Source organism: Pelobates fuscus, chromosome 10 (assembly GCF_036172605.1).
Source record: "Pelobates fuscus isolate aPelFus1 chromosome 10, aPelFus1.pri, whole genome shotgun sequence".
Classification (NCBI taxonomy): Eukaryota; Metazoa; Chordata; class Amphibia; order Anura; family Pelobatidae; genus Pelobates; species Pelobates fuscus.
This window is the reverse complement of record NC_086326.1, coordinates 105,193,720-105,337,898: the sequence shown is the minus strand read 5'-3', so window position 1 is coordinate 105,337,898 and position 144,179 is coordinate 105,193,720. Positions and strand designations below refer to the sequence as shown.

Here is a 144,179-nt window from a genome sequence, read left to right as displayed (position 1 = left end):
ATTTAGAATGCGGGGTGGGGGGAAAGGTTGGGTGGGGGTGGCGTGGGGGGGGGGGGTGCCGCCTGAGTTTTGTCCTGCCTAGGGCAGCACAAAACCAGGATAGATACACCACTGTCTATGACAATGAGAAACAGACCTGCACCTGGATCCTATGTTGACTTTGTGCTTTGTAACAGAGCTCCTATACTCCGGCAGAGTACCTCCATTAGGCCGGCTTCCTTGCTGCTAGCAGGGAATGACCGGAACATATCAGACCTAGTAGCCGAAGCAGGACTGAGAGTCTCTGGATGCCTCTTCATGTAATTAAGTAATTGTAGCTTTTTTCCACTCAACACAGCTAGTTATACAAAGAATTGTGGATTCCCACACCAGGGCATCCTTCATGTAATGCAATAACCCTTACAATAGTTACACCTGGCGCGGTGGCGCCACTCTGTATTGGGTCTTGATTCATCATTCCCAGTTAACAAGACAGACTCCCTGCTGTGCCTTTCTAGACATTAGAGGCAAGATTTACAGATTGTCCCTCAGAACTCCCTTTCCCTGGACAGCACCAACACACAATATATGTCCCTGATAGCTTGTCACCTTGTTGGTGGGCAGGGGACCCACAGGATCGCAGGATCACTGCACAGTCCCAATCCGGCAAACAGTTCCAGAGTATCCAGAGGTCCAGTGGGTCTCCATAACTCCTTTCCATGGGGCAAAAGACCTTCTTTGTCCAGGTTTGAATAGGGTTCAGACCAGTGACATACCTGTAATACTCAAGGTTATATGTGTATATAGCAATTTAGTGGTTTTAACTATTCCAAGAACAAAAGCCAGAATGTGCTGTGAAGAAGAAGCATTTATTGCAAATAAAGGCCCACAAAACACTTTTTAACCTTGTGTAATTTGCTTCTTAAGAAAAATTACCATTTAAAAATTGAACACAATTAAATCGACTGTGAATCGTCTTCTCCATTCTAATACCTATTATATTTTTGCTCAGAGATATCAATTATACTGAGAAATGCAGTTAGTTAATTAGTTAATTACTTGCATCCATTTAAATGAGACCTCATTAAGAATTAACATTGCAACTGACATATGTAGGAATCTCTCATTATTGAATTGATTTAGAATTTCAACAGATTCAAGCACTGGCTCTGGATTTGGATTTACACTCATAATCAATATCACCACTATGTTAATTTAAACACTTACATTATATTTTACTGCATTTTCTATAAATGGAAATATAAAGCAATAGCCTGCACTTCAATAACTATCTTTTCTGTAGGGTGAAGATATGATACCCAGGATACATATGCATAAAACACATTTCTGACCTGACTGATAATTTTTTGTTAGGTAAATAGAATGTGACTGGTATCACTATACCATTATACACTTGCAGATCATACACTGGTGGAAATTTATCAGTGAGCTCAGTTCTTAAAGGTGGTGCAAACATATACAAGGGAAGCAGTCACTAATGGAATGTGCCTGTTGCTTACATTGGTTTTCATGGTGATTGCTACACTCTTAGCACTTAGACCATTTTTTAGCACTCAACACTTCCATACATTTTCTTGACACATCATCCAGATGCCTTTCAACCTTATGAAGCACAACAATGAATGGAGCATCCTACACTATGCCCTACTATTGTCAAGGTTTGGTTGGGAAAAGGTGAGAACCACAGCAGCAGCCACTACAGGTAGGAACTGATTAGGCAAGAAAACCAGAATACACACAAATTAAAGAAAACCAAATGCAAAACAGATAACTCAATATAAGGAATGGAGCAGGGCCTCTAGTTATGGGGAGCACGGGAAAGCAGCTTAATGGGGACCTTGGGGGGTTTGTACAGGAAATCAGCTTAATCAGGACCTTGGGGGGTTATAAAGGAAAGCAGCTTGATCGGGACCTTGGGGGGTTTGTACAGGAAAGCAGCTTAATCAGGACCTTGGGGGTTTATAAAGGAAAGCAGCTTGATCAGGACCTTGCGGGGTTTGTACAGGAAGGCAGCTTGATCAGGACCTTGGGGAGGGGGGGTTGTACAGGAAAGCAGCTTGCTCTGGAACGCTAGTGGTTTGCACGGAAAAGCAGTTAACTATGGAACACTGGGGATTTGCACAGGAAAACAGAAAGCTTGGAATACATGTGGATAAGACAGGATAGCAGCAATCTCTAAACAGTGAGCCTAACACAGGATACAGAGACCAGACCTAAAACAATATTAATGAACTGGCAAACAAAGAGGGGGAAAGTCTTAACTAAATAGGGAGGAGATACATATAAGATATGGCCAGGTGGGGACAGAGTCAGATCTCTTCAGTCTGGGTGCAGCAGCCTACAACAGCAACAAAGAAAGCTGAGGTACTGCACCAGACTGAAAAGAAAAAAACGGAATCCTGACAACTATCTTCAACGATCCCTCCTTTATGCAATTTCCCCCCTCCCTCGTCGACCACATTAAAGCCACCATTATCTTCCTCACTTGCCACCAAACGTAAATAGTCATTACTATCTCTGCCAGTTGACAACAACAACTTTCTCCTCTATCTCCATTAGGGATATCCCATTAATAAGCCTAGTCACCAGAGTGAACATTGCAGTCCTACATCATTTACAGAACAGACTCCAGTCCAGGAACAGCAGGCGGTCACTTTACATGAGTGGCTGTTCTAAAGCCAGAAGTTGGAGACCACTTGCAGTCCAAGGGGAATATTTTACTTTTTTTTGTAATAAAGAACTTGGTTTGTTTTTCAATTTCAGAAGATATAATTGCTTGTTTTGTATTACCAAAGCATTTAAATCACTGTTACATTATAAAGTTAATAAAATCATACTGTACAGTAACAAACATTTCTGACACAATTGGTTATACTGTGTTTTTCTACTGTACCTTATGCACACAAAAAAAAATGCAAGCAGGGGTCTACATTAATGTGATGACCCCTATTAATGTGATGACCAATAGCCCCACCTTTCTCCTTGAATCAACAAGCTGTTAAACCCGGACTATGAGAGGTCTTTGAAGACCAGTTGTAGAAAACCCTAGATAAATTTACAATATTTAAATTGACAATGGAGAAATAGGACAAAGTCCACCTCAGAATGTTTCTTTTTTTGGTCAATTTGTTTCCATGGCGATTACTTCTCTTTTAAACTTTCCCCACTTTAATAGCAACACTTTTATATATATCTCAATTACCTTATTAGAACATGAAAAACAGGCTGTTCTGAAAAAGAAAATATTAAAAAGTAATGAATCTTGTATCCTAATGAATGTAATGAAAACCAAGAGATAATTCTGCAGGGGAAGATTTAAACGAATTATACAAATATATAGAGTCTCTTTCTCAGAGAAGTGAATTAAAGCAGATGCCTGTCAACTCAAATTTTAATCAAAGTTAATTCAGGTTGATAGCTTTACATCTTACAACAGTACTGCATAATGTCCAGTTGGTTGCGCTGTTAGATAACACATACAGCCCAATATAGTGTTTATACATCACACATCTCTGAGTCATTGTTTTTCTGTATGAGAATTTGCATTTAATACATATTTTCTAAGCCTCATTGTATGCAAACAACCTACCATAATTTGTCAAGTGTACATTTTCTTTCTTTTCGTGCATTTTCTCTCTTTTTTACTTCTCCATGCAGTTTTATCTATAGCAAAAAGCATGCAAAAGTAGAGTATTAGTGTATTTGCACTATCTGCCTTCTTAAGGCTTTTTTAACATGTTGTTTTTTTGATGTTTTCCACCAGTTCACAACTGCTAAGCAACCAAAATGTCTATATTTACGAGGAACAGTCCGTACTTTTCTATCCTAAAGCCTCTCTTTTCTAGGAGATGCATGTTTTGATGTGTCAGAGTGTATAACAGAGCTCCACAATAATAATACCCACAGTAATGTGTCTTTAACCCCTTAGTGACCAGACCGCTTTTCCATTTTCTTACTGTTTGGGATCAGGGCTTTTTTTTACATTTCTGCAGTGTTTGTGTTTAGCTGTAATTTTCCTCTTACTCATTTACTGTACCCATACATATTACATAGCATTTTTCTCGCCATTAAATGGTCATTTTAAAGATACCATTATTTTCATCATATCATATAATTTACTATATTTTTTTTCATAAAATATGATGAAAAAAACACCTTTTCTCATTTTGACCCCAGAAATCTGTTACGCATCTACAACCGCCAAAAAACACCCATACTAAATAGTTTCTAAATTTTGTCCTGAGTTTAGAAATACCCAATGTTAACATGTTCTTAGCTTTTTTTTTAAAGTTATAGGTCAATAATTACAAGTAGCACTTTGCAATTTCCAAACTAAATTTGTTCAAAATTAACGAAAGTTACATTGTAACCCTTCACATGCAGGGGCGGGCTGGGCCGGGGGGCAGGGAGGCAATTGCCCCCCAGGCCGCCCGAAATCCTTTTAGGACCGGCCGCCCCTTTAAATGCTGCAGCCGCCGAGCGCTCTGTAAAGAGCGCTCAGACGGCTGCAGCAGCTTTTCCCTCCCTCCCCTCCCTCCCCTCCCCTCCCCTGTAGGTGGCGTAGGTGGCCGAGCTGGTCTCCGGTCCGCGGTCCCGGCCGGAGTGATGGGAAAGTGCACACTGAGTGTGCACTTCCTGTCAGTCCGGCCGGTTACAGGAAACAGAAACTCCTGTTCCGCGCGGAGTTTCTGTTTCCTGTAACCGGCCGGACTGACAGGAAGTGCACACTCAGTGTGCACTTTCCCATCACTCCGGCCGGGACCGCGGACAGGAAAGCAGCTCGGCCACCTACAGGGGAGGGGGTAAGAAGAAGGGAGGGGGGGAATAAGAAGAGGGGAGAGGGTGGGGGGAATAAGAAGAGGGGAGAGGGTGGGGGGAATAAGAAGAGGGGAGAGGGTGGGGGGAATAAGAAGAGGGGAGAGGGGGAAATAAGAAGAGGGGAGAGGGGGAAATAAGAAGAGGGGAGAGGGGGGAATAAGAAGAGGGGAGAGGGGGGAATAAGAAGAGGGGGGAATAAGAAGAGGGGAGAGGGGGGGATAAGAAGAGGGGAGAGGGGGGATAAGAAGAGGGGAGAGGGGGGATAAGAAGAGGGGAGAGGGGGGGATAAGAAGAGGGGAGGGGGGAGTAAGAAGAGGGGAGGGGGGAGTAAGAAGAGGGGAGGGGGGAGTAAGAAGAGGGGAGGGGGAGAGTAAGAGGGGAGGGGGGAGTTAGAGGGGAGGGGGGAGTAAGAGGGGAGGGGGGTAAGAAGAGAGGGAGGTGGGAGTAAGAAGAAGAGAGGGAGGGGGAGTAGGGAGAGGGGGGAGTAAGAAGAGGGGGCAGTAAGAAGGAGGGGAGATAAGAACAAGGGGGGAAGAAGAGGGGAAGGGGGGATAAGAAAAAGAAGGGGGTGAGTAAGAAGAGGGGGGAGTATGAAGGAGGGGAGATAAGAAAAAGAGGGGGATAAGAAGAAGAAGGGGAAGTAAGAAGAAGAGGGGGAGTAAGAAGAAGAGGGGGAAGGGGAGTAAGAAGAGGGGGGAGTAAGAAGGAGGGGAGATAAGAAAAAGAGGAGGGACGGGGAGGGGGAGTAAGAAGAGGGAGAGGGGGAATAAGAAGGAGGGGAGATAAGAAGAAGAAGGGGGGGTGTAAGAAGAAGGGGGGGTGTAAGAAGAAGAAGGGGGAGTAAGAAGAAGAAGGGGGAGTAAGAAGAAGTAGGGGGAGTAAGAAGAAGTAGGAGGGTTAAGAAGCTCTAAGGGACAGAAGGGACAGCTCTATAGGACAGGGGGCAAGACAGGGAGCTCTTTCACACTATGCGCACACACACACACACACACACACAATGCATCCCTATGCATACACAGAAACACACAATGCATCCCTATACATACACAGAAACACAACATGCTTCCCTTACACACAGAGAAACACACAATGCATCCATTACACACACACACACAATGCAACCCCCACACAAAGACAATGCATCTTTTGCACACATACACACACCCACCCCCACAACAGACAATGCAAACACACACACACACACTGCTTTTCTTACATACACACAGAAACACAATGCATCTCTTACACTCAATGCACACACATACAGACACACACCGTGCATCCCTTATGCATACAAACACAGATTCACACAATGCATCCCTTACACACAACCAGAAACACTTAATACATCCCTTATACACAAATACACACTGCTTCCACTACACACAAACACACTGCATCACCTGCAAACTGGTATCCCTATAAACTACATACCATAAGCACACATATTAGATCCTCTACAATAGCTCATAACACATCCCCTACACACTCCACTCCCTGTGAGCGAACTCATGGGTGGGTGGAACATATAAGTGGACTTATGAGTGGGCCTTATGGGCATACTCACCGTCAGGCCCTGGGGCCCAGACCTTGAGCTGTGTAAGAGGCCCCCAAAAAATGGAGCTGCTTCTAATTCTCCCAGAACATTGAATTTTGTGACCACAGTTGCAAACAGCCTCCAGAGATCGTGTTCTACACCGGACCAATGGAGCCAAACTGCAGCTCATCATCATCCTCATCTAATTGTAAGTAGGCAATCTAGTATATTATTAGTGACACTAATCTATAATTTACCTCACATTAAAGGGACACTATAGCTTAATGAAGTGGTTGTGGTGTCTATAGCTGGTCCCTGCAGGCTTTTTAATGTAAACACACACTGTGTGCAGCACTGGCGTTAGTTCATATGACAGATCATATGGGTGGGGCATTGTGATGTCACATGGGGTTGTGATGTCACATGGGGGGGCGGCAAATTTATATTTTGTCTAGGGCAGCAAAAATCCTTGCACCGGCTCTGATCCTGGGCAGGTGCACCAGTCTACTGGTGACCCACAGGAGGGGAGTTCACTGATTGCACTGCACTCTCCTCCTGCCCAGACCCGTCTTGACTGCAGTGCAAGTGCCCTTTGCCCCTAATTTACAGTGGCTCACACTCACAACAAGCAGTGCCTGGAGCCCTTTGCAGAGACGGAAACAAAGAGGTTCTGCGGCAGCTGGCCGTCCTGCAAGCATTACATTAAACAGCTGTTCCCCATGCAGCCACACGTGGCGTTGTGCTGGGAGACTGTGATTACTCTTCACTTCCTCCCAGCCTACAGAGCAGCGCATGGGGGAGAGAGAGGAGGAGGCATGATTTAATCTTACAATAAATCCTCTAAGCAAACCTTTATAAATTTGGGGGATCAGCTCTGTTTCCACAGTTTATTGGTGTTTACTCTGATGTCTGTATTAATATTGAGGGATGTCTAAGTAGTAACGTCAGTGTGTGTCAGCAGGGCCAGCCGTTGGGGTGAGCAAGCTGTGCGGTCACGCAGGGTGCCATGACAACAGAGGCACCCGGCGGCCAACACAGCTCACAAGTTGGGTACACCAGCATATTTAATTGAAACGATTCGCTGGTGGTCCACTGGTGCGCACCAGCAGTAGGTGCAGTCAGATCATATCCTCTCCCTCGTGGTTCCGGCGCTCAGTTAGTGAGTCAGAGCACAGGCTCAGAGATTCTCAGCCTGTGCTCTGACAACATTGAAAGTCAGAGCCGTGAAGGAGTGGGTATGGCAAAGAGCTACTGATTAGCATAACATCAATATCCGTTATAAAACCAGGAAAAGGTGGGCATGGATGGTGAACTGATTTGGTGGCGCAATGGGCCACTTGACTGGTTTTGCCCCCCAGGCCTAAGGCTGCCAGCCCTCCCCTGTTCACATGGATATATTTTTTTAAAAGAAGACAACCTAAGATATTAAACTTTGGGTATTTTGACTCTTTTCAAGCAACCATTTTACCACCAATTAAAAAAAATAATAATTGGTGATTTTTTTGACACACGTAGCAATTTAAGAATACATGTACTGAGAACTTTAACCCCTTAAGGACCAAACTTCTGGAATAAAAGGGAATCATGACATGTCACACATATCATGTGTCCTTAAGGGGTTAAGGGTTACTGCCAAAGAACAGTGTTCAGTGTTCAGCAACATCTCCTGAGTACAGTGATACCACTAATGTATAGGTGTGTCGGGTTCTCCAGGGGCTAAAAGACCTTATTTGGAAGGTGCACAATTTTCCAACTTAGAATTTTCACAGCTGGTCATCATGCACCCATGTCCTACTTGGGACATTTTTGATGCTGGCTAATGTAATTTACTCCAATCAAACCATATATTTTTTAAAAGTAGACAACCCAGGGTATTTAGTATGGCATGTGTCCAGGCTTTTTTAGTAGCCACATAGCCAAAAACTAGCGAAAGTTAGCATTTATATTTGTTTGTGTGTTAAAAATGCAAAAAACAATTATGAACGCAAACTTTGGCCAGTGTTTGTGACTAAGTGGCTACTAAGAAAGACTGAACATACCCCATTTGCAATACCTTGGGTTGCCTTCACTTGCAAATGCTATGCCATCATGGGGGTCATTCTCATTCCTAGGCTACCATACGCTCTCAAAGGCAACATAATCAATCTGGCAAATTTCAATGTGAAAAAACGGCCTTATATTTGACCCTGTAACTTTCAAAAACACTATAAAACCTGTACATGGGGGTTACTGTTATACTCGGGAGACTTCGCTGAACACAAATATTAGTGTTTCAAAACAGTAAAAACGTATCACAACAATGATATCCTCAGTGAAAGTGCCATTTGTGTGTGAAAAATGCAAAAAAAGTCACTTTCACTGACAATATTATCGCTGTGATATGTTTTACTGTTTTGAAACACTAATATTTGTGTTCAGCAAAGTTTTCCGATTAAAACAGTACCCCCCATGTACAGGTTTTAGGGTGTCATGGAAAGTTACAGGGTTAAATACAGTGCTAGCAAATTAAATTCTCTGGACTGCAAATTCTCTGGTAGCACTATGGATACCATGTGATTGCTCGTTTTTGCAGAGGGGGGGATTGTCTGGGCTGTCCCCAAATAGTGTATGTGTGTGTGCGTGTGTGTGTGCAAATGTCTGAGTACATGTATTTCTGTGTATGTGTGTGTTTTTGTGTAGAGTGTGTGCAGTAGTGTGCGTTTGTAACAGTGTGGGTAGCAGCATGTGCAGTAGTTTGTGTATAGTGTGGGTAGAATAATGTTTGTGTTTGTATGTGCAGTAGTATGTGTGTGTACAGTGCATGCAGGTGTGATTAGTTGAGCTGTGTGTGTACCTGTCATTTCAGACTGTCATGGACTAGTTCTCACCCCTCTCCCTCCTGCAGATCACTGTTTCAGTCTAAGGGGGTGGGGCCATGCACAGATTTCTGTGTTCAGTCTGAGGGGGCGGAACCATGTATAGCTTGCTGCACTCAGTCTAAGGGGGCGGAGCCAGGTACAGATCAATGTGTTCAGTCTGAGTGGGCGGGGTCATGCACAACTCCCTGTGTGCAGTCTGAGGAGGCGGGACAAAGCACCGATCCCTGTGTTCAGTCAAATGGGGCGGGGTCATGTACAGATCGCTGCGTTCATACTAAGGGGGCAGGACCAGGCACAGACAGCTGTGTTCAGTATGAGGGGGCGGAACCAGGCACAAATCTCTGTGTTCAGTCTGAGGAGGCGGGACCAAGCACCGATCCCTGTGTTCAGTCAAATGGGGCGGGGTCATGTACAGATCGCTGTGTTCAGACTAAGGGGGCAGGACCAGGCACAGACAGCTGTGTTCAGTATGAGGGGGCGGAACCAGGCACAAATCTCTGTGTTCAGTCTGAGGGGGTGGGGCAGGTATAGATCAAGACCCTCAGATTGAATACAGCGATCCCAGAGTCTTGGAGCCAGTAGGCACCAGGCATGAAGTAGGGAGGGGAATTTTTACAGACAAAGTAAGCACCCCCTACTGGACAGATGCCTATAGGCAGGTGACTACTTTATCAAATGGGAAACCAGGCCTTGCTCACACTGTGCTATCAGAGTCCACCTCACATGTTGGAGTAGGTGGCTTATCATCTGTCACAATGTGACACCAATGCCTTTTGCTGCTGCACTTCCATGTAGAGACCAAAAGCAACATTATGGATGACATTAAAGGACCACTATAGTGCCAGGAAAACATACTCGTTTTCCTGGCACTATAGTGCCCTGAGGGTGCCCCCACCCTCAGGGACCCCCTCCCGCCGGGCTCTGGGGAGAGGAAAGGGGTTAAAACTTCTCCTCCGATCCCCTCCTCTCCTCCCATTCGGCTGAATGCGCACACGCGGCAAGAGCTGCGCGCGCATTCAGCCGGTCTCATAGGAAAGCATTATCAATGCTTTCCAATGGACGCTTGCGTGCTCTCACTGTGATTTTCACAGTGAGAATCACGCAAGCGCCTCTAGCGGCTGTCAATGAGACAGCCACTAGAGCTTTGAGGGCTGGATTAACCCATTTATAAACATAAACATTATAAAAATTATTGGGGCATCCTGATTGTCTGATCAGGATAGACAGAAATTCGACTGCAAGGTTGCCCCTTTAACTTAGTATATAGGTTTTTATTAATGGGATACTGTAGGTACTGTAACTGCTTCATCTCATTGAAGTGGTTATTGTGTTTGGAGTCCCCTGGCCTCATCATTCAATTCAACATTAAACTGTTTTTAATGTTTTAATTCTAAACAAGAGACCCAGCAGCCCTTCCACTCTGTATTGTTTGGGCTAGTCAGGAAGCACTAGCCTGAGCAGTAGTGAGCGGCTGTGATTGGTTCAGAGTATCAGCTGACCACTTTCAGCCTATCACAGTGCCCATTGCTGATATGAATTGGTACAGCTAGAAGGAAGTGAGTAACATATACCTTAGCCATAACTCCAGTATGAGCTGTGAGTATTTTTTAATGTTAAACTGTTAAAAAAAAATGGTTTAACACTATATGGAGGGACAGTGCCAGAGGACTCCAGACACTATAACCAATCCAAATATATAAAATTATTATAGATTACTTTAATGTTTTAATTAATTAATTGATTATTAATAATTATTTGAAATGCATAACTTTAGCAATGTATTGCAAAAAATCCAGAGTAGAGTCCCACTGTAAGACACTGTTTGAGGCCCACTGGCAAGGCTCGCAAGAGTTAGAAGAGAGAGGATCAGATGGAAAGCATAGATAGAGTATGCTGGGCCCCCTCTGCAGTGTACAGACTACCGGTATATATATATATATATACCGTATATACTCGAGTATAAGTCGACCCGAATATAAGTCGAGACCCCTAATTTTACCCCCAAAAACTGGGAAAACGTATTGACTTGAGTATAAGACTAGGGTGGGAAATGCAGCAGCTACTGGTACATTTCTAAATAAAATTAGATCCCCCCAAAATTATATTAACCCCTTAAGACCGGAGGGCGTACTATTCCGTCCTATTATAGGCGGCTCTAAACGCCGCCGGGCGTAATAGTACGCCCTCCGGTCTTTCCTTACTTACCCGGTCGCCGGCGGTCCCACGCCGGCGATCGCGGTTGGGGGGACTCCCAGGGAGCCCCCCCGCGGCAGATCTTCCTCCTCCGGTCCCCCTCGGCCATGTGAGAGTGAGGTCCTTGCGAGGACCTCACAATCACATGGCAGGGATAGCTGGCTTCTGTATTGCCAGCAGGGGGACTGCCTGTAATGACAGGTGGTCCCCCTGCTGGCTGAAAATTAAACAAAATAAATGTTAAAAGTGTAAAAAAATTATAATATATACTTAGATCATATATATATATTAAATATATATGATCTAAGTATATATATACACATATACATACACACACGTACACTGTATAGGTGTATTTTACTATTAATATATATATATATATATATATATATTAATATCAAATTACACGTAGACTGATACTGATTAAATATATATATAATTATTGTTATATATATATATTTATATATAATATAAAAAAATTAAATATGTAAATACGTTAAAAAATAAAATAAATTAAATAAAAAAAAATTACAAATATATAGATGTGTGTTATTTCGTTCTAACTGTATTGTGATATTAATATATATATTTATATCAAAAAGCATGTAGAACGAAATAATGTATATATCTATATACATAAATATATACGTATATATCACTATATATATACCTATATATAAATAAAAATATTTTAAAAACATTATATATATATATATATACATATATATTCACATACGTATATATATACATATATTAATTCTACATATATATTTATGTAATATTTTTACATAATTGGGTATCTTAATTAATTACAATTATCGGGACCTGCCTGACAACCCATGCCGAAAGTAAAGGGAATTTAATTTGCTAGCACAATATGTAACCCTATAACTTTCCAATACACCATAAAACCTGTACATGGGGGGTACTGTTCTACTCGGGGGACTTCGCTGAACAAAATATTAGTGTTTCAAAACAGTAAAATGTATTACAACGATGATATCGCCAGTAAAAGTGACTTTTTTTGCATTTTTCACGCACAAACAGCACTTACACGGACGATATTATTGCTGCGATACTTTTTACTGTTTTGAAACACAAATATTTGTGTTCGGCGAAGTCTCCCGAGTACAACAGTACCCCTCATGTACAGGTTTTATGGTGTTTTCAAAAGTTACAGTGTCAAATATAAGGCTTGTGTTTCATTTTTTTCACATTAAAATTTGCCAGATTGGGTACGTTGCCTTTGAGACCCTATGGTAGCCCAAGAATGAAAATTACCCCTATGATGGCATACCATTAGCAATAGTAGACAACCCAAGGTATTGCAAACGGGGTATGTCCAGTCTTTATAGTAGCCACTTAGTCACAAACACTAGCCAAAATTGGCGTTTTTTGCATTTTTCACACACAAACAAATACTAACGCTAACTTTGGAAAGTGTTTGTGACCAAATGGCTACTAAAAAAGACTGGACATACCCCATTTGCAATACCTTGGGTTGTCTACTATTGCAAATGGTATGCCATTATGGGTGTAAATTTCATTCCTGGGCTACTATAAAGTCCCAAAGGCAACATAACCAATCTGGCGAATTTCAATTTCAAATGTAACGTGCTATATTTGATCCCGTAACTTCCCAAAACACCATAAAACCTGTACATAGGGGGTACTGTTTTACACGTGAGACTTTGCTGAATACAAATATGTGTATTTTATTGCAGTAAAAGCAAACAGTATTATGACGTTGACAGTTAAAATGTCATGTAGAACTAAAAAATAACATTTCTTATTTTCTCCCATTTTTTCATATTAAATTATGTTTCATAGCTAAATATTTGATATTAAATGAAAGCCCTGTTTCCCCTGAATAAAATTATATATAATAAGGGGGGGTGCATTTAATATGAAAGAGGTGAATTACGGTTGGACAGACATATAGCGCAAATGCCAGGTTTTGTTAACATTTTTTTTCGTTCACAACGTGTACATTTGGCTCTGTCCTTAAGGGGTTAATTGAATATTTATTTACAGTGTGTGTTTATAATGAATGCAATGTGTGTGTATGAATGCAGTGTGTGTGTATGAGTGCAGTGTGTATGTATGAGTGCGGTGAGTGTGTGTGTGTGTATGAGTGCAGTGTGTGTGTGTATGAGTGCAGTGTGTGTGTGTATGAGTGCAGTGTGTGTGTATGAGTGCGGTGTGTGTATGAGTGCGGTGTGTGTGTGTGTATGAGTGCAGTGTGTGTGAGTGTGAGTGCAGTGTGTGTCTGTATGAGTGCAGTGTGTGTTTGTGTATGTGATGCAGAGCCTTGGTGGGGCGTGGGCATTTTTATAAATTTTTTTGTATAACATTATTATTATTATTTTTATATTTTTTTAATATTATTTTATTACTTTTTTATATTATTATTATTTTAATATATATTTTTTTATATAATTTTTTTTCGTCCCCCCTCCCTGCTTGATACATGGCCAGGGAGGGGGGCTCTCATTCCCTGGTGGTCCAGTGGTGTGCACTCTGCAGGAGGGGGCTGGCAGGGAGCGTTGACTTACCTTTCCTGCAGCTCCTGTCCGCTCCCTTCTCTCACCTCCGGTCCGGTCAGCTCCCACTGCAAGTCTCGCGAGAGCCGCGGGGTCAGTGCCGCGCGGAGCTCTGACCCCGCGGCTCTCGCAAGATTTGCAGAGGGAGCTGACCGGAGGTGAGAGAAGGGAGCTGACAGGAGCTGCAGGAAAGGTAAGTAAACGCTTCCTGCCAGCCCCCAACAGCCACTTATCTGTATTATGACAATGTAAGTTGCCATAATACAGACACTCACTCGAGCATAAGACGAGTGGGGGTTTTTCAGCACAAAAAATGTGCTGAAAAACTCATCTTATACTCGAGTATATACAGTATATGTACACGAGTGTTAATTTTGTCTGCAAATTTCAATTTAGTTTTAGTCATAGTCTTTTGACTAAAAATCCATTTTAGTTTTAGTGGTATTTTAGTTATCTGTATTGTTTTAGTTTTAGTCAACTAAATCTCCAGTAGATTTAAGTCAACTAAATCTCCAGTAGATTTAAGTCTACATGACCATTAACTAACGGGTTTCGTTAAAGCCTCTTTTGCCCCTTCCACAGCCTCTTTGTGTAGTGTTAGTTTTGGCACCAAATTTGAATTCAGTTTTAGTCATAGTGTTTTGGCTAAAATGCCATTTTAGTTTTAGTCGTATTTTAGCCATCTTAATTGTTTTAGTTTTAGTCATCAAATTTCAATTTAGTTTTAGTCATAGACTTTTGACTAAAATGTGATTTTAGTTTAAGTCGTATTTTAGTCATCTTAATTGTTTTAGTTTTAGTCGACTAAATCTCAGAAATTTTAGTTGACAAAAATTTGACTAAAATTGTTAGTCGACAAAATTAACCCTGATGTTAACACATAGGGTACCATCATGGTTGTCATGCCCTGATGGCGGCACGGCAGGTAGAAGCACAATTCACTACATTTTAGGTTCAATCAATAAGAGCATAGGGCAGTGATAGCTGGTACATGGCAGAGAGTAAAACAGCTTAGTGTAACTGTCATGTGAAACATTATCAAATAGACAATGCACAATTTGAAGGAGAATATAGCAGGCTAAATACGTTAACATACACTAATACAATCTATTGCATATGGGAGGCTGTGAGTCTTGATAGAGATTATTCACAGGAAGAAACAAATTATCACGTCTGGTCACAGAGGTTGCTAATGTATATGCATATTTATACTAAACTAAAATAATAAGAAAAAAAGTCAGAGTAAGATCAGCGCTAAATACAGAAAAGGGGGCAGTAAGTGGGAAATAAAGTGCAATAAACAGTGCAGGCTAATCACCCCGAAATAGGGATCACTCCCAGTCCCAATTACAATGCAAATAAAAAGTATAGTTATACAACATATACCACCGGGGGCGCCACAATCACAAACATGTGAATATATTTACCACATAGTAGTCATGGATATTCATGTAAAGAGATAAAAGCAAAAAATATATGGTGAAGTATTTAATAGCATATAAAACAAAATAATAAAAAAACGATTGCACTCACAAATGTAGTTGCACAACAAGAACATATGTCTTGATTGTGCTTAAAAAGCTTGTCAGCCCCTTCCTGGGCTAAAAGTCCCCTTTGTGTAGTAGGATCCCAGTTCAACAGGCTTCAGATGAAGTATAGTTTTTAGCATTTAACCCCTTAACGACGAGTGACGGACGAGGTCCGTCACTCAGGGGAATGCGTTAATGACGAGTGACGGACCTCGTCCGTCACCCGTTAAAATTAACCCCAGATCGCCGCAATCGCGGCGATCGTGGGGTTAATGGTGCTCCGGTCTGCCTCTGCATTAGAGGCAGACCGGGAGCACCGGATCGGGCTGCCCCAGTACATGTGCCCGCTCTGACAGCATGTCTGAGCGGGCACATGTGCTCTCTATACTCACCTCCGCCTCCCTGCACTTCCTGGTTCTGTGTGAAGTGCAGGGAGACGGATCTTCAGTGATCCTGCCCCCTGGTGGAAAAAAAAAATAGTAAAATTAAAATCCCACCCCCCTTTACCCCCCCTTTACCCATTTTAATAAAAAATTAACCCCTTCCCTGCCAATTGATCACTGACTACAGTGATCAATTGGCAGGGATTACATTTTACTAAGATCTGATTTTTTTTTAACCCCTGAGGGCTAATTCTTTTTTTTTTTTAACCCTCAGGGGTTCAATTTATTTTATTAATTAATTTAAATATTTTAAAATTATAAATTTAGCTAGCTGGGGAGGGTGGAAGTTAGTGGGGAATTGGAGGATTTAGTATTACGCTAACTAGGGGTTAACGTTAAAAAAAGTTTAAAAATAAGCTTTAAAAAGTTAAAAAATTAAGTTAAAAAAAAGTTTTAATAACGTTTAAGTAAAAAATTTAAAAAAATAAACCCTTTACCCAGTCCAAATAAAAATTAACCCCTTCCCTGCCAGTCGATCACTGCCTACAGTGATCAAAATACAGATCACAGTATTATACTGTTCTCATTTTTTTTTTTAACCCCTGACGATTAACTTTTATTTATTTTTTAACCCTCAGGGGTTAAATTAATTTAATTAACTAATTTAAATATTGTATAATTAAATATTTTTCTAGCTGGGGTGGGTGGGTGGGAGTTATGGGAAAATGGGGAATTTACTGTTAGTGCTGCTTACTGCTAGTTAGGGGTTAACGTAAAAAAAAAAGCTTAGAAAAATGTTAAATCTGTAAAAAAAAGTTTTACGAAAGTTTAGGAAACTTTAAAAAAATGAATAATCAAAACAAAAGTTGAAAAAATAGTTTTAAAAAGTAAAAAAAGTTTTAAAAAGTAAAAAAATACATTTAATAACGCTCATTACCACTACACCTGGTACAAGCTAGCAGAAAAATGATCCCACGCTAAGGTTCAAAATATGCCTTTTGAAATACCCTGGGATGTCTTCTTTAAGAAATGGTATGGCTTTATGGGGTATTTGGATTATATAGCCTGGTAAAATACTCTAAAATGGGACATGGGCACAGCGTAAAAATTCAAAATGTGAAAAAAAATGGAATGGCTGTGTCCCAAATGTGCCCCTCCGATGTCCACATATACCTGGCAAAGGTACATACTGGGGTATTTTTGTACTCAGCAGACATAGCTGAGCAAAATATGAAGTATTATACAGTGGTAGTACACATATGGTTTGCAAAATATACTGTGCAAACTCACTTTGTGTGTCAAATAGGCAGAAAAAAACGCTTATAACCACTACACCTGGTACACGCTAGCGGAAAAATGATCCCACGCTAAGGTTCAAAATATGCCTTTTGAAATACCCTGGGGTGTCTACTTTAAGAAATGGTAGGCCTTTGTGGGGTAGTTTGAATTTAAAACCTGCAAAGATGCTTGGAAATTGCACATAGGCCCGGCGTCAAAATTCAAAGTTCGGTCAAAACTGATATGGCTTGGTCTCCTATATGGCACTGTAGCTTCACAAAATAGTGCCATAGACATACAATGGGGGTGTCCTTTTACTCAGAAGACTTAGCTGAGCATAATTTGGGGGGTTTGAACTTAGTGGCACACATGAAATATACAAAATGCCCAGCAAAAATGCAATCCGTATGTAAAAAATGCACAAAATTATTTTTTACCACATACTTTGGCATGTAATGGTAAAAAAATGGGGGCATGTTAAGGCACAATATGCACCTTATGAGATACCCTGGAGTGTCTACTTTTACAAATGGTAGGCCTTTGTGGGGGTTTTTTGAACAGTCAAACTGTTATAATACCCCAAATGGTATTAAAAGGACAGGTCTCCTATATGGCACTGTAGCTTCACGAAATAGTGCCAAAGACATACAATGGGGGTACCGTTGTACTCAGCAGAAGTAACTGAACACATAATAAAACTTTGTACAGGAATAGCACACACCAACTTTACAAAATACACATGAGAAGTTCTTTGTTATAAGTTTGTGTGCGAAAACCCCCAAAATGGCTACGTAGAAAGTGTCAAAACAACCTTAGGTAAATAGCCTGTGGTGTCTACTTTATATAAATATATACTTTTGTGTGGCAATTTTGTTTTCTTTTATGGCTATTAGGCTTACAAGACAAACATACCAAATTCTAAAATCGCTCCACATAAAAAGTTTATTTTACTCCTTGTGCTTTGTGACCTGTAACTACCAAAAAAAACTTAAAATCCCAGACACATTATATATTCTGTAATTCAGAACAACTAAATGAATTTATTTTTAATTAATTTCCTTAACCTGCACTAATTCTGTACACATTATTATTGCAAAAACTGTAAAAAAAAAACACACAAAAATTCATTTTTTTGCATATTTCTGTATTTTTTTTATAATAAATAAGCATTTATATATATATGTGTTACATCAAATTAAAGCCCTTTCTGTCCTTTAAAAAACTGTATATAATATGTGTCGGTGCAATAAATTAGTAAAATGCAAATAGCAGTTGAACGCAAATAGCAAAAAATGCAAAAAATGCCGTTGTCATTAAGTGAAAGACAAGCTTCTGAAGCTCTGTCCTTAAGGGCAGGGCTCGAGTCCTGCAGGAACGCATGGGAACGGCGTTCCTGCACTTTTTCCAAAGCAGGAACGCCGTTCCCAGTCCTGCAGGACCTGCCCTGCTAACTGCACACAGGGGCCATCACACGCGGTGTTCTTCTCCAGCTCTAACTCTCGCGAGACCCGCAGCTGTAAGAGCGTTGCCACGGGTTACCATGGCAACGCTCCGCACAGGCGAGTCTCGCGAGAGTTGAAGCTGAGAGAGCTGGAGAAGAACGCCGCGTGTGATGGCCCCTGTGTGCAGCGGCTGCTACCCTCCACCGGACCACCAGGCGATCTCCCCCCTCCCTGACAAGGTAAGAAGCAGGGAGGGGGGAGTAAAGTAAAAAAACCATAAAGGTTAAAAAGCATCCCCCCCATCATCCAGCACACACACACATAATCCAGCACACACACACGCATCATCCAGCACACACACACACATAATCCAGCACACACACACACACACATAATCCAGCACACACGCATCATCCAGCACACACACACACATAATCCAGTACACACACACACATCATCCAGCACACACACAGAATCCAGTACACACACATAATCCAGCACACACACACATCATCCAGCACACACACACACATAATCCAGCACACACACACATCATCCAGCACACACACACACATAATCCAGCACACACACACATCATCCAGCACACACACACACATCATCCAGCGCACACACACATCATTCAGCACACACACACACACATCATCCAGCACACACACACACATCATCCAGCACACACACACACATCATAGCCCACACACACACACACACATACATCATCCAGCACACACACACATCATCCAGCAAACAAACACACACACTTCATCCAGCACACACGCACACTTCATCCAGCACACACACACTTCATCCAGCACACACACACACTTCATCCAGCACACACACACTTCATCCAGCACACACACACACTTCATCCAGCACACACACACTTCATCCAGCACACACACACTTCATCCAGCACACACACACACTTCATCCAGCTCACACACACACACTTCATTAAGCACACACACACAATCATCCAGCACACACACACACACACACATAATCCAGCACACACACACTGCATTCATTATACACAATCTGCACTTACTACAAACACACTACCTTCATTATACACACTCTGCACTCATTACAAACACACTAAATTCACTGTACACACTGCACTCACTACACACACTACATTCACTATACACACTCTGCATTCATTGTACACACTCTGCATTCACTACACACACACTACATACACTTCATTCATTATACACACTGCATTCATTATACACACTGCACTCACTACAAACACACTACATTCACTATACACACTCTGCATTCATTATATAGACCTTTGCATTCATTATACACACTCTGCACTCACTGCACACTACATTTACTATACACACTCTGCACTCACTACAAACACACTACATTCATTATACACACTCTGCACTCACTACAAACACACTACATTCACTATACACACTTTGCACTCACTACAAACACACTACATTCACTATACACACTTTGCACTCACTACACACTACATTCATTATACACACTCTGCACTCACTACAAACACACTGCATTCATTATACACACTCTGCACTCACTACAAACACACTACATTCACTATACACACTTTGCACTCACTACACACTATATTCATTATACACACTGCACTCACCACCCACACACTACATTCATTATACACATTCTGCACTCATCCAGCTCACACACACACACTTCATTAAGCACACACACACAATCATCCAGCACACACACACACACACACATAATCCAGCACACACACACTGCATTCATTATACACAATCTGCACTTACTACAAACACACTACCTTCATTATACACACTCTGCACTCATTACAAACACACTAAATTCACTGTACTAACTGCACTCACTACACACACTACATTCACTATACACACTCTGCATTCATTATACACACACTACATACACTGCATTCATTATACACACTGCATTCATTATACACACTGCACTCACTACAAACACACTACATTCACTATACACACTCTGCATTCATTATATAGACTCTGCATTCATTATACACACTCTGCACTCACTGCACACTACATTCACTATGCACACTCTGCACTCACTACAAACACACTACATTCATTATACACACTCTGCACTCACTACAAACACACTACATTCACTATACACACTTTGCACTCACTACAAACACACTACATTCACTATACACACTTTGCACTCACTACACACTACATTCATTATACACACTGCATTCACTACACACACTACATTCATTATACACACTCTGCACTCACTACAAACACACTACATTCATTATACACACTCTGCACTCACTACAAACACACTGCATTCATTATACACACTCTGCACTCACTACAAACACACTGCATTCATTATACACACTCTGCACTCACTACAAACACACTACATTCATTATACACACTCTGCACTCACTACAAACACACTACATTCATTATACACACTCTGCACTCACTACAAACACACTACATTCACTATACACACTTTGCACTCACTACACACTATATTCATTATACACACTGCACTCACCACCCACACACTACATTCATTATACACATTCTGCACTCACTACAAACACACTACATTTATTATACACACTGCACTCACTACAAACACTTCATTATACACACTCTGCTCTCACCACAAACACACTACATTTATTATACACAATCCGCACTCACTACAAACACACTGCATTCATTATACACACTCTACACTTACTACAAACACACTACATTCATTATACACACACTGCACTCACAACAAACACACTACATTCATTATACACACTCTGCACTCACTACAAACACACTAAATTTATTATACACACTGCACTCACAACAAACACACTACATTCATTATACACACTGCACTCACTACAAACACACTACATTCATTATCCATACTCTGCATTCACTACAAACACACTGCATTCATTATACACACTCTGTACTCACTAGAAACACACTGCATTCATTAAACACACTATGCACTCACTACAAACACACTACATTCATTATACACACACTGCACTCACAACAAACACACTACATTCATTATACACACTCTGCACTCACTACAAACACACTAAATTTATTATACACACTGCACTCACTACAAACACACTACATTCATTATACACACTGCACTCACTACAAACACACTACATTCATTATCCATACTCTGCATTCACTACAAACACACTACATTCATTATACACATCCTGCACTGCACTATATGCATAGGAGTGTAATTTTTTTTTTTTTTAAGGGGGGGGGGGGAGGCGGAATCTTGGGTGAGTTCCCACACTTTTTTCCCCAGGACTTGACCACTGCTTAAGGGGTTAAACAAGCCGAAACGCGTCGAGCGATTAAGAGCCTGTCAGTGTCCCTACAATTCGTGGATCACATCCAGCCAACCCTGAACTATACTTCATCTGAAGCCTATGGAACTGGGATCCTACTACACAAAGGGGACTTTTAGCCCAGGAAGGGGCAGACAAGCTTTTTAAGCACAATCAAGACATATGTTCTTGTTGTGCAACTACATTTGTGAGTGCAATCGTTTTTTTATTATTTTGTTTTATATGCTATTAAATACTTCACTATATATTTTTTGCTTTTATCTCTTTGCATGAATATCCATGACTACTATGTGGTAAATATATTCACATGTTTGTGATTGTGGCGCCCCCGGTGGTATATGTTGTATAACTATACTTTTTGTTAAGATCAGCGCTAAAATGCCACACAAGACGTGAGACTATGTATATGGTACAGGCAGCACAGGCCCCCTGGCGTTGCACAATGCCCTTTGACTTCAGGAGAGAAACCCAAAGAATCCTTTGGTGGGGATTGTACCACTTAGAGCCATCTTTAACGCAAGGCAAACGGAGGCCCCAGAACAGCTGCCCCAAGGGCACCGCGATTTGCGCAGTCCCCCATGGACCAGGTGGTGCGGCTGCACAGAGCCGCACCGGCCCGCACACTAAGGAGGCCCCCCGGGTGGGTCATGCACTTAAAAAGCGCGACCGGGCCCCTTCCTGTTCCGCAGTTGGCTGGGAGGAAGTGAGTGCCGCGCGTCACTTCCTCCCACCGGACATTAGAGCCACGTGGGAGGAGGAAGGCAGGGAGGAGTGGAGTTTCTGAAGATAACTTCCAACTGCCTCAGTCTGCCACTGGATCCCAGGGAAACCACCCTCCAGAAAAAGGGAAGAACCTGGAGGGTGGCTAAATGTAGCATGTGTGTCAGTATGTGTGTATTTCTGTGTGTGTGTCTCAGTATGTCTGTGTGTATGTCAGTATGCTTGTGTGTGTGTCAGTATGTCTGTCAGTGTGTGTCAGTATGTCTGTGTGTGTGTGTATCAGACATACTGACACACACACACACACACACACACATACATACTGACAGACATACATATTGACACACACAGACATACTGACACACACACATACATACTGTGTATGTGTGTGTGTGTCAATATGTCTGTCTGGCAGTATGTCAGTCTGTGTGTGTCAGTATGTCTGTCAGTCTGTGTATGTCAGTATGTCTGCCAGTGTATGTCTTTATGTCTGTGTGTGTGTGTGTCAATACGTCTGTCAGTGTATGTGTCTGTGTGTTTCAGTATTTCTGTTAGTATATGTCTGTGTGTGTGTGTGTGTGTCAGTATATCTGTCAGTGTATGTGTCTGTGTCAGTATGTCTGTGTGTGTGTCAATATGTCTGTCAATATATATTTGTGTCAGTGTATGCGTGTGTCAGTATGTCTGTGTGTGTCAGTATGTATCTGCGAATGTGTCAATATGTCTGTCTGTGTGTGTATGTGTCAGTATGTCTGATACACACACACACAGACATACTGACACACACTGACAGACATACTGACACACACACAAGCATACTGACATACACACAGACATACTTTCAGTTATAGTATTCAAGACAAGCCAATGAAGAGACCGCGATTGCGATCGACGAGAATTTCCACTTCCGGGTCCAGAAGAACGGAGGATCAGCGTCCCATGTGTGCTGTCATCCGCACGGCGTATGGTGCGTGATGTCATCACAAGTGGGACAGATCACGCACTATTAACACCACCTGATAGGCGGGGTAATAATAACCTGTGATTGGCTAGACTATTGACCCGACCCACCAATAATGTGAATGTCGGAGTTATTTAAACTATGTGTAGCAGAGAATGAATTACCAATTGATAAAACTGAATTGAATCAGTGAAACGCGTTTTGGACGGGTTCCAGACACCAGCATCTTTTGTATGTATTTTTATTTTTTATTGAATAAATGTTTCGATTTGATTACAAGCTGGTTTGAAGGAACTCCACTTTCTGCTACCAAGAAGGGCTAATATCACCCTGAATTGATATATTTGTGCATACGCTGAGAGCCAGGTTATAGGCTCTTTAGTAGGTGAGCAATTACCTGTACTAGTATTATATATATTGAATACACTGAAGGTCTCTACACCAGGGTCGGCTTTGCTTCCCTGTTTCTTCCGTTTTTTCCCCCTTTCTGAGGTTGTGACTTACGCAAGATAGATGTGTGTCACCTTAAAGTACACGTCTGCATACAAGATCAGAGCCGATTATCCATAGGCTCTGAATCACGTGAGTGCGCCCTTGCTAAACATTTATATAGTACATTTGCTGTACAGTGCTACTCTATATTTGTATTTCATATATTCTCTAGGACTTCACTACTGCTGTATACTCCTCTTTAACCCCGAGGGGTAAGTGTATGATTTAAGCGCTCCACTCTTGAGCACCATTTTACCACTGTGTGAGGGAATGGTGTTTGCTTTATTGTTTGTTACTCTATACTAGGACGAAGGGTTCCTATCTGGGTGGTAGCTGCTATTTTATTGTATCTGTTTTCATATTGTATAAGCGCCTATTTCACAGATATCCACATATTTTCTTCTGTCAGTATGTCTGTCCGTGTATATGGCTGTGTAAGTATGTTTTGAATCTCTCAGCTTTAGTTCCCTCCCTGCATTGGGGTGAAAAGTGTGATTGTGGGTTGGGTGTAATTGAGGGGGTGGGAAGGGCAGGGCCCAGGGGGCTCAAGAAAATGTTTTGCCCAGGGACCTGTTCATATTATAGATGGCCCTGGCTCCAGAGGAGGATTGGGGCTTGCCCATATATCACTTTGCCCAATAGGAGCTATAGAATCCTAGGATTTTTCTCTTCAGTTGAAGACCTCCCGTGCAGGCACCATTTTGGCAAGCCCTGGCCGTGGAGTTACTCACAGCACGTAAAGTACCAATATCCTTACAAGAGGCAGCTATTTCGCTCCTGCGAGGCTTGTTCTTTCTTGCCATGATGTCCCGAACAACTTTAGGGAGATTATATTTAGTTTTCATGGCAAAAATGCATACATTTTCTTATCTTCTCTTAGGGCTCTAACTATGTGTGTCTGCTCTGATCGGTAGCTAGCTCTGCCCCCCAACAAGACACAGTTAGCAACAAAGGAAATAGAGATACAAACCTTTTTTAAATGTAATTTTTCTAAATACTACAGCAGGTTGATATTTACAATCTTCCAATATATTTAACATATATTCTGTCAATTACTACTAGATACTTTGGTAAAGTGCAGCGGTCCATTAAGTGAAACCACACTCCTAAATACAAAGCAGTTACTTAACACAAAAACTAATATATGAAGCCATTCCACATCTCACACTGCACCTAATCTTACCATGCAATGCATTAAAAAGCAGGCTGGCTGCAAGTCATTTCTCAAATGTATATCTTTTTAAAGAGTATGAAACCTTCACAATGACACAAACAGGGAATGGAACTCAACTTGACAAATTGTTAGTGACAGGCGGGTGGCCTGTGGGTACAAGGGATGGTGAAAAGTCAGCCAGTATTTGTGTTATTTGTCTGTGACAAGAAAACAGTCCGCATTGCTCTCCTCACATGACGCTTTCAATAAAATGTCACCATAACGATGGTCATTTTTTTCCAGCCCCTTCATGTTGAAATCTTACAGCGGTTACAGAAGATATGGCCTAGGTTGAGTTGATGAACTAACCCTGAATCATTTCATTAAACATAAAACATGAATTATGTATCTGCTTCAGAAATCAGGTTTATAAAAAAAGATGTAGAATAAAGAAAACAAAACTCAATATTTGTTTTACTGGAAGAAAGATGCAGAAGGAAAAGGTAAGACCATCTTGAGAAACAAAAAAAATAAGTAAAAATATACATAACAAAGTAAAATAATAAATAAAATGTTACTACTCTTCATTGGAACTTTATTAACCCTATAATGGCTGATCATGGACAATAAATGTAATAAGAAATGTCATCCTATCTATGTCAATTATTTTACCTTAAATATAACCTTTGTTTATTCAACAATGTTTAGAGATTTCCAGAGTAGTGTAATGGCATACAGGTGATACTCGAAAAATTAGAATATCGTGCAAAAGTTAATTTATTTCAGTAATGCAACGTAAAAAGGGGAAACTAACATATGAGATAGATTTGGGGTTTTCATGAGCTGTAAGCCATCATCATCGCACTTACGACAAATCACGGGTTGAACTATCTTGCTTTGCATGTAATGCGTCTATCTCATATATTAGTTTCCCCTTTTACGTTGCATTACTGAAATAAATTAACTTTTGCACGATATTCTAATTTTTCCAGTATCACCGATATACGTTTGACAGTGTCACCAACATGGAAGTCTTTCTTTTTGGTCATTGTTGTGAGAATGCTGGATACAAATTTCTCATGTCACTTGGTCTGTTTGCAGCAGAGACCACTCTCATTGCTTACTAGCAGGCTGTTCAGATGTCCCACATGGGACAACTTAAACTGTCTAATTTACATATATCTGAATACTATGATTGTTGCAGACACAAGGCTTTTTATTTTGGTATTTGGTGTGTTGCTGACTTACCTGCGTGCTATTACTGAGTGATAGCTTATTATATTCTAATATTGTACACCTGCCCCCCTTTGCTATTATATTAAACATTAATTTGGTTGTGTCACTACAACTTTAGTGTAGAGTTGTTAAACCTTTCTATTTAAAAAAAAAATGCTTCAGGTATACTTATCTCCCTGGACAGGTGTATTAGATATGTTTTCTGTAGAGTCATGGGGTTACAATCTGCATATTTGTGTACTGAATTAGTAATCTCTTGGGTCTGTATGTGTCCTTGTAAATATGGTGTTGAGAATAGGCAGTGAAATACATTTGTGCTTGTAACAAGAATTAGCCAGAGGTGGCAAAACCTGGCTCTCCTGTGAGTAGAGAGTAGATATTACCCAGATCAGTCATGGTGGTGGTCTCTTGTGGCAGTGGATGAGGGACAAAAGACATACTGGGACAGGCGTACTTAATTCCTGTTGCAAGAAAGATTGGCTGAAATGGGCCACAATATGTAAGACTACAAATCTAGAAAAAAAATGGGAAGCCTAAACATTAAGTCATGTCATGTCTGTTCGTCCACCCACTGTACAGCGCTACGGAATTTGTTGGCGCTATATAAATAATAACATAATAATAATAAGTCATAGTGGGCTGCTGTACCTGGTTCCTAGGCTAATGCTGCAGAAGGTTCAACTTTAGAAGTTTGTGGCGGTCAAAAGATAAAGCTTGTCTGTATATATTTAGAGCATAGACCTTTCTCTCTACTTTCTTGCAGTCTGTTTAGATAACAAGGGTAGTCCATGTTGCAGAATGGGTTTGTATAACATGACCAGCCCATCATTGACATTGCACTCAGAATGAAAACACATAAAAAAAAGTGTACACACTGGCTTGGTTATTAGTGTTATTGACACATATATCAATAGAGAATATAGCTAAATCTCCTAAAGTACTAGTAGTGTTATGTCTTACACCTTCCAACATCCTGCTTCCCTTAACTTGGTAAACTCCATTATAGAAGATTCTCAATTCCAGAGCAAATAACAATCTTTAAACAACCATATGTCTAAGATGGACTGTGGGGAAGAAGCATGAAATTGGACAATAAAAACTTTGGTGGATGTGTTCAGCAGCTTCTCCAGTTAAGATAGACCATATTCTCCCATTTAAAGGACCTTGTAGCATGAACAGAATCAGCATGATTAGCATGTTTTCTGAGAAAGTGTCTGACTTCCAAGTTATATACATTTTGTGTAAATTAGTTTGAATTGAGGTTTTCAGAAATTCCAAATGAAACAATAGACAATTTCAAGAATATGACATAAGTGTACAACATATTAGTTGATAGACTTACCGTTATATGGAAACCAGAATTTCAAAAAGAATGCAATAACAAATTGGGATGCAATAAGATGCAATAACAAATTGAACAACTAGGGGATAAACTCACACAGATAAAGAAAGATAGTGAGAGGGGAAAAAGGTAGGAGGAAATGATAGTGGAAAGAGCTAAGGGAGGGAGTGACCATGTTCATGTGTAGAAAGGATCATGCAAAGAGACTTTAAGACACTAGTGAAACAAGTCAAGGGCCATCCAAGAGCACCTGCAAATCACCAAATGTTGTGGTCACCAGCCATAGAGCTCATATTGCAGTGTATGGCTGTGCGCAGCTCGAGGCACCAAATCTGAACTTCTCCATGGCAAGTTCCTCCATCCTGGTGAACCAAAGCCACAATGATGGTGGATCCAGTGTCATTAGACTGGAGGAATCAAGTGCTTGGCAGTATTTAGCATTCTAATAATGATAATTTTTTTTGTCTTAGCATGATGAAGAAAGTGGTCAGTAGGAAAGGGGGAGGGGATGCGAGGGCCAGTGCAAGGAGTTTTGGCTACAGGGCAGAAGACGCCCCTTTGCGTCTCTTGCCCCTCCCAGCCACTTTGTGTGCCTCTTTCTTCCCACCCCTATCTCCCCAGCCCCTTTGTATATCGCTTTCAACCCTTCCTCACCCCCTCTGTATGTCTGTTTCTTCCCTCCGGATCTCTGTGTGTCTCTTTGTCCCCTTGCACCATTTATGTGTCTCTTTCTTCCATTCCCTGCCCCTCTGTGTGTCACTATGGTGCCCCTCCCCGAGCCATTCTGTGCCTCTTTGTTGTCTGGCACCATAACAACTTCACTCCAATGAAGTGTAATGGTGCGCTTTGTGTTCTTTTAAGGTTTCCAAATTAGGGAGTTCTTTAGAAGATAGCTTCTTGATTTGGCTAATAATACCACACAAGGACAGCAATTTAGGGAGCTATCTGCTAAGAAAAACAACTAAAAGATCAAAATGAAGAAAAGGGTTTTCTTAATTTTGATCTTTCAGCTGTTTAGTAGATAACTCACTAAATGTGTACTCTTATGTGGGGTTGCCATATTTAAGGATACCAAATTTGCAAGCTGTTTAGCAGCTAGCTACTTTATTCGGTTTCCCCATATTTGGCTATAACAAGCTATGCTCATTTTAAAGAGAACACAATTCTATCTATACATTGTGCCAGCATATTTGCCAGCGAATGTATAGATTGTGAGAAAAAGTATTTAAAAAGAGGACTTTCTCTATCTAATAATTTATTCTGCATAGAGCCAAGATCACAAGAGACTGCAGGAGTAGCAGAGGATGAACCTGAGGTGGGTATTTGAAGACTAATTTCATGTACATATAACATAATCACTTAGTAATATTCATGAAACTTAGGCTCTATATCTCAAGCTCCATGCAGTCCTGCTGTGACATTCAGAAAGTCTTTGAGGTCAGTCATCCAAGCCAGGATAAAGTGGTCAACTGTAATTGCTGACATATAAAATTGGTTAGTGAACTACTTGAGCGAACCATTAAAACTTCAGTTATCTTCTCTGCAAAGTCAGCATAGTCATTCATCCTTCAGAGGTGGATTACAAGCTGTATAGATAGTTATAGCTAACAATCCGCTTCCCCCAAGTGTTAAAAGGGTTTTAACACTTACCTCTTTCCAGAGATCACTTGTTCCCCAGCTCTGTCTCCTTCTCTGATGTCACGATGATAGGGTAACCTAATGCGTATGCGAGGCTAGCTCCTCATACTTATTAGGATTTAAAGATGCTGGACGTCTTTTTGCAAAGCGCGAGGACATCCAACGTAGTTTCACGGAGTTAAACTCCATTAAAAGCCAGGAAGCACCTGGAAGACAACCACTAGAGGTGGAGTTAATCCTGCAGTATAATTAGTGCAGTTTCTATGAAACTGGAATGATTTACATTGCAGTATTAAGGGGATGGTAACAGGGACACTGTACCGAAACCAATTCAATGAGATGAAGTGGTTTGGGTGTCTATGGTGCTCCTTTAATAAACGCTGCTAAAAACTTTCCATGCTAAAAGATAACAGTTGAAAAAAAATAATAATCTTCTTTGATATACTTATTGTATTTTGCCATTTAAGTCTTAAACTTGCATGTCAGTTTTCAACTAACAACTCTACGTTTATTTATTATTATTGGTCTGTTTTATAGCGCCAGCTTATTCCACAGCGCTTTACAAAAAAAGGGGAATTTACCAAATGAGATAATAACAAAATTTAACAGGAACAATAGGTAGTTGTGAAGATACTGTATTAACATCACAATCTATTGACTGTTGTATGTAAAGTGCTGCCCAGCAGAGCGTACAATCCATATGCTCACAAAAGAAAATCAATTTATCACTATGAAGGTCACATTGGAACCATGATGTTTGTTTTTTTGATTGATTTCCTTCTGTGAGCATATGGATTCTACGTATTCTGTATACAGATGATAAAATATGTCAGTTTTGCTACCCTACTGTGGTGTCATGTGGGGCAAAGTCTGCATAAATAATTACTTTCTTTGCTCTGCTTTTCAAGTTTTGATATTTGGATATTTGGATTTTCGCGTAACCCGCCTGCCTGCAACCTTTCCTCACTGCTCCTTTACTTTTTCTTTCGTCTCCTTTTCTTCCTTCAGCTAGTTTGGTTTTAGTAAGCTGTTTGCCATCTATCCTTTTCTTATCATGGTTCAAGTAATTACATGCATGTCATGATATTGTTAGTTGATGTTCATCATTTTCCTCCACCCATTGTGACTGTAATTATTATTTCCCATTGTGACTGTAATTATTATTATACATATGTATATAGATACTGTTAAAACCATTGTTACAGGCGGAGGCTGCTAATACGGCTGTTCCAGATGGCATTCAGATAAGGTGGATTTGTTTTATATACAGACATAACACACAAGTTTTGTTCTTGGCAGCTTGACAAAAGTCAGCTCTCAGTGCACTAATCTCTGAATCTGTAATAGCAGTTTAGTATGCTGGCTTTTTCATATAGTTACCATACCTCCAACTGTTGGGAGGCATAAAAAAGGGATGATACTGAACAGGTGGCATGGCAGAGATTCCATAAACATCAATAGTGATGCCCAGCAGTAGTTGAGAACATAAAATGGACATATCACACAACCAACCAGCGCAGCCCTACAAGTCTCAAGGGACTCATGTTTATGGAAATGTTTCATTTATTTTGGTACCTTGAGATCCCAAATCTCAACTGCCATACCAAATCCAGGCATGGATGGATATACACATTATGTGCCTTTAAGCACAGAATGCATATGTGCCTTCTAACCTATTAGTATGATATCTGTATTGACCCTCAGTAACATTTCTGAATCAAAAACTAGCATAGCTCCGAATGTATGCTATTTTAAACACTTTCACTTTAAACACTTTAAACACTATGTTATTGTCCCTGGTAGATAAATTACAGGTTTGTATCACCTGTACATCTCAGGTTGGACTTTGAGAAACCCCCTGGTGGAATACCCTAGCATAGGGGCAGGCAACCTTCGGCACTCCAGATGTTGTGGACTACATCCCCCATAATGCTCTTACACCCAAAATGCTAGCAAAGCATCATGGGAGGTGTAGTCCAAAACATCTGGAGTGCCGAAGGTTGCCTATGCCTGCCTAGCATTTATGTGAGCAAATATTAACTGGATCCCAACATTATCCCAGGGCAGGGTGTTTAAATGAACCTCCATCTTTTGTGCTTGAACAAATTAAGTTACATCTCCATGTAAGCATTGCAGGAGTGACACCTGTCATGGAACGCACTGTGATTGGCTGACCTTGCCCGCATTTACAGACAAATTAAGGTTTTTCAATCTGGCATGGGTATGGAAATGCTTATGCTTGACTAAAGAGTTAATCATTGTACAACCATTCAGCCAGAGCACTGTAGGGTCTGCACTGTTTTCATTTTTCACCTGTGTTATTTTCTGCACAAAATCTTTATAATTTATTGTGATCAAATTAAAGAATTTTAGAGGGAGGTAAGGACTATTGGGAGGAAAGCTTTGGCAAGCTTGGGCAAGCTGCTATAAACGAAAGATATTACACTATCAACAAAGGTCAGCATAGTCAGAACTATGGTATTCCCAGTAGTAACATATGGATGTGAGAGCTGGACTATAAAGAATGTTGAGCGTCATATAATTGATGCCTTTGAACTGTGGCGTTGGCAAAAACTGCTTAGAATACCTTGGATTGTAAGAAGGTCCAATAAATCCGTACTACAGGAAATCAAGATAAACTGTTCACTGGAAGCTATGATCATGAGGCTAAAGCTCAAATATTTTGGCCATATAATGAGAAGGCAGGATTCTCTAGAGAAGACTATGATGCTGGGAAAGCTTGAAGGCACATGAAGAAGGGGACGACAGAGACTGAGATGGATAGATGAGGTCACAAGCCATGAACATGAAGTTGTTGGAGCTCAGAGGGGCAGCGACTGACAGATGTACCTGGTGTGCTATGGTCCATATGGTCACAGAGAGTCGGACACGACTGAACGACTAAACAACAACAACTACTATTGTATTTGTCAGGAATAGTGTATGTGGGATGAGAGGGAGATGGTTACGTTTTTTACTTTAGAACCATTTTCCACCCTGGGAGTTACCACACGGCATCGCTTTTTCCCATACTGTGTAGGGAAGTTATTTAATTAAAATGGTCATTTACATTGAGTATAATCTAGTCCTCATGATGTTTGGAATAATGGATCTCCTATCCCACTATTACTATTAACTTCCACTTACAGGGTTTTAAAAGGTGAAGAAAATGAAGGAACCAACTGCTAGACCCTTCCCCAGTATGAATTAACTTTCACATCCCACAGCACCTATGGAAGGAGATTGGACCATTTACCTGATCTGACCACCAGGTATTTCCCCCCATCCATACCCCCTCAAACCATTTGAAGAAAGAGGGGACTGCTATTTGCTACACCCATGTGAATACATTCTGTTAATCCCACGTTGTTTTGCTTCAGGGTGAGTGAATGCTATACAGTTCTCCAGGGCTAATTTGACATTTGGCACACATTCTGCCAGGCTGTTTGGCAATTTTAATGGTAGAGGACAGTTAGTGGGACCCTGATTGGGTGGATTAGGTGTTACAATTTATGACACAAAATGTCTGATAAATCTACATCACCATCTAGTGCAGCATTGGCAGGGAAGGTCCTGAGCTCCATTTAGAACATATCTTTATTATTTCCTCAGTAAACTCCTGTGCCAAAAGGAATGAAACCCTAAAGTGTTAGGAACACAACCTGTATTCCCAATGCTTTAAGTGCCCCTGTCCCTAGGTATATTCAGATTATAACCCCCTGTGTGCTGCAATATTAATTAAGTAAAAGTTTTACTTTGAAGCTCCCTTGGTGATGCTTACCTCTCCACCTTCCATGATGGCATGGACTCCTCTGCGATGGTCCAACCGAATGCTCCTCGTAGAGGTGCATTTTGGGATCTTATGTGCATGAGCAGCAGAGCACTGCACAAGCAACCAAAATTCCCCATAGGTAATCATTGAATTAGTGCTTTCCTATGGGGGATTTTGTATCACGGCAACGAGTAGTTTTAAGGGTCAGTGCAGCGGAAAGCGCCTCTAGTGGATGACAGCCACTGTGAGTGGATTTAACCATGCAATGTAAACAATGCAATTTCTTAAAAACCCATCATGTTTTACATTGCAGCGTTAAATGGGCAGGACCACTGCACCCAGACCACTTCATTGAGACGAAGTGGCTTTGGTGGTCTTTTAACTGCTGCAACGATCTGCCAGTGATGCCCTGGATGCATTGCACAAGGGAACTATTTACAATATATAAACTAATATATATATATATATATACTTAAAGTTTGTGCTTGCTAACAAATCATAATATTTGATATAGCACATTAATCTACTACCCTATAAAACATTGAGGCATACGTGTAAATATGTACCAACAATGTCAGTAGTAAGTGTTCAATTAAGAGTTAGATAAGTGAGAAAACATCTTGTGCTAGGAAGTATTAATACGCAACATGTTCAGCTAGCATTAATATTATACAGGATTTATTACGCAAGGTACCAGCGCAGAGCTCAGAAAGGATGCAATCAAGCTGTTTTATTGACACCTTTTATTGACTGATAGATAGGAAAGGATTACACAGTGACTTCATAAAGCTTGTATACACATGTACCTGGATTTTTTTTTTTTTTTGCAGAATATGAAATAAACATTGACTTACTGGAAACCTAGTTCTACATAATAAAAAGCCACAACCATCCTGCTTTATTCTGTACCTTTGTGTTTACTGGACCATAGACTGACACAAGGGGTTATGCTAACAGCACCAATTATGAAAGAAATGGTATGTCAGAATCGCAGTAACCTGTCATTTAGGCAGGAATCCCTTTATAGAACAACTAATATTCATTTTAATGCATCGCCGCAAATGACAAATACATACCGCAGGTGTGCGGAACATTCATTGTTATAATGCAATATATACATTCTGTACTACTGAAAGATCACTCTTCCGGCCCTGTATCAACACAATTATTGTCATGTGAAAGATAAATGTTAGCATGATCTTTACACTATTCAATTCAAAAGAATAGGGAGCTTGTAATACTGAGAACACTTTGGTGTAAAAAGAAACATATTTTACAGTCAGTTTCTTAAACAGTCCTGTAATGCCACATTCAGGAGAAGATAAGAAGATTTGTGAGCAGTCTGGTAGGTGGCCGTAGCCCTTTAAAGGCCAGATATCTGAGCACATCAACAATGCGTTGATCAACTCTCTGTCCCTGAAAGGGGTTAAACATTTGTAAAAAATAAACCTTATATAGAAAAAGAGCATTACAAAGACAATAAGATACCCTCAGGGGATTTTGCATCAAGCTGAATATTAACATGTCAGTTGATTTCATAGTCTGTCTGGCAGTATCTGCATCAAAGGTGGGAGACTTACAGACTTCTGTCTTTTGATGCAAATCTCTTATACATATGGACGCCACGCTTATTTAACTCTTCATGACCAAAGTGGTGTGCAACACATTTTCTGCCGAACCTCAAGTTACGGGCTTACCCATGAACTAGTAATGCTTATAAAAGTATTATCCAGGAAAGGGCAAGCAGTGGGGTAATCATTCCCTGGGCTATTCTAATTTAAATTTTTTTAGTTTTATAACTAGGAATTCCACATTTGGCCACAGGAGGCATCACAAATAGCATACTCAAGCAGAATTTACTATATTAAAGGGTTACTCAAACCCTTTTTGCCTATATGTGCCCCACCCACCCATTTATGATAATCTAATTTCTTGGTCCCCACCCCTTTACCCTTATTTTAACATAAATCTGTAAAATAAACAATAAACTTAGCTGGAGAATACCAGCACTGGGTATTGGTCTCCATGCTTGTCTGGCGTCACTCCTTCCCTCTCTGTGGTCCTATCAAATGCATTTCATAGAAAAGTATTTGAATGGACCGTTCTCACCGCCCTAGACTGTATGCACACACTCTGGGCCATAGAGGGAAAACAAGTGGAGGGACCCTTCAGAACTGAAACCTATAACATAATTAAATAGACACTATATTTACTCATATCTTTTTACTTACAACCCTCCCCTCCAGAAAAATAATCTTTGTGTTTCTAAACTACTGCAAATATTTTTCTCCGCACAATAAAACCTGGTGATGCGCTGCCCCAAGTGCTCCACTTGACCAGAGTATAATTTTGTGAAGTCTATTCTATATTAGCTTGAGTTGTTATACAACTAGGCCAATGATTTAGTTTTCCTTTTTTGGAGGAAAGTTGTCAGACTGCATATATCATTATCTGTATAGAATAAAGAGGCTTTGTCACTGTCACATGGGATCCCTTCCTCTAGCCCCCTCTCCTTTTCTGGCTCTGGAACCGGTGCAGGTTCCCGTTATTATAGTTGTTCCTGTCTAAATGAGTTTTCTTTCTCGGTGCCTTCATTTTAAAGTTTGTCTGTCCTTCTTTGGGCATGTACGTGAAATCTCGCACAAGCCCTGCACACCAACGGCTTTCACAGACCTTATTTAACTCTCGAGATTGCGCAGGAATTAACACTGAGAATCAGTGTTGCACCACTGGATAGAGGTAAGTATAAACAAAAAAATGACAAAGTTTGACTGAAGCTTTGAAAACTTGTCAACCTGCCGGCTATACACAAGGAAAAGTAGTCCCAACTTTACCTTATGTATAATTAAACAAATACGTGTGGGGGGATTTGGCACAAAAAAAGTGACATATTTAAAGGGTTAAGCTTCCATATACCAAATAATAGCAATTACAATGTTAGACATTACTAATGTAAACAGATAAAACATTGGGCTTTGGTAATTATTTTACATTAATGAAAAAAAATATCTATACAGACATTGTAATGTATCAACTGGATACAAAATCCCTTAATTTCTAAATATCAGAAAAAAACTTAACGTAAAATATTTACGCTATTGAGGGGCTGCTTTCCAGCCTAATTATAAATCAGGACTTAACATACCGTATCTACTGAATTGCTGTTTAACCTCATTTGATGCTTGCTGTTATAAAGATGTATGAAAAAAAGCATACTTTAAAAAAATTCCGAGAAGATTCCTGATTAGTAATTAAAAAAAAAAAAAATTTCAGGAGAAAAAAAAAAGCATCTCTACAAGCAAAAAAAAATTAAAATAATATAAAAATGCTCTTATTGATATGTGCTGTATAAGAGAGACAATTCTATTTCCAGTCTACTTATTTAGATACCTTATTCTCAATCTATTACTGTTAACTTTCAATTTACCATGTTTAATATAGTTCCACCTTTTCTATAATTGTTGTTTATTCTCTCATCTTTTCTAAGTTAAAGGGACACTCTGCTCCCCAAATATAAAATTACTATTTAGCAGATATGCCCTAATGAATACATACATTTAATTATGCTTTTCTTCATTAGGGGTATATCTAAAAAACAACTTGTAAAAACTGCAGATCTTTTTTCTGCAATCTTTGCAAGCCCCCCCTTTATCTGCAGACTTCCTGTGGCTGTCAAATACCAGATTTCCCAATGCAGCTCACAGAGATGTATTTGCAGGACAAGTGCTCTGGGCAATTGCCTGCCTCTTGAGTTTAGCTCAACTGAACTAAACATACAGGAAGTAACTCGATACATTGTCTGATTGACAGCCAGGGGGGTGTGACAAGGTTAATTTATAAAATTGCCAATTCTTATAAAAAAATCTGCACTTTTTGTAAAATTTAAAACGTGGGCACACTTTTCACACATAAAACACTTCAGCATGTTAAAGTGCTTTCTGTGTCTGGAATGTTCCTTTTAATGGAGAGATTTATTCATTCAAACACATTCTATATAAACAAACTGAGTGGGTTCAACTACAAACAAAATCTACAGGCTTCATATTTTATTAAAGGGACACTGTCATGGTGTGGACAACTTTGCATCGGTTCAATTAGCATTTTCATTTGGTGTAAATACATCTGTATCTTTTACCTTAATCTGAAACTCCTCCGTACTCGCTCTATTGAATTACAGCTCTGTTTTTAGAGTAACAAGACACGTAAAGTGTACATTATTGACATCAATCGGTGTTACACAAATGAGCACATGCTGTATTACTTAATGCAAATCGTGTCTTCAATCGTGACAGTTCCCTTTAAATAAGAATTTGTCAACTAAATATTTTACTGTACATCCTAGGGCAGGGTTAGACAACCTTTCAGCACTCCAGATGTTGTGGACTACTTCTCCCATAATGCTCTTATAGCCATAATTGAGGCACAGCATCAGGAGAGATGTAGTACACATCATTAGTGCCAAAGGTTGCCTGCCCAATTGTCCTAGGGCATCGATGATTAGATATCCTCTTAAACTAGGAACACACACTAAAAATATTTATTAGAAGGATAAATTCAAATAATTGCTTCTCTGCAAGCTGTATTTAATAAGCATCCCCAGTTAAAGATGACATATAATCACCTCAGTGTAAATAGGTGATGAGAGCTTCAGCAAATTTGATAAATTATTCTAACTGCCCAGCAGTAGTACGACATGCTTCTTGCTATACTCTGTACAGAACCTCAGCTGTTCCACATGCATTTTATCATATAAGTGATAATCAATCTTTCCCTACCTGCATGCGCATCACTCTGCAAACAGAGATCCCTCCTATACAGAGCAATGACATAGACCCACTGCTAAACCCTAAGCACCCAACACAAGGTAAATGAACTTGTGAAACTATTCGAGACTGACGGTTTTATGAGCAGATAAGAGAGAAACAAATTCTATACTATAAAACAGTATATTGGGTGACAGTGGAAATGGTAAGTGTAAAATGCACTGAGGTCAGGCTGCAACCTGAGCACAAATGGAGCAGATTTTGCTGTCCGGCAACAAACTCCATTTGTTTTATCTATAAAAAAATTAACGAGAGATAGAATAAATAGACTGGGTTTTTTAAACCCCTTCCCTGCCATAGCATCGTGCATTGTTCTGCAAAAACAATGAAATAACGTGTGCAGAAAATTATGGCAGAACAAAACAATTAAGAGACTTGTTATAAAAAAAATAAAAAAAAATACATTAGTCAATAGAGCATAAAATGTTTACATATTCTATTGTTTGTTTGTTTTTTTGCTTGGTTCTTTTTTTAAGACAGTTTTAACATTTTAGTAACACATTTGCAATCTGTGTTTTGTACCAATGCAAAATTGTTTCCAAATACAGGGATGAGTAGGGGTAGGTGTAAATACAGTGTGTCAAAGGTTTCACCCAACTGATAAACCTTTGTTAACAGTCGAAGCACCACAGCTTTGAAAGATATGGGTTAATAAACTTCACTGAGATGGGACAAAAGGTTCTTGTATGGATGAAATTAGAATTTTCACCGATCCCTACGCTAGACATCTTCTTCTTGACTGGCTGCTCATTTTTAATGTATTTAAATAATTCACTTTTTGTAACTGGCCTTTTATTTTTTAAACACTGACCCCCAAAAATTGAATATGTCATACATCCAGTTTTATACTCTGTTCATTAATGTAGATATTAATTTTATGAATGATCCACTTTAAAGGTGGCTGTGCGGGTAAAGATAGCAGAAACTCTGGGCTAGATAAACATTAATATCCGATATCCTGGCATTTTTGGTTAACATTTGGATAATTGATAAAGTGCTATCCTGAAACATTTGGGGATTTTTATAAAGTGCAAATCATAACATTCACAGCTCTGATGGCATTAGAAATCTGCTGTATATCTAAATAAATGCACAACAGCATGATGTGTGAATTAAAACTTCTACAGATCCTATCAGATTTTACAAATAATTTGACATATGTGTAATCACCAAACTGGTTATATCATTTGGAAACAAATCACAAACTGGGCCTCAATGGTTGCACTAGAATCCTTTTCCAATTAAGTGTTTTCCAGTTCCAGTACTTTAGCAATTTATGATCATATCTCCACTTTTCCTGTTTTAGTGAGTAAAATATAACAGCACAGGAATCTGATATATTCTTCCTGCTCGATGGGATGTATCCTAGATTTTGTTAGTCTTCAATGTAGAGTCATTTCCTGAAAACACTTTACTAAAGGGAAAATTGTTGGGAATTCAAAGGGTGTTCTAAATTTAATACCAAAGTAGCCAAACTGGAAAATTTCTCCAAGTCAACTATGCTTCAAATTCAGCTACTTTGGCTTAAAAGTTAACCTGTCATGCCCAACAGTACTTTTGCTCTTAATAAATAGCATCAAATTCCATCTATACCTAGTCATATTGAAAAAAACTGATTTTTCTCCTGACTCTCGATTCCTCGTGAGACACTCAATGCAGAGGAATTGAGAGTCATGGAGAGCAGATAAGACCTCCCAATTAATGTCCCTCTGGTCTCCACCCATAACAACCACATACCTGTTTAAAAATAGGCATGTACCTTTTTTTTATGAATGGAGAACTACTGATTGGCTTAGAGTGTCATCTGACCACCAAGTCAATCAGCTTCGCCCCTGGAAAGAATCATCAAGTGAACAAGGACTACATTCTGTCCACACCGATTTCAATTTGATAACTGTTCATTTTAATTTTTTTCTCTGGAATCCAGATGTTTGTTTTTAGTTCAGTTAATTTGGCCTAACATGTGAAATTCACTTAAAATTCCCAAATAATCCACACTCTAGGGACAGTCTGTATGTGAATGAAAACACGCATGCTGTTTTCTGGAATTATCAAAATGCATTACACTTAAATCTCATAAAAGTTGTTTTGTTTTCTTTTTTAAAATTTGGTTCTTTAACCTTGGTAAACCTTGCAATTATCAATAAATGCTGGATGTTTCCAAGGATCATTTAGGGGGAAAAAACGATTTATACAGGGTATTACTAAGACTTTTGGCCACTTAGATGCTTACAGCCAGGGAGTGATTTGAAACATATGCCAAGTATGAAAAAATATTCATCCACTAATCAGTACACTATGTGACGGACTCTGTTATTCTAAGCTTAGCTCTGTATTACATAATGTATGGTGTACAGTTTAGACTTTTCAATTAGAATGAATACTTTAAAAACTACATTGTGCATTGCTCTGGAGAGGCTAATGCCAGTCTATGAGCTTCCAGTCATTGTGTTCTGTGCTCATTTGTCAGCCCAGAGCTGCTTTTTAATCTACGGCCAAACAGCTACCGTAAAAAGGGTCCATGTCGGTCCAGCATAAAGAAAAACTCTTGCGCAGACTCAGTTTATTGGCTGTGGTGGAGGACGAGAGGGTGGTGGCCCAGGGGGCAATCTTGCAGGTGGAGGACCTGGTGGAGGCTGCCGCTGTGGAGGCTGCTTTGGCATGGTGCTTGGTGGAGTGCTTCTAACAGGAGGCTTGTAGATGTTTTGAGTATTCTCTGCTTTAACCCTTGTAAAATTAATGCAACGCCCCTGTAAAGAAAGACAACAATATACAATTCATAACTGGGTACGACCAATCAAAAATCTAATTATCTGAAATACAGGAGCATATTATTCAAAGATTGATAATGTTTCCTGAAAGCTTATGAAATGTCATTTCTATGCTGTATAGTGGAGCGTAATTACAATGTCTACAGGACATGTGCCAGGTTTAGTCAGGTAATGTGTATATATGCTCGTATACCATCACTTTTCTTATCCTGTTAGAATTGCAGGACAGATAATGCTCAACTATTTCTTCACTTACCATTTATGCAAAAGAATTTACAAAATTGTTAATTGTTTAGGTACTCTTAACATTCAGTAAAAAAAGAATCAAACTGTTTAATTCTGATAAATATATTTGCTAGTTATACTTCCTATGTTTCAACTTAATATTACACGTCTTTGTTTGATATACTGTTAACTTTCATCTTTACCTCTCTCTATGCTCCAATACTATCTGTCACCACGCAGAGCTCTATTCTGTCCCTCTGCATATAAACTGTAGGTGGTGTGCCCCCAACCACATCACCGTTAGCACACTGACTACATTACAGGGATTATTTGCATTGTGTCCACATGCATTATTTTTTTGATTTGGGTGACATTTGAGATAGCAGCATTCCCACAAATGCAATTAGGTTCCTTACAAATACTCACATAAGTTGGGTATCCAACTATTTTTTTTTTTTCTGTTTGATATTGATTCACTTATTTTATGGGACAAATAGGTATTCTACTATTATGATAATAGCCTCCATTTAATATTTCGGGGTGAGCTATTCATTTTTTGTTTTTAAATATTCAAATATCAAACAATATATCATATATAAAAACTATCAACATATTAAAATATTTAAAAAAATATTAACATATTTTAAAATAGGGCTTGACAAATCAGAGGCGCAAGGTCGCCATAGCAATTAGGAATTTTGTCGTGGTCCCTGGGTGTTTGTCAGCCCTGGCCACCTTTGGGCTCCCCCTCCCCCCAAAGTGGGCGGCTGTGAGCAGCAGAGGTGGGTTGCTTCTTGCTCTGCTCCATCGGTCGTCCTGCTGTGATGCTGGGAGATGACATCACTCAGGCCCCAGCATCACTAAACAGCACAAAGGAGCAGAGCAAGAAGAGCAGAAAGATGACAGCAGTCACACTGGACCCCAAGAAAAGGATCAACTTCAGCTCTCTCAAAGATAGGGAGACTGTGAGGACTTAAATTGAATTAAAACCCATAATAATCATTGGTGAGACTGTGAGAGAATGTGTGTGTCTGTTAATAGGTGTGTGTGTGTCTGTGAGTGTGCGTATAAAAAGTTATTGTCTACATTAAAATGACTGCAGGGACAGGTTTTGAGTTAATATAATTTGCTTTTTAGTGGGAAAAATTACACGGTACAATAAAATACAACATATTTTTTAAAACTGTATTAAAACACTGGTTGAATAATTGGAGGCCAACTATTTAAAAAAAAAAAAAAAACACTAGTTACCTAATGTCTTAATTTACTTAAAATATATTACTTATAAATACCAAGCTAGGTTGCTACATAGTTTAATGCGTACTAAATATGGGTTATTGCATAGTTTGATACAGAGTATTGTGATGAACACAGAAAAAGGTAAATGAGCAGGTTTTAGTTCTTGCTGTAAAACAATAATAAAAACACAAAAGTTGGAACATTTCTGTGTTCACGCAAATCCATTTCTTTTTCTACTGAAACCTTACAACAAATTAATATTCCTTAGGGCTATTTCCCTCTGGCCACCCTTCCAGTTTAATATGTCAGGATCTGAGTTGGCAGGAAGTTGGGGTGTATTCTCCCTGTGTATTCGCTATTCCTGTCACAGTTCATTAGCTGCTGCTATAGTCCTCAGAGCCAACTCCAAAATACCCTAAAGCAAGATACTAAAAATCAGTGGTTGATGGACCTGTTTGTCACCACGAGTTATCAAACCAGTGATTAACCCAATCTACTCTCTCTAAAAGGCTGATAAAATACCAACCCGGAGTTAAGTTGTGTATTAGTTTTTTTAATTTTTGTTTTTAGCTGTGTTTCTCTTCCTTCTGTCATTGACACACAAAACATACTACTAGATTATAACACAACAAAATCAGCACCTTCAGGCCTTTTGTGCCTAATATATATAATATCAGCTAGGCTAAGTGTATTATTTTTATAGAATTTACAGTGCTATAAAATTTGTTTGTGCATCGTGAAAAATAAACACATAACATACTTCATATATAATAATTAGTGTCTCTGACACTTCAAACGTATCTTTCTCCTATTGTTTCTTTTTCCCTCACAGAATCTGCTCTTTTCTTCATTTCTGATGTATTTCTCTTAAAAACATAAGACAAAGTAGAAACTACTTTGTCTTATGTATTTTTCATACGCTCGACAAACTTGACAAAGGGTGGAGCTTAACTCAACTTCCTTTGCTAAGGTGAAGGCAAGTCTTAGGAGGTGATAGAGCCACTTTAAGGAACATGTTAGATATATTGTTAGAAGAAACTCTGTAGAAGTTATCCTCCTGCCCAATGCAACTTTACAACAGACAAAAAAAGTTACTCTGCATCATTTCTAGTTTTTATTTTTTGCTTAATTTACTAGCTGGGCTTGGATTCTATCTTGGTTTACATATCTTGTTTTGAGTTTATTTCCTCACGGGTGTGGGCAGTCCTAAAATAACATTTGGACATATGGGAGATGAAATAGTCCAACAGGTATTTTGGGGTTTTGTGCGTGCTGGGGAAATAAAATATTTAAATATATATTAATAAGACGTATGGTAACGTGATCCAAACACATTTTGTGGACAAGTATTCCCCCCCCCCCATTCTGCAGCACAGTTGGAAATGGCTTCAAACTGGATTTTGTTTTCCTTCTTTTGGATTAACAGAAGAAACAAAGATGCGTGAAAGATTATATATGATGTACATCAGTCTATTACTATGTAACTATATTTCCAATGACCCATCACATTGTTGCAGGTTTCCCCTTGGCAGACAATGACAATAACACACCGTGACACCTGGGTGTGAAAGTGGCAAGATCTGTTTATTATGTATCTATCCTTTCTATTTTTCCAATTTGTTGTATTTTAATAAAGTTGTGTTACGTGTTATACGTGGGTATTTTGTTAACATCTTAGCACTGACACATGATTACATTGATTTTTTGGTCTGTTGAATTTAAGGCTGGAAGTTTAACTTGCGTGCTGCAGTCACATTGTATAAGTCTAGAGCATGCTCCAGGATTTATTTTCACCTTTGCTGCATGTCTCTGTTTATTTCATATTTGTTTCTGCTTATTGCATTTACTCTTCCTGATTAAAACGATCAAGGTTGTCTTTCCAAGAATTTTTTTTGCCCATAATTATTTAATTATTATTATTATTATTATTATTATTATTTAAATAGAGCCAACAACCCAGCAGTGCTGGTTACATGGAGCAAAGGTTACAGAAGACAAAATTATCTTGACAAACAGAAGTAGACGGACATAATTCTGAGACTTTTTTCTGCAAGTTTTCATTCTAAAAAGGAAAGAGGCAGATGGGAGACAAAAGAAATGTGCGTGCTAGACTGTAGATAGTATGGGTTCTGGGTTAAGTTAAATGATTAATGAGCTTCTTTACATAAATTACATGTGAAGAAGAATTTGAAGATGGAGAAAGAGCGAGTCAGAGACTACCTGGAAGAGAGTTCCATTGATATGTGGCAGCTTGGGTTATGCTACTCGGGCTAACCTTTCAAGATCTGAGCATGCAGACCTTAACTTTGGTGTAATAGATACTGATTAATAAGAGGAATACATGTTCCTGGTGGTGTGAATCTTCTCCTTGAAATAAGTGGTAAAGTCATAGGCAATAGCGGTGGGTGAAGTATAAACATAGTGGGTAGTTCTACCCCAGAATTTGATACTGTAACTTCACTTGTTGGACTCTGTCCATTAAACCCCATTTTCTTACCTCCTGATTGAATGAGAGTTCAACACCTTAAACCGGGGTTCTCCAAACTCTGACCCTCCAGATGTTGCTAGACTACAACTCCTTTAATTCCTTGAATGAAATGTATAGCCAGAGAATCATGGGTGTTGTAGTTCAGCAACATCTGGAGGGCCAGAGTTTGGACCACCCTGCCTTAAAGCTACATATACACAAATTTGGGAAACACTGGCTTTAACCCCTTAAGGACACATGACATGTGTGACCCCAAACAAATTGATTTGAGGCCTCACAAATTTTGAGCAGAGAGATTAGTGCTAAACAAAGACTAATACTATTTGACATATCAAGTTGTAAGGACACAAATGATACGTTAAACAGTAGACAGACGAGTTATGTAGGTTAAAAAAAACAAGTCAACAATATGTACAACCAGTCTCACATCTGTTTCTGCTGTAAAAGTAAGAGTGAATCCAAGTGTGAAGCATTTCCAGTTTTGGAGAAAAAAAGGAGACAAATATTTATTCTTAACTTCGATCAACAGGTCGTCAACACCATGTACATATGGAATATGCCTTTCTCACCACACATGCAGGTCATTTTCACAACACATATAGAATTCACATAACTCGATATAGAAGACTGTGTATATGCACATTATTTATATTTAAATCAACTGTTCACTCTTACTTTATCTCCTGCCTGGGGTCTCATCAGCGACACTTGGTCATACCCTCTTCGTAGCAGTGCCCAAAGTGCATCAAGTTTGCCCTGCAAAGGAACAAGAGATCAAGGTCTGTTCTATCACAAATTTTCTGAGGATCAACAAATAAGTGCAACATTTACCTTGATTGGGCTGTACCATTTCCTCTCTTGTGGACTTCTTCTGGTTGAGCTCTTCTTTGGTTTGGGCTCCCAAGGTTCGTATTCTTGCTCTGGTAGCTTTATAACAGCATTTTTAGGCTTTTCTAGCTTTGCACCCTCCTCAGTCGAGCCCTTATCCCCCCATCTCACCTACAATAGAAAATAATTAGTGAACTAGAGAATAACTGACAGAAACATTACATATGTTTTACATACATATATGATTTTTTTCATCCTCTCCAAGGTTGTGCTGATTACTTGTCTGATTTTACAGTGTACATTGATGGGTCCGGCAACCAAAACACATAGACCCAAAAATAATGCCTTTCCTTCTATATTATGGTTAAGGTATTTTCCCATCACAGCCTGATTATTACCTCCATTCTTTTAATGCCACCAACACCTCTTCCTCCATAATAAGATGCATCCACTGTTGGCCACTTTTTCTTGGGCAGCCCGTCTTCATCATCGGATTCCTTCAATATAAATTATAGTTCTTTTTTATGAGTGATAAAATAAAACACAAGTTAAAACAGTTTTGATTTGTATCATTTTCATATTTTATCTTTATTTATCTGTATTTCCTAGGGAGACATCAAAGTGGCCACTCTTTAGATGGCCACTGGAGGTGCTTCCTGGCTCAGGGCACAGTAAGCAGCCCTGCCGTTCAGCGTCTCAATTCTCTGCATGGGGATGCTGAATTTTCCTCATAGAAATGCATTGATTTAATGCATCTTTATGAGGAGGTCCTGATTGGCAAAAACGGCATTTGGCCCCGCCCCCGTGCCAATTTTAGCCAATCCGATGTTTTCCCTATGGGAAAGCTAAAGATTGGCTAAAAATCGCAGACCCGTGCGGCGCTGGAAATAAGGTGAGTTTTTTTCCTAAATGGTGGGTTTAGCACTATAAGGTCAGGAATACATGTTTGTGTTCCCGACCCTATAGTGATCCTTTTAACATAGCCCACGATAACATACTGCACCCACATTTCTGTAATAGCAATCTTCAAAATAACACAGCGTTATTTGCTAAAGTCCGAATGCCCAGTACCGAATAGGGCAAAACTACCCGCTTGCATTCTAAACTGCAAAATTCCAACACTATTTAACAATGTTCATATTTTGTAAATCAGTCCCCAAATGGGCCTGAATTTGGTCTGGATTTAGCCAAATCAAATGTGGAAATGTAGACTGACGCTTCAAATTCAGTTCCAGATCTTTTAAATATCCAAACAATTTGCCTGCAGGCACAGAGTGGTGGCATGGGATTATATCCCTGGCTCTTTAATCATGGGGCCTTTCTAGTGTTTGGGGGGCATAGGAAGGTGAACTACCTCCCTTATAGTAATATGTAGGTCTTATTGACTTCCATAGGCTTTTTATTTAATTCTAATTATTTAATGTGGCGGATGACTAGCAAGTGCTGACCAGCCGCCACATATTTAACCCTTGCATTATTGAGGGTTATTTTACTATTTGACTGGCTTTTAGTACTGAAAATGATCATTCACTTCCAAAAAGTGAATGTGCATGCTGGATGTTTTCAGTCCCTATTCAGTTTAAAATTGGTGATTTGTTGAATCTTGATCTAGACACCAAAATCATACAAGCGATCGATGCAGATTTGCTCGAGCTAACGGAATTCAGACCATATTTGGCTTTACCAAATGCGAGAATTGCCACTGTATTCGGTATTCTGTCATTTTCACAAGATTGACAATGTTCAAGGCTCACCTGACATGTACTCTTATCTACTGGACAACACTGAGCTATTTTTTAACAAATGGTGATCATACAATAAGAACATATTTTGAATACATTTCATTGTTAAGGGTCTATTCACTAAACTCCAAATTGTAGAAAAGTTACATAGTTACACAGCTGAAAAGAGACTTGCGTCCATCAAGTTCAGCCTTCCTCACATATGCTTTTGCTGTTGATCCAAAAGAAGGCAAAAAACCTCATCTGAAGCGCTTCCAATTTTGCAACAAACTAGGAAACAATTCCTTCTTGACCCCAAAATCCCCAGCAGTCAGATGTCTCCTTGGATCAAGCAGCTATTACCCCACTAATTAGAAATTAAATCCCTGTATGTTATGTTTTTGCAATTTTTTAACCAATTGCAGTTTAAACATCTGTATAGACTCTGACAAAATCACCTCTTCAGGCAGAGGATTCCATATCCTTATTGCTCTTACTGTAAAAAAAAAAAAACATTTCTTTGCCTTAGATGAAATCTCCTTTCTTCCAGCCTAAATGTGTGACCTTGTGTCCTATGTATAGCCGTTTATAAATAGATTTCCAGATAAAGGTTTGTACTGGCCCCAAATATATTTGTATAATGTTATCATATCCCCTCTGAGGCGCCGTTTTTCTAAACTAAAGAGATTTCCTTTTTTTAACCTTTCTTCGTAACTAAAATGCTCCATTCCTTTTATCAATTTTGTAGCTCGTCTCTGCACTTTTTCTAGTGCCATGATATCTTTCTTTAGAACAGGTGCCCGAAATTGCACAGCATATTCATGGTGTGGTCTTAACAGTGATTTATAAAGAGGCAAAATTATATTTTCATCCCGAGAATTTATGCCCCTATTTATACATGACAAAACCTTAGCAACTGCAGATTGACATTGCATATTTCTGCCTAATTTGTTGTCTATAACAATTCCCAAATCCTTATCATGTGTGGTTATCCCTAGTTCACTACCATTTAGGGTGCTTGTGCATTCTTTTTTTTTTTTTATTCTTTTTTTTTTTTATTCAAGATAGGCTTTTATTCAAAACATTTTGCATACATAAACAGTGGGCTTGTTTCAACATAAGCTGTTGTACAATAATATTGCAGAATTACAGTGCAGTAAAGTCAGTCGTGATAGCAATAATATAATTACAAGTCTGGAAACCAACCCATTCATCAAGAGTACTACAGGTGTCATATCTGTATACCGGCGTTTATAATAAAGGGTGCGAATGTAATGCAGTTAAATATGACATACTGTGACATTGCCGACAGATATTACAAAATAAGTGGGCATTTTTATGAAGATGTGCTTAATTGACTCAAGAGTAACGAGTATATTATATATGTAAGTCTATCAGTGCTAACTTTAAAGGGACACTATAGTCACCTGAACAACTACAGCTTAATGTATTTGTTCAGGTGAGATCTATAGCTCCCTGCAGGCAATCTAATGTAAACACTGTATTTTTACATTGATTGATAGGAATACCTCCAGTGGCCGTCACTCAGACAGCCACCAGAGGGACTTCCTATCATGCAGGGCCCTAAAAAGGCCCTGTACACGTCAGACGTATTGAAATACGTCTGACGTGTTCAGGAGAGAGAAGGCACTGTGTGCGCGCCTTCTCTCTCCAGCCTGTCAGCAGAGGAGGGGGGCAGGCAAAGACCGCGAGCTGTCAGTCAGCTCAGCTCGCGGCCGTGCACACCGCGCGCATGCGCGGTAGTGCGCTCAGGACTTCAGAGGGGGGCATGAATGCCGCCCTCTGAAGTATGTGCGCATGTGTGGCGAAGCCGCGCATGCGCACAAGGGAGCAATGACGCTTCCAAATGGAAGCGTCTGATTGCTCCCTGCTCGCGCCCGCCTATTTCATCATTTTGACGAAATAGGGGGCGCGGCTTCACGAGGCTCCCGGCGCTGGAACCAGGTGAGTAATTTCGGCTGCCTGGAGAGTCCCTTTAAGTATTTAAATTAATACTAATATAAGTACAGCAGGCTTAGTAGTGCATGTCTTATAAAGATAACGAATAGTCGGTATGGGGAAGTATGTAGAAAAATTGCATGGTTGCAACTGTGCATCAGGCCCACCTGCTATCCAAGTTGTATGAGCTATGTGCGTTTTCAGGTTAACCTTTAAAGGAGAGTGTCAGCCCACAGTGTTTCGCTTAGGTATGTCTGATTGTTCATTTTCCTTTGCTCTATCCTATTTCCTGTGTGTTTTCCTGCAATTATAAAGGGGATATTCCAAAAAAACTAAATCAATTTACAGGGTTACAGTTATGAACGTGCGGGAAGAAGAATGCAGCGAAGAAGAAGCAGCTCTTCTGTTTATCTCCGCCTGGGAGCCCCTGGGTTCTTATGATTTATCTTGTGGCAAAAACGGTGTCATTAACTATGGCGTATGGCCTACTCCATTCTACTGTTAGGCTTATGTAGCCATAGCCCAGACTCCATATTAAGTTTGTACCAAGTATAACTCCCTCTAGCGCTCCAGGTAATCATGATGTGATAGAATAAGAGAAGGGGAAATAAAAAAGGAGGGATGGGTGCCCTCGGGATTGTGGAGGGGCCTGTGGGATAGGGCCCTACGTGAAGATCCCCGGTTAGGTCCTCTTGTGAACCCTAGGGATCTTGGTCCAAGCACGTGCGGCCAGGTTATATGAATAAAAAAACACAACTAAGTAATTAAGGAAATAAAATTTAAGTAAGTAGAAATAACTTCCTGCTTTAGGTGGGAGCACTGCCCAGTGCATCAACATCAGGCACCCGTGGGTGCCAACGTATACATTAACACCCGGCTCCGGGTAAAGCCCCCCCATGAGCTTGTCAGTATAGCGGGCACTCGAGGTACCCCCAGTCCATGAGACCCCCCTCTCCTAGAGTCCACTAACTGGGCGGCCTCTGCACCTCCACTGTCCCGGTGGAGTCTCAATAAGTAAGACAGGGTGCCTCCGTGGGCCCCCTCCATCGCCGGCCACTGCTCCTAAGCTTAGTCCATGCGGCCCCGCGGCCACCGGTCCACCGCAACCCCCCACAGACCAGCACGGCCGGGCTCGCAGCAACGGGAAGCAACATTCTCCAGGTCTCCGGATCTCCTAGAGATGGAGGTCACTCCTGTCCTACCCGAGACAGTCTGGTAGCCATGATGCCACTGCATGTCGGAAGTCCTCTTGGCGCTCCTGAGTGATTTCTGGGCGGACTCCTGGGTGAGTGTGTTAGGAGTCGTTTAATCCGTTCCGTGACAAGGCAAGTAGGGTGCTCCACAATGTATGTCTTGTCTCCCTTGTAGGGGCTGAGTACATACTGGCAGAGCTGCATCCAACATCCCGCAATCGCAGGCTGGTAACCACAAGCCTGTATGTGAAAACTTGCATCTTCAAAACAGGAAACCATTTAAACAATTTAACAGGTGACCGGGATGACCCCCCCGGTTCTGGGGGGGTGCGGGGCCGCAGCGTGTTCTCTCCGGTCGCCTCTTGCATGTTAGGAGAGACAGGCGCTTTCATATCATGCTTGTTCACTGAGCATGTGCAGAGTACTTCCAGGCACAGCAATAGGCCTCAGGTTCATGCCATCATGTAGGCCCGAGTTTTCAGCTTCCTCACTTTTGTAAGATCTGCAGCCGCCGGTTGGTCTCTTTGTGATGCTGGCAGGTTACTCTATTCATATATCTTATTTTGAAGGGTTAATAGTCAGTTTGTGGGCAGAAAATCCGTGTTTATTCAGGCTTAGGACCAGAGCTGCATGAGATGGCTTCCTTTCAGCTCCACGGTCCGGCCCCGCCCCCTGCTTGTGCATTCTTAACCCCCAAAGTGCATAACTTTGCATTTCTCTACGTTAATGGGAATGGCAAAATTAGATTAAAAAAGCTGAAAAGGAAATATTAAAAAATCAGCTTTAGCTAAGGCTATTTTAGTCTAAAGCTTGTCATTGTAATTTCAGCTCACTGTGATTTAATAGCTGAGAATCAACACATGAAGCTGTAGCCTATATACCACTAGCTGAGAATTAACACATGAAGGTATAGCCCATATACCAATAGCTGAGAATTAACACAGGAAGGTATAGCCCATATACCAATAGCTGAGAATTAACACATGAAGATATAGCCCATACACCAATAGCTGTGAATTAACACATGAAGGTATAGCCCATACACCAGTAGCTACAAATGTATAGCATGAAGGTATAGCCCATATACGAATAGCTGAGAATTAACATATGAAGGTATAGCCCATACACCAATAGCTGTGAATTAACACATGAAGATATAGCCCATACACCAATAGCTGTGAATTAACACATGAAGATATAGCCCATACACCAATAGCTGTGAATTAACACATGAAGATATAGCCCATACACCAATAGCTGTGAATTAACACATGAAGGTATAGCCCACATACCAATAGCTACAAATGTATAGCATGAAGGTATAGCCCATTCACCAATAGCTGAGAATTAACACATGAAGGTATAGCACATATACCAATAGCTACGAAGGTATAGCATGAAGGTATAGCTCATACAACAATAGCTAAGAATTAAGACATATAGGTATAGTCCATATACCAATAGCTAAGAATTAACACAGGAAGGTATAGTCCATATACCAATAGCTGAGAAGGTATAGCATGAAGGTATATCCCATATACCAATAGCTAAGAAGGTATAGCATGAAGGAATAGCCCATATACCAATAGCTAAGAATGAACACATTTAGGTTTAGTCCATATACCAATAGCTAAGAATGAACACATTTAGATATAGTTCATATACCAATAGCTAAGAATTAACACATGAAAGTATAGTCCATATACTATTAACAGAGAATTTAAACAGGAAGGTGTAGTCCACTATATGTATATTATTAGTATTTTATTTATACTGAAGACTGCATTACACGCATTGTTACCTAGACATATACCATTTGTTTCAATAAGCATTTACTAATTGACCTAACTCTACCTATTTAGTGCATGACCGCATCACTGGCCGTGAAATAGACTGGGAACAGTAAAACAATGATAACATGTAGCACGTTGATGTGGCAGCAGTAAATATGTGGATGGTCATGCATATGAATAGCTGAGTTTGCACGCAGAAGAAAAACTAGCAGAAATGCAGTCAGAAAACAGAGAAACGATTCAGTTCTAAAATCTTCGTAAAATGTTCCAAACCTAAACTCAGATAATACAGTGATTCTTTTGACTGTCATTAATCTCTCCGCTTCTCCTCTATTCCTTTCTTTAATTTCAACTGTGCCCTTTCTAGTTACCCTTCAGTCCTGCAGCTGAGAGTCCCCAATAAAAGAGCCCCCTTTATAACACAGGGGAATAATGAACTCTAGAGACATTCATTCATTGGATTCAAGGAAATGTCCTGACATCTTATGAACAAGCCATAGCTCATTGAAACATCTCTGCGGCTGTGCCTGTGACACCGGGTCTTAACCTTCTCTGTGCTGGGTGGAACTTACAATGCATTGCTTCATGTACTTCAGGGATGCATTCTGTGCAGTTCTTAAAGAAGCCCTGAAATCGAGCCGAATTATGTTGGATATCACAGCTTCTGTAGCGGCATTGGGTGAGATGATTTGCTTGGGGCAAGGCGCCATATTCCCTCAGTCAGTCAAAGGGTTCAAACAGGCGTTCTATTATTAGCATGTATTAAATCAATAATGTTTCACTGAAGGCCAGTGCCTGAGCCAGATGTGGTTAGAATGCAGAGGATTTTTGGACAATCATATGATCTGCCTGATATCCCACAGTTGGAGCCCTACATATGGCGTAAAAAAAAACACACAAAAAAACATTGCAAATATAGCCTATGTATACAATTGCCAGATGTCAGTTTTAACACCTTCATGACTTGGGCTAAGCAAGGTACAACAATCTACTTCTGACAATTAGCACAAAGCGATAGGGATACTTTATGAACCGTCACCGCTACAGCTCTTTGTAGTGGTTATGGTGCAAGGACTCTTTGAGTGCTATTCTCCTATTTTTTGTCAAACTGTTGACAAAAAAAATTAAGATACTTCAGGAAGGCATCCTATATGCAGTTGCCGAGATAAAGCAGAAGATTTCCTTCCGTATTATCTATCCAACTTTGGATGGCAATCATAGAGTGAGTTCATTGAAAAATACTTTTAACCACTACAATGCGCTGCAGAATTTCTGGTTTAAATCAATAATATATCCTGTAGGAATATGTATGTGCAAGTTTGTACCAGACATTCCAAGTTTGCCGAGACATTCCCTAATTCAAAGCCAAATTGCCCTCTTTAGCTCGTTATGTCTCTGTGGGTACTCTTGTATGAATTTAGGTTTAACCTTTAGATTTTTAGAGTAAAAAAAAAAAAAAGTGCATTTAGTGACTATTTGAAAAATATCCTTTTTAAGTAAGGTTTAGATGGTGATTTTCTCTTGGTGCATATCCTAAATGTAATTTGTCTGCATTTGCAGATGACACATAACTAGGTAAACCGAAAATACAGTCTGAACATGATATAACTTCTCTACAGAGGGATTTGGATAAATTGGGGGACTGGGCAGGCAAGTGGCAGATGAAATTTAATACAGATAAATGCAAAGTCATGAATATCGGAATAAGGAACCCACAAGCCACAATGTGCTTTTGTGTATAAAAAGAGGTTTTGTTTTACGTGATCAAAATATAGTTTTGCCTTTTTACAAATCAATGGTAAGATCCCACCTTGAATATGTGGTGCAATTTTGGGCACTAGTTTTAAATAGGGATATTGCAGAGCTAGAAAAAGTGCAGGGGCGAACTACAAAACTAGTAAGGGGAATGGAAAATACTAGTTATGAGGAAGGGATAGAAAAACTGAAATGTTTTTCTTTAGAAACGAGGCGCTTCAGCTAGTTATGATAGCACTATACAAATATATGCAGGGTCAGTACAAACCACTATATGCTAACCTGTTCCCTAGAAGAAATGTATAGCAGGCAAGTGGTCACCAATTGAGACTGGAAGAAAGAGTTTTTTTACTGTAAGAACAGTTTTTTTACTGTAAGAACAATAAAGATGTGAAATTCTCTGCCTAAAGAGGTGGTGTTATCAGATTCTATATATGAATTGAAAACACAGAACATTCAAGAATATTTATAATTTATATGTATGTAAAAAGGTTGTTAATCCAAGAAGAAATAGGATTTCCATTATGGAGTCAAGAAGGATTCCCGCCCCCCCCCCCCCCCCCCTAATTTCTGTGGCCTAATTGGCCCATCTAGTCTGCCTTCTATTGAATCAACAGCATAAAATAGGATTCACGGTTGAACTTGATGCACTTCAGTCTTTTTTTAACTTGACAACTATGTAACAATGTAATGCAATTTGCGGTGCATTATTTTGTTTGCTGGTCTACACAATGTATACACCTATATAGAAATTATGACAAATTTAGGCACACAGAAATAAGGAACGACAAGCGTCATGCTGAGGTAAACTTACAAAATAAAGATCAAGTTTATAACTAATGCAGGGTACATGTTTTGCTAGTCTCTCTCTTTCAGGTGGAAAACTAGTCACACAAATTATGGAAAGTCTTTACAAATCATTGGTCCTAAAAGGGGATATTAAAGTTTTGTTCAAAAGTGTTAAACTACTTCCCTTCTGCAGCTGACCCTGGAATAATCATATAATGCTTATTTATACACAGCTTTTCACACTCTTAGCATTGAACATTTGGTTAAAGGCTCGCTGATTATACCTTCTGCTGTTACTTTAAGTCCCAGTCCTCTTTAAAACAGTGAGTATACACCAATTTACAAGGCTTATGTCTTAAAATAGAGATTGTTATTGTATGCTGCATACCAATGGCTTAATAATAAGCTTTGAAGATGTGCGTGGTCACTGTCTAGACTTGGCTGTTATTGTGTACTTTGGTTAGGCCTTAGATAAAGCTCTGGGAGCTGAAGGGTTAACATTAAAGCAGAACGTTGAGGAAAAAGGGTACTATGAGCTGTTGAATCCAGCTGTATCCTGGCAGATGGAAGGGAACAGATAAAGTACAGTTCTATGAATGAGTATTCTGTTTATAGGGGCACGAAAAGTCAAGGGGGCAGCAGGGATGGTAACGGCTTCTTTTCCAATAGGAATACTAGCAATGCATGTCTGCATCTCATAATAAATATTTATTGCTCAATAATTTGATTATTTAAAAGACAACTGTCACAAATGTCATCAACATCACTGTCTTTAATATAATGCTCATTTCATCAAGTTTTGTAAGGAAACCTATTCTTTGTTAAATGAATTATATGTAAAATAAAAAATTAGGAAAAGCTCATCCCTGCCTTTAGTATATGACTGGATCCTTCAGCCATATACATACAGCTTGGGTCAGACAGTGTTTGAATTTTATAATTAGTTTCTATAGTTTTCACTTCTTCTCTGGAAGGAGTGAGGCAGGGAAGACCACAGAGCTAACTGGTTTTAAACACTCACAATCACAACAAAAGCTGTGCAACATCAACAGCCCATGAGAAGATTCAGAGAGCACTCCAAGGTACCCAAAAGGTGCCCAGACACGGCAGCTCCAGGCCAGCAATATTCACAGCTGCGAATCCCCATATACAGTATCCCCACACACTAGAAAAATCAAAAAAGCTGGGCAACACAAGTATGAAGGATGTTTTATTGTGAAGAACACACTACAATTGTGCAACATTATGGCTATGAAGCGTTAATCATGCTTCATAGCCTAATGGTGCACATTTGTGGCCAGCGAGCTGCATTGGTTATGATGCTTTTAGTTTATTTGTTTTATTTACATCTACTACAGAATTAGAAATAGCCAAAACCAAACATTCACCATTCTCTTAACAACACACTTCCCACACATACATTCTCACATATACACTTTGTATGGCAGTGTATATGTGGGAATGTATGTGTCTAGCGGTATATATCTTGGTTACAATCTTTGTGTGTGTGGCAGTTTGTATATAAATAAAAACTGCCACACACTCAAAGATTTGTCACAGAGATACATACATATGTTTGGATGTATGCCTGCGTGTGCGTGTCTGTATGGGAATGCATATTTTTTTAGCATGGGAATGTGTATCGGCCTCGCAGTACCATTCTTATGCTGATTAACTGCTACGGTCATGCGTTGGGATGTGTGTTGACAGAGTGGTTCGTGAGAAGCAGAAAGGAACTTTAATGTCATTCACCGTGTCAGTACTGTAAGGGTTAGTTATTTAGCTAGTGGCCTGCTCTCTCGTTATTCTCCAGGCCTGGCTTCACACATTGGAATACTTCACAGGAGGAGATTTCAGTATGACAGCTAACCAGGCTGCCGTACTATTATGAGTATGTATTTATGTTTTCATGATGTCCATTCATGTGCTTGACAGTGGCCGCAAGGTGACATAAGGAAATGCTCAAGGCATTTATATGTCGGACATAACAGTTTCTTAGACATAATAGTAAAAAAGGATAAGGGGAAAGGTTGTACCAAAACAATATTATTCTAATGTGCATAAACAACACTAAAAACTATTGCAACAGGATATAGCAAATATATAAATAGAATGATAAAAATTAAAAAAAACAGTGGGTATTGTTATAAAAAAAAGTCCAGTATAGAGAAATAAACTTGCCAGAAGAAACAGCTATGGTATTCTTCAAAGAGTATTCTTCCGCCAGGAGATCGAGGTCAGAAGAAATCTTGGAATTTGTATATAAAAACAACCTTTAGCGTTGTGGATATTTTAATATTGTTAATAAAGGTATTTTGGCTACTTTTATACCGTGAGTGTGCCATTTTTCTCTTTTATTATTATTTTATACTTTTACTTCTCTACTGCCTGGCATCCATTTTTATTCTGTTCCAGTGAAGACTACTCCAAAGAATCCTAGGTGGGGATTATACCACTCAAGCACTATCCATTGAACAGTTCGCTTGCTCAATCAAATGTGAGTACTAATTTACATTTCTATACTCCTGAAGTTTTTATACAGTGAGCACTTGAGCACTATTGCTGTTCCTTTTATCATTTTATGGTCTTCACATTATTGAAACTACCATCAACTTCTCACGTATCCTATAAGTGGGGATTGTACCACTATACGCTATCCATACTAGAGCTGGTCAAAGCTCTAGAAAATGTGAGAATCAAAGAATACCATAGCCGTTTCTTCTGGCAAGTTTATTTCTCTACACTGGACATTTTTAAAACAATACCCAATGTTTTTTTAATTTTTATCATTCTATTTATATATTTGCTATATCCTGTTGCAATAGTTTTTAGTGTTGCTTATACACATTAGAATAATATCGTTTTGGCGCAACCTTTCCCCTTATCCTTTTTTACTATTGTATTTATTGTGTGGGGCTAAGATTAGGCCTACATCCTAAAGTGTGCTGCCTACCTATCTAATATTCTAAACTTTATTTGGTTTGGTTGATCAGCTCTGATCCTTTTGTCTGTATCTCCTATCTTGTACAGTTTCTTAGACATGCCTAAGAATGCCACACTTCAAAACACCAACAGTGTTATTCACTAAAGTGGCATTTAATTAAGGACAAAGTAGCCAAACTGGATGCATAGCTGACTTGAAGATTATTTTCCATCTCAGCTACTTTGGCTTTAATTTAAATTCACTTTAAATTACAATTCTCAGTGATTAAAGGAATATAGTGCCAGGAATAAAAAAAGCTGTATTCCTGGCGCTATCGCTCCCACCCCCCCCCCCCCTTCTTTAGCTCTCTGTCCTCCCGGTAAATAATGGGTTAAAAACCCTTTATTTACTTACCTGACCCCAGCACCGAAGGTTGAAGCTCTGACTCTTCCTCTGTCCAGCGATAAGCGGGCTTTAATGCACATGCACGGCAAATGGTGCACGCGCATTAGAACTCCCCATATGAAAGCATTGAATTAATACTTTCCTATGGGGAAAATCTGAGGCTGGAGGTCTTCATTTAGTGCATGAGGACGTCCAGCGTCAGATACTGGACCAAAGGCCCGTTTCAATCCAGGAAGCCCTCTAGTGGCCACTAGAGACTGACTTAGTGCTGCAATGTAAACAGTCTCTCTGGAACTGCAATATTTAACATTGCAGCACTAAGGGCAATATGGACACTGTCTACAGTGGCCCTTTAACCCTGTGTGAATCTGCATCTTTCAACCCCATATATTACTTGGACCATGTCCACAAAGACATATGCAAAAAAGGCTGTTTTTCTGTACTTGCCCCAGGGGGAAAAGCTGCCAGTCCTCCCTTAATTATAACTGAAAACTGGAAACAAGTAAATGTGATTCCTTTATTAATATCTTTATTGGACAGCCAAGTGGATATATAGTGTGAGATTTTTATTACACACGGCCAGAAACAAAGTCTTTGATCATCTTCAAGCTATAGAACCTACAATCTTTGTAGGTGCCAAAACTCTCTCACACTTTTATGGTGGGATAAAAAATTTAATAATCAGCATATTATTAAACTTATACATCAGTTTAATTCCCATATATTTTTGTAGATTGTGGAAAAGTTCTCTTAATTTAAACATTTGGACACAAGCGGATATTATTTGCAATCATAACACATTACACATCCTGGTTCCATGTGAAAGTGTGAAGATCTTTCGACACATATAGAGACTGGCTACAAAAAAGAATATATTTTACACCTGTCTGTTACATGATCAAAGGGTCGTTTTATTATTTTGTTTATAGCACATACTGTTTATACACAATGCATTGTGTAACTGTTATTTTAAGACATTTGCCTTGTTCCCAAGCATTTGTCTCACTTGCGAGGTTGAGAAGAGAGCTTGACTACCATATATGTAAAAGGTATCATCTTTACTTGCCTCCTGTATTTCTACAGCTAACACAGTAATATTCTTTATTCATATAGTTCTGTATTGTTTAGGTGTAACATAATACCACTCTTTGCCAATTTTTTAATCTTCATTGTCATTTCAGTTTTCCTTCAAGATAGCATTATGCACATCTTGAGCATTACAATCAATTAAATGGCTAAAGTGCCAACATAGTAAAATCCCAGCTACAAAGCTACAACACCAGTGCTAAACCTATCTGAAACAACACAGTCCTTCAAACAAAAATTGTAAAAAAATTAGAGCAAAATAGTAGCAAACGGTGTAGCTTGCAACTGTTAAAGTCTTGGAAAATAAACTTAAATATAAACAAGCACAAAATAACATGTTTTGATAAATATTGAAATTATAGATAAGTTAGTCAAACTCACACATAGTTCATCAATAAGTGTCCTACATAGTGAAAAGTGCAGCTGCGTCATTAAAAATACTCCTTTATTTTCCCACTCAAAATGAAAATCATTCAAGACAGACAAGTAATGGCATATTAATTTACATATAAGCATAGACAAGCTTTTATCTCACAGTTCGCGATCAACGCATTTCGTATGTATTCACAAATATTTTATCAAGATGTAAAATGTGCACACTAAAAACAGACTTAAGGAATACTCCAGGCACAACTTAGTTGTTATAAAGTTGTAATGGTGCTAGGAAGCACTCACGCTGGCTCATCTTCAGGAGTTAAAGTGTTCACAAACGTTTCTCAAGTCACTTTGGGAAAGGAGAGCCACAGACTGGCTTAGAACGCTGGCTGACCACTCTCAGCCAATCAGTGGCTCCCCTTCCCGCAGACGCCCTAAGCTTTTGTTTTTAAGTAAATATAAAAACAGAAAGATCCAGTGCTAGAGTACAGACTTTGTGGTTAAACAATTCACGATCTTGATACAGTATCTGTTAATACATACAACTGCATTGATTGCGAATAGGAAAAAAGTCTGTACACTTACACAGTATGTGAGTTAATATGCCATGACTTGTCTGACTTTTTTTATTTATTTTTTAATTAAGAACATTTTTTAATGAAGCAGCTGCACTTTTTACTATAAAGGACACTTTACTGATGAATTGTAATGTGATGGTATTGGAAAACCCTGAATTATGTCCGATAACTGGAAACAACAACGAGTAGTGGAAAGCCTATTTTGACCTGTGTAGTTGGTCACTCCTTTGACTCTAACTTCTACCATTTAAAAGAAAGACATGCACACAAAAAAACATCATGGTGACACTTTTCTATTATTATTTAAATACATAAAGGGAATCAACACAGTAAAGGAGGAGACTATATTTATTTGAGGACATTGTCTTAAATTAGAGGGGAAAAGGTTTAAAAATAATATCAGGAAGTATTACTTTACTGAGAGGGTAGTGGATGCATGGAATAGCCTTCCAGCTGAAGTGGTAGAGGTTAACACAGTAAAAGAGTTTAAGCCTTTTGTCGTTGAAAAAAATAAAGCTTTTTTTTTTTTTTTTTTTTTTTTTTTTAAACGGTCTCCTTAGTTTTTTAGCTGGCTCCAAGATTCCAAGCAAAATCTGTCAAGCACTCTGTTAACGATGCTAGTAATAATTAAAATTAAACGGTTTTAGAAAAATCAGTTGCGGCAGTCATTCAGACTGTACGTTGCAATCTAACAATAACTGTCGCCGAGTGCGGAGTTATCATCTGAGTGATCTTCTACTGTTTTTTGCGATTGTTGTAAGCAAGTGTTGTGATTCATCTCCGTCACGGGGATTTGGTACAAGATTGAACTAAACAGACAGTCTTGATTTTACTAAACACAACCGCACACAATAACAGCAGTCTTTGTTTTACCGAACACTTCAATTATTCGATTACACAGATGCCTCCCCCATTTTTTTTATATAAATATCGCGATTCGACTGTATCTAAACTCAATTCTTAAAAAAGCCATTATAAAAATGTTAATGAGGAACATCAGACATCCCCACTAACACCTTTGCACCTCCCCAGGGGAGGCACACCTCACGCTACGGAATCTGTTGGCGCTATATAAATGGCAATAATAATAATAATAATTAAGAACCTTAAACCTTTAACTTGCTTCATTCCCTTTTTTAAAAACAATTTCATTAATTATGTGTTTTTATATCTGCCCACTCTCCCTTCTCCATTCTAAACAGGACATATTATTTCCACCATGCCTTTTTTGGTATGTATCATAACATTTTAGGTCTGTACACCTTTAGCAGAAACAGTTTATCACTATAGAGAATTTCAATTCCTTAGTAGAAACAAGTAAGAAATCATTAGTACGCTTTCAAATGATCATCTGCATTGTGCATACACAGTGTTTTGCTAGGAAATAATAAAGAATATTACAACAGTGGTTTGAGTAAAAAGGGACCCACATTGCGTTCAGGAATTTACAGGGCATGTATACATGGTTGGTGAGGTTTATAAAAAATCTCAGCTCATCAAGTTTAATGCTTCGTATTTCCTGTTTTTGTTGATCCACAAGAAGTCAAATGAGGTAAATTTTGCTGGCAATAGGGGAAAATATCCTTTGAAACCACAGTTGAATTACTATGTTTAAAAAGCACATGTGTTCACAAATTTAACTTAAAACTGTCGAGTAGACATCCAAATAACATTATAATTTACTTGATCAACTTCTTTAAAGAATAGATCACAGTGTCATCTCTTAGCGTACATTACCTATTGGTGCTAAAAATTCCTTTAAACACTTTCCATGCAAAAAATGAAACCGATAAATAAGTAGCTCGGCACATCTATTGTGGAATGAAACAGGAAGCATGTTAAAAAGGCGGATATTATTCAGTGCTCCCTAAATCGAGAATCGAGAACAGTCCAAAGGTAACCAGGAATCTGAAGGACAATTTCAGAAAGTAACTCTAAGAAATCAATGCTGCAAACTCAGACATAGCACCCAGTAATGTTTTGACACAATTTGAAGGAATAAAAGTCAATAAATCACCATCTCAGCGATCTAATTCAACAGAATTATCACTGCTTGACCACTTACAGAAACTGTGAACTGGTTTGTTAGATTGAGTGCCAAACACTTACGGGTACAAACAGTTAAAGACTGATTTTTTAGAAGAATGGTTGGTGAGTCACTTTCAAATATCATTAAACATTGGCCTACGTAAGGTATTTGCTAATACAGAGTAACATGGTGTCAAAATGAATGGCTATTTTCCTCTTTTTCTCTTAAGGTATTACTTTGTTTTATTGTCATAGTATTAATAGATTTTTGTACTTTACTTTTTGCTGAGGACAACTAAATACAGAATACTCACAGGCTCTGGAGGGGGTGGGGGAGGAGGCTCCTTGATGACCTACAAGACAAATATAAATACCATGAACACCAAATCAAAAATGCATGCATCACCAACAGTTCCAGAAATATGAAGGCATATAACACAGGTTACTGCATTAGGTACATTAATAAACTGAACTATCTTACTGGTACAAACTACAGTGTTACAAGAGGTAACACACGCGTGTAACAGTTGAGCCAGCAGGACATGTTTTAATAGCATGGGTTATGGTAACACAGCAGGTGATATATTACAACAGTGGTTGCCAAATCAGTCCTCATGGCCCACCAACAGTCCAGGTTTTGTCAGTATGTTCATTGGAATAAATTAGGTAAATACATAAATCCTGGATGGAGGTATATCATCATGGTGTTTTCATAAGTTAACGTTTCCAGCAGACAGAATATAATCAGCATAGTAATAGTGATATAGCATAATTAGTGCTCAGTACATTATACGATGTTAGTGAGGTCATTTCACTATGGTAAATGTCAACTGTCAGGTAAGTTATACAGAATATATTTATATATTATGCGTACCAAAGCATGTTACTTACCACGGTGCAGCACAGTGGCCAAAACCACCATAGTAGAGCCAGAAGGAGAAGCAGGAATAGAACCAGAAGAGCAATGAATAGGATGATACCGGTGTGCTGTGTGACAGGAAGAGTACTTCTGTTATTCAGTACTTTACATTTGTTTCTGATTTGGTTGGCAGGAAACATTAAACATTTTGGCATGAATGTATCAATGTACATAAAGGGCCACTCCAAGATGAATGCCCTAGTCCAGTCTCCCAGTAATGGGGCAAACAAATTTGCAGAGCTGCAGTACAGTGGATGCCAAACCCCCCAGCCATTCACTGGCTGAGAGTGTAAGCTCACCACTCTCAGCCAACAAATGCAACTCTGTGAACAGCATTGACATTAGCCAGGTTTGAACTCTTGTTCTGGGCTGGATAAGGACCGCAATGACGATACCGGAGGTGGAGTAACAACTTGGAAAAGGGTTAAACTTTGTATGTGCAGCGTTTCACTGTGAAAGGCTGCACATACAGTCTCCAGGCACCATGACCACTTCAAATTACAAAAGTAGTACCCATTAAGTATCCTTAAAATTTTCTCAGGACCAACTTGGCAGCTAAACAAGCCAGGTTTTCTGATAAGGTCAATGTAAAATCTAGTTGTCAATTTCTTCCAGGTATCTCTTTTGAGATGATCTTTAACCTGGAACAAAACAGAGCTTTTCCGCAATTGGTGCAGTTGAGTTAAACCCAGCTCATACCTGTTTTTTGGTATCTCGAGATTTTATAATTACAGTCAATGGATACTGAATTCTTAGTACACACATGTGTCAACTGAATATTCTACACATGTACTTAAGATACTATGATTACTATGGCATGGCTGTGACTGTACTCCAGAACATTCGTCACAGTCTACAAAACAAATAGCATTTCCAGTTGGTCATCATCTAATAATTATTAAATTAATCTATCACTTCTAATATTGTTGTTTTTACTCTTGACCTTGGAAAACACTATCCGATATTTCAAAGGCATGGTTATATAAGAACCATAAGAGAGATTGGGTAAAGACTCAGAAAAAAAAAAAATCTGTAATCAAATTTATAGCTGAAAGAACTACACACGTGATTCTAATATTTTTATACAATTTACAGTACTGCGCAAACAAAGGGGGATGTTTTCAAGAAAGAAACAGTTTTTGATTTTACAATTTGAAATGCAGGCAATGCCAACATATGTCTTACAAAGATGGCAATCTGAAATTTGGACAAATATTAGCACTGTCTTGTGCCTTAAAAACTGTATAGACTGTATCTTTACTATCATCACAGCTAGTCTGTACATATACTTACACAGTGTGTGCTGGTGATGCCCACGGAGCTGGAGATGAAGGTGAGACCCATATTCATGCTGACCTGCAGGTACACCACTCTGGTAAAGACAATACAACAGAAACAGTGATGAAGTGTATGGCAGGAAACAGAAAATAAGATCAGTATTCATCTCTTTAAACTCTTCCGCCACACCGTATGCCTTTAGGCATGTAGTAAGCCCACATTCATTTCCTAAACACACAAATCCCCTCTGTGTTTCTGAATCACAAACATCCTCTTTATTCTAATCTTAATGTTATTTTAATGTCTGCTCCTTTAATAGAAGGAAAAGTTCAAATATTTGTGTTGCGAGTGAGTAGTAAAACGGACGTGTGTCACTGCAAATGTGTGCAGTTTTATTCTCTGTGGGCTTACTGCCACCTGAGGGTCCTTGCCCCCAAGCAATTCGTGCAGTTAGTGGAGGATGGTGAGACTCAGTTTACACTGAACAACTTTAAGAAAAACAGGGACACTGCATACTTCACAGCAGAGGACGCAAGCCCCAGCATATATATTAAAAAAAGATCACACGTATCTCAAACCATAGATGTAAATTATATATAAAATAAGAAAGTACCTAGCACAGCATTCGCTACAGTTTACAGTAAGTACATTTGAGCAACATGGGCACATTTGGTGCAGGAGATCATTGTATAGAGAAAAAATAGATTCAAAATTAAAAGGAATTCGGAGACAAGATGAAAAAAATAACGATTTTAGTCTCGTTCTGGGTATATTCTGTGTTAATGCTATTAAATATGTTTAGTGGAGTTCTAGTACTGCATATAGACTGCTGTAATTCCATTTTGTTCTTTAGGCATCCCTCAAGGGAGGGCAATAATCTGGGTAGTCAAGGTTATACTTAACGTGTTACCCAGTGATATGGAAAGTTAATTGCCTAATAAAAAAAATCCCTCATTGCCTTAAGACTCCAAGACTCTGTAACTCTTTGCCTAACGTTTCTGCACAGGTTGTTTTGTCTTTTGAGGTATATGTGGGATGTTTGAGCAGTTGCTTATGTTTGGATTCAACACTTGGAAAACCCTTGACACACACACACACACACACACGCCAGAACTACTATGTCATCCGTACTTACTGTCCAACTTCTTCAATGACAGGAGCCGGACACAGCAGATATGTATCCTGTATGTCCGTTGGCTTCTCAGCTGTAGAAGAAATATAATGACAGTCATTCTAGCAAAAACAGAATAAAAGCTTTGGGCACTCAAGCATACTCCAAACCAGACTTTTCTTGGAAAATAGAGTGGGCAACGTTTTGGCTCTGCTATTGAGCCCTTATCAAGCAGTGGTTTTATAAAGATATGGCTTGATAAAGTGTCTGTAGCAGAGCCAAACCGTTGCCTACTCTGTGTTCCTTTTTTCTGTTACTGAGTTAGTGGAAATGTATGGCGTTCCTGCCTGTGAGACACTATAGGGAAAAATCCACAAATTCTTCAGCGAGTGCAGTTCCTTAAGGCATACTGTAGGCACCAAAAAAAAATGTAACTTAATAAAGCGTTAGAGTAAACAGTATGCCCCTACAAACTCGCTGCTAAGTTCTCTGCCATTTAGGAGTAAAATCACAGTTTTTCTTATGCAGCCCTAGCCACACGTCCTCTAGCTGTGACTGGCACAGCTTTCATGGTAAGAAATGGTTTCAGATCTTACTTACTTTAGAAGTTTTTAGCTCCTGCTCTGTCAAATTTATTTTATTTACACATAGGAGGTTCCTGTAGGCTCTAGTAGGACATTAAAGTGACTCTATAGGCAATGTTTTAATTGCAGGTTTAAACAACAATAGTGGCTGTTATACGGACACTAGATCAACTGTATTCTAGTAAAATTCAACCAATTCAATATGCGCACTAGCCTCCCAATGCTCTCCCTCGTTGATGATCTCAGACAAAGAGGGGGATGCTGCAAGGTGGAAACCAGCTCTGCGAGGGAAATGAGAACAGTACACTATACATGTAAAACATGGCATTCCATTAATAAAGCAATTGTGAGTTCAATAAACACTGTCAGGTTAAGGGCTTACTTATCGTGATGCTGTCATTGACCTTAAAGCTGCAAAGTACTTGATCAATATTCCGGGCATGATAGAATCCGTTTCCTCTCACCACCACTTGAAATGACTCTGGAAACAGTAAATTAATGGTAAAATGTATTAAATCACCAGAATTTTCCTTAGATCGGCATGCATATAAAAAATACACACCCTACAGTGTAGGATTCGTGGTAAAGTGGACATTAAGCATTCTAATCACCATTTTAATCACACACTGATTAAAACACTAAAAAACACTTGTGTAACTTTATTCCACGTAATACTCCATCTTTATTAAAATTTATATTAAACATTTATAAAGTGACATCACAAGCCAGTTCAGCGCAAAATAGCCAGGAAATACACTGCAAAAGAGTAGAAGAAACAGAAATATTGTTTCATTTCTCCTGTTCTCCGTATGCTTTCTCTACTCTGTCTGTCCAATGCAAATGACCAGAGCGTATAACAATGATTAAGAGGGATCTAAGATGGAGAAGTCCAGATGCAGTATAAAAAGTGATGGATTGCTACATTTCATTTTTTTTCCCCACTATTCACAAAAGCACATTTATCCATGAAAATTAAACATCCTGGGAAATGACAGATCCCCTTTAAGGTATTATTGTTCCTTGTTGCCTTTTGTGATTGCCCCACTATAATAATGACAACAACCATTGCCTTCAAGGTATTCCCAAAATTTCAGCAAGGTGTTTTTCTAAAGACTTATCGTTTTGGCCAGAAGTAACAACCATGATGAAAGTTTTAATTTAAGCAAACCTGGCATGAGTGCATTAAATGGTCTACACACTATATGTTAACCCCTTAAGGACCAAACTTCTGGAATAAAAGGGAATCATGACGTGTCACACATGTCATGTGTCCTTAAGGGGTTAAATGTATAATAACGAGGAAAAACAAGAGCCACATGTTCTGTTTATAAAATATTAAAAGCAATCAGTACATATTTGAGAGTCACAGATCCCAGGTTCTATTCACTGAAAATATTAAAAGCAATCAATACATAATTGAGAGTCACAGATCCCAGGTTCTATTCACTGAAAATATTAAAAGCAATCAATACATATTTGAGAGTCACAGATCCCAGGTTCTATTCACTGGTTCCCTTCATATCATCCAGATGTGGCTGTGAAACCTGACATGATTCCGGAATGGTAGGAGGTAACGTATGGTCTATTTACAAACACCACATACTCCCAGCAGGAATTCTAATCTCACCACAACTTCCTCAAGCTCTCACAAAGACGCCGAGCTGGCAAAACAGTAAAATGGACCGTCAGCTCCAAGGAGAAAGAGCCAGAGCCTAAAGCAGGATATGGTCCATACCTTTCTCATGATGAAATGACCACAAAACATATGAAAATCACGCACTGGATTTGGGAAGAGGATTCGCAAAGTCCATGCTCCTTCTGTACATTGCATCTGGCACAGGTATATTAACCTATTGTTTTGGAATTAGAAAATAAAATCCCCAAACAAAAATATAGATTTTTAGAAATGTACTATTGAACTTCCAATGATTTTATGAAATGATACGTTTGTTAGTGGCCCCAGGAGCATTGGATGTTCCCCACAGATACTAGTTTCCTGTAACTGTTTTAATGCTGAATGATGCAACTGAGCAACATACAAAAACCACAGTAAAATTTTCCATTAATCCTACTAACAGGGCGGGAGAGAGAAAAAACAGCAGACTCCCCCCATATCTTTTAATATTCAGATACTCTGGACACTAATACAACTTTAATGCAATTAATATATTTTGGCCTGATTCATTTTTTTGCAAACTTTTCAGTTTCTTTCTCGTTCCGATTACATTCTATCATTCACTAAGTCCAGTATTTCATTAGTACAATTTACATATCTGCCATACAGTTTGTCATGGTGCCCACATTATCTGCATGCATATGCCTTGCCCACATGAGTCTTCACACAAATGGAGTGTTTATTTTGCTATGAACAATCTTGCAAAGCTCTTGCCCTAGAGCCCATGTGTGCCTAAAACAAGTGGCGCAAAATGTTGGCCTTAGCAATTCATCTTGGGTTCATAATGCAGCCCAAAATGACTCCCACATAACTAGAATTTTTATTTTATGTACCAATGTAGCAAAATTCACTGCATTTTTAAAAGGAATATATTTTGCAGATTTTAAGTATTATTAGAGACATAAGGCTGTGCTGTGTATAGATCAATGATGGCTGACAATGGCAACCTTGTCTCAAAGGCTGACAGAGTACCGCAGGGATGAAATGTACCTTACAAACATCAGAGGTGCCAAGATTAACCATTATTGGCATAGCCTGCCCTTACAAGCTATGACACCCAAAATCCATACTCAGGCATAAATGTTTTTTTCTAAAACTATGCAAACGCACAACATGGTAAGCATGTGCAACAAAGTGATTATTATGATTTGTGTTATGGAACTACTTATGGTCTACTGTCATTCTCACTGCTGACTGTCTGCTTAGCTGTCAATATACAGTAACTATAAATTAGATATAAGTGTAGAGCTGTTGTTACTCGTCTTGATTATCTGTTTTGAAGAAGCCACTTATATTATATAAATCTTGCTCTGTCTAAGGATTAACCACACATACATGAAGGTCCAAGATAACAGACTGACAGCTGGTCCGTTTATATTAAATAAAATCCAGCAGCATTCAGCTCTTTACATCTCCAATTTGGCTAACCCACTTTAAGACATATTTTGGATCTCATGTCCCAACCCATTGGTCCTCCTGCTTTCACCCCATCACCAAAAAGCTAATCTGATTTCTCACAGTGACTGCATCCTTTTCTTCCTTGCTCACTGTCACATTAACCCTTGTTGATTGTGACAAGACAGCAATGGGGTGGCTGGAAAAGGTCAGCTTTGGATTAAGTCTGGGCAGTGCTGTCACTGAGGGGGGTTGAGGTCTGAGGCTGACTTGATGCTTGGCTGTGCCGTAGGCAACTTTTTAATTAATTCATCACCAACACAACAGCAGGAAGCGGAGCTGCCTCTTCGCATCCCTACTTCCAAGGTGACCAGTCACATTCTAGGAAGAGACGTGTGATGGGAGCATTATGGCTGTCATGCTGCAAGAGAGAGTCTCAACACATGCTAGTGACGTTGTTCTGCCAGTGAAGCAGAAAGATGATGGGTGAAGCACATTTCAGATGATCATTCTGCAGTGCCCTAACCCATATTAACCCTTTCACTGTCCACATAGCGCCGTTTACGTCTATTACCCATTTAGGTGCTAAAGGTTAGAGCCGCTGCTTTGGCTGTTTGTGATATCACTAACTAACCTTACCTGCAAGTTAATATATCACTTCAGAAAGAGATTTGCATATGGATCTGAATTTAAGAAGTTTCCAATGGGACTTGCAATTACTTTAGCATGAATTAGGTTTAACAAGCAGACATATTTTCAGCAGCACTTTACAGCTACACAAAGAGAATACATAACAACAAGTAACTGACAGTCAAACATAGTCTTAACAGATACAAAAGGTAAAGAAAATCATGTTAGATTATTTGTATTGTTACGCTTACTGTGAACAGAATATTATTTAGTTCTAGACCATCCACTGTGCTGCAGGATAGTATGTGTGGATAATAGATTGATAGTTTATTGGAAATTCTTTGCACATGGTAGACTTCTCAAGGTCCAACGTGTGACATGCAGGTGATACACCGCAGTAATTTTTGTGATTGCATCAAATTGTAGGTTGTTTATCACGTAGTCTCGCCACAAATTATTTGGCACCTAACTATATGCTTACAGGGAGACTTCTACTTCAAACAAAACTCAGTGTAATGCACAACGCATTAAAGTTTAAAACAAAACAAGCTGGTTGCTGGTCCTTTTGGATCAAAATCCAGTTTTAGAACAGTCATCTAGTATTATAGAAATGCGGAATGAAGTCTGAAACATTATGCCTGTATGTTCTCATTGGTATGTTTAATTGGGAATACATGATTTTTCTGAATATGTACGACCAAGTTGGACTTCCTAAGTGTTTTATCATGTTTGGTCTTACAACTTTTTTGACTGGCATTCACACACACACTTGCATTCAGCAAATATCTGCATATGAAACAACATGGGAAATGCCTGATGATCTATTTTCCACCCCTAAAGCCTTCATTGCCTACAAATCTATACGGTTTATTGATAAGGGCAGGATTTTCTTTGGGCCAGAGTGACACTCTTTTACATTTGTCACAATTGCAGGTAGGACTTTAGAAGGCCAATCAAATAATCTCCATAATCAAATAAACAGCAATTTTTACTAGAGTGGGAATGCATGGGTTGCAAAAATATTGTACTTAGGTTTGCCAGATTTAAAATTTAAGGGGCAAAACAAAACCTTGAGTGAAGGTCAGTATGTATTATTTTATTTTTATTTTCACTTTTCATCAGAAAAAAAAATGAGGGATCCAACCAAATAGTTTCATTTATAAAAGCATTTGGCTAATGAATCCCTAGACTTCACTTTCTACACGCATTCCCCTAGTCTACCTGATACATGCATCCATAACCTGTACATGGGTCCCTACTCTCTACCTTGTACATACATGCCACCACTATACCTTATATACTCACTAAGTGAAGACATGGACTGGGCCGGGCGGGGCAGAAATCTGGATAGGAGAGGAGTCAGGGACATGCATAGGAAGAGGCAGATATATAATACATTTTGGTATGTCTAAGAGATTGTTGCTAGATTGTGTTTTGGTTTTTTTAATTCTCTTTTGTGTGACAAATATGCATTTCTATCAGGGTTATTTACTAAAGAGACATTTTAAAGTAAATTTTAGACTAGCTAAACTAGAAGCATTGGATTGTTTTGCCAATTCAACTATATTGGCCTTAAATTTGAAATACACATTGAATTCACTGTGAAGTTCTGACAATTCTCACATTTTTGTAAATAATCCTGTATATGTTTTCAGTTACTTTTACAAGTCACTTCCTGACATACATTCATGAATAATCCTGATAGTTATTTTCAAATTAGTGCTTCTTATTTGCAGGTTAACTGTCCTGAGTGCAGTGTGCATTCACACATATAGTAATTTTACCCCCATACAAATAGTATACTCTCTCTATCCATTGTTCATGCCTACAGCGATGCATCCTCAGTGTGTCCACAACACGTCTTTGAGGACGTTGATCAGCACCAACACCCAAATAATAGCCCATCTACCACTTTTTATTCTTTGGAATGGTTTCTGAACGGTAATAAATCAAGTAACAATGCTTTCAAACATATAGCTCGATTTAATATTTTTTGGATAAGCTTTCAAAAGATCACAATCTGCTAGAATATTTGCAGATAAATAATTTCAAAAGTTTTTCAAAAAGAGTGACCATTTGAAAAGTGTATCCAAAAATATTAAATCAAGGTCACAAAACCCTAATAAAACCACTGCGGTCCTGCCACATAGAATCATTTCCTTACAATGAAAGAATGCCCATCTATGCAGGGTAAATAAAATGTTTTCCTTGAAATATAACCTCCACATCAGGTATAAAATATCTCATACTCATACTTGAAGCAGAGCTTTACCAACATACAAAGCAGTCGCATCTACCCGGAACTCCGTGTATACAGACAGTTTTAAGTCCTATTTCACGAATCTTAGCCAGGCTCAGGGCCGGCGCGTCCATAAGGCGGCACAGGCGGCCGCCTTAGGGCGCACCGGCTCTGGGGGCGCAAAATTCCAGTGACCGGCAGGAGGGAAGTGCTCCCTCCTGCCTGGTCACCTCCTGGATCCCCGGAGCTGCTGGGAGGCGTGCGGCTGAAGTTGATTAGGAGGCGGCGAGGGAGCTCTCTGATCTCTCTGACCGGCTCCCTTGCGCGCCTTTTGCTGATGCCGCTGGAGCCGGAATATGACGTCATATTCCGGCTCCCGCGGCATCAGAAAACAGCCTGCGAGGGAGCCGGTCAGAGAGATCAGAGAGCTCCCTCGCCGCCTCCTAATCAACTTCAGCCGCACGCCTCCCAGCAGCCTCACTGGACCACCAATGAGAGACCCACACCAGCACTCCAGGTAGGGAGGCTGGGTGGGACATTTAAATGTAATTTATTATTAATTACTTTATTAATTACTGTGTGTGTGCATGTGAGTGTGAGTGTCTGTCAGTGTGTGTGTGTGTAAGTGTGTCTATGAGTTTGTGTGTGAGTGTGTATGTCAGTGTGTATGTGTGTGAGTGAGTGTGTGTGTGTCTGTCAGTGTGTCTATGAGCTTGTGTGTGAGTGAGTGTGTCTGTCGGTGTGTGTGAGTGTGTATGTCAGTGTGTATGTGTGTCTGTGAGTTTGTGTGTGTCTGTCAGTGTGTGTGTGTGAGTGAGTGTGTGTGTGTCTGTCAGTATGTGTGTCTGTCAGTGTGTGTGTAAGTGTGTCTATGAGTTTGTGTGTGAGTGAGTGTGTCTGTCGGTGTGTGTGAGTATGTCAGTGTGTGTGTGCGCATGTATGTGTGTCTGTCAGTGTGTGTGTGTTCGAGTATGTGTCTGTGAGTTTGTGTGTGAGTATGTATTTTTCTGTATGCCTGTCTGTCTGTATGTATGTATCTGTATGACGGTATGCCTTGGTATGTATGTATGTGTCCGTATGCCTGTATGTCTTGTACGTATGTTTCTGTATGTCTCTGTATGCATGTATGTAACTGGATGTATGTTTGTCTCTGAATGTCTGTATATATGTCTCTGTATGCATGTATGTAACTGTATGCCTTTATGTCTCTGTATGTACGTATGTGTGTGTCTGTGTGTCTCTGTATGCCTGTATGTCTTTGTATGCCTGTTTCTGTATTTATGTATGTGTCTGTATGATGGTATGCCTCTGTATGTATGTATGTGTCTGTATGACGGTATGCCTCTGTATGTATGTATGTGTCTGTATGCCTGTCTATATGAATGTGTCTGTATGACGTTATGTCTCTGTATGCATGCATGTATCTGTATGTGTGTATGTCTTTGTATGCCTGTATGTATGTATGTGTCTGCATGCCTGTATGTCTCTGTATGTATGTTTCTTTATGCCTGTATGTCTGTATGTATGTGCCTGAATGTCTTTGTATGTATGTTTCTGTATGCCTGTCTGTATGTATGTGTCTGTATGACGGTATGCCTCTGTATGCATGTATGTCTTTATATGCCTGCATGTCTCTGTATGCATGTATGTCTCTGCTTGTATGTCTCTGACTGTATGTGCCTGTATGTCTCTGTATGATTATTGCTGTCTTTGTATGACAGTGTACCTGTATGACTTTGACCGTGTGACTGAAAAATGATGCCTGTGGCTTGGGAGGAAAGACACACAGGTGAAGATGCATTTTTTTTTTTTAATGAGGGTTGGGGGCGCCAAAATGCATCTTCGCCTGTGTAACTAAAAATCCTAGCACCGGCTAAAAATCACCGGTGTAACTAAAAATCCTGGCCAGGCTGACAAGGTTTGTACTCACCCTGCTCTTTAAGGCTCTTGTGGGAGCTGGAGTTGGGACATCGTTGCTACCCATAGTGGCTGGTCTGTGTTGCGGCCTAGTAACTGGCGCGAGGCATGTGACACTGCCTCTGGGTGGGGGTTATCAAAGTCCACCACAGCAATAATCCTTACCTGGCTTTATTCTCCTGGGCTCCGGTGGTCGGGCACAGACACAACCAATTCCTGGAACTCTTCTTACCTGAGATGGCGGTTGCCTGCTTTGCGACGGCCGATCACAATGATCTGCAACAATCTTGTAACGATCTGTTAGCTCAATTTGACCAGTTCTGTGATAAGTTCTGGCTGCGACTAAAGGGGAACCTGGAAATCGATACCAGGAGAGATGGCGATTGGATAATAGCGGCTGACACATGGCAAAGCAGTATCAAGCTGAGGCTTCTGCACAGCCCACACTCTGAGCTATTAGATCGAGCCTTAAAGGGACACTATAGTCACCAGAACAACTACAGCTTATTGAATTTGTTCTGGTGTGTAGAATCATTACCTTCAGGATTTTTGCTGTACACACTGTCTTTTCAGAGGAAATGCAGTGTTTACATTACAGCCTAGTGATGCCTCAGCTAGTCACTTCTTAGATGGCTGCTAGAGATCCTTCCTGGGTCATGGCTGCCTAAAATGCATCCAAACATTCAGTATCTCCTCCCTCTGCATGCAGACACTGAACCTTCGTCATAGAGATTCATTGAATTAATTCATCTCTACGAGGAGATGCTGATTGGCCAGGGCTGTGTTTGAATCATGCTGGCTCTGCCCCTGATCTGCCTCTTTGTCAGTCTTAGCCAATCCTATGGGGAAGCACTTTGACTGGATCAGGCTACCACTTCTGATGATGTCAGCAGACTGCTTTTTTTTTTTTTTTAGGCAAACAGCATGCGGATCTACAGCTTCTGGCTTGAATACAGTAAGATGTCGCTATATTTATGGAGGCATGAGGGGCCCAGGGGGGCTAGATGGTGGTTTTAACACTATAGGGTCAGGAATACATGTTTGTGTTCCTGACCCTATAGTGATCCTTTAAGGGTTGGTATAGGGTAATGGACTGCTTCTGGGATTGCATTCCCCAAAATGTTCTTGTACTGGGCCGGTTTGATTAGCTAGTGGCTGAATTTTGCCACAATTTGATGTTCGACAAGTGCATGTGCCTTACAGTTTCAAATTTAGCTTTAGTTTACTCTAGTCATGTATGCCTACACTGGGCCACTATAACTGGGATTATCCGCCTTTTGTTGAGTGGCCAACATAACCAATCAGTATTTAGATACTGTGAATCCACACATTCATTAATCTTGCATACTTTTTTTCTATTGTTTTCATTTAGTAGTGTACTTAAGCAACTGTCTACTCGACTTAATTATAAAAAAAGATGTTTACCTCGACCAGCTAGGTCTTTACCGCCTGTTAAATGTACCCTCTCTGCTGGTTTTATATATCATAAGTCATTTGCAACCATCTCTATAAAAAACCTGATTGACAAAAATAAATAAAAATATCTCACACTCTACTTTGTTCCTCTTTTTGAGAATATCAGAATGTTTGAGAATGATCTAATCACAATTCCCCCCGCAATAAAACCATAATCTGTGTTGCATGTAAGAAAGAGGAACCTTTGGTCACATATTTTCAACTCCATCCCAGTTAGTGCAATTACAGCATTTACTGGGGTGAGGTGTGCAGCTGAGGTAAGAATTAAACACACTAACTGCAGTAATTCTGGGTAATGACATAATTTTCCCATGATGCTCCAAGCATGCATCTTAAAGTGACTCTCACCTCAAACTTACCTTTCTCTTATTGTTTCCTTTTCTCTTCTTCTTTCAGAATCTGTTCTTCTTTTATTAATTTCTGATCCATTTATTTTGTAAAACATAAGACAAAGTAGGGGCTACTTATGTCTTATGTATTATTTTTCTATGCATGACAATCTTGATAAAGGATGGAACAACTTAAGGCAACAAGTTCTGCTATCTTGACAAGGGAAGTATAGTTTGCCTTATGCCTTAAGCTCCACCCTTTGTCAAGATTGTCAAGAGTAGGAACAATAAATAATAAAAAAAGTAGTCCTTACTTTGTCATATGTTTTAAAAATAAATAGGTCAGAAATGAATAAAAGAAGAACCGATTCTGAAAGAAGAAAATAAAAGGAAACAATAATAGCATTGCATTGGCAGATGATTTATGCTTAACAAAACTTTAGCTAGCTATTGGATTTACAGTTCCTCTTTGATTAATTAGTTTCTATACAAAAGTGCTATGGTTTTTGATTAAAAACACAACAGAGACTTCCTAGTATTAAAAGTCAGCCCCCTCTGCTGCTGCCGAGATGATAAGGAATTTTACTTCCTTAATATCTGTCTAAATTTTGGACCAAGTTGCCCCCTGTACTAATAGTTTATTAAGGCATTCCAGATTAGGCCCTGGGGAGTCAGCACAGCTAAACGTACAAAGGCACATGTATGAGTGTGGGGATGGTGCTAGTGATTGGCTGTATGTGTTTAGGGGAGTGGTTATGTGTTTGTAGTGGGGCAGGGATCATCTTACCTCAGTGCCTGTTTGGATTCTGGCCAGCAAACAACTTTTCTCCCACCCACCCTAATTTATGTTTTTTGTTTTGTCACAGCTAGCGGGGAGCGTGTCCTTGCCAACAGGTTTGGAGAGCAGATGGAATGTCAGGAGATTCTGTAAGGTAAACTTTCAAGTTACCGAATTGGACGTGCCCACCGAGCTAAAAGCCGGCTGGTGGTTAGAGCATTTAAGATGATGGGAATTTGGTTTGGACGAGGGGGGAGGCGAGACACCAGTGGGTAAAGTTTTTGGTGCATAGGCACCTGGTTAAGTTCGTTGGCAAGGACGGTTATTTAAGTTGAAAGCTGTAGGGCAGTAAGTGTTAATTTATATGTTAATTATGGTATGTATATATATTTATGTGTTTATTTATATTTGAATTAAAGGAATAATGTTCTGATGTGTCCTACAGTTGTAATTTTTTTTTTTTTTTTTTTTATTCTTTATTTTTCTTGTGCATTAGATTTTACAACAGAGATACCTGTAGCGTCACGACAGCGTTTACAGGCGTTTCATTGGCATACATAGTCATGGCATAACTTAACCGCACAATTTTTTGTTTTTAAGGATAGAAAAACACAGGCTATTAACACATCTAGGTTTATAGACATTCTGTGTGCTGGCTAGCTAAGCCTGTCTATTGAGGTGGGTCACAGTGCTTTATTCATACTACAAGCTATGATTCCAACCTGTACAGTAGCAATTAATAATAATAAAGCCATTTTAACTTTGCCTAACTGACTGAGAGTATGATCGCGATTGCTCGTAAGTATGGTATTAAACCGACGGCATATTGTCGTCAACTGAGCAAGTAATATATACACACATGGAATAACATGAAGTAACTGGAGATTAGGTCTACAATTTAGTTATGAACTAGCTACGCTTAATGCAAGATTCTCACACGTTAAGTATTAGCATAAGTATTCGCTAGTTTCTAGAATATTAACCAGCTTATTTAACCGATTAACTGACAGTGAGTGCCATTCAGTGGTATACTATATTAGTGTGTGCCAAAGGTTATAGGCTGGATTTTGCGAAAGGAGACAAACGAGCGCACAGATTATGGGTTAATGTCGCTTGTCAAAGGGTTACCTCCTGTCTTGTTATTGGTGGGAATGATGAGCAAAAGTATATACAAACATGATATAAACAAAGCTTAAATGCGCTCTATATATGTTTTGTGGTAGGAAAAACCTCAGTTCTCTGTAGGTAAGAAAGAGGGAGTCCGCAGGAACTTGGAACTGGTGGTAAGATTGCAAGGTTTACAGAAACCACTGGGTCTGGTGGTATAACGTCAGCTAGCATTCTCCCAAGTCTCAGCATATTACGGCAGCTTTACAGTTCAGCATGGATTAGGTATGGGCGTTGTGTCCTTGTATGCTATGCTTGGGGCTGTTTGGATAGTCCAAGTAAGCTTATTCAGCCGATGCCCCTGCGTGAGGCCGGTGCCATCAGGTGTGCCGGTGTTGCTGCTGGGTACTGATCCCGTGCGCCCCAGGAGTGTGGGTCGTGAGACTGGTCAGTGTCACAGCAAGCTTTGTGAGTGTCGTGAGGGTTTCCTCTGTGCTGGTATAGAGTTGTTTGTGCCGTTGGACGGGTGCATCGGCGGGCTCTACTCTGAGGCTTGGGGTCGTGAGCGCTGCTGTCTGAGGGCCCCGGTGCCGTTTCCCGCCGTGTTAAGCTTCAATGTTTCTTCCGTCCGAAGGCTGCTCATGAGTTACAAGGTGGGTTCCCCTGTAGATGGCGCCGGGTAGCTGGGCTACAGTTGTAAGTTTTAATAAATGCTGTGGCCTGTTTCATCCAATATGCATTGTCTGTCGTTATTGGTGGGATAAGTGGGTAGTCTCTTTCTTTTAGTCGCACCACATTCCCCGCTACGTACATACATGAAAACATGTTTACATTTGCAGGGGCTAAACAGCGAGCAGGTTTCCCGCAGGCATTGCTTCTTTCATCCAATCCAATGCTTCTCAGAAGCATAGGTGACAACAATCATGTGTGGCGAACATCGTGATTCTCCTATGAAATGCTCTCATTGAGACGCATTCAGAGGCGGTGAGGTGTGAGAATCAAGCCTGACTCAGTTCTCACAACAACAGTGCCTCTAGTTGCTGTCAGCAGTATGTTTGGCCCTGCAATGAACTTCAATAGAGACACGAAGAGCTAAAATTACAGATAATTACATGTTGTTCAAACACAGCTCAAGAAACAAATGGCAACTTGAAATGTCTGCTTGCTAATGTGATAATGTGTAGGAATATGGGGGAAATTGAGATATTGGCATATAAGGAGCAGTATGCCATAATTTGGATTACTGAGACGTGGGGGAATATGGGGGAGCTTGAGATATTGGCATACAAGGAGCAGTATGCCATAATTTGGAGACTTGGGGGAATTAAACACTTGATTGGGCTATTAATTTAAATGAATATACATTATCTAGAAGGGATATAAAAACTAGAAAAGGGACAGGTTATGTCTTAATATTAAACCTGCTTGGAACCCATGTGTTAAAGAAATTGTATGTGAGGATACTGGTGAGGATTTGGAAGCCTTATGTGTAGAAATATGCACAGGAGGAAACAGGGGATATCCATTAAGAGCACGAATATGCTACAAGCCCAAAAACATTCTTCTATCTTAAATTACTAAGGCTTCACAACTGGTTTATTTGTTTAATTATCCAAACATTGATTGGGCCAGAGGGATTAGTAGTACAGTTAAAGGAAACAGATGTTTGAATCTGATAAATTATAATTTTTATGGGCTGTACAAAAACACTTAAAGGATCACTATAGTGTCAGGAAAACAAATCGGTTTTCCTGACACTATAGTACCCTGAGGGTGCCCCCACCATTAGGGTTCCCCTCCCGTGGTGCTGAAGGGGTTAAAACCTGTTCAGTTACTCAGCTTCTTCCACCGCCGGGCTCCCTTACCTCTCCTCCCCCGCCGACATCAGCTCCCCCGTCTGACATCCACGGAGCAGAATGCGCATGCACGGCAGTGCCGCGGGCGCATTCAAAGTGTCCATAGGAAAGCATTGAAAAATGCTTTCCTATGGATGGTCTGCGTGATGGAGGCATAATATGCCTCCAGCGTCGCAAATGCGCCTCTAGTGGCTGTCCGGAAGACAGCCACTAGAGGCTGGCTTAACCCCAAATGTAAATATAGCAGTTTTAGAGAAACTGCTATGTTTACAGCAGGCAGGGTTAACCCTAGAGGGACCTGGCACCCAGACCACTTCATTGAGCTGAAGTGGTCTGGGTGACTATAGTGTCCCTTTAATTGTAAAAATTCAACGTGGTAATGGCATCTTTACAACTAATTGACTGCCAGGAAATATTCACTGTCAAAAGCACAGAGGATAAATGGAATGTCTTTAAACAAATTCTACAAAAATACATACCATTGGGAAACAAATATGCAAGACACAAATTAAAACCAATGTGGCTTAGTACAAGGGTCTGTGAAATGATAAAACATAACAAACCAAGGCTTGCAAAAACAGTGATTAGATGGGCTAAATCTCATGGCGAAAGAGAGCAAAATCAACCCCCAAAAGTTTTTTGTAAGTATGTTAATGCCAAAAAGGTTAACAGTAAAAGTGTAGGTCCATTCGAAAGTGATATGGGTAAGTTAATCAAGGAGGGTCGGGACAAGGCAGAAATTCTAAACAATTGCTTTTCTTCAGTATATAGGGAAGATGAATCTATGGATGTAGATTTGCAAATCCCTGTTACAAAAGCTTTATAGAAAACAGGCGATTGGCTAACACAGGATTAAGTGCTTCAGAAATTAAAGTTAATGTAAACAAAGACCCAGGGTCAATGGGTTCAAAAGCTCAACCCGAAAACTACAGATCCTTTGAGCTTACCATCTGTGGTTGTGAAGTTATTTATAATACATAAGACAGTTCCATACTAAAGGTTACTAGTAAAACCGAATTCAGTTAATTTAGCCAAAAATTGTACTCTTCGATAGAACACTCACTTAACGATAGAGTGAAGAGAGTAGTTTAATGGAAAATGTCCAAATTGGACAAAAGTGTCAAGTGAAGTGATTATCCAGGGTCCACTTCCCCGAAATCCATTTATAAATGATCTTGAAGTGGACACTGAAAGTCATTTGTCAGTGTTTGCAGATGACACAAAACTAGGCAAGAAAATACAGTCATAAACATGATATAACTTCTCTACAGAGGGATTTGGATAAACAGGATTTGAGCAGGCAAGTGCAGATGACATTTTATACAGATAAACGTAAAGTCATTCATTTTGGAATAAGAATTCCAAAAGCCACTTATATATTAAATGGGGTCATGTTAGGGATAACAATAAATGAAAAGGACTTAGGAACAATTATAGATCACAAACTAGGCAACAGTATGCAATGCCAGTCTGCCATTGAAAAAAATTAGTAAGTTGCTTACGTGCATAAAAAGGGGTTTTGATTCATGTGATCCAAATATAATTTTGCCTTTTTTTTTTTTTTTTAACAAATCAGTGGTAGCATCTTGAATCTGTGGTGCAATTTTGGGCACCAGTTGTAAAGGATATTGCACAACTAGAAAAAGTGCAGATAAGGCGAACTATAAAACTAGTAAGGGGAATGGAAAACACTAGTTATGAGAAAAGCCTAGAAAAACTGGAATTGCTTCCTTTATAAAAAAAAAGGCACTTCCTAAGATAGCACTATTCAAATATATACAAGGTCTGTACAAACCTCGATGTGCTGACCGGTTCACTAGCAGGAATACACAACAGACAAGAGGTCACCCATTGAGACTGGAAGACGGGTGTTTTCACTTACAGCAGAGGAAAGGGTTCTGCAGTAAGAACAATACAGATGTGGAATTCTCTATCTAAAGAGGTTGTCTTATCAGATTATATCGATAAATTTAAAAAAGGCTTGGATGCTTTTTTACATGTGTGTAATCAGGTTGTTGATGCAAGAAGAAATCAGATTGCTATTATGGAGTTGGTAATGAGGTTTTCCCTTTTTGTGGTATAATTGGAGATGGCTACAATTGTGGTGGGGTGTGCCTTCTAAATAATGGGCTTCACGAAGCTTGAATGGACTTTAGTCGTTTTTCCACTTGGACAACAACAACAACAACTGAAAGAAACTGAATATTATAAAGTATAAAGCGGAGACATTTCCTCTCTAATTGACTGCATTTTTTATGACTTCTGCAACCCCTTTTTGGATACCAAAACATTACACTTCAAAGTGATGCTTTCAAAAACATACTTTCAAAAATAACTAAATCGTGCATACATTTCCTATACATTGCATGCGTGTATTCTGTTTTTTTTTACAGTATTCCTTTGCCACATGTTCACATGTAGGGCATTGCTGCACTGGCCATCAAGAGTTACTATTACTATGGTAACTATTTCCTCACCTCCTGCACACACACTGGAAGGTTCGGCAGCTAGGATCTCAATGCAGGATTTCTTCAGAATCTGAAAGAAGAAGACTTTCTCTGTTAGCACTGAGGAGAGACTTTGCCAGTCAAGTGACCACAGTCTTACCCACTACATAAAGTGCCAAAATGCTCCACACCGCTGTCTTGCTAGGCTAAGGAACTATTGCACATACATAAATGTATGGATCATTTCAGCTGGCTTACTATTGTGTGCAGTTTTAATGTGCCTCAGAGTTTCTTGAGAATACCAGTGTTCATTTATGTGTAGAATGTTCCTGCGTGTGTGGATGTTGGTGTTCTTATGTATGAGTGTGTAATTTTATACGACGACAATGTGTGTTTATGAGTGCTTTGGTGTGTGCAATGTCCGTATATGTCTCTCTGTGAGTGTTTCTGTGTGTGTGTTTGCGCAATATATGTATGAGTGCTTCTGTGTGCATATTTCCCAAGTGTCCCTGTTTAGGAGGGACCATCCCTATTTTGGGACAAAATCCCTCAGTCTAATTTTTACCCTTTGCCCCTCTTTTGTAGGTGCTTTGTATTGTTGCTGAATTTAATCTGAATTTATAACATAGCAGTAAAACCTTCATTTATGTATCTTTAATCTATCATAGATGTGTTTAGAAGTCATTTTGTGTTGATATGGTATGCTGTTCTTTTAAAATATATTTTGCTTGCTTAAATTTATTTTAGTAAGTCAACTACAATTTCTTGGAACAGCTCTACAACTGGCCAAACCCCCACTCACACCCCTAAAATGAAGTATCTCTATTTGTCATTTAACATTATTGGGAGGTATGTGCATTTGCAAGAAGAAAAACTACCCCAACAAGAGGACATAGTCTTAAATTAGAGGGGCAAAGGTTTAAAAATAATATCAGGAAGTACCCTTACTGAGAGGGTAGTCGATTCATGGAATAGCCTTCCAGCTGAAGTGGTAGAGGTTAACCCAGTGAGGGAGTTTAAGCATGCGTGGGATAGGCATAAGGCTATCCTATACTTAAGATAAGGCCAGGGACTAATTAAAAGTATTTCGAACATTGGGCAGACTAGATAGGCTGAATGGTTCTGATCTGCCATCACATTCTATGTCTATGTTTCTATGTCAGTATGATTGTGTGATTGGGCAAATAGATTGCTCAAAACCACACCTTTAGTTACACACCCAAGTAATACTCCTACCATTTTATCAGTGCACACATCTCCTCATTCAAAAATCCTCTCTCGGGTGTAAAATACTTTAGCCCATTGACTGAGCAAGGTTGTTAGCCTAATTGGTACCATGGGACGTGTTGGATGTGACAGAGTGACAGACGTATCTCTCTTCTCTTGGCACTGCACCAACAGCTATCCATCAAGGAGGTACCGTGGCGGTCCCTCTATGTCTGTACTGTGCGCAAATCGTACACAACAAAGTCCAGCCTTGCATACCAACACTTCTTCACTACTAACTCACAGTTTTAATAGTAACATTTCAATACAGACATTTGATGGGGGGAAAAAACAAATTTTAATGAGATTAGTTTTTTTTTACAAAACCTAGATTTTTTTTTTTCATTATGTATTGGCTTGTGATATATGTCTGTATTACGTAACAGTACAAATGAGAATAAAGTATAGAATTTCAAAACCTAGACCTAAGTGTAAACAATGATCAATTTTATCCAAGTTTTACGAAACACATCCATTTTTTTACAGATCAAAATTAGCTGAGTAACAGACCACACCATGGTTCTGCGGATAGCTTAATATGTTTTGGAAACAGTGAACAGGGCAATGGATAAGCTGATAGGATCCGTAATATGACAGATATCAATTTACACTGCAGTTCCTCTCATCCTAAGTGATTAATGGAAGTGCTCTTATGTATAAACTACTTATGCCACAACCCTGACTGAGTATCAAAAAACATATATTAATGGCCTCAGTCAGTGCGGTTCCCTTTGTAACATAGCCTGCACTTTAGCTTCCTTTTAATTTGACATATTTTCAGTATTATTCTGCCATTTCATGTTTAATAGCTTTATCCTGTTAACTTATTTTGCATTGGAGTACTCAACACATACACATAAGAAATGGCTTCCCGTGTTTCTGTTTCTGAGGTAAAAACAGATGTAAACACTCCCTGGACTCCTTATGCCATCTGTACAACAGACAAAACTGTCACTGGTCAAGGTTCCCAAACCAAACACTGCTGTGTTTACAATTTCACCCTCACTGCTTATTTACACAACACTTCCTCTGTAGTCAGCATTGACCCATCCTCAGTCATCGGTTTGGGGAAATAAAGACTATTTGTCTCTCAATTGTTTGTCACGTCGGTTTGTACAATATTTATAGATATTCTAGTGTGTATTTAATGGCTGCCATTTCACTGATGGTTTATTACTGCGTGGCCCTCTGAATTCTTACTTCATATACATTTCCCATGATGCTGGCTGGCAGATTATCACAGGAAGCGCAGTTTATGGGCTAAATGACAGCCATCTGCAGTAGATTTAAGGCTATGTCTGCGCCTTCTCATAATTATAATCACGCATATAGAAGTACATCGTCCATGCAAATCTCTCTATAGCCATGTATCTTCTATTTTAAGTTTGCCTCATCTTGATGTTCTGATTCTGTGTATCTCTCATTGGTTTTCTTCCATCTCTATCTATTCTCTCACTAGACCCACTGGTGACTGTAAGCAACCACTCGATAACAAGTCCACAGCTTCCACATCTTATTGGCTTTTTACTGTCTTATCACTCTGCATAAACATCTGTATTGCAGATTTTATATCATTTACTAGATGCACCCAAAACTTAGCTGAAACTGTACATATAAAATTGATTAGAAGTGCGTCACTAAAGGAACTCGGTCATACAATTTTTTTTAATTTTTTTTTCCCTCATTGTATTTTAATATGTACTCACCGAATCTATAACTCCTTGTAATGCCTGAAATCCACCCATGACTGGAAACACATGGTCAATACTGTCAGCAATTGTCGAGAGCTGTGAAAACAAATAATAATTAAATGTGTCAATCACTATTTCTCCTTTCTTCAAGCTTTAGCCTTTAGCACTATGACATATTTTACTTATATCTGGATAGAACTGCTCAAAATTGAGTTATAGTGAGTGATTTTGTACATAATAAACATGCAAACAGCATGTTGTTGCTTTGTTGTGAAAATACCTTAGTGTCATTTTTGAGTCAATTAGTGAAAAAAACTAAAACATTCATTATCTTGTCTTTGGCTTAAAGGGACACTCTAAAAATCATGACCAATAAATCTTATTGTAGTGGTTATGATGCAAGGAGTCTTTACACGGCATTCCATCATTTATGTCAAACTGTTGTTGAGCACTTCGGGAAAACGACATCCAAAACCTGGCCCCTCTGCTACTGCTCAGATAAGCGATCTGTCCAATCCAAATCTGGATAGCCGTGATAGGAAGTGAGCATTGAGCTAAGCCATCCCCAGCGTTTGCAGCCTATCATTACCATTAAATAGTTGGATAACGTGTGAGTGAATGTTATTTTCCTAAGAAATATGGGTAGTGAGATACATTGATCAATTAAAATGCAGATGAAATGGTTTGTTGCATATGAGAAATTAAGATTAGTGGTGGGAAAGGTACCCCATATTTAGTAAAAAGGTGGGACCCACAAGTTGGCTTCTCAACTATTTAATTATTCAATCACAAACAGTAGCACATTGTGTGATGGATACGGTAGGACACTGTCCTCCTATAGGCAGATGGGTATATATATATATATATATATATATTTATTTTGCATTAGTGAAACAAGCATGTTCCAAGCAAAGGACTGCTTTATAAGGAAAATGCTAACACAAACAAAGCAGATGACATATAGGACATATGAGTTCTGCCCTGCACGAAATAGAATTGGAACATAATAATAGGGAAATGCTGTATAAAGCAAACATCAGCTTACACTAATTTTATAACATTCTATTAGATATGGGTCTTAACATGGAACAGTCATCCAGTTTTTGAAATGTACTCCCAAGCACACAAATCTGTACACTTACCTGTGTTTCATTAAAATCTTTAACGCCTACACAGTAAACGATCGCACCCAAACTTCGAGCTCTCTCAGCCTTTTATCAAAAGACAATTCCCGAGAACAAACAAGGTTAAATCATACACAATACAAAGTTAATTAGCATAGTTAATTTATATTAGGTGCTACAAATCTAGTCAGATAAACGGAATACGCACTTTTTTCTCAGTGTGCAGCCATTGATAGGCTGAGAGCGTCAACTGGCACTCTCTGACTATCAGCAGCTGCCTGAACAATTCTTCCTTATCCAGCACTTCAGAGAGGAAAATAATCTGAGGGGCTGAAGTGCCGGGCGTCAGAGCCCCAACTTTAGGGATTAACGGTTTAACATGCCTGAAGGTAAAGAGGCACCTGGGCACTCCTACCCTCATAACAAGATAAATGAGCTATGTTGGTATAAATGTGAGAGTGTTCCTTTATCACTTGCTATTTGCCTATTGTTGACCAAGTTACAGCAGGGCTAAAACAAAATGTTAAAGTTCACAATGCTGTGTGTTGGTACACAATGATGGTGAGTGAAAGTGAACGTGAGTTAATTTTAGTTATTAGATTTTATTTTATTTGCCCTAAAAATAAAGTTATGCTAAGACATTTAAAGAACACTTCAGGCACCAAACAGCTAGAAATGCATTCTTTTATTTACTACCAACATATAACTTGGATTGCACACCTTATCCCCATTTATCTAGATTGTGTCTGTGAACAATGGGCATAAACCAACTATTTTGGTTTTAATAAGTGTCTGTAGGATGGGTACTTGCGAGAGGTTTATAATGGTGACATCTAATAAACAGAGTCTCATAGAGATACCTCACCAACCACTGAGAGAGTTTATTAAATAACGTGACAGTAAAGACTGATTTAACATAATTTTTATATTATGCACATTTTTCACAGCAGACAGGTTTTCAAAATTGATAACTGTTGCAAATTCATTTTTCCAACTCTGAATTTTTTATCAACCTTTTGAAACACAAGAAAGGTCTCAAACAACAAGAATTCAAAACAGTGTTTTGAGTAAACATATACAAAGAAAGACATCAGGCTATAACTTGTAACGGAGATATGAGTTTTTATTATTGCTACTTTAAATGTCACATAAAATTTGAGAACTTACTTCTTGTTCTGCATAGGAGAACTGAGCTTGTTGCAATTCGCCATCAGTTAGAGCAATGATAACACTAGCTGCACGGGCACCTTATAAGTAATAATTTTAAAATATATCAATGCACAGTCAATTATCAAAACACAGCATTTCATTATGTATACAGTATATAGCTGGATGCCAATACTGGCCTAATATTTACAATATAGAGTGTAGTATCCAGACTATTTTATGAAGAAACCAAAAGAAAAAAATAACAGCAAACCACAAATTCTGTAAAATTTATAAGAGAACTGGGAATTTTATCTAAAAAAAAATATAAAATGAAAAATGTATGGATTTGGAGATATCTTCCAGTTCTAATGGTTTTGCATAACATTTTTAATTCCATCGTGAATTCTGCCAGGTTGGTAAATACTACACAGAAGTGCAGTTAACTCATATAGACCAGACAGAGATGGGAAGTGGATGTAAATGGGCTTGGAGGCAGAGTGAGCTATGTGCTAGGAATACCGATTTGTATCAATAGCACTATAGTATCCCTTTAACATGTACACGGATATGTCTATAAAGTCTATGTGTTTCTTCAGTATCTCCTGGTATCTCTACTACATTGGGTGACTTTCTCCAAGGTCTAATTTTTAGGAAGACATCTCAAAAGTTCCCAGTTCTGCCTACTTGAGCTTTTTTATCTTTCTGGCTCATTGTGGATTTACATGCCCTAAGTAAACATACTCTGTCGTCCATATATTTAGGAGGGCAGGTGGAGGCAATGTGTACATTAAGAATTTATTCCATTCCTTATTATGATTGTTGAAACAGGGTAGTGATTGATCACAATGAACACCAGTAGATACTATTAATTTTAAAAATACAATCAAATGTTACGATGGGAATACAATGAATAACATACCACTATTTTCATGATAGATCTGTTCAGTTGCCTGTAATTCACAAAGAGGAACAGTAGGTGAACTGGTCATCTGACAGCATCAAGCACTAAAAGCTCAAACTTAATTTAATCATCTAAAAGCATCACAGACTAAAAGGTCAAAAGGTTAGCCCAGCAAGAACGCATTAATTTAATGATAGTCAGTGGCCACCTAAAACAAACTGAATCGAAAGATCGAAAATATTTAGGATTAGATCAATAATCTAATGTCTGTTTTATGCCAACTTCAGGAAATATGAAAAGGATCAAAATACAAACCCTTTTAAGCCCTTCATGCATAAAAGTGTCTCCTCCTGGAACCTCTGAACGTAAGATGTGAAGGCCTCGTCTAATCGCATCTCTATTAAAAGGTCAGAGAAATTGTGTGTTAAACAAACAAAACAAAAAAATCAAACAGTTGCATCACCCCTCTAAAGCAGGGGCAGCATATGCAATAGCATTTGTTTTAACTATTAAGGGTCAATCATTTGTAGTCACAAAACACAAATGGGAATCCCCTGGATTTACTAAAAAAATATTCTGTTCAGAAATCAATATAGACCAAACACTTATGTTTCAGTACATATGGTGCATTCATATGGTTCCCTTTATTTATTTATTTTCTGTATTTTTGCCTGTACAAGATCCTGAGTTAAAGAGACATTCTAAGCTAAAAAAATATATAATTCCTATGAGCACATGGAGGCAAGGCTCTCTTAACCCCTTAAGGACCAAACTTCTGGAATAAAATGGAATCATGACATGTCACACATGTCATGTGTCCTTAAGGGGTTAAAGGACCACTCTAGGCACCCAGACCACTTCAGCTTAATGAAGTGGTCTGGGTGCCAGATCCAGCTAGGATTAACCCTTTCTTCTATAAACATAGAGGCGCTTCCGTGCTTCTGACTGTGATTTTTACAGTGAGAAGACGCCAGCGTCCATAGGAAAGCATTGAGAATGCTTTCCTATGGGCTGGCTGAATGCGCATTCAGCCGATGACGACGAGAAGGAGGAGGAGAGGAGAAGGAGAGTGTCTCCCCCCCCCCCCCCCCGGCGCTGGAATAATAGGTAAATTTAACCCCTTCCAACCCCTAGAGCCTGGCGGGAGGGGGGGCCCTGAAGGTGGGCTGGACTTAGAGACCCTATAGAGCCAGGAAAACAAGTATGTTTTCCTGGCACTATAGTGGTCCTTTAATGTACTGTTCCAGTATGTCAAATATGTTTTGTTATATTTATTGTTTGTCTTGTTTTATCTATTGTACAGTGCAGTAGAATATGTTGGCACTATATAAAAAATATTGCATTTTAGCACAGTGCTGCAGCTCTATCTAGGGTTACCAAATCCACCATGTTTTCAGGGACACATATATTTTTGTACAGGACAACACTTTTCATGTGCTGCCCATCATTATAAATAAGTGCCATGTGTCCCTGAAAACATGGTGAATCTGGTAACCCTAGCTATTAACCATCTCCCATTCAGGGGAAGAAGGGCATTCTAGTTTTCAACTAGAAAGTGTGTTGCTACCACAGTGGGCTCCATACATAAAAACAAACACACAAAAAAATCAAAACAGAACAAAGTTTATCACAAAAGCAGTACATAAACAGCCAGTGCTTACTCTGAAAATAAAGGGAAAACTGTATAAAATTTTCAGGAACTAGGTTTGGGGAGAACTCACTTCAGAAGCTACAACCACATACATTTGTATCATAATGAAGAATTTCAAAGACAAGTTTCCCTTTTACAGGTTGTGATTTGTAACTTATCCTTTTGTATGTTTTCCATCTGTCTAATGCATTATAAATTAGTACCAGCTCCTTCAAACTCCAGCGAAGTGCTAAATATTTTGTGTACATTTTTTTTTTAATTTTTACTCAAAGTTCTAAGTTTTGTTGTTTTAGGATATTTGAACCCCCTCACTAAATACGAGATTGAAGGTGGTCATTTATTGTAACGTGGTAAGGGGCCACTACCCAACATGGGCTACTGAAAACTGGACTTCCCCAAGCCCTTCATGGAGTTTAAATGGGTTAATCACTTATGGCCAGAAGACAGGGCATCTCTTGGCCTGTCACAGACACTTGAGATATATATATATATCTTAAGGGTATATAGCGGGTATACCTATATGACTAGACATTTTTTTTTTTAAATGTATTTATTTATGTCATAGAGCAAGATGATCAGCTATTGCTGGCCCCAGCCTTGATTCATTAATGTAATTCCCATTTCTGTGTCTCAGGGTATACAGTTATGTAGCACTGAAAGGGTTAATGTAATGGCGAGACCTTTACATATGTTGAGGTCTCACAGACCCATAGAAAATATTTTGTAAACAAATTGTATTATTTATCACTGCAGACAATGACAGAGTGTCACTGTGTGCAGCTCTCTCAGGCTTGTATCGGTTATCTTCCTAGTTTTGTGCATAGCTTGCACTTACGCTATGAACATAGATCTGTAGTAAATTCAGTCACGCTCAGAAGCCATGCTGTGGAGCGTGATAATGAATATCGCAGATCATAACTTTTGTGAAACAAAAGCACACATTTGGTTAAAACAACATTCATTCACTGCATTTACTATTGTCCTCTATGCATATTGCACTACTACACTGATCAGCCACAACATTAAACCCACCTGCCTAATATCGTGTAGGTCGCCCTCATGCAACTAAAACTGCTCTAATGCGTCAATGTAATAACTCCACAAGACCTCTGAATGTGTCCTGTGGTATCCAGCATAAAGACATTAAAGGAACAGAAGAGAAGATTACAGGGGGGGAGAAGAGAAGATTACAGGGAGGTGGGAGAAGAAGAGAAGATTACAGGGGGGAGAAGAGGAGAACACGGGGGGGGAGAAGAGGAGAAGGGGAGGAGAACACGGGGGGGAGAAGGGGAGGAGAACGGGGGGATGAGAACACAGGGAGGGGGGGTTGAGAAGAATGTGGGGGAGGGAGAGACCACTAAAGGAGGGAGGGGGTGGTGGAGAGACCACTAGGGGAGGGGGGTGAGGAGAGACTGCTAAGGGAGGGTGGGGGAGAGCAGAGAACACTAAGGGAGGGAGGGGGTGTGTGGAGGATAGACCACTAGGGGAGGGTGGGGGGAGAGTAGAGACCACTAATGGAAAGGGGGAGAGAGGAGAGCAGAGACCACTAAGGGGGAGACGAGAGCCCACTAATGGAAAGTCGGGGAGAAAAGGAGACCACTAAGGGAGGTGGGGGGAGGAGAGTAGAGACCACTAAGGGACAGGGGAGGAGAGGAGAGACCACTAAGGGGCAGGGTAGATCTCTAAGGGGCGGAAGGGAGATCTCTATAGGACAGGGGGGAGGACAGGGAGCTATTTCACACTACGCACACACACACACACACACACACACAATGAATCCCTATACATACTCAGAAACACACAATGCATCCCTACACACACAGAAACACAACATGCTTCCCTTACACACAGAGAAACACACAATGCATGCATTACACACACACACAATGCAACCTCTACACATAAAGACAATGCATCCTTTGCACACATAAACAGAAACACACATGCAAACACAAATTGCTCCTCTTACACACACACAGAAACACAATGCATCTTACACACACTCAACGCACCCCTTACAGACACACACACACTTCATCCCTTACACACACATGCAAACACACATTGCTTCACTTACACACACACAGAAACACAATGCATCTCTTACACACACTCAATGCACCCCTTACAGACACACACACTGCATCCCTTACATACACAGAAACACACTTTGCATCCCTTATGCATACAAACACAGATTCACACAATGCATCCCTTACACACAACGAGAAACACACAATACATCCCTTATACACAAACACACACTGCTTTCTATCCCTTACACAAAAACACACTGCTTCCACTACACACAAACACACGGTATCACCTACACAAACTGGTATCCTTTTACACTACATTCCATAAGCACACACATTAGATCCTCTACCATAACACATCTCCTACACACTCCACTTCTTGTGAGCGAACATATAGGTGGACTTATGGGTGGACCTTATGGGCATACTCACCGTCAGGCCCTGGGGCCCAGACCTTGAGCTGTGTAAGGGGCCCCAAAAAATGGAGCTGCTTCCCGTTCTCCCAGAAAATTGATTTTTGTGACCACAGTTACAAACAGCCTCCAGAGATCCTGTTCTACACCAGACCAGTGGAGCCAGACTGCAGCCAGAGCCCATCACCATCCTCATCTGGTTGTAAGTAGGCAATTTAGTATATTATTAGTGACACTAATCTCTAATTTACCTCACATTAAAGGGACACTGCAGCTTAATGAAGTGGTTCTGGTGTCTATAGTTTGTCCCTGCAGGCTTTTTAATGTAAACACACACTGTGTGCAACACTGGCGTTAGTTCATATGGCAGATCATATGGGTGGGGCATTGTGATGTCACTGGGGGGGCGGCAAATCTTTCTTTTGCCTAGGGCGGCAAAAATCCTTGCACCGGCCCTGGTGGTAGGTGCATGTCAAAGTAACATCTACATGAATGCCCTAGGTTTCCCAGCAGAACATTGCCAAGGCCAGAACACTACTTCTGCTGGTCTGTCTTCTTCCCATAGTTCACCCTGCTGCCATCTATTTCCCAGGTAAGTAATGCACATGCACCCAGCCAGTCACCTGGTCTAAAAGAAAATGTGATTCATCAGACCAGACATACTTCTTCCATTGATCCATGGTCCCATTCAGACACTCATGTCCCCATTGAAGGCACGTTCGACGGTGGACAGGGGTCATCATGGCTCTGACCAATCTGCAGCTAAGCAGCCTCATTCGCAGAAAACTGAGATGCACTGTGTGTCCTGAAACCTAATGGCCAGCATTATGTTTTTCAGAAATTTGAGCTACAGTAGCTCTTCAGTGTGATTGGACCAGATGGGTTAACCTTTGCTCCCCACATGCATCAGTGAGCCTTTGGCGCACATGTCCTTCCTTGCACCACTTTCTGTAGGTACTAACCACTGCATACCGATAATACTAAACAAGCATTGCCGATTTGGAGATGCTCTGACCCAGTTGTCCAGCCATCACTATGTGGCCCTAATCAAAGTCACTCAGATCCTTTTGTTTGCCCATTTTTACTGCTTCCAGCACATGAAATTCCAGAACTGACTGTTTACTGGCTGACTAATATATTCCACCCCCGACAGGTGCCAGTGAAAATATATATTCATTGTTATTTACTTCACCTGCCAGTGGTTGTATTGCTGTGGCTGATCAGTGAGGTTTCATATTCCCATACAGTTTTTTAAAGTCTACAATCAGCAGTACTATTACCATGCATATTGGGCAACATTATTTTACTTCATCCAATTCTGTATGTGTGTTGGTAGTACCTGTCCTCTGTCAACTTCATGATGGTGGTTGCACGAGACGAGAAAACGATGAATGACATTCTCAGCAAGGGACTGTACACAATCCAATATCAGGGAAAAATAGATTTCAAAAAGGAACAAAACACAAACAAAAACATGAACAAAATTTTATAATAAATACAATACAATACAATATACAATATAAATAAGATAGGAACAGGCCCAGACTGACCATCGGGCACACCAGGCAAATGCCCGGTGGGCCGCGTTAGCCATGGGCCGAGGACGGCAGGGGAGGTCACAGGATTCCCCAGCCGGTCCATTCAGGGCCAGCACTATCCGAGCACTGGCCCTGCTGTGTTCAATGACAGGCCGGTAGGGAGATCAAAGTTCTCCCTCACCGGCCCACATGCAGTGTGATGCGGCCGCCGGCTGGGGAGGAAGGGAGACTGGAAAGGACCTGGAGGAGCTCTATCTTGTAGCTCCGCTGGGTTCCTCTCGCAAGAGTGAACTCTAGCCCCGCAGGCAAGAGTTCACTCTCACCACCAGGGATGGCAGCACAGCCTTTTCTCCCAGGCTAAAGGTAAGACGGTAGAGTGGATACAATGCCTGTTTTTTTATTTTATTATTATTATTTTTATTTTATTTTAAAATACATTTATATTTGCATTAACTTGCCTCTCCCAACACACAATCCCTCCAAACACACACACATCACCCTCATACACACACAGCAACTTCACTCACACACACACAGCAACCTCACTCACACACACAGCACCCTCAGATACATACACACAGCACCCTCACAAACACACTGCACCCTCACAGCACCCTCTCACACACAGCAGTGTATATATATGTATATATGTGTGTGTGTGTGTGTATAAATATATATATATATATACATATATATATATACACGCATACATATACATGTGGCATGTGTGTTTGTGCTTTAGGGTGCACACTCTAATGCAATAGACTGTGCATGCCTATGCACAGAACCCTCACACACACACTGTACACCTCACACAAAGCACCCTCACACACACACACACACAGCACCCTCACGCACACACACTGTACACCTCACACGCAGCACCCTCACACACAGCACCCTCATACACAGCACCCCCTCCACACATACACAGCACCCTCACTCACACACACTATGCACACCTCACTAAAAGCACCCTCACACACACAGCACCTCCACTCACACACACACACTGCACACCTCACACACAGCACCCTCATACACAGCACCCTCACTCACACACAATGTACACCTCACACACAGTACCCTCACACACACACAGACAGCACCAGCACTCACACACACACAGCACCCCCTCCACACATACACAGCACCCTCACTCACACACAGCACCCTCACTCTCACACACACTATGCAGACCTCACTCAAAGCACCCTCACACACACACACTGCACACCTCACACACAAACACAGCACCCTCATACACAGCACCCTCACTCACACACACAGCACTCTCACTCACACACACTGCACACCTCACACACACACACTGCACACCTCACACACACACTGCACACCTCACACACAGCACCCACACACACAGCACCCTCACTCACACACAATGTACACCTCACACACAGCACCCTCACTCACACATACAGCACCCTCATACACAGCACCCTCACTCACACACACACACACACAGCACCCTGACTCACACACACATTGCACACCTCACACACAGCACCCACACACACACACAGCACCCTCACTTACACACAATGTACACCTCACACACAGGACCCTTAAACACAGCACCATCACCCACACACACTGCACACCTCACACATAGCACCCCTCCCCCCCCCCACACACACACACAACACCCTCACACACATAGCACCCTGACAGACACACACTACACACACACAGCACCCTCATACACAGCACCCTCACTCACACACAATGCACCCTCATACACACACTGCACACCTCACAGACACACAGTACACCTTACACACAGGCACTGCACTACTCACAGACACTGCATACCTCATACACATAGAGCATCCTCACACACACACACACACACACACACACACTGCACCCTTCACACACACTATACTCCTCAAATACACACTACACCCTTCACACACACACTGCACACCTCACACACACGTAATACTTACCCTCACACACACAGACAGCACCAGCACTCACACACACACACAGCACCCCCTCCACACATACACAGCACCCTCACTCACACACAGCACCCCCTCCACACATACACAGCACCCTCACTCACACACAGCACCCTCACTCTCACACACACTATGCAGACCTCACTCAAAGCACCCTCACACACACACACACACTGCACACCTCACACACACACACTGCACACCTCACACACAAACACAGCACCCTCATACACAGCACCCTCACTCACACACACAGCACTCTCACTCACACACACTGCACACCTCACACACACACACACTGCACACCTCACACACACACACTGCACACCTCACACACATCACCCACACACACAGCACCCTCACTCACACACAATGTACACCTCACACACAGCACCCTCACTCACACATACAGCACCCTCATACACAGCACCCTCACTCACACACACACACACAGCACCCTGACTCACACACACATTGCACACCTCACACACAGCACCCACACACACACACAGCACCCTCACTTACACACAATGTACACCTCACACACAGGACCCTTAAACACAGCACCATCACCCACACACACTGCACACATCACACATAGCACCCCTCCCCCCCACACACACACACACAACACCCTCACACACAGAGCACCCTGACACACACACACTACACCCTTCACACACACACTGCACACCTCACACACACGTAATACTTCCAAACATATATGTATTTATACTACATAATCCCTCACACACGTGCTGCACCCCTAAACACATTACATTCCAGACACACACTAGATCCCTATATAAACTCTGAATCCTCTATACACACACACACTCACTAGATCTCCTATACACACTCTGGATCATTCAAACACACACACTGCACCACCTACACACACACACTACATTTCTGACATACACACTCTGGATGCCCTATGCACACACTAGATTCATTGTAAGCAAACGCATAATACATTCCCTAAACACACACTCTCTACAACCCCTATATACACGTCACCTATACACACACACACACACAAACAGCCCATATGCACACACCTCCCCTATACACACTATGCCCTCTATACACACACTCTCTACAGCACCTAGATACATTACATTACACCACAAACACAACATTACTGAAACACAAAACCACACCACAATCAGCTCACTCTACACACACGCAATCCCATAAGCAGGCTCCCAACACATGCATATTACTCTTTCCTGGCATTTTTGTCTTCTGGTATCCCATTTATGGAGACACCAGAAGCAAGTTTCAAGCAAACGCAATGCAAGCATGTTATTAAATTTGCTTGCGCTGTGCAGAACAAATACAGGGCCTTTTTCTCATGCTAGAGCTCTGCGCATGGTCTGCCCTGGAAAAGCATTGAACCAACGTACTCACTTAGAGATGGGGCGTGCTTGTCATTGGGGATGACAAAACACACCCTATCTGGCCCCGCCCCCTTTTCAGTGGGCCGCTGTGATTAAAAATGCCCAGACCTAATTTTTTTTCCCAGTGCGGCCCTAGATAGGACTAGTCATTTATAGCGAGAAATTAGATGTGAGAATCATCCTAAGAAACTGTGTTCCTTTTGGAACTCATTGAGTTATACGCTGTCACTTATAGTAATGAGAGATACTCAGTGGCCTTCAGGAGCAATATAAAATTAAAGATGGTACTTTTGAATAATTAGATTAAGCACCATAACCACTATAACTCAGTGTTGTGACAAAACAAAAGTTTCTCCCCAGTATTGACAGTCTGACCCCTCTGCATCTGCAAGAATATTGCAGATTTTACACTTCCCCATTATCTACATGAATCCTTAGAACTCTGGACAACAAGGAGATGCTGTGAACACTTGGAAAACTATTAACTGCCTATTGTTGGCATCCAAGGTTAATCCGATTTGTAAGGATTATACACAAGTGTAATTTTGGCATATTAGTGCGTTTGCGGGAAAACATGGCTTTTGAAGCTTGATTGATTCAGGTTGAGTCAATCTAAGCCAAAACGGTTTGACAGCACCCATACACTCACAGAACCATAGCCATTACATTTAGTAAATATAAAGTAGCAAACTTCAAATGACAAAATGTTACTGAATAAGAACGAAAACTTGAATACACTACATTATATCCAGCAGCTTTTCCTAATGTTTTAAAAATAGTTTATCCGTTAAAATACTATTATAATGTAGGCATTTAAGTCTAACATTCATACCTCACATCCTTCAATTATGTGTTTTCTGCACAAGTTATAAAGCAAACACCTCAGCAGCTGCTTCCTCCCCCCCCCCCCCCCCCACCTGTTATTTAATTACCATGTGTGGCTTTAAAACAATTATGTAGCTAATCAATGTAATAGTTTTACAGATATTAGCTTAAAAACAGTTACATTTTATTTCTCTCAGTAGAAATGAGTTCTTATATATGGCCATTTGTGCTTGACTAACGCAAAGTTACTGTACAGGGTTTTTTTTTAATACGGGTATTTTGTGTCACTGACTTTTTAAGGCATAGGCTTTCAGGATTATTTAGACTTCAAAGCTTTCATCATTATTTACTAAAGTGAGAATTCGAAAAGAGTTCAACGTGAATTTAAAATGTAAGCCTAGAGTAGCCAAACTGAATGCATAGCTGACTTAGAGCATATGTTGACCTTATATTTGAAATTCCCTTTAAAATCTCACTTTAGTAAAAAAAAAAAAAAAGTGCATGGGTCAGATATGACACAAGCTTGGGTAAGGCCACAACCAAGAGAATAGCAATCATGCAGAGCCTGTGTATATGGTTAAAGGGACACTATAGGCACCCAGACCACTTCAGCTCACTGAATTGGTCTGGGTCCACTGCCCAATGTCCCTTAACCCTGGAAAGGTAATTATTACAGTTTTAAGAAACCCGAGGGAGGGTAAAGCTATAGTGCCAGGAAAACAACTGTGTTTTCCTGGCACTCTACTTTCCCTTTAAGCTCTCATCACAATATGTATGCATAAATACACTTTACTGTTACTTGGGAACTGTTGGGATTCAGCAGAGTTTGTTAAATGAAAGATCCACTGTTATTAAAAGAAACAGGACTAATGCACCTGTATGGCATATACAAGCACTCCAAATTATCCCATAGGTTTTTATTGACTGATTTTTAACACTATGCTAAAACGATAAAACTAGAAAAAAAGCACAATGGCTTACTGACTTCGTTTATTTTGTAAATTGACATATTACACACCTTATGAATTTTTCTGCTAGGCTTTCCACAAACGAGTAGATTTCAATCCAATGGTTTTTGACGCTGCCTGACCTGTTAAGGTAAAATGTAAACATTAAATATTAATATATATTTAACATTACACATTTACATAGTGTAAGCTCAATGATATACAACTGCATGTAGTGCATGAAATAGCATGTATACATTGTGCTAAGTTATTATACACAGGTATATAAATTAAAGTGAATCTTCTCAAATGACAGATGCTTTTATTAAAATTACATATGATGGACACAGTGTGTACATCAAAATACTAAAATACACATTAGAAAATAAAAATGTAAGTTATGTATATTTACTGTTGAATTAGATGCACATTTACCTTGCAAAACATGTCCAACCCACAACACAATGCACTTGTGCATGCCTACATGCACTGTAGAATAATAAAGAGGAACTGGTATATAGTTTAAATCGCAGAGTGATATCATGAACATAGAGGATCAAAACAAGAACTTTAGAACCGAGGCATCATCAACTTAATATTTTTGGATAAGCTTTCAAAATACCTTACTATTTTTGACAAACTCTTAAAATTGTATTTTTCAAAATATTAGAATATTAAAAAATACAGAAAAATTCCAATGTACCCCTCACAGGGTAGGAACAATAAAATGGGGCTGCTCCACACTATATAACGAGCGATTTCACATAAGATATAAAAACTAAACAGAAAGTCAAGTGTGACCAATCCTTCATAAAAGATAAAATAAAATAAAGCATGATAAAATTACTTTTTTTAGGGAATTCCACAATATAAAAAAAGAGAGCTTATAAAATCAAATAAATTAAACATATGTATCAATCAGAAAACCTGTATGAATGCTACCGAAGTTGCAAGAATGTTGTAAATCTGCAACAAGAAGTATCAGAAAAATCCCACAAAATATTAACACACTTTAGATCTATGTTAGTGAAAATCAAAGGGGCTAATCAACTAAGTGGTGCAATCAGGAAAATGTGCAACTGTCAAAATTGCCCAGATGGTCAAAAGTCCAAGGTAGGTACAATATCTAAAAATAAAGACCACTATAAATATAAAGCAGATTCCGAAAAGTACATAAGTACATGAATTTAAAGCAGAAACATTTATATAAAATAAAAATTATTAATCTATGTGAGCGATATCAATCCAACCTAATATACCTGACTATGGGGGGCCCCACAGCGGTTTCTGATGATAATATAAGTAGGCTGTAAAGATGCCGATGCTCTGTCTACTGGACCAAATCCAGGTCCGCCTACAGAGAGCTCAAACGACGCCGGTGGTAGTGGGCACCAGAGACCAGCTGAAATAACTGGTGTGTCCACGCGAGCAAGAGGTTCAGACGTCACATGCCAAAAGGTGAGCACACCAATCTGGAATCCTTGATATCAGGAAAGCTGCTAGATACTTACTTGCGCATACATTAGTGTACCCTGAAGGCCCGGAGAACAGACCACGTGAAATTGTGGCGTTGAGAGACACAAGCGGGAGTGGCGGCCGACCTCCCTGTCCTGTATCAAGAAGACGCAGCAGTGGTTTGGGTCCCGATCCCCACCTACCCCCTCTGGACCAGTGGGGGTTATCTCAGTCCCCACTGGCTTGCAACTCGTACCGACAACGTCTTCTCCACTTGCACAAGCCCAGTATAAGCAACATCTGCACAAAATGGCGGCTGAACCTGAGATGGAACCATACAATTTAACCGAGCAAACCTGGCAGCGACTGGAGGAGCTCCTATATAGTTTCTGGGTTGCCTTGGAGGCACGTCAGGAGAGTGGGGCCCTATTAATGTGGGAACCTGCAACAAATAATAGCCCATCCGGCCGAGGGCCAAAAGGGGCAAGACCCCGCGGCATCACCCACATAGGCAGAGGTCCTACTGTTACAACTGGCACAGCAGCATCGAGGCCTTCCCCTTTCTAGGGCTGGACTCTCAAGTCGGTTGCACAAATATGTTGGCCTGGAATCTGGACTGGGGCTGGAGGGGTGCCCCACATAACACCCAAGGTGTTACGGCCTACCGGTCCCTGTATTTGCCTGCCTTATGCACATTTGGGGACTTACCGATAGGCAGTTACAGTTGTATTCACCTTGTGTCTTAGCATTGCTATTCGGATCTTCAAGTCCTGTCATCAGCTTAGACATGAATGCATAGCTTGCTCTCTATTGTATTACAATTGTGCATGTTCTCTTATTTGTTCAGTTATATATGTTGATAAGCTTGTGGAATGCTGTTGGGGCACCTCAAGCTTGTATACTTATGCACTGCAAAAACATAAAAGGTAAAAAAAAAAAAGGATACTATAGTCAACTGCAGCTTAATGTAGCTGTTCTGGTAAGCATAGCATGTCCCTGCATACATTTTGCTTTAACCCCTTAAGGACCAAACTTCTGGAATAAAAGGGAATCATGACGTGTCAGACATGTCATGTGTCCTTAAGGGGTTAAACATTATATTTTCAAAAAAATGGCAGTGTTTACATTGCTCCCTAGGGACACCTCAGGTAGCAGTCACTCAGACGGCCTGATTCTGAAAAGGATTCTAATGGCAGAATCCAAATACCTGTTTGCTCCTTAGTAGTAGGAATGAGTGGAATGCTTTCACTTTGGCTCAAGTATGTCCAGTCGATCACCAAATCCATCTCAAAAACATAGCTCACATCCGCCCTTATTTAACACCAGACGCGGCTAAGGTGCTGTTCCATGCTGTTGTTCTTTCTCGCCTTGACTACTGCAATCCCCTTCTCAGTGGTCTTACGTGTTCCCAGATTGCACCGCTGCAATCTATAATGAATGTGGCGGCGAGGCTCATTTTCCTGTCTGCCCGCACCTCCCACGCCTCCCCCCTCTGTCAGTTCCTAATTGGCTTCTAGTTAGATATAGGGCTCAATTTACGATTCTGGTGCTTGCTTATAAGTACCTACAAATCAACCTACCTATCCTCCCTAATACACAAGTATGTCCCGTCCAGCCCCTGCGCTCTGCCGAAGACCTACGTCTATCCTCTGTCCGTACTACCACATCTGATGCTCGCCTCCAAGACTTCTCCAGGGCTTCACCTTTTCTGTGGAACTCCCTTCCCTTCTCCGTTAGACTTTCACCCAGTCTCCACTCCTTCAAACTCTTTGAAAACACTCTTCTTCATGAGATCATATCATTTAAACTGCTAGTGGGTTACCACCCCCTTCCCCAAGACTCCTCTACTGCACCTCTCAAAAATAATCTACTAAGTTCTCAGTGATGACTTTTCTAGAAACCTATTTCATTACCCCTACTTTTACCCTTTGTGTTACTATACCCCACTCCCTCTAGCATGTAAGCTCATTAAGCAGGGCCCTCAACCCCTTTGTTTCTGTGCGTCCATTTGTCTGGTTACAATTACGTGTCTGGTAGTCCACCCATTGTACAGCGCTACGGAATTTTCTGGCACTATATAAATAATAAATTAATAATAATAATAAGTGCCAAATGTGTGTTGGGCACAACTAAATTTAGGGCACAATGGCTGAATAAGGACTTGAATTTCCAGTTCTACTGTCATAGTAGTTATGAACTGTCTGACGGTGACATTCCCCCTGGGTCTGGTGGCCGGTGGGTGGAGCAGGTAAGTGACGCCAGGAGTGGACGTCTCTGCTGTATTCTCGCGCATGTGAGAGTAATACTATTACCCATGTTAAAAGTTATTTTTATCATGATTTATATGGTGTAATTTCAGTGGACATTTCCTCTTAAAGGGATACTATAGGCACCCAGACCACTTCATCTCACAGACAGCCACCAGAGATACTTCCTGCAGTCTCACAGAGTTAGACTGTGAAAGTCTTTGCAAGAGGACATCCATCATCAAGCAAAACCCCATAGGAAAGCATTGAGTCAATGCTTTCCTACGGGGAAGGTCTAATACACATGCCACATTTGCCATGCATGCACATTAAGTTCCCCCAACGGTTGACATAGGCGGAGTAGGATCACAACTGGACATCAGCACTGGAATTAGGTAAGTGAAAAGGACAGAGGGACACTATAGTGTTAGGAATACATGTTTGTATTCCTAATACTAAAGTGTCACTTTAAAGCTGAGATATGTATCTCCTGCCTAGACTAATGGAACTAAAAATTGTGGAGAACTGACAGGGGATTTGCATTCTTTACACCACAGAAGGAAAATAGCAAAACTGGCCAAAAATTGCAATTCCTTTGTGAGTACTACAAAATTGATTGTTTTAAGCATTAATCTTTGGGAAACTAACACACCACTTACATTCAGATGAAGGCATTCGGTATACACAGTAACACACTTTCCAAAACTCATATTTATTTATTTATAAAATATTTTACCAGGAAAGATACATTGAGATTTCTCATGTTTTCAAGTCCGACCTGGGTGTATATAGGGAGTGTGCATTTAAAAAAGGTAATGAAAAAAACCTGGCACATGTATATTACGCAAATAGTGTGGGAACCCTCTAGTCCTATGGGTATTTGGGAGCAAAGACTGGATATTCCCTGGTCCAGTTATGTCCACCAGCCAAGAGGTAGACAATATTTCTGGATCCCTACCCTATTTATAATTCCATCTACCAAGACCACACACAAACAGGGCTGGGTTTTTAAGTAGGCACCTGCCTACAGGGGCCTGCCACTAGGGAGCACCTGTTTTCAGCACTTTTAATGTGTAGGGTTGCCACCTTTCTTGGCAATCTAATTTTCATAATTAATTATACATGCATGTCATCACAGGACATGACATTGCATCATATTAAGTAACATCAATGGCAGTGACATAAGAAAAAGTGATGGAAGATTGTTCCCTAAATCACAAAAAAAACTGTAGCATTATGTATGTGTGGTAGTGTGTCAGTGTGTATACAGCAGTGTGTGGTTGTGTCACTGCATGTATACTATGTCTGAATGTGTGAAGTACTGTGTAATTATGTCTGTAGCAGCATGTGTATATTGTGAGTATGTGTACATAGCAGTGTTTTAGTGGATGTGTCAGTGTGTATATACTGTGAGTGTGTGTGTGTGTGGGGGGGGGGGGGTTGTGTTATACCGTGTCTGAGTGTCTGTTTCATTGTGTGTTTACAGCAATGTGTGTACATATCATGTATAATAGAGGTGGCTATTCTGGCTCCAACTCTTTCCATTGCCTGTATTTTTGCAATACTGGCATCAGCGAGACATGCCTACTATACCAGCTGTGTGGTTGAAGTATTGGCCCTAATCATCTGCCTTTTTTGACATTTAAACCCAGCCCTGCACACAAGCTGAAAGTGGGGCATTTGCTGCTCTCCCTGATAATACATTGGGTCTGGGAACCTCTTTTATTTTTGTTATAATACCCGACCTATGTGCAGTGTTCACTGGGTAGGTAATAGAACCACTTGTCTCAGTAGTTGATACTGGAGTCTCATAGACCTCAGATGTGATGAAAAAAAAAGCGTTTCTATTTTTTTTTTTAGAAACAGCTATATTATGGCTGCATACAGCAAAAATATGTTACTGGTTGTGGCGATTACTCACCACTTTAAAATTATTTTTTTCCCCGGTTTCAGACAATCTGACCTCAGTAGCACTTGCATGTAGTGATTTATGCTCAAAAGACAAACGGTGTCTTTTTTCTGACTTCTGAGTGTAACTCATTTTATTACCTCTGAAGTTTTTTTGTTTTTTTTATAATTTCTATTGTATAGTTCACAAGACCAGACTACAATACAGTTAAATTTAAACTAACTAAAGGTTCTAGTTATAATAGGATGTATAGAAGATGTAACACATAACACGTCATCTAACCAGAGTTAATTCACAACAGTGAATTAGTTCTAATTAATAAGAAATCAAACAGTGAAAAATAAAAAAAAATAAAACAAGGAGTCTTTAGTTAACTGAACATTCTAACAAGTGTTCTCAGTAGGGTGAATAACACATTTTAACAATGAAGCAAACAGCCAATTGAAACCTTCTTGGTGGGGCGGGGCCTAACCGTCATGGCGGCAAGACATGTCTCGCAGGAGCTCCCGCTCAGCGAAACCCTAACAAGCGACCTAAGGCAGTGTCTCAAGGCAAAAACGTCGACAAAAGATACCCACATGCTCCCTGCAACTGAGGGCATGCAGGATGAGGGTGAGAGACCCACTCGAGACCCGCCGACACGACAACTGACAGTGCGGCCTAGCAAACAACGGGCGGGAGAGACGGCCGCTCTCCCGACCCAGAAACACTCAGACGACAGGATGAGCAAGCCCCGCTACCCCCCCCTCTGGACCGGCGGGGGAGATCCCGGTCCACCCAGCGGAGACAAATCAAACCAGACCTCCCAAGCGAAAGGCGAGTGCAGAGCTTTGCCCAAGATGGAGGACACTGCAAGCGCTGAGAGCCCCACAGACGCTGTATCTGACGTCCTAGTAAGGATCAACAGACACTTCGAACGGTTCTGGAAGCAGCTGGAGCGCAGGCTACGCCAACCTGCCCCACCAAGCAGCACCGACCCGCTCACACAGAACCCGCAGCCGAACAGGCGGCCGGTGGCCCCGCACCAGGACACTCGTGCAACACCACGGAAGGCGAGTAAGCCTCATGTGCAGCAGAGTCACTCACACGCAAGCCTCAGGCAAGCCATCCAAACTAAGCACAGCAGAAGGGGTCCCTTGGTGGCAACGTCAAGCCCCAGAAAGAAAATATACATGACACACCATCCTGACCCTCATCTACGGGGAGAAAGGCCGCAACATGGAGGAGGCCCTGAGTGGAACCCAGAAAGCAACCCCCTAGACATCAGCACGGCCCAGATGGCTGACCGGGAGGAGATGAGCTCAGTTGCAGGAGGGAACCACAGGCGGAGGACCCCTCCACACCACACAGAAGGGGGAACCTTCAAATCATCCCGGAGCCGAAAGGAGGGAGAGCGCTGCCCCTACCACCCCACGACCCTGGAGAAACCATCAGCTACACCGAAACTGGGTATTGGCTAAAGCAAGCACTGGACTGGATACTTGAGGCGGGTGGCCACCGGCTGCACCGGACACTGAACACCGAAAATCCGGCCAAAACAGCTGAACTGAAAGGGAGATGTGTGGCAAAAAAAAAGCGATCTATTCTGGCAAGAGATTGCAGCTTTTCACTTCAGTGGCGAACCCTGTGATATTTTCTTTATCCCCTTTGACTTTCACTTATATTGCGGACGCTCTGGAGACCGTGCCAAACCGGGGTCCACTCAGGCCCATTATGCGGGACTTTTAACTGTTCGGTGAGACGGACTCATGAGAAACCACACAAGATCTACGGTAACTCCCTCAGATGCCCCGGGGCGCCCCGCACTCAGAGACTTCCAGTCCACCTAGCAGGCCAGCCCGTGAGGGCCCCGATGGGGATCACAGTTCCTAACTGTTTATAATTGTGTTTTGGACACGCACACTTGTTTTTTCATGTTAATGTTAATAATGATAGAATGCAACAACACAGAGACAAACTTACCGCACAACACGATATACCAGCCCAAATAGGCACAAAACACACCATAGGGCACTGGTTCTGGGAACTACCACACAATTTGCCTAAGCACTACTTCTAAGCCGACCACTACTACACGGTAACCAATAACTTTGCACTAAGACACACTAATGCAGCCAACGATACTCACTCATTACTCTTTTGATAATAGAAACGTTTAGTTATCCTTGTTGTTAACATAATAATGCTAGCTGGGCTAGATAATCATAATTGAAGGAACAGTCTGTTTAAGCCACCCTACTATAGCGATGTTACTTAATGTCACAACTAGCCTTTATACATATCTTAACTAAGCTTGCGACCCAATAACGCAGAAAAATGTCAGTATGTTTCTCTGTATCCGTACCTCATATGTCGTAACCTGTAACTGACACAGAAGTTTAAAGTTTAACTCTTGACGAAACCACATTACTTTAAAAAATAGTGCTGTAAATCAGACATGTGATGCTCTGTACTGGATGTGTTATTACCTTTTGCAATGTCTATGCTTATATGTGAAGTCTGGAAAGCACTACAAAAATAAAGAATTAAAAAAAAAAAGAAACCTTCTTGGTAAATCAATCCCAAAATCTAAAGATCTACTGCAGGTCATAGAACTAAATATCTAAATTTGTTGTCAATATCCACAGAATTCTGACATTTAATAAAAAATCCAAGAATGGTGCAACAATTATTATAAGCATTCACAAAATGAAAATTAGCTAAACTACAGAAAAACAGGATCTTGTATTCTAAGAAAGCAAAGTACAATACTCACACTCACTTAAAGGAACACTCTAATGCGCAAATGGTCAAAAATAATTAAATCACTGTTAAGTATTTAAAACCCCAAATGAATGCATGTATGCACTGGGGGTATATCTTAGAATAACTTGCAAAGGCTGCAGATCGTATGAACTGCAGCCTTAGAAAGCCCTCCCCTTTTTTAGAGAGGCTTCTCACCTGGTCTAAGGTCTGGAGCAGCTGATCTGAGGTCTGTGTGGGAGGAAGCAGACACGCTCACGGAGAGTATGCTTGCTACTTACATTAGCTCATTGAGCTAACGGAAGTAGGAAATAAATCTCCCTGGCTGTTTGATTGACAGCCAAGGTGGTGGTCCATAGTTAATTTATAAAAGTTCTAATTTCTCGTAGAAATCTGCACTTTTATAAAGTGGGGTTAAACTACGATACTCCTCACCCATAAAGCACTTCAGCATGCTGAAGTAAGTGCTTTGGGGGTGTGGAGTGGTCCTTTAATCTTCTTTTTCACGCCGCAAAAATATATAAATGTTAAATATTGATGATGAGTAAACATAATGTTCATAATCCCGGTAAGTAACATCTCCCCTTTTAATTGTTAACGTGCCAGCCACTTCAGGCAGGCCCTTTATCTGCCTTATGGCTAATGCCAACATTTATTTCCATACTAGCCTGTCCAAGTTTTGGCTGCATTGATAGTATGAGACATAGGATCATCATTATGATTTGAATATTGATCTGCATCTTTTTCATATTTTCATTAGTGTATATCTACTAAACAGTGATTTTTACTTATTTATTGTATTTGGGCAGTGGAGTGTCCCTCTAACATAATATCTAAGCAGTAAGGATGTAATATGAGAAGATGATAAAGACTGAACAAAGAGAAGCCCAGGGTCTTATAAAAATCTACACACCCCATATGTATTATTTACCGTTTAGATTTCAGCTTGTATTACCTTTATTGCACCAGCTCTTGCCTAACAAACAATGTTTTGAAGGTGGCTCAGAAAACACGCATTTTGCAATGACAAGAAATTACAGCTGGAATGCTGAGGAGGATATATTAATTAGATTAAACATAATAAATCCTGCTCTTTTTTGGATGAAAGACAAGTTCTCATTCTCTCCAAAAAAAAAAACCTTCTGGCACTCTCCTATACTGTTTATAATGTCTTCAAGGGTTCCTGAGCAGTGTGCCAGCTTCCTTTGTAATTTGTGTATTTGAGTATTATTTCCTCTTACTAAATGCAATCTTGTAGGTATTGTGGGAGTCAGCTATAACATTTCACTTAGCGTGACAAATTCATTTAAACGATAGATTGCCACTTACCAAAAGGTAACTTAAAAGAACACTTCAAGCACTGTAACTACTACAACCTGCTGTGGTGGTTTTGATTACAGTTGTGTTTTGTGTCGTTCCAGGGTAAGTAGTCAAACCATTTTAGTACATTTTGACATAAGTGGGACCCACTAGCAGGGTTATTTACTAAGGTCATAATTGAATGGACCAAAACCCTCCAGCTGCTTACAGGGCTATTCTGACTGCAAAATCCGTACATTGTTCAACCGAGTTAACAGTAGCTGGCTGTTGTCATTCACGCCCTGAATGGACCGAATGCTTCAAATCCGAGCCCAGAATCTTTAGATTTTGGCCCGGATTTAAAAAATATCCAGAGATTTTCCCACTGGTAGCACCAGCAGCAAATTAATTATAACCCTCGGCAGAGCGTGCGTTATGTGGTGGCTAACCATCACTAGCCAGCCAACTGCCACATTAAAAAAGTCAAATAAGTAAATAATAATAATTTTAAAAAAAACAACCCTATGGGTGTTAATAAGACTCCTGTATTACTATAAGGGACTTTTAAAACCTCCCTTTGCCCCCATCTGCTGCATGTCTAAAAGAGGTTTAAAACTAGCCATTGTTGCCCAGTAGCTAGAAAAGGCCCTATTCCTTGAAAAACATTTATTTACTTACCTGATCCCTTGACGAGCAGGCGCTAATGCACATGTGCAGTGAATGTCATGCGCACATTAGGCCTCCCCATAGGAAAAGACCAAAATCACCTAATTTTTTCCATTTTTAATAAGAAGCCTTTGCAAGTCCTCCCCTTCTAACCCTGCCCAGACTTTACATGTCTGTCCAATCAGAGACTTCCCAATGCAGCTATATGAGAAGTCTTTGCAAGGCAGGTGCTCTGGGCAATTGCAGCCCCTTGAGTTTAGCTCAACCGAGCTAACCAACCAGGAAGTAACATAACCTGTTGTCTGCTTGAAAACCAGGGGAGTATGACCATGTAAATTCACAAGTGTCAATTTCTATTGAAATCTGCACTATATGCAAAATGAAAAAAAGAGAACACATACTTCACATATAAAGCTTTTTAGAAAGCTAAAGTGTTTTCAGGGTCTGGAGTGTCCCTTTAAGTAATAAAAAGGGGACATTGTTAACACTTAGATTACTTCAGCAAGTTGAAGTGCTTTCGGGGTTTTAATTGCTGCTTTAAAATGCGGATCCAAATTGTAGTCACATGGCACTGTGGTGGTTGGGTTCAGTTGAGTGCTGTGCTGCTATTAATCGTTCAATTAATGGTCTTGATTCATCAGAAGTTAAGATTCATGTTTCATTTATACAGCACAAGTCAACAATACATTTGTATATTTTCAGCTTATGACAGCAAAGTTTGGCTAAACGTGCTAGGCCATTCTGTCCCCAGCTCTCTAAATCTATCACTGCCACCCAAAGTTGGATATCTAAGTCAGAAGAGCTATAATTCTAAGAAAGCCCTGGCTTTCGTCAAATGCCTCAACAACAGTGTGACAGCGAGAAGTGTTCCTTCATCACAATAAACACTAACATTCTAATTGTTTGTTAGAATGAATCAAGCAGAATTTAATAAATAAATAAAAATAAAAGTTATAAAAAAATGTAAAATATAATTTGGGATTTGTAGTTCACAATATAGCATTGAACCGATTTATGAATATATGAATGAAAATAAAAGCCGCAGCTTCATATTTTTTTTACACGCTCCCCTGGGGCTATAGTATGCTTCAGGTTCATTGTCAAAATGTCTGTGAGAGTTTCTCAAAAGTAGTGTTGACAAGTATGACATGCGTAGATCATACCGAGTACTGACAAAGGGATGTGAAGTTTTCCCTTGTGATGTTGTTGTGTCAAGGGGGTGTAGACTTATCACTGTAGCAATTTGCACATCACTGCAGTTATGAATAACATAATGCAAAGAAAACAGGATGTTGGTGCTCCATAGTGTGACATCCATTTCTCTAGATACCATGGCTGATTGGCTGCAGGCACGCACAAAAAAATCAGCATCATTCACCAAACTCTGAGTTTTAGGGAATTAAAATCTGAATGGCAAAACTAATGTAAAAAAAAAGATAAGTTATACATATTGCCGAGTTGAACAATTTTTCCAGATTAGAAATCGTATTGGGTTTTTTCTTTTCAAATCTTTATTTTTACCAACAATAAATACTGAATCTTTGATATTTTTAATGGATTGTTGCTTTAACTTTTTCTTCTATCTATGATACAATAGTTAGATCCAAGTTTGTACATGATACACATCAATGTTGATCATCTAATAATTAGACATTAATCATCTACTCTTATCAGTGGATTGCTTGAATGTTCCATTTGGTTGGAATGGGCAGACTTACAAGAATAATAGTTGATATATATTGCTGGGAGTCTGGACAACATGTGAGCATTATAATTTTGAGAAATATGCAAAAACAGTTTTAAGGGTTGAAGCTGTCAGACAGTTGCACATGAAAAATAAAAAATAACAGACAAAGTAGGATGGCAGGATGAAAATGACACATGGTGAAATGAAAGCTCAGAACAATTAAATCAAAACCTTTAGAGTTTAGAAAATATTAGGAAATAAAATACTGAGACCTGGGTAAGCTGGTGATAACTGGATACATGTGAAGAATCGCTACTTTTAAAAAAGCTTTCAAAACAGAGAGAACACATCTGTGATCATAGTGTTAAACTTATTATCTGACTGTGGAGTTTATTCACTAAATAAATTAATTTTTCAGTACACTGCAATTTATTGATTAGGGAATAAACCCCTGCAGACATGTGAAGTCACACATTGTTCGCATGTAACACACAGTATCGTGACAGTCTTCCTTAACAACGCACAAAGGGCACTGTCGCAAGATCTATTAAAGTACAACTTGGGAATATATTCACACTGCCCATTCTGTTTGGAGAGTAATACAGGACATTTTAGAATATACATCAGCAGTCAGTGGCAGCGCTCTGTCTGTGTATGAATAGCCTGTCATCTTGGCGCATGAGTGTGAGGGTGACATGCATTCACATAGGCCAGAAAGTTGTCCATGAAGCTAATTGCATCATGATCATGCCCGCCCTCCCACCACTCCCTCTCCTAATTTTTAAACGCCCGAACTTGGCAGGCCTCCTCTTGTATTTCTTTGTGTTTCCATGCCAGCTCCAAGTAAAGATGGGATTTGGAGAGTCACACTGGAGTTAATTTATGTTCTGTTCTGATTTACAGGGTGATTTTCTACCTAGAACGCCATAAAAATCCCTTCTTGAATACAGGACACTGAGGTAATCTGAAGTCACGATTTTCATAAGAATTGAATTTATAAACTTATACTATAAACATATTGAATTAAAGGAGCACTATAGGGTCAAGAACACAAACATGTATTCCTTACCCTATATGACTAAAAACACCATATAGCCACCCCTGAGCCCCTCATGCCTGCCTAAAAATTGTAAAATCTTACATGTATTCAAGTCTGCAGCTGCATATTTTGTCTCTGTTTCCTTTAGACCTGCCCACTGCCTGCTGACATCAGCAGAAGTGGTAGCCTGATCCAGTCACAGTGCTTCCCCATAGGATTGGCTGAGACTGACAAAGAGGCAGATCAGGGGCAGAGCCAGGATGATTCAAACACAGCCCTGGCCAATCAGCATCTCCTCATAGAGATGAATTGAATCAATGAATCTCTATGAGGAATGTTCAGTGTCTGCATGCAGAGGGAGTAGATACTGAATGTTTGGATGCATTTTAGGCAGCCATGACCCAGGAAAGATCTCTAAGCCACCTGAGGAGTGGCCAGTAAAGTTATCACTAGGCTGTAATGTAAACACTACTTTTTCTCTGTAGTGTTTACAGCAAAAAGCCTTAAGATAATGATTCTACTCACCAGAACAAATTCAATAAGCTGTAGTTGTTCTGGTGACTATACTGTCCCTTTAAAGTGTCACCATACAGGGGGGGGCGGGGCCGGACCGCCATGCTGACAGGTCGCATGCAGGAGAGGCTCCGGAGAAATTCCTGCAGCTCTGACACCCGCAAGGAGCCCAAGAAACTTGCTCGCGGCGGTGGACTGGGTGGCAGACCCCGAGATCGGGAGCTTTGGGACGCTGAAGGGCTGAATGAGGCTTCGGGGACTGCGGCCTACTCGAGTTGGGAGCCCCAGACCAGAGTGTCTCCAAGCATGTGGACCAAGGATGATTCAGGCTGGAGGGGAACAGTACTCTGGAACTGCACTATGGACGCTAACAGGAACTCTCAAAAATGTTCCCCATCCTTGTCACTTACGGGGATACACTGAAGCAGAGACCAGATCCATCGTATGAGCAATGTCACATATCATTTGTTCTGCAATATTAGCAATATGGCTGTTTTTTTTTTTTTCTTGCTCTCTTCTGGTTCCATCCTCGTTATCATTTTCATTACTTCCTTTACTTTGATCTTGGAATGTGCAGTAATCTACTCATGTAAATCAACTCAGCAGAAACCATATAGGCTAGTTAAGCTTATGTCATTCTTTGTACATGTTTTCTCAATGCCTTCTCTTACTCCACATGCTCCATGTCTGCAGAGGCTCTTTTATTCGTATCTTACATGTTTCCTTTGTTTAGAACACCTCAAATATATAACCATCAGTAGTATTTTCACACATGCTTGTTATAGGCTTCCTGTAGGCGTATTTCTGGTTTAAGTCTAGCACAATATGCAACCACTTATTCCCAGCCTAGCCAGACAAGAGATAAGATAGAATTAACCTAACGTATACTACATTGTAAATACAATGTTCATACAATGATTGCACATGTCATACTTCGTATATATGTCACTCCTCTGTTTACCCTTTCCTGACATGTGCACCTCGCTAACCCACTTAAACGAGAACCTAAACTATTGAAATACTAATCTCTCTAACATAGAAATGTGCCTGTTAGCGAATGTCACAACTTGTATTGCGAATGTTCACCAATTCACCCTGATGCCGCTGTTGTGGCGCACCAAGGTTATTTGTTAATATTGTGCACAACAAAAATAAAGAATTTAAAAAAAAAAGTGTCACCATACAGGATCTTTAAGTACATGGACCAGATCACTATGAAAATACAGGGTGGGGTGTTAACCAAGCAGTGAAATAGTAGTGAATTGAAATATAAGTTGAAGAATTTAGGCTAAAACAGCCAAGCTGAGACTATTGATGAGTTGGAGAAAATCAGCTATTTTTGCCTACATTTTGTAATTTGGATACCAATTCACGACAATGTGATGTTTAGTTAAATGGGATCTGTCACTTTCGGGGGTCTTTGCATAGACCCCCAATCTGACAGATCCAGTGTGGGTACAGTAGCTTTGGGGTGCAGGGTTGGTCAGTTTTAATTACCTCAGGCCACAGTTATTTTTACAATGAAGGTCCTTTTCGACTACTAAAACTTTAGCTGCCAGGAGCCATGTCAGTGTTGTACTCTCACATGCATGTGCGAGAGTGCAACAAAGGTCTATAGAGGAACCATAGGTATGTCCCTTCTCGGTCTCTCCGCTCTGCCTGTGACCACCTCCTGTCCGTTGTCCGCAACCGTACGGCCAACTCACGATTGCAGGACTTCTCGCGGGCCGCTCCCTTCCTATGGAATAGCCTGCCTACCTCCATCAGACTCTCCCCTAGTCTTGCATTTTTTAAGAAGTGCCTTAAAACCCATCTCTTTAGGAAAGCTTATGGCCTCCAAGACTAACCTCTACCTCACATACATGTCTCTTGCTCTCTCCTAAAGGGCAGCCCAATTTATTTGACTGCAAATTCCTGTCCTAATGTGTTTTACACCCCACCTCCTATAGAATGTAAGCTCTTTTGAGCAGGGTCCTCTTCAACCTATTGTTTCTGTAAGTTTTTTTGTAATTGTCCTATTTATAGTTAAATCCCCTCTCATAATATTGTAAGGCGCTATGGAATCTGTTGGCGCTATATAAATGGCAATAATAATAATAACAATAATAACCAGCAGGTTTGGGCTGGGATTGGACGGACAAAAGTTGACAGCGGGGCTTGGCCTTTTGTCATTTGTCAACTTAGGCCAACCTCAGGCTTTACCATAAGACAAAGTAAGCCCTACTTTGTATTACAGTATCTTTGGAGTGTAATCAGATTTTCATAAATATGTCTATAAAATACTGAAAAGAGACAGATCCGCTTTAACATTACTTCTGTTGACACCCAAATTAAAGTGACCTAGCATTGGAATTTGTCCCCAGCCAGGGAAAATCAAAAGATCTCCCCTGACTGACCTGTTAATTACAAGGTAGATGGCTGTCTATGCATGGAAAATGTTACGTTCTACAGGCATTAAAAAAGGTTAAAAGAAATCTGTTATTTTACTCTTTAAAATTGTTCTATAGCAATAGCTTTATGTATATGGCCATGGGAATTCAGGAAGATTCTATAGGATGCAGGATACAAGGGCTATAATTAGTGCAAGGATGTAAACACACACTGTTACATCAATTCCGCAATATTGTTTTTCAAGACCAGGAAACGTATCTGTCATCAAATGAGGTATTCTATGCAGAACCCAATCACGCAATCTAAGATGTCAAAGTGACAGGTAAACCAGCAATACAACATCTAAAAACAAATCTGATTTAGGTAACATACAAATAATATATCTTTTTGTACACAAAAGATGGACAACATTAAATTCTTTACATGCTTACCACATCTTCATATGCTTTTAAGATTTACTGAAAACGCCATGGTTATTCACTAGTGTGAATTAAGAGTAACAGCCGAACTGAAAACATACCCGAGTTAGATCATTTTTCCAATTGATATTTTAGGACCAAAATGTAAAATTCACTTTGATTCCCCCCACAGTCTGCGCTTTAGTGATAATGATATGTGGTGACCATAATCATTCAAGAGCAATGCAATTTTCACAAAACAAAAGACATTATTCTTGTGACACCAATGAATATATTAGAAAGGTTATTCACTAACGTGAGAGCTGTTGGTAATTAAAAGTGAATCTCAAATTTTAGGCCAAAGTAGCCAAACTGTTAGCAGAGCTGACAAACATTTTTCCCAGTGTGCCTATTTTGGCCTTAAATGTGAAATTCACTGTGAATACCTAGCGATTCTCTCTTCAGTTAATAAAAACCCTGTTGTTATTTGCAGATGTTTATATCTCCATCAAATACAAATTTTTTAAAACAAATCTTGCTTCTTTCATTTTTTTGTAACTGCTATAAAATAGGTGCTGGTCTGTATGCGTTACTGTTGTACTTGACAAAAGTAAGCACCCAAATGTAGACATCACTAGTAAAAAGATCTCCAGCTGTTGAACTGCAACTATCATGATGCACAGCCAATCAGTGCCATAGTTTGCGGTGCCTCGGGTATGTGAGTTTTTATGTGAATTTCTGAATCTCTTTTGAAGCGGCATGTAAACACACACACACACACACATAACGCACAGGCGCTGACGCAGCATCGTGTCACCAGCACAAGAATCTAACAAAGAAAGTTTTATACAAATTCCCAACACTGACTCTCTCAGTAAAGGAAAGACTTTCCCACATGGCCTCCTGCTACAGGCCTTGGTCAAGGGAGAACTAAAACACACAGGGTAAAAATCTCCCAAACTTGAAATACATATTCCACACTTAAAGTTTACCTTTTATTTTTTTTTAACCTTTTTTTATTATCATTATTGTTAAGAAGCTGTCACAGGATGGTAAGATAAATATAGTGCCATGAACATGTCTCTCTCTCTGTGTCTGGCAATTCGTGGTGCCTGGACTTCTCCTGTCTGACATTCTTGTTTCACACCTGTGATTTTTACCTGCGTTGTTTTTCTAAGCTCTATTCATAACAATGACTTGTTTGCAAACCAGTGATCAGATTCACAACCCAGATCTAGCATTCTGCAAGGAACTCTCCTATGCTGTCTACAGAAATCTTTCCTGATCAATTTTACAAAGCTGGAAAAAAAGTCCAGATGGAGAATGTTTCCAGTCATAAAGGCCTAAACTTGGCAATTCCCTTGATAAATTCTAAGTGCTGTGGAATATTTTGGTGCTTTATCAATAATAATAATCATAATATTAAAGAACAAGCTCAGCTACCATGTCCTCTGCCACTCAAATTATCTGTATCATCAGAAAACTTTCTTGCCCCCACTGCAACTTTCTGTGTGCTTTGTGGCTTACCATTCCTTTTTTAAACTATTAGGTTTAATTACTAAACAGTGAATTGGGAACTTGATTACAAAATAATGCCACCCTATTATTGTTTGACAAATGTCAAATTCTCCAAATCAACTATATTCCAAACTTTGTTACTGTTTGTCCGAACTTAGGAAACTCGTTTTCCAAATCACTGTTTAGTGGTTACATCTTTCGACACACTTTGCTGAGTTTTGCATTTTGTATTCTTTAACTTTTTTTTTTTTGTGCTTTACACTTCACCAATATGCCCTTGTTCTTTAATATGTCGGTTTCATGCTGCCTCATCCCCTATGTAAACATAAAACTTTGTCCCATGGCTGATGCTCTCTTTAGCTGCTGTCTTCCCAAGCTGCTGTCTCGTGTCATTTGCCCTGCTGTTGCCAAATTCCCCTTGAATTGTTAATGCTGTCCCAGACTCTACTCCCCATTCCCAATCACTTTCTCCAATCTCCACTTGCTCTCCTCACTCTTTGCCACTACTGTCCCATTGAACTGTTTTCCAAGCTGTATCTCTCTTCCTGCACTCTCAATTTTCCCCAGACGTCTCTTTCTACCATCCTCTGTGTTACACATGCTACATATTATTCTTTGCACCTCCTGGCATTCACTCCTGTTGCATCCCAACACCCATTGCCTGGCACTTACTTGTCCAGGACGAAGTACAGATCAAATGCTCCATGGCAAGAGCGTTGTTCCTCTGTCTCTTGGGCCTGGCACAACAAGGGCAGTATAGCCACCAGGGCTAGCAGGCTAACACCCTTCATGGCCCACTGTCTCCTTATGTCTCCTCCTCAGCCAGGACTGAGGGAAAGAGGAGGAGGAGAGGAGGCTGCAGCCAGGGGTGGGAGAAAGTATGGAAGAGGAAGGGGATGTAATGGAGGAGGAGGGGATACTCAGACTGCCGAAAACCTCAGGGGGCTGGGGGATAGAGAAGATTTATTAACCATTTCACTACCAAATCTGGCCATGTGTAAAGGAGTGGTCTAATGTTAATTTGTGGAGGACTTTTAAAACACTACAATAGGAATCAATTTGGGGTCTTAGTAGCCATTGGCTGTAAAGCAGAGGAAGAAAAAAATAAACTTTATTAATATTAAAAAAATATATATATATTTAAAAAAAAAAAAAAAAAAAACATTTTGGAACTACATAGAAATACGGAATTGAAAAAAATTAACAGTAATAATTTATCAGCATTATAGAACCAGAATATTAGAACAGCAGACAAAAAAAAAACAACAAAAGAGAATCTTGCTTATATGGAGCTATTGCTGCTAGCATTGTGGACCTTTGTAAATGGTTCCAAGAGTAATGCACAGCATTCTTCTGAGGTTAGAAGAGGAAGGGATGGGTTATTAAGGGACAGGGCAGGGCAAACTGGAAGAAAAAGAGAGATGGAGAAATCCCATCTTGAGAGAACAAAATTTGCTCTCACAGCAGATACTGATAAAGTGATATCATTCAGTACATTTATTTTTTATTTTTTTTTATTATTAATTAAAATATAACTCGTGAATTCTGCAACAGTTTTCAAAATAAGATAGATTGTAAAAAACTGAACATAGTACCAACTTGTTCAACTGATATTCACATTCACCATTTCCCCATATGAGAAACTGTCACTTTTTTTTTTGTGTATGTACATTTAAAATATGGAGTTTAAAACGTTGAGATAAAAATTACACCATTAGACAAGGAGAGGGTCTAGTGATGATGCCGTCAACTGACTAAAAGGATGCTTGAGCACACTCATGCCTCCATTATTATTATTATTATTTTATTATTTATATAGCGCCAACAAATTCCGTAGCGCTGTACAATGGGTGGACTAACAGACACATAATTGAGATCAGACCACTGGACGTACAGGAACAGAGGGGGTTGAGGGCCCTGCTCAATGAGCTTACATGATAGAGGGAGTGGGGTATAGTGACACAAAGGGTTAAAGTAGAGGGATTAAATAGTTTGTTAGAGAAGGGTTTATTGAGTGCTTGGTAGGTCATTTTTGACAGTTGCAGGGAAGGAGTCATGGGGTGGGGGATGAGAAGCCTGCTGACAGTTTAATTGATACGCTTTAATGAAGAAGTGAGTTTTCAAAGATTTTTTGAAGGAATGGAGGCTGGGTGAAAGTCTGATTGAGGAGGGAAGGGAGTTCCACAGAATAGGTGCAGCCCTAGAGAAGTCTTGAAGGCGAGCGTCAGAGGTGGGGATTCGGGCAGAGGATAGGCGTAGGTCTTGGGATGAGCGCAGGGGTCTCGACGGGACATACTTGTGTATGAGGGAGGATAGGTATGTTGGAGCAGCATTATGTAGGGATTTGTAAGCAAGCGCCAGAATTTTGAATTGGGCCCTATGTCTAACTGGAAGCCAATGCAGGGACTGACAGAGCGTGGAGGCGTGTGAGGTGCGACTGGACAGGAAAATAAGCCTCGCAGCCGCATTCATTATAGATTGCAGCGGTGCAAGCTGGGAACATGTAAGACCGGTGAGAAGGGGATTGCAGTAGTCGAGGCGAGAGAGAACAACAGCATGAACCAGTATCTTAGCCGCGTCCGGCGTTAGATATGGGCGGATGCGCGCTATGTTCTTGAGTTGGAAGCGACAGGATTTGACTATCGATTGGACATGGGGAGTAAAAGAGAGGTCAGAATCGAAAAGAACCCCTAGGCAGCGAGCCTGCGAGGTAGAGGTGATAGTAGCGCCGTTGACTTGGATGGAGACAACAGGAGTAGCAGCACTTGAGGGAGGAAGAACTAGAAGTTCTGTTTTGGACAGGTTGAGTTTAATGAAGTGAGCAGCCATCCAGTTGGAAATAGCAGAGAGGCAGTCAGAAACACGAGTCAAGGTGGGCGGAGAGAGATCAGGGGAGGACAGGTAGATTTGCGTGTCATCTGCATATAAATGATATGGTAAACCAAAGGAGCTGATGAGTTTACCAAGGGAGGCAGTATAGATAGAGAACAATAGGGGGCCGAGGACTGAACCTTGGGGGACACCGACAGAGAGGGGTTGGGGAGAAGAGGCAGAACCAGAGAAAGAAACACTGAAAGAGCGCTGGGAGAGGTAGGAGTATCCTGTAGACCAAAGTTATGAAGAATGTGAAGAAGCTGTTGATGATCAACAGTGTCAAATGCGGAAGAAAGATCAAGGAGGATTAGGATAGAGTATTGGCCGCGAGATTTAGCAGCAATTAAATTGTTGGATACTTTGGTCACAGCAGTTTCGACAGAGTGACCAGCGCAGAATCCAGACTGAAGGGGATCAAGCAGAGAGTTGGATTCGAGAAAGTCTGTCAATCTGGCGTACACAACTCTCTCGAGGATCTTGGAGGCAAATGGCAGTAGCGAGATAGGGCGGTAGTTGGATGGGGAGTTGGGATCAAGGTTGGGCTTTTTCAGAATCGGGGTTACGGTTGCATGTTTGAAGGGTGAGGGAAATGTGCCAGAGGAAAGGGAGAGATTGAAAATGCTAGTCACAGGGCGAAGAAGAGCATCAAAAGTGTGAAACAGGTGTTTGGGTTGATGGGACAGTGTGCTTATGAGGGTTTTGAAGTAGTTTACTTTTGCAGAGGAAAGAGCCATGCTGTAGGAGCGCAGCATAAATTTATAGTGGACAAAGTCAGATGCAAAGTGAGACTTTCTCCAGCAGCGTTCAGAAGTTCTGGAACATTTTTGGAGGTAGCGGGTCAGCTTAGTGTGCCAGGGTTGTAGTTGGGGGCGCTTGCTGCGTTTAACTGTAGGAGGTGCCATGATGTCAAGTTGAGAGGAGAGAGTGGAGTTGTAGAGTGAGGTTGCAGAGTTAGGGCAGTTGAGATTTGAGATGGGTAAAAGGAGTGTTTGGAGTGTGGTGGAGAAGTGCTGGAGATCGAGGGAGTTGAGGTTTCTGCGAGGTTGGAAAGTTGATGGTGGTGAAATTTTGGTATGGGTTATGCAGATGTTAAATGTTAGCAGATGGTGGTCAGACAAAGGAAATGGAACAGTGGAGAGATCAGAGGTGGTACAGAGATTGGTGAAGATGAGGTCAAGAGTGTTTCCTGCGTGTGAGTTGCTGAGGAAGAAATCTGTGTGAGTCCAAAGGAGGAGGTTACAGAGAGCAGACGAGAGGCATCGGGGCAGTTGAGCTTGTTGATAGGGATATTGAAGTCCCCAAGTATGAGAGAGGGAGTGCTAGAGGAAAGAAAGTGGGGTAACCAGGAGGAAAAGTGTTCAATAAATAGTATCATAGGTGTATGAAGTGTGGGGGGAGGGAGGTAAATCACCCCAGAAAGTGCAGTGGATAAAGGGGGTAAGATTGATTCCCAGCCATGGTGTAGCTTTAGAATATAATTTTACTGTGTACATTTTAATATAATTAAGTTTTTTAAACGATCACATTTCAGGGGGATTGTCCTGGTCTTGTAAGCGAGCGGTCGCATGCTGTGAGTGCTCCGCCCTGAAAGCAATTGGGACATCTATAGCCTCTGAAACCAAGTTTGCTGATGATATGCCACAGCTCAAGCCTCAGAGGACATCGGAAAGGCAAGATAAATCCAATTTTTTCAATCCACGAGCGGGGCAATCTAAGACCCTGGTTCCCCCGGAGGAAATCCAAGATGGCGCCAAAGACGCCAGAATCTCCCCTAACGCAGGGACTGCTGCAATCTATGCTGGACGACCTGTCTGATAAAATACTGCGGACCCTGAACTCTTCTATGGGAGAATTGTGCAAAGGCCTACATGATCTTGCATCTAGAACTACTGTGGAGAATACACTGGCGGAATACGCTGAATCTCACAACGACATTGCCGCCAAAATGGAGGGCCTCATGTCACAGATGGAATCATATAAGACTAAGCTGGCGGACATGGAGGACAAAGCCTGACTAAATAATCTCCAGATATGAGGGATGGCAGAGTCGGTAAGCATCAATGAGCTACCCGCCTTTATCACGGAACTGCTGCAAGTGATCGCACCTCAGCTCCCCAGAGATGTCTTTCTTATGGACCGACTCCATCGTACGGCTAGGCTCAAATTTCTGCCTCCTGAGAACCCTAGAGACATCCTCGTGCACCTTCATTACTACCATGGTAAAGATAAAATCATTAAACGGAGCAGCTCTTGTAAAGATTGGGCAGAGAAATATTAAGACATCACCATCTATGCTGACATCTCGGCCCACACCCTGAAGAAGCGCATATCATGCCAGCCAGTCACCGAGAAACTACGGGCCCATCATATCATATACAGATGAGGATACCCGGTGAAGCTACTTGTACAGCGTGAGGGGAGAACCAGGGTACTACTTTCACCTAAAGATGGAAACCGAGCCCTTTAGGAATGGGGACTGGAGCCACAAGAAACATCTGGGCCTTCAGGAGGCGTACAATGACTTTCCCCAGAATGGAAGAGGCCCAGAAGGCGTTAAGCAGCCTTCTGCTAAACCCAGATTCTGTGCTAAGGGTTGTTGGCAACAGCAACTACCATAGCTTACGAGAGCTAAGTTTATATGTTATCTGCGCTCTTTCCACAGTCCTATGTATTTTTAAACAAATGGAGGTTTTTAGTTACCTCCAAAGGCCATGAGAGGGTATGCCCACCTGCCATGTTAAGGCAGACCTCTTAGGTGGGTCCTACTCTAACCATTTGCCTTGCTTCCTTGAGCTTCTGGCAAAAATATCTCTAATGAGACAGAAAGGGGTATATTTTATATACATCCCTGCATGCTTATTAACCCTTAATAGGGAGCACATGGATTGGACAGCAGCATTGCAACCTAGCAGTGTGATACAAAAGTGAATACAAATACAAAGAAACTAGTCCTGCGTTCAAACTCCCATTACTCCTGGGCGACAGCAATGACCATAGTACACATCAGCCAAAATACATATAGTAAAAACAAACAAAAAAGATACCTGTGCTCTTTCCACATCCCTATGTATTTTTAAACAAAAATACCTCCAATGGCCATGAGAGGGTATGCCCACCTGCCACATCAAAATACCCCTTTCTGTCTCATTAGAGATATTTTTGCCAGAAGCTCAAGGAAGCAAAGCGAATGGTTAGAGTTAGGACCCACCTAAGAGGTCTGCCTTGACGTGGCAGGTGGGCATGTGTACTATGGTCAATGCTGCCGCCCACGAGTAATGGGAGTTTGAGCGCAGGACTAGTTTATTTGTATAAGTTTATATGTTGCCTGTAAATGTTTTCGCAAGGCTGTCTTAATTATTGGAAAGCACTGTGGAACATATAATACATTTTATTTGTCCAGTTTAATTGCAGGGGTTAATGGGGGTGTCTGTAGCTCACCCCTTCCGGAGTCTGATGAGTGCCTGTAAGGGGTCCGATGGCTGCGGGGTACCCCGGAATTTGTTGAGGTTTGTAATCAGTGCCGGGAGCTCTGCTGAGAAGCGTCCGTTTGGTTCAGACGCTAAGCTCCGCCCCGAGAAATTACATAATTATAAATATTAAAGAGTGAGGTCAGGTACCTTCAATAGATCAATACCCCACTCTTCTAATAGACTACGAAGGTGATAGTGACCGTTTTGCCTAAGGGTCACATGTTTATTATGAAAGACTGTCCATCGCCCCTCCTCCTGCCGATTTTATTTGGTTGCTGTGTCGGTGCACCCATGAGATTATATTAAGTACATTTGTTATGTTGACATGTCATTGTGCAAAGGAAGATGCCTACATATGGAAGCACTTTGTAGTTTCTTAGCAAGATGTCATCATCATTACCTCGAAATGTGTCAATAGTAACTGTGTTTAACAGTAATCTCTGCTGCACACCTCACTCCAGTAAATGCATAAGCTAACTCTTTTAGTTTATGGGGCAAGGCACTCTCTATATCATGTTTAAAGTCATTCTTTTAATTAAAACTGCTCCTTGTCTCAAAAATTCCTGCACCAACCATTGTCTGACATCAAAGGATGAAGCTAGGTTTCCTCTGGCCTTACAAATTCTTGTATGGCTTGTGCATGCATGGGGCTCGTTTTCAAACTTGTTGCAAGTTAATGACCAGCAACTAATCAGTAAAGTGAAAAATTGCTTAACGAGCAGTGGCTGTTTGCCAAATGCAAAATCTTACTATTAGCAACAAGCATTTAGCGGGATGACATTGCTATTAACAGTTCCCTTAGAGTATAATGGGAGCTATAAACCGCAAATTACTGACTGGTTTCCTACCTTGTCACTAAAGTTTACCAGCTGCTGCTAATCCTCAGATTTACAAGTTTAAAAACTGAAAAGTGCCCATACTTCCTATTGGAAAATACATGACAGACGCACAGTCGGATTTGCCGGCATATGCACTGACCTTACCCAAATCCCATTAAGACACGGACACAAGTTATATTGTTGGAAATATTAGTCCACAGCTTTATTAATTATTAAATAAATAAGGAGTAACAAATAGGGTCATTGCCAACAAATCTTAATAAAGTCTACATCCCCCCATATACATAACATACCCCTGGCAATAACCCCACACTAATAACAATAGCTAACAATCTAATTAACATATTACCATAGAAACTGGCCATCCAGTATGACCACATTTCCACCATAATAATTGTAGGGTGTACCAAGACACCGCTACCCACCATATCCATTGTAGGGGTGTACCCAGACACCACTACCCACCAGATTAAATTTAGGGGTGTACCGAGACACCGCTACCCACCAGTTCCAATATTGGGGTGTACCCAAACACTGCTACACACCCAGGTTTGGAGCCACCAAGGGCTTGAACCTACCAACCACGTGTAACACTACCGCCTAATCCACACTAAACCTCAGGATACCCACTTCCTCCTCAATCTACCCCCCAATTTAACCTGGCCATTCCCCACCACAGCTCAGGACTTGACACCTTAAGCTCCTGAGCGACCCCACCACACCGGAATAAGGCCAGCTGAATGCCGTCCTGCAGGCCAAAATTAGATAAGTCACACCCTATATCTGATCAAATAAACAGCAAAACAATATACAGTGCACTGTAATAGTTGTTCTGTTTTCAGTTTTAACACATTCAAATGCATAGGTATAGAACAAGTCAACCTGAATGAAAGAGGTGGAGATCTAATGATGGCTTTAAGGCAGCGAGAGGGTTATTGGATCCATACATTAAAAACCATGAAACCAATAGGTTTGAATGTGGATTTTGATTTGATTTGTTTTTTATAAATTAATTACTTTTTTATATAAATATCTATATTATTTTGATTAATATATATTACATTCTGAAGGTATTTTTTATACTCATTATCTTCTAGTTTATCCGCTCTTTATTTATCTTGATTTCCTTTTTTTATATTTATTTCTATTTTTATTTTTGATTTCTATATTTACTTTTATTTTTATTTTTTATCTTCATATCTATTTTTATTTTTATTTTATTTTATTTTATTTATTTATTTTTATCTTTATTTATTTTTATTCTTATTTTATTTTATTTTTATTTTAATTTTAATTTTTATTCTAATTTTAATTTTATTTTTATTTTTATTTATTTTTATTTTATTTTTTAATTTCTATTTTTTAATTCTATTTTTTAATTTTATTTTTATTTATATTTATATTTATTTTTATTCTTATTTTTATTTATATTTATTTTTATTTATATTTATTTTTATTTTCATTTTTATTTTTATTTTTATTCTTTATTCTTTATTTCCTTATTTATTTCTATTTATTTATTATCATTTATTTACCTATCTTTATTTATTTTTTCATGCTGCTTGAAGTCATTTATATATATATACCTTTTTTGAGTAACTCTATTTTATCTTATATTTCCTGTATCAGTTGGAGGCTTTCTTAATGTTGTTTCTATTGTTAATCAATATTCATTTGTGATGTGTTGTTGATTCTGCATATTGTTTCCGTTTTTTTGTATAATGTGGACTTGTGTTTGAAACGTACGAACGAAGTGGAATTCTTCCCCCTGCCACTTCCGCATCTGTGAATGAAATCAAAGCGAGGCTTGGCCAGCAACTCCGGAACGCATGACGTAACCGGAAGTGGTATGGAGTCTGAACCCGGAAGTAAGCGATGAAGCTGGCGATTTCGCGCCAAACCGGACGGATTTAAAAAGGGAGACTGTGGACTAAGATTCTATGCCTGCATATGGACGGTATTATGCTTGATGCCCCTGAGGAAGTTCAACTTTGAACGAAACGCGTAGGGCTTGTTCAGTACAGTGTTTAGAGTATTTTACTGCTGATTTTATTCTTCATTTTTATTTTACTTTATTTGTACATCTGGCTTTCCTGCTCCATTGGATTCTTCCATTGGGATTCGTTATTCCATCTGAACCTGATGTGCCTGTTTGACACTTCCATTTTGTAAGTGTATTTGTGAATAAAGCGTGTAACTTTTTTACTTGGATACTCTGCTCTATTATTTCTCTTTTTCCTCCTATGCATGAAATTGATGTCCAACCAGTCCTGAAGTTTTCACACCATTATTTTTGATATGCCTTCAATCAAACTATGTTTGTGAGTGCAATCCTCTATATTACTTATTTCTATTCTCTGTGACAATATTGCGCTATGTCCCTCTCTATTATTTCTGTATTGTAGATTGCCATTTTTTGGTGTTTTGTTGTTACACCCTATATCTGAAAGATGTACCCCATCCCTCCAGAAGTACCCCAGAAGCATGCCTTCCAATTCCCGGTGCCTCACTACTACTCCACCCAACGGTCTGATAAACACAACCATCATTTTGTTAACCTGCCCCTGACACCGAGCCACCGGGTCTTTAGCATGTCGCCAGTGAAACCAAGGAACCATCTCGGACCAAACCACCACCATGCCTGGAGGTCCACATCCCTCTTCATCCACCTGACCAATTCCTTTTTCGGGACCATGCACAGATCATTGCCCCCAGCGTGGATTACCAGTATGTCCAGAACAGTGCCGCTTGCCATCCTCCGGAAAATTTCCCCACTAATACCTTGCCAACCAAAACCCTGAAAACCAAACCACTCCAGCTTCACCAACTCCAGAGGAAAACCAAGCTGCATTCCTTGTCTCCGAACTGCGACTCTCTTCTGTGCCCAATAGATGTAAGAGTGACCCAGCAACCAGGGCACCCAACCTGAAACGAAAATATAATCAGTGACAAGGCATAACACTAAAAACCACCCCCATTTATCATTTATTCCAAGTACTTGGGCCGTAAACAGGACTTAAACCATACAGACTCCCACCTGCCTGTACGTTTCACCATATTGTCACCTAAACCCAGACGGGACGCCTCTGTCGCCGCCCCTATCCATAAAGAATGGGTCCCAAAGTGCATAGGATCCAAGCCCAGCTCCGTTAAACCCATCCGTGGGTAATTAACATGGTTATTAACGTTGTGTGTCATATACGGCAGCTAGCAAAACTATGCTGTAAGTTTACATGCGATATACATTAGACACGTGAATTTTTAACTGGGATGGTCAGGTAGGTGAGTTGGTTCATCGGCATCTGCCAGTGTCACTATTCCTAGTACATCATGCTAGGGTATATATTTCTAAATCAGTGTTAGTTGGGTAGTGCTAGCTAGCTACACAATACGGTTTAAGGAAACACATATAGGCAATAACGGTAAAAGCTCTGCAGGGGGTGACATGGTGGCAGTGCAAGGATTAGTACATTGCAATTATTTAGCATGCAGGGAGCAGTTCTTATGTAGAGAGGCCCCATTCTGCTGCCCGTGCCTATCCGATCCCCTCTGGGTGCCAGGTGCATTCCTCGTGAGCTCTCTCGGGTATCCTGCTTTTCTGTGTCACAGCGTGGCAGTGTGGGCTTCTGTGCCCGAGCCTCAGCTGGGGTGACATGTTTGTTTGTCGGGCTCATGTCTGCCTTGGGGCTGAGTTCCGTAGCACTCTGTACGTCAGCGTTGTCGGGCAGGGTAAAAGGGCTTGGTGTATCTTGACTCTCTGTTGTGCCCTGCGTCTGCTGTGGTGTCTCATGTCTGTATTCACCATATTGTCACCTAAACTCAGACGGGACGCCTCTGTCGCCGCCCCTATCCGTAAAGAATGGGTCCCAAAGTGCATAGGATCCAAACCCAGCTCCGTTAATCCCATCCGAAAAACTCGAAGGAATTGGAATCGCGACAGAGCGGATCCATCCCCATGTACCAGAAAACAACCCGGGAGGTCCAGGCGAAAATCCCCATAGTGTGATGCATACGACACCGGGCAAACTCTGGACCCAGGCAGGGAATACAGTGTAACCACACAACCTTTTCTGAACACATCCGTTTTTGTACGGCCCAAACGAATCACTACCTTATTGGTTCGGAATTCGACGTCCGAGTGTTGAACCCCGCCAACACCCGCCCGAGAGGTGCTCACCAGTTCACAAATCCAAAATGCCCTGAAGAACGCCCACGAGAAGGCGACCGAGATTACCCAACCTCGAAAGGAAAGGAACACACCATCGGCAGCATCCCCACTAATCGCTGCAAGACCTCAAAAGTTACCGGCTGCCTTACCACTCGGAAATCCCCGTAAGGCCTAATGAACGAGAAAATGTTTCATCACATCTTCCCAACTATTCAGCTTAAACAGAAACACCAATGCCACCATTTCCTGTCGATCACCGACGGAGACAAACGTTGAGAAAACAAGCAGCATAGGAACCACAACAAGGTATCCAACCGCCCCCCCTTCGACTGGGCTACCCCAGTGTAACCTACCACCTCGTCCCAGGCATCCCAAACCTTAGTATATGCAGTCCACGTGCCGGGCGCCAGAGAATTCCTTATAAATCCTCCAAGCATGACGTTCCGAGCTGCCACACCACCTCTGGACAAGCCTGTCCTTTCTCCTGTGCTCCCGGGGCCGCCAACCGAAACCTGTCCCACTGTGAACGAGACAAGGAATCAGCCACCACATTCAGAAGACCAGGCATATGACGTAAAACCATATTAAACGACATGCCAAACAATACCAATTGCAGTAATAATCTTACCACTGGGACCGAAGTCGCTGATAAGTGGTTAACCACCACCATATTGTTTGTAAAAAAGATGACTTTTTTGTTCCACAATACTTCTCTCCACAGAGCCAAAGCCACCACCAATGGGAGCAATTTAAGAAAAGCCAAATTACAAATGAGATGACTAGATTTCCAAGTCTCCAGGCACTGAGCAGTGAACCACCTGCCCTCCAAATATGCCCCAAAACCTATGCTTCCTGAAGCATCCTTGAACAACCCAATATCCTCTGAAGAAGCTGCTGCCTCCCGAAAAAAAAAACATCAGTTGAAATCATGCAGAAAAGATTCCCAAACCCAAAGATCGTCCTTCATGGCCCGCGATACCCTGACAAAGTGACCCGAGACCGAACTCCACAAGTAGCCTTTGCCAGAAAATGGTTCAAGACTCGACTCATGGGGATAACCCATCACGCAAAATTGAGACTGCCTATCAGGGACTGCAGTTCTCTCAATGTAACCTTCTTGGATCCACGGATTTTCACCACTAACTCCCGTAGTGAGTTTAACTTATCCCTAGGCAGCTGACATTTGCCCTCCACCGAATCAATTTCCAACCCAAGAAAACTGAGACAAGTGGTAGGACCCACAGTCTTAACAGATGTCAGGGGCACGCCAAACAAGTGAGCCACCCATTTCAACGATCGCAAGGTATGACCACAACGGTCAGACCCGGCCTCGCCCACACATAAGAAGTTATCGAGATAATGTACTAAGGAGCCCCCCCCCCCGACTCCTCCTTCACCACCCACTCCAAAAAGGAACTAAACTTCTCAAAGTAGGAACATGAAATGGAGCAGCCCATAGGAAAGCAAAGGTCCACAAAATAAGCCCCATCAAACATACAACCTAACAGATGGTGACAATCCGGATGGATCAGCAATAACATGAAAGCCGCTTCCACGTCCGCCTTAGCCATCAATGCCCCACGTCCTGCCCTCCGAACCAGCTCAACCACCTGGTCACATGATACGTATGAGACAGAACACAGTGCCTCATCAATGTCATCATTCACCGATGAACCTTTCGGATACAACAGGTGATGTATCAGGCAAATCTTACCCGGTTCTTTCTTGGGCACTACGCCCAAGGGAGAATCCTTAAATCCGCTAGCTGAGGGTGGGAGAACGGCCTTTCCATCCTACCCAGCTGAACCTCCTTGGCCAATTTATCCCGAACCACCTCGGAATGCTCAGCAACCGACCTCAAACTGTCACACGGGCGCCCTAAAACCCTCGCCTTAAAAGGGATACGAAACCCCTTGGAAAACCCATCTATCAACAATTGCGCATCTCCCCGGTTATTGTACCGGTTTAGCCACGGTACCATCACTCAACCTTCACTTTTGTGCTGGAATTTACACGCGGCACCCCACTTGCAGTGGCTTTCATTGAATGCCCAACAGAACCCTTTTTTCTGACTGGCTGCCCACAAGGAGGCTGCTCCCACGCCGGTCCCACCCTGAAAGGGCGCAGATGTTTGAGCCATCATCAATTTCATCCAAAGCGGTAGGTTCATTTGGTCCCACCGCATCCCATTGTTAGCTGACAGTCGTTGGCGAAACTGCTCATCATACTTCCACCAAGCTAAGCCCCCATAGGTTCGATAAGCCTCCCATATCATGTCCAAATAACAGAAAAATTGCGAACACCGCTCGGGAAACTTTTCCCCTAAGACACGGGCCAGAATACAGAAAGCCTGTAGCCAATTCCCAAAAGATTTCGGTATCTTTAGATACCTCTGCCTCTTTTCTTCTTCCTCTTTCTTGGCATCTTTCTTATCCTCCTCCTTCAGATGAATATATTCGTCCAAAGGAAGGAGTGAGAAAATTTCAAGCAATTCACCTTTCCAAATCTTCTCTTTCACCTCCGCCTTGAGGTGACATCCCAGAGGCCCAGCGAATGACAAATGTACATTCTGCCTGGCTTTATTGGGAATAACTGCCACCAACGTCCCCGACCCAAATGAAGGCACTTTTGTCCATCCGTGAACACTGCCCGCCCCAGCCACCGGAACCGTCACCACTACCCCACTCTTGCCTGGCAGCGGACCCCACACCTGACTAAATTGTGATTCCCGTGTATCTGTACCATCCCAAGAGTTAAGAAAAGACCTCAAGCTATCAAAGAGATTCCCAGAGTGTAGTGCAGAAGAAGACTCACCGCCCGGACCCCCTGTCATCGAAGACTGCGGGGCTGCCGTCCGACCATCCACCTCCAGAGGCTCAGGAGTAGCATCATAACTTCTGCATCCAGCCACCTGGTCCTGCCTCAGGGCCGTAGAAGGAATTGCAGACCTGCGTGGACAAGACAACCTGGGTAGTCTGCTCGTAGGATTCCCTACCCGTCCATCCTCCCCGCTCTCCAGACCATGGTCTATATCCTCGAAACACCCTGCTGCCTGACCTGACTGGCCATATGGGCTAGGCCTATCCTCCCGATACCTCCTGCTCCTCGCCTTATCCTCAGATGAAGTCGATCGCCCCCTGCTGTAACGCCTACTAGACGTGTTCCTATCTCTGCTGCGTCGAACCGCTGCGGACCGTCAATCCTCGCTGCAGCTGGTCCTATCTCCCATACTTCTCCGAATACTAGCCTGGCCTGGGATACCCGGTGAATCACTGTCTCCCTACACTCCCTGGCCGCATGGCTACTCCACTCTGGCTCGTCCACCTGCCTGGCTCTATGTAGCCGTCTGCTTAACTTCCCGCCCGACTCAGCGCGGGTCATGCTACGCAGTCAAGGCTCCATCTGGGCCGCATCCCCACTCTCTGGACTCATATCCAGTCTGTCCGGCCTGCCTGGCCCCTCCCTGGCCGTGGAAGCGTTGCGGCTGATCCCTGCCTGACCGACTGACGCAGCCATTGCGTTTGTCGCCTTATCTCCACCCTTAATGGCGGCCTCTCCTGCAGCAGCTCTGGCCCCACACCACAACCGGATACAAGGCCCATGGGGCCAACTCACCGTGTAAAGCAGGGGCGTCTCCAGTGTTGGTAATTAACATGGTTATTAACGTTGTGTGTCATATACGGCAGCTATCAAAACTATGCTGTAAGTTTACATGCGATATACATTAGACACGTGAATTTCTAACTGGGATGGTCAGGTAGGTGAGTTGGTTCGTCGGCATCTGCCAGTGTCACTATTGCTAGTACATCATGCTAGGGTATATATTTCTAAATCAGTGTTAGTTGGGTAGTGCTAGCTAGCTACACAATACGGTTTAAGGAAACACATATAGGCAATAACGGTAAAAGCTCTGCAGGGGGTGACATGGTGGCAGTGCAAGGATTAGTACATTGCAATTATTAAGCATGCAGGGAGCAGTTCTTATGTAAAGAGGCCCCATTCTGCTCTGGGTGCCAGGTGCATTCCTCGTGAGCTCTCTCGGGTATCCTGCTTTTCTGTGTCACAGCGTGGCAGTGTGGGCTTCTGTGCCCGAGCCTCAGCTGGGGTGACCTGTTTGTTTGTCGGGCTCATGTCTGCCTTGGGGCTGAGTTCCGTAGCACTCTGTACGTCAGCGTTGTCGGGCAGGGTAAAAGGGCTTGGTGTATCTTGACTCTCTGTTGTGCCCTGCGTCTGCTGTGGTGTCTCATGTCTGTATTCGCTCTCTTGATCGTTGTTGTAGCCTTACCTGCCATGTTGGTGAGGTCTGTCTTGCAATCATGGCCTGCTGAGTTTTCTTTCTGGCTTGAGGCAGTTTCCCGGTCGGGAGGCTGCTGAACTGTGTAGAGACGGGTGGTCGTGTTTTGGCCTCCAGTTTGCGCCAGAAGTTGGCGAAGATTGCGTCCAGTCTCTGTAGGACCCCTTGTTGTGGGTCTGTAGGTGTAGCGGTACTTACCTTATCCGGGGGCCGGACGCGGTCCTCTCTTCAAGCCGCGCGCGGTCCTGCGGCTGCACGAGCCGCGCGCGGCTCGTCCGACTGTTCAGACAGGAAGGCGGGCAGTGACCGCGAGAAGCGGTCACGTGTCCCGCCTGCAGCTAAGAGCGCGCCGCGAATCTCGGGCGCGCTCTTAAAGAGACAGTGGGAGCCTAAATTGCAAAAAGGCTCCCATTGGCTCCTGTCATGCCAATCACCCCATACACTTACCTGTTGGGGGAGTGGAAGTGACAGGAGCCAATCACATTAGTTTGTAGGCTACTTATACTTACCCTTTTCCCTTAGTTCCTTGCCCTATCGTGGTTTCTGCTACAGTTCCCTTTAGTGCTTGTTGTGTTCAGTTGTGTTTCTCCGTATTTGACCTTGGCTTTGTATTCTGACTTCGTTTTCGCTTTATCCTATTCTGTACTGTTTGCCGGCTTGCTGATTCCTGTGTACCAGTCCCCGGCTAGTTTTCGTTTACGCTGTCTCTTTGTGCCCTTGACCTCGGATCGTTCCTGACTCTGTCTTATCCTATTACGTCGAGTCCGGCCACTCTAAGGTCCGGTAGACGTATCTCTCCTCTGTACTGTCTTCTGTTAGGCTGGATCCTGCGTGTAGGGGTATATACTCGTTACATTACGATAGGGCCATGGACCCCGCAGATTTAGCTCAACAGATGGCGACCCATGAGGCTAGATTTGTAGAGCAGGATCACCGTATGGATCAAATAGCTCAGGCTCTCCAGACGCTCTTAACTAGAACCATTCCAGCAACCGCACCTAACCCTCCTGCACCCCTGCTTCCTGAAGTATCGACTATGCCTAACGCTACAGCACATTTAACGCCTCCTCCTAGGTATGGAGGGGATTCTAAGACATGCAGAGGGTTCATTAACCAAATAGAGTTTCATTTTGAAATGTATCCACGTTCATTTCCCACAGAGAGGTCTAAAGTTGGATTCTTTATGCACCAACTTACCGACAAAGCACTTGAATGGGCAAACCCTATTTGGGAGGCTAATGGACCTATGGTGCATAACTTTCACAGTTTCCTAACAGCTTTTCGCAGAACTTTTGATACTATGAAAAGGTCTAAGAATGCCGCTAGAGCATTAATGAGGGTTAAACAGGGTTCTAGGTCTGTGGCTGATTACGCTATACAGTTTCGTACCCTTGCCTCACAGGTCGATTGGACCAATAATGGGTTAACTACGGCCTTCATGGAAGGTTTATCAGACTCTATATTGGATGAGGTAGCAGCTAAGGAGCTTCCTATTGCCTTAGAGGACCTTATTGACTACCTCATCGATATAGATAATAGGATTCGTGACAGGCTCTATACTAAGAACAGGAATAGACGTTTTGTTACACCTATTCAACCCAGAGTTAATATACCGGAGAGTGTTAAAGTATCTGAAGAGGAACCTATGCAATTAGGGGTTGCCAAACTCTCAGATACTGAGAAATTACATAGGAGAAGGGAGGGACTCTGCCTATATTGTGGTAAGAGAGACCATATGGTAAAGGAGTGTCCTCTGCTCCCGGAAAACTCTCGCACCTAAGACCTTATAGGGGACTGGCCTTGGGTGTGATTTCTAAGTCTCCTACATTGCCTCCTAACCGACTGCTTCTCCCTGTTTCTTTACATATGGGAGAGAGTTGTATAGTTGAAAACATAGACGCCCTGGTTGATTCTGGGGCAGCCGAGAACTTTATAGACTCTGGTTTTGTAAAGAGAAACAATATTCCCATCAGAGAGAAGGAGATACCCTTGGCCGTTGAGGCCATAGATGGTAGACCATTGATATCTCCTGTTGTTACTCACGAGACTGCACCGCTACACATGTACACAGGGGTTCTACACTATGAAACCATTCGGTTCCAGGTCATCACCTCTCCCTCTTCACAGTTGGTGTTAGGGTATCCATGGTTACGTGCCCACAATCCCATTTTTGACTGGGAGACAGGGCAGATAAAATCATGGAGTGAAGCCTGCCATGAGTCATGTACTATTGAAGTCACGCCTGTGAATTCTATTAACGTTCCTACTGTTCCTCCTTTATCTACGACAATACCCTCTCAGTATTTAACTTTAAAGACTGTCTTTGATAAAAGAGAAGCTGACAAATTACCGCCTCACAGACCCTACGATTGTGCTATTGATTTGTTGCCTGGTACTATACCTCCTAAGGGCAGGGTGTACCCCCTATCGGTTCAAGAAAACCGTGTCATGGAGGAATACATTAAAGAGTCATTAGACAAGGGATTTATTAGAAGATCCTCTTCTCCGGCTGGAGCGGGGTTCTTCTTTGTATCAAAGAAAGAAGGTGATTTAAGACCTTGCATTGATTATAGAGGTCTTAACAAGATCACCATCAAAAATGCTTACCCTATACCTCTAATAACAGAATTGTTTGACAGGCTCAAACATGCTACGGTATTCACCAAATTAGATCTTAGAGGAGCATACAATTTGATACGTATTAAAAAGGACCACGAATGGAAGACAGCCTTTAACACTCGGTCAGGTCATTATGAGTATACCGTCATGCCATTTGGGCTTTGCAATGCCCCAGCAGTGTTCCAAGAATTTATTAATGATGTCTTAAGGGACTTTATTCACTCATTTGTTATTGTGTACTTGGATGACATTTTAATATATTCTACAGACATTCACACTCATCACAGACATGTTACGACAGTTCTGAAGACCCTTCTTGCTAATGGTCTTTATTGCAAATTAGAAAAATGTCTATTCGACCAGTCCGAGGTCCAGTTTCTAGGGTATTTGATTTCCGCCGAGGGTTTTCGGATGGATCCCCAGAAGCTCGCTGCAGTCATAGAATGGCCTCTGCCGCAAGGTCTGAAAGCCATCCAGCGTTTTCTGGGTTTCTCTAATTATTATAGACGTTTTATCAAAGGTTTTTCGTCTATAGTAGCGCCTATTACTCGTATGACTAAAAAGGATGGCAATACACGTGTCTGGTCTACTGAGGCACTTCAGGCTTTTGACTTTCTTAAAACTACGTTCGCCTCTGCCCCTATTTTACAGCATCCTGTCCCCTCATTGCCATATATACTTGAGGTTGATGCTTCCGATATAGGGGTAGGTGCTGTCTTATCCCAAAGAGAGTCTCCTGACAAGCCATTGCATCCTTGTGGCTTCTTTTCTAAACAAATGTCCAAGGCAGAGAGGAATTATGATGTGGGTAATCGCGAACTCCTTGCTATCATTTTAGCACTCAAAGAATGGAGACATTTGCTAGAAGGAACTAAGGATCCTATTCTCATATTTACAGATCATAAGAACCTATCCTACCTTAGCGAAGCTAAAAGATTGTCTTCAAGGCAGGCTAGGTGGTCACTGTTCTTGTCTCATTTTAATTATATAATCACCTATAGGCCAGGTGACCGGAACACCAAAGCGGACGCTCTGTCCAGACAATTCGAGACTATTGACAAACAGGAGATTGATGTCACTCCTGTCATTCCCCCAGACAGGATAATAGCAACTACTATATTGTCTATTTCCTCGTCCCTCTTGCAGGCCATACAAGCGAAACAAGGCATGGCACCCAGCGAGAGGCCTAATGATAAATTGTTCGTTGACATTCCCGAGAGACGGGATATTCTGTCACTTTATCACGATACTAAGACTGCTGGACATCCTGGTATTTCCAAAACAGTGTCAGCCGTTTCTCTGTATTTCTGGTGGGATACCTTACGTAAGGATGTTACTGACTATATAAGTGCTTGTACTACTTGTGCATGTATGAAAACTTCTCGTAGAGTTCCTTGTGGGCTGTTGCATCCGTTGCCCATTCCCGAGAGACCTTGGTCTAATCTATCAATGGATTTTATTGTTGAATTACCCCCTTCGAATGGTAACACAGTCATCCTAATGATAGTAGATCGGTTTTCCAAAATGGCTCACTTTGTGTCTCTTCGCAAGTTGCCCACTTCCAAGGAATTGGCTCTTATCTTCGCTAGAGAAGTGTTTCGATTACATGGTATTCCCTTATCTATTGTATCCGATAGGGGTAGCCAATTTGTTTCCAGGTTCTGGAAAGCCTTTTGTTCGGAGATGGGTATTTCCCTCTCATTTTCTTCCGCTTACCATCCCCAGTCTAATGGAGCTGCTGAACGTGCCAACCAGTCTCTTGAGCAGTACCTCCGTTGTTTTGTGTCTCACCATCAGGACAATTGGTCTGACCTGCTTCCTTGGGCTGTATTTGCTCGGAATAATGCCACTCATGATTCTTCCGGCAAAAGCCCTTTTTACGTTGTCTATGGCCAGCATCCCGTTGTTCTTCCGGCTGCATTCTCCTCACAGGGCATGCCAGTTCTGGATGAGCATTTGGCTGGTTTGCGTAATACTTGGGAGCAGGTTCAGCGTTCTTTGGTGGACTCTGCTGCCCGCCAGAAGGCTCAGGCTGACAAGCATCGCAGAGCGGCTCCTTCCTATGTTGTGGGGGACAGGGTTTTGCTTTCCACACGGAATATTCGCCTCCGGGTGCCTTCTATGAAATTGGCTCCCCGCTTCATTGGTCCTTATCGCATTATACATAAGGTTAATCCCGTTTCTTATGCCTTGGGTCTGCCTAAGAATCTGCGTATACCCAATGTATTTCACACCTCTTTGTTGAAGCCTTACGTACGCAACCGCTATACCCGGCATACTCCCCCTCCCCCTCCTGTCTCTGTGGAGGGTCATGAGGAGTTCGAAGTATCTGCTGTTATTGATTCTCGTTTTCTCAGGGGTCGGCTTCAGTACTTGGTACATTGGAAGGGTTATGGGCCTGAGGAGCGCAGTTGGATTTCTGCGGATGCTGTTCATGCTCCCCGCCTTGTACGTTCTTTCCATTCGCGTTTTCCTGCCAGGCCTGGTCCTGCCCGCCCGGAGGGCGTGTCCTCAGGGGGGGGTACTGTAGCGGTACTTACCTTATCCGGGGGCCGGACGCGGTCCTCTCTTCAAGCCGCGCGCGGTCCTGCGGCTGCACGAGCCGCGCGCGGCTCGTCCGACTGTTCAGACAGGAAGGCGGTCAGTGACCGCGAGAAGCGGTCACGTGTCCCGCCTGCAGCTAAGAGCGCGCCGCGAATCTCGGGCGCGCTCTTAAAGAGACAGTGGGAGCCTAAATTGCAAAAAGGCTCCCATTGGCTCCTGTCATGCCAATCACCCCATACACTTACCTGTTGGGGGAGTGGAAGTGACAGGAGCCAATCACATTAGTTTGTAGGCTACTTATACTTACCCTTTTCCCTTAGTTCCTTGCCCTATCGTGGTTTCTGCTACAGTTCCCTTTAGTGCTTGTTGTGTTCAGTTGTGTTTCTCCGTATTTGACCTTGGCTTTGTATTCTGACTTCGTTTTCGCTTTATCCTATTCTGTACTGTTTGCCGGCTTGCTGATTCCTGTGTACCAGTCCCCGGCTAGTTTTCGTTTACGCTGTCTCTTTGTGCCCTTGACCTCGGATCGTTCCTGACTCTGTCTTATCCTATTACGTCGAGTCCGGCCACTCTAAGGTCCGGTAGACGTATCTCTCCTCTGTACTGTCTTCTGTTAGGCTGGATCCTGCGTGTAGGGGTATATACTCGTTACAGTAGGCCTGGATTGACACATGGCATCCGCCATATTGTGTGCCGCGTCGTGTAGCATGCTTAGCGGTGCTGTTCCCTACTGCACTCTCCCTGTTCCAGGTTTGCCTCCCTGGTGTGGACCACGTTTACCCCCGACGGTCCAGGGGGGGGAGTAACGGGGCTCCTGCCCGCGACGTGTCGGCATTCCGTGGCGCTGGACCGGGAGGTCGGCCGCCTCTACCGCTCGACGTGCCCCAGGCCTCACGCCACAAGCCTGTTGGCCAGCCGGCCGCAGCCGAGTCGCAGACCCCATTGTCGTTTTTGTGCCCTTTCGTGGATCAGGTAGGGCTGTTTGGGTTGCCCCTTTCGGGGTGTTTAGGAAAATAGAAATAGCTTGTTTTTGCCTTGATGTCTGGGGAGCTCTGCTGCTGCATGTCCATCTTCCATGCTGGCCAGGTCCCGCCCCCTGCATGGAGCATTTTATTTACGGGAAAAAACGTTAACAAACTTAAATATCTTTAGTTTGGAAAAATTACGCCTCAGAGAGGAAATGATAGCATTATACATATATATTCGGGGCCAACACAAACCATTGTCTGAAAATCTGTTCATAAACAAGACCTCATGTCAAAGGACACGAGGTTACGCATTTACAGGGAGTGCAGAATTATTAGGCAAATGAGTATTTTGACCACATCATCCTCTTTATGCATGTTGTCTTACTCCAAGCTGTATAGGCTCGAAAGCCTACTACCAATTAAGCATATTAGGTGATGTGCATCTCTGTAATGAGAAGGGGTGTGGTCTAATGACATCAACACCCTATATCAGGTGTGCATAATTATTAGGCAACTTCCTTTCCTTTGGCAAAATGGGTCAAAAGAAGGACTTGACAGGCTCAGAAAAGTCAAAAATAGTGAGATATCTTGCAGAGCGATGCAGCACTCTTAAAATTGCAAAGCTTCTGAAGCGTGATCATCGAACAATCAAGCGTTTCATTCAAAATAGTCAACAGGGTCGCAAGAAGCATGTGGAGAAACCAAGGCGCAAAATAACTGCCCATGAACTGAGAAAAGTCAAGCGTGCAGCTGCCAAGATGCCACTTGCCACCAGTATGGTCATATTTCAGAGCTGCAACATCACTGGAGTGCCCAAAAGCACAAGGTGTGCAATACTCAGAGACATGGCCAAGGTAAGAAAGGCTGAAAGACGACCACCACTGAACAAGACACACAAGCTGAAACGTCAAGACTGGGCCAAGAAATATCTCAAGACTGATTTTTCTAAGGTTTTATGGACTGATTAAATGAGAGTGAGTCTTGATGGGCCAGATGGATGGATTGGTAAAGGGCAGAGAGCTCCAGTCTGACTCAGACGCCAGCAAGGTGGAGGTGGAGTACTGGTTTGGGCTGGTATCATCAAAGATGAGCTTGTGGGGCCTTTTCGGGTTGAGGATGGAGTCAAGCTCAACTCCCAGTCCTACTGCCAGTTTCTGGAAGGCACCTTCTTCAAGCAGTGGTACAGGAAGAAGTCTGCATCCTTCAAGAAAAACATGATTTTCATGCAGGACAATGCTCCATCACACGCGTCCAAGTACTCCACAGCGTGGCTGGCAAGAAAGGGTATAAAAGAAGAAAATCTAATGACATGGCCTCCTTGTTCACCTGATCTGAACCCCATTGAGAACCTGTGGTCCATCATCAAATGTGAGATTTACAAGGAGGGAAAACAGTACACCTCTCTGAACAGTGTCTGGGAGGCTGTGGTTGCTGCTGCACGCAATGTTGAGGGTGAACAGATCAAAACACTGACAGAATCCATGGATGGCAGGCTTTTGAGTGTCCTTGCAAAGAAAGATGGCTATATTGGTCACTGATTTGTTTTTGTTATGTTTTTGAATGTCAGAAATGTATATTTGTGAATGTTGAGATGTTATATTGGTTTCACTGGTAAAAATAAATAATTGAAATGGGTATATATTTGTTTTTTGTTAAGTTGCCTAATAATTATGCACAGTAATAGTCACCTGCACACACAGATATCCCCCTAAAATAGCTAAAACTAAAAACAAACTAAAAACTACTTCCAAAAATATTCAGCTTTGATATTAATGAGTTTTTTGGGTTCATTGAGAACATGGTTGTTGTTCAATAATAAAATTAATCCTCAAAAATACAACTTGCCTAATAATTCTGCACTCCCTGTAGACTGGAAGAAGGAGATTTAGGCTAAGGCAAAATAAAGTTGTTTTTTTTACAGTAAGAAAAATAAGGATGTACAATCCTCTGTCTGAAGATGGAGTTTTATCAGCGTCTGTACAGATGTTTAAACAGCAATTGGATGAATACTTGCAAAAGCATATATGCAGGGGCATAATTGTTAATTTGTTCGGTAATAATAATTTCTTGATCCAAGGAGCAGAGCCGTCTTTAACAAGGGGCAAACGGGGCAGCCTGCCCGCAGCCAGGTCTGAACAGCCCACCGAGATACTAAGAAATATTACGGTGGGCTTCAGCAGGTGAGGTAATCAGAGGCCCCCCGGCCCTTTAAGAGAGCTCCAGACCGGGCCTCTGTCTTCCTGCCTGCTGGGAGGAAGTGTTGTGAGGTCACTTCCTCCCTATTAACTGAGTGCCGCTGGGGAGGAGCAGGCATACATGGAGAGAAGGTGATCAAGATAGAAGGTACAGACCAAGAAGAAGAAGAAGACTCCCATCAATCTCAGCCATCCAGCTCCGACTGGACTCCAGGGAAGCCACACTTCTATAAAGGTAAGGAGGGTGGCTAAACTATGTCAATTGATATGTGTGTGTGTATCTGACTGTGTGTGTGTGTGTATCTGACTGTGTGTGTGTGTGTGTGTGTGTATCTGACTGTGTGTGTATCTGACTGTATGTGTGTATATCTGACTGTGTGTGTGTGTGTGTGTATTTGACTGTGTGTGTATCTGACTGTATGTGTGTATGTGTATCTGACTGTATGTGCGTATATCTGACTGTGTGTGTGTGTGTATCTGACTGTATATGTGTATATCTGACTGTGTGTGTATATCTGACTGTATGTGTGTATATCTGACTGTGTGTGTGTGTATATCTGACTGTGTGTGTGTATCTGACTGTGTGTGTGTATCTGACTGTATGTGTGTATGTGTATCTGACTGTATGTGTGTATATCTGACTGTGTGTGTATCTGACTGACTGTGTGTGTATCTGACTGTGTGTGTATCTGACTGTATGTGTATATGTGTATCTGACTGTATGTGTGTATATCTGACTGTGTGTGTGTGTGTGTGTATCTGACTGTATGTGTGTATGTGTATCGTACTGTATGTGTGTATATCTGACTGTGTGTGTGTATATCTGACTGTGTGTATGTGTATCTGACTGTATATGTGTATATCTGACTGTGTGTGTGTATATCTGACTGTGTGTGTGTGTGTGTGTGTGTATCTGACTGTATATGTGTATATCTGACTGTGTGTGTATCTGACTGTATGTGTGTATATCTGACTGTATGTGTGTATATCTGACTGTATGTGTGTGTATCTGACTTTATGTGTGTGTATCTGACTGTATGTGTGTGTATCTGACTGTGTGTGTGTGTGTGTATCTGACTGTATGTGTGTATATATGGCTGTGTGTGTGTGTATCTGACTATGTGTGTGTGTATCTGACTGTGTGTGTGTATCTGACTGTATGTGTGTATGTGTATCTGACTGTATGTGTGTGTGTGTATCTGACTGTATGTGTGTATCTGACTGTGTGTGTGTATATTTGACTGTATGTGTGTATATCTGACTGTGTGTGTGTCTGACTGTTTGTGTGTCTGACTGTCTGTGTGTCTGACTATGTGTGTGTGTCTGACTGTGTGTGTGTATATCTGACTGTGTGTGTATGTATATCTAACTATGTGTGTGTTTATCTCACTGTGTGTGTATGTATCTCAGTGTTTGTGTGTGTATCTGACTGTGTGTGTGTGTGTATTTGACTGTGTGTGTATATGACTGTATGTGTGTATGTGTATCTGACTGTTTGTGTGTCTGACTGTGTGTGTGTGTCTGTCTATGTGTGTGTGTCTGACTGTGTGTGTGTGTGTATATCTAACTATGTGTGTGTGTATCTCACTGTGTGTGTATCTCACTGTATGTGTGTGTGTGTATCTGACTGTGTGTGTGTATGTATATCTGACTGTGTGTGTGTGTATCTCACTGTGTGTGTGTGTGTGTGTATCTCACTGTGGGTGTGTGTGTATCTCACTGTGTTTGTGTCAGTGTTTATGTGTATCTGCGTGTGGCAATGCATACATCCCATCTAACATTGCACACAAATACACCCCTGCATTCCAACATTAACAATGCACACACATACACCACTGCATGTGTATCTGTGTTCCTGTGTGTATCTCAGTGTTTGTGTAAGTGTGCATCTGTATGACAATGCCTACATTCCAGCATTTCTACACCAACACTGCACACAAATACGCCACTGCATGTGTACCTGTGTTTGTGTGTGTACATATCTGTGTCAGTGTATTTATGTATGTGTCTGTGTGTGTATACGCCAGTCTTTGTCAGTGTGTGCATGTGCCCAGATGTGTGCATGTATCAGTGTGCTAATGTGTATGTATATCTGTGAATGCATGTCATACATCACGGCAATCAAACACAACATGCAAACACACCCCGCTGCAAACATTACATACAAACACACCCCTGAATTCAAACTCAAAAAGTATATAGAAACACATCCCTACACCTAAACACCAATACTACACCCTACATGCACACACATACTGTATACAACAACATGCTCACATTCAAATGCACAAACACTGCTCACAAATACAGCCCTACAAGAATGGCCAAATGGTAGATCCCCAGCTGGCATAGCATTGTGGAAATTGTACAACAGATAAGGATCTATCTTTTCTCTGCTCTTGCGCTAGAGGGGAGGCTCAAAACAATGTCTTGCACCAGGGCCCTCTCTACATTAGTTCTGCCACTGTGTTGGAGTGGAGGGCGTGATTGCATGCCACAGAGTGAAAGTGTGGGGGGAGTGGGGGAAGGGGGAGGGAGGGCAGGATCCAAGGGGCCCAAACAAATGCATGCCCAGGGTCCAATCAATGTTAAAGACGGCCCTGCCAAGGAGAGATCTGATTCCCATTCTGAGGTCAAGAAGGATTTTTTTTCCTGGTTTATTGAAAAATTGGAAAGTGCTTTAAACTGGGGTTTTTGCCTCTTTTAGATCAACAGCAAAAACAGATGGTAGAAAGGCAGAACTTGATGGGTGCATGGCTCTTTACAGCTGTGGCGAAAGTAACCTCTCCTTGCTTTTGGAGGGGCCTGTTTTCCAGCCTCCTACCCTGTGACTATGGCCCCTGTGTTAAAACCTTGGTTGAAACCACTGTTTGTGCCTTTATTTTATTATGTATGGCTACACTTCAAACTTCCGAAGTGCTTCGAAGCGGCACTTCGAATTCCCGAAACAACCGCACAAACCAGAGACCACCCTGGAGCTTGTTAACACCTATTATCAACTTATAACGTTTCTCACTGCAGTGTTCTAATTGTTTGTCTGGGTGGCCACAATTCCTATGGGCAACTACAAGGTGGCGCCAATCTTGTTCGCATGAACGCAGGCAGCTTGGGCATGAATCCCATGTTTGGGCATGAATCTCATGGAACTAAAATTGGACACAGAAACTTGCATTCACTGCTGAACTTCCATCAGCGCCTGCGATTGGTTCTACATAAGTTAGAAGGGCACTGTTCGGTGGGATCATTCGTGTGGATGAAGGGAACAAGCTCCAGGGTAAGACTATTGACTCTGTTCGGTAGTTTGTTTGTTTTCAAACTACCGAACTAGACCGACCGCAAGCCGTGATTCTCTGAAACTGTTTTGGGCATTGGACCATGCATGCGGTCGG

At 41.0% G+C, this 144,179-nt stretch overlaps 1 protein-coding gene across 2 annotated transcripts; it reads right to left on the bottom strand.

Annotated features, from left to right (window-relative positions):
- Positions 1-34,033: 34,033 nt before the first annotated feature.
- Positions 34,034-117,664, bottom strand: ANTXRL (ANTXR like). 2 transcript variants are annotated; one of them, XR_010085675.1, is made up of 19 exons: positions 117,492-117,664; positions 99,028-99,099; positions 93,598-93,669; positions 88,474-88,555; positions 88,177-88,207; positions 87,276-87,355; positions 86,127-86,195; positions 85,000-85,080; positions 82,058-82,118; positions 66,561-66,659; positions 65,619-65,688; positions 64,499-64,577; positions 63,178-63,273; positions 62,601-62,639; positions 46,080-46,178; positions 45,685-45,852; positions 45,529-45,609; positions 36,968-40,880; positions 34,034-36,924 (listed from the first exon to the last, which is right to left on the bottom strand). XR_010085675.1 is itself a non-coding variant. In XM_063434779.1 (18 exons), exons 1-18 carry the CDS (start codon positions 117,608-117,610, stop codon positions 40,689-40,691), a joined length of 1,590 nt encoding a protein of 529 aa, XP_063290849.1. In that variant the 5' UTR covers positions 117,611-117,664; the 3' UTR covers positions 34,034-40,688. The 2 variants fall into 2 exon arrangements, 1 of the variants encoding a protein (XP_063290849.1); XM_063434779.1 differs by having other exon boundaries at positions 34,034-40,880.
- Positions 117,665-144,179: the final 26,515 nt, after the last annotated feature.

Bases quoted from the DNA above. Each gene is read 5' to 3' on its own strand.
- ANTXRL (XM_063434779.1), bottom strand. From the start codon at position 117,610: ATGAAGGGTGTTAGCCTGCTAGCCCTGGTGGCTATACTGCCCTTGTTG. The intron at 65,689-66,560 runs GTAAGCCCTTAA...TTTCTTCTACAG, and splicing joins CAATGACAGCATCACGATAA to CTGAGAAGCCAACGGACATA. The intron at 45,610-45,684 runs GTAAATGTTGCA...GTTCCTTTGCAG, and splicing joins AATGGTACAGCCCAATCAAG to GGCAAACTTGATGCACTTTG.